Raw genomic sequence first — 104592 nt, forward strand, 5'->3', positions numbered from 1 at the left:
TTCTTCCATTTGGTATCTGTTTTTACCTTTAATTTCATACTTAGAAAAAAAAACTACTTTGATTTAAGTATAGGATTTAAATTTATTTATAACGCAAAATAACGAAACAATATAAAAAGCCAACTTGAAAAACAGTTTTAAATAAATATATTTATAAGTACTTGTTGTTGTGTTATCTTTATTTGCTAGTCGTATGCAAATTCTTTCCGGTTCGGTCTCTAAAAACGTCATTAATGCTTTGACAAAACCCCGAAACAAATCAACAAAACACACAAAAATCAAAAAAGAAAAAAAGAATATGAATAAAATATGCAAAAAACAGAGATACTTTTGTACTATAAAAATAAACAATAATAATAAACTATTATAAGTATTCAATAATACTGTGTGAATCATTCAATATATTTTTTTTATTTTGCCATATAAAATAACAAGGGCATTATTAATACATTGATTTTATTTCTTATTTTATTTTGAACTGGTTTTTTCAAAAAAAAAAAAAAAATAATTTACATGATTAAATAGAATTATTTCTATGGAATAAGAGTACAAAAATTAATGTTAAAAATGAAAATAAAGAAATAATTATCTTCTCCCACAACTAGTGAAAGTCACTTAAAAACTTCACCTCATAAAAGGTTACTTACATGACGCCTTCAGCAAACACTCCAGATCTTTTAACATCCGCAATTTGGCTCTTTGTCGTGTCGTGTCTTTCTCAGCTGTTCTTTGTTATTTTTCTTTTTATTTTTTTTTGGATTTAATTATGGTTGGTTGAGAACTAAAATTTCCTTTGTACATTTCTTCTTGCACGTGATTCACACAACATGCCTTCGCTGTCTATGTACACTATGTTGAAAATTATAAATAAATAAATTGTTTTGTTTTTGTATCATTCTGTTTTTAGAAGAAAATAAAAAATTAAGAGTCATCTTTGTTATTAATGATTATAAAAATAGTTTTGCAATTTAAAGTAAAAGTATAGGGAAATTATAAAGTTTATGTTTAAATTATAAGTAAAGGTAGAATAAGTAGAATAAAGTGGAATAATGAGGAACTTTGTGAAAAATTCTCATTACCCATTTATTCAAAATTTATGAGTGAAATAGATAATGTTTATAAGAGTGGATTTTTCAGATAAAGATAATCTACATTCTTTGTTTAAAACTAGTTTCATATATGTTTTGTGTTTCAGTAAACAGTAAAGTTACTTAGGGCGGGTTTTACTGTTAGAGATGATCTTCATTCTTTGGTTAAACCGAGTTTAATATATGTTTCGTGTTTTTCAGTTATCAGTAAAGTTACTTAGGGCGAGTTTTTCTGATAAAGATAATCTTCATTCTTTGGTTAAACCTGGTTTAATATATGTTTCGTGTTTTTCAGTTATCAGTAAAGTTACACATTATCTTAGTTTAACTGAGTGTAATTGGCCAATTAAACTCAAGTTATAAATGAGAAAACACAATTAACAAAAACAATGATTTCGGAAGAACAAAAACTTAATATTTTAAGTAAAATGCAATTTTCTGATATGTTTTGTTTTATTTATTATTGTTTTAAATGTTTATTTAACATTTTTTCCAAAAATGTTTTCATTTTATAAAAGTATTATTTGCAAAAAACAGCTGTTCATTGTTTATGTTTTTGAGTGAAAACTTGGCAATACTAACAAAGTTAACTGAGCTTAAATATAAAACTGAAAAACACAATCATCGGTTAAAGTCCGTCTCAATTTGTGACGAGTTTAATCTAACAGCAAGTTAAGCACAGTTTAACTGAGTAGTAAGAAACCCGCCCTAAATCGGCTAGTTAAACTCTAGTTGTAGTGACTGGTATCCTAAAAGACACCTTCCAACATCGTAAGCCGCTCAAAAATATGAGGCTCCTATTTATACCTAAAACCTTTAATTACAATTTTAAACATTTTTCTGTCAGCGTAGCACTTGAACTTGAGACTGATTAGGAATTTATTGGTCAATTATAATAGATAACGTCGAAACGTAGAATCTATGAAATTTTAGGCGGCTGAAGAGTTTTTAGAATTCTTCCTTAATTTTGAGCCGGATAAAGATTTAATAGGAAATTTTGAGCTGGATAAAGATTTTGATTTGATACTTTGAATGTAAAATTTTAAGCCGGATTTGTAGAAAAATATGTGTCGAATAAATATTTTATAAGAAATTGAAAGATTTTCAATCAAAATTTTTTAGCGGATAAAGATTTCTTTATAAAAATTTAAACTGGATAAAAGTTTCCAGGAAATTTTAGAACGGGATAAAGATTTTTATTCGAAATTTTGGACTTGGATTAAGGACCCTATAGAAAAGATTTTATTTAAAATTTTTGTGCCACATAAGGGTTTCTAAGCTAAATTGTTACACGGATAAATTTGTATAGGAGAAGGATAATTATTTGTTTTTGGAATTTGCTAACGGAATTTGCTAACTTAAAGTATATAATAGAAATTCAACATTATTGAAAAGGAAAAAAATACATTTGAAGACAATTAATATCAATTGAATTTAAATAAATAAAACTATTTAATAAAACTTTTTTTCTTTTTAATTTGTATTTTCTCTTTTCTACATAATAAATACATACAAATGCTAATTTAAAATAATTGAATCGTATTACAAACTAAATTGAAAAACAAAATAATAAAAAATTAACTAAATTAAAAAATTAAATATTTGAGCACAATAATGATGATTTGTTATTAGTTTTTTATAAAATAAAATAAAAAATGCAATTACAATTTGTGCCTTTTTTAACAATAATGTTATCTTGTAGTTGTTACTTACTAAAACTATTTAAAATTTTTAAAACAAAATTTGAAATATGATCTCTATTTTTTTTTTTTTTTTTTTTTTTTTTCAATTATTATTAAAATTTAAATATTTAATTAATTTGATATAAAAAAAAAAAAAAAAATTAAATACGAAATTTAAGTTATTTTATTGTAATATTAAATACTATTATTATTATTTATCACTAAATTATAATTATTACATTCGTAAACTTTTAATTTTTTATACTTTGAATTTTAATGAATTTTGAATGTTTTAATATTTTTAAATTTATTTTTGCTTTTTTGCGACCTTTATATTATGTTGCCTTTATATATATTAAATAAGTTAAATTTGTTTTTAATAGGGATGATTGATTTTCGTGCACACTTTAGGGTTTATGATGAATTTAGGTGAGAATTTAGGTGAAATTGCCTCTGATGGCAGTAAAATTAATGCTGTAATAAACTCTGCAAACTTTAATATTCTACACTTCAATGCACAAAGTTTGGTTCCTAGAGAAAATAGCACTAAATTTGATGAAATTCGTAACTTGATAATGGATTGCGATATTGATGCCGTTGGTATAACGGAAACATGGTATAAGGAGTTTATTTATGATTCGGCTGTGTCAATTCCTGGTTTTAAACTTTTTAGAAAGGATAGAAGTGGTTGTAGAGGCGGGGGGGTTTGCTTATACATACGGAATAATTTAAAGACTGGTAATATTTTTGATGAACAATATGATGTTAATGTTGAATCACTTTTCGTGGAGATAATTTTAGAGGACAATTCAGTAGCTTTGTTAGGTGTTATATATCTTCCTAATGGTCAATTCCTTTGTTGTGAAAGGGTCCTTGAAAATTTCACTTCTAGGTATAATAATATAATTTTGATGGGCGATTTTAATATAAACCTTTTTATTAATGGTGCTATTGTTCGCGAAATTTGCGAGCGACTGTCGTTATATATAGTTCACAATTCTTTACCCACACATTATTCTCCTCAACAATTATCTACATCACTTATAGATTTTTATCTAGTCTCTGACATAGAATTAGTTAGTAGTAAACATCAATTTCAAATACCTGCTCTAAATTCCTATCATGCGGCAATATTTATAACATATAATATTTCTCAGTTTAAAAATCCGGATATATACCTTTGTAGGGATTATTCAAATCTTAGCTACGACCAATGTTTACTTCAATTAGAATCTATGAATTTTTCTGGCGTCTATGATAGTTTGAATGTTGACGAGAGTGTAGAATGTTTTAATTCCAATTTAAATCGTTTGTTTGAGGATAATGTACCAAATCGTAGAGTAGTTAAAAGCGTTGTACATAATTGGATGAATGAAGAGTGTATTTGTAGTGCTAAGCGTATTAGAGATCTGACATATCGTGCCTACAGGGAAAATAGGTCTGATAGGAATTTTGAAGCTTATCGCAGAGCTAGAAACAGATTAAAAACCATCATAAGAGGTGTTCGCAGGAAGTACTGTTTAAGATTTTTTTCTACATGTGATCAGAAACAGTTATGGTGCAAGATTAAATCTATAGGAATTGTGAAATCACCAGGAAATGAACGGTTTCCTATTTCACTGAACGAGTTTAATGATTTTCCCGTATGGCTGGAACTGCTGATGGTGGTCTTGACCATTTACCTTCCTCTGAAGGATTTACTTTTGCAAATGTTACGGAAACTGATGTTTTAAATGCAGTTTTAAGTATCAAATCTCAAGCGGTAGGTGCTGATCAAATTCATATTAAATTTCTTAAATTCATAATACTGCCTATTTTAAAACATTTAACATTTATTATTAACAGGGTGTTGACAACATCGGTAGTTCCTAAAATTTGGAAGGTTGGTAGGATTGTACCGATTCCTAAAGTTAAGATTCCTAGGAATTGTTCGGACTATCGTCCTATCAGTATTTTGTCAGTCTGTTCAAAAGTTTTGGAACTAATTATTAGGGAACAAATGTTACATCATCTAAATAGTTGTAGTTTGATTCATCCACATCAATCAGGTTTTAGGAAAGGATTTAGTACTACTGGCACACTTCTGGAAATCACGGAAACTATTAGGGAAAACTTCGACAAGGATTTGGTTAGTATTTTAATTTTTTTGGATTATTGTAAGGCATTCGACTCGATTAATCATTCATTGTTGATCCATAAGCTCTCACATACATTTGGTTATAGTTCAAGTGCCTGTAAACTCATTTACTCTTTCTTACATGGTCGCAGTCAATTTGTTCAAATAGAACGTGAAGTTTCTAGTAGGATTCCAATTTACCGAGGTGTGCCACAAGGGTCAATGTTAGGGCCATTATTATTTTTGTTATATATAAATGACATTTATCATGAATTAAATTTCTTGAAATGTTATACCTATGCTGATGACATACAGCTTTTATCAACGTTTGACTTATTATCTCTACAAAATTCTGAGGCGCATATTAATTCTGAACTTGATCTTTTAGTTGATTGGTCAAAACGTAACTTCTTACAACTAAATGCCATGAAATGCAAGGTAATGGTATTTTCTAAACAATCTATTTCTTTAAACATTATTCTGAATAACGAAGTATTAGAAATTGTTCCTCATTATAAAACACTTGGTATTATTTTGGATGATAAGCTAACATTTAGTTTTCATATAAATTCAGTAATTTCACGAATATCTTGGACATTGAGAAAGTTATATAATATTGGTTTTTACTTGCCCTCTTCAATAAAACGTCGTGTTGCTTTATCATTGTGTTTACCGTTATTAATTTATGGTATTGAAGTTTACTCATGTACCTCAAACTCCAACATTGACAGATTAAAAAGATCCTTTAATAGTGTAGTACGTTATATTTATGGACTTCGGATTAGTGATCATGTTTCTCAATATTACGTTGATTTACTTGGTTGTAGTTTCTTTCGATATGTTCAGTTGAGAAAAATGATTTTCTTTTTTAAAACTATAAAATATGGTAAACCTGACTATTTGCAGAATAAATTTAACTTTGCTATTTCAAATAGAACACATTCTTTAATATGTCCAGCACATGTTTCATTATTTATGACGAGATCATTTCGAGTTAACATAGCGCGCTTATGGAATACTGTTATTCCTTACCAGGAACGTAAATTCTCACATTCATTATATGCATTTAAAAATATTTTTTTGTCGAATTCATAACTAACCCTGAGCCTATTTTTAATGATATTCCACTATGTAAATGTATATTGTACAGCCATTTCCCCTAAGTTTTTATAAAATATTTAATTGGTATAACTCATTTGTTGCAAAAAATCTTTTATATAACCTTATTGCATTTCGCTCCTATTATGTTTTACTGTCATTTTTAGGCTAATAATATTATCTTTATTTTCACCAATTTATAGAATCCTAATCAGTGTGTGCAAAACTTCAAGTCTAACTATTAAAAATAAGAAAATTATAATTAAAAAAATTATAAATATATGTTATATTTTCTTACTAAATAATGTACCAATAATATTTTTGTATTATAAGTATATTTAATTGTAGACTAGCCAATTAGGCCCTATCGGCTTACGGCCATTGTTTTTGAATAAATAAATAAATAAAATAAAAATAAAATAAACGTTTCTAAGATAAATTTCAAGTCGGATAATATTTTTTGCGAAATTTTGTAGCGGATAAAGATTTCTATAGAAAATTTTTAAACGGATAAAAGTTTTTTGGAAATTTTGGAACCTGATAAAACTTTTGATGGGAAATTTTTTAACCGGATAAAGGAACATTCATTTGTATTCAAAATTTTGTATCGGATAAAGATTTTTATGGAAAATTTTAACCCGAATAAAGATTTTTATTCGCAATTTTGTACCGGATAAAGTTTTCTATGCAAACTTCTAACCGTATAAAAGCTTCATAAAAATATTGGAACCGGATAAAAGTTTTTATGGAAAATTTTATCCTGGATAGAGGAAATTTCATGCTGGATTAAAATTGTATTCGAAATTTTGTATCGGATAAAGATTTTTATGGATATTTTGAACCCGGATAAAGGAAATTTCATTTGTATTCAAAAAGGATTTTTATGAGAAATTTTAACCCGGATAAAGATTTGTATTCGCAATTTTGTACCGAATAAAGTTTTATATGGAAAATTTTTAACCGGATAAAAGTTTCCTGAAGATTTTGGAACCGGATAAAAGTTTTTATGGGAAATTTTAACCCGGATAAAGTTTTCTATGGCAATTTTTAATAGGATAAACATTTTTGGAAATTTTAAAACCGGATAAAAGTTTTTATAGGAAAATTTAAAACAGATAAAGATTTTTATTCGTAATTTTGTACCAAATAAAGTTCCTGAAAAGGATAAAAGTTTTTATGAGAAATTTTAACCCGGATAAAGTTTTCTATGGCCAATTTTTAATCGGGTTACATTTTTTCTGGAAATTTTGGAACCGGATAAAAGTTTTTATGGAAAAATTTAAAACATAAAGATTTTTATTCGTAATTTTGTACCGAATAAAGTTTTCTATGGCAAATTTTTAATCGGATAAAAGTTTTTTGGAAATTTTGGAACCGGATAAAAGTTTTAAGAGAGATTTTAACCCGGATAAAGGTTATTATAGGAAATTTTGAACCGGATAAAATATTTACAGTAAATTTCAAACTTGAGAATGATTTGTATTTGAAATTTCCTACCGGATAAAGGTTTCTATGGACATTTTTTCGGATAAAGTTTTAACCGGATAATTTTTAACCGAATAAAAGTTTCCTGGAAATTTTGGAAACGGATAAAAGTTTTTATGGACATTTTTGAGCCGGATAAAGTATTCACAGATAATCTTAAAACGGTTAAAGATTTTTATCTGTAATTTTGTAACGAATAAAAGTTTCATAGATAATTTTAAGCTGGATAATGATTTTTATTGGAAAATGAGTGCAAATAAAGTTTTCTACGGGATTTGTAAGTGAAATTTTGAGCCGGATAAAGGTTTCATACGAAATTTCGGTCTAGCTTAAGATTTGTATTAACAATTTGCTAGCGGATAAAGTTATCTATGGAAAATTTTATGCCGCATAAAGTATTTACGGAAAACTTCGAATCAGATAAAGATTTGTACTTCAAACTTAAAGGATTCATACGGAATTTCGGTCTAAGATTTTGTATCAACAATTTGCTAGCGGTTAAAGGCTTCTATGGAAAATTTTGAGCTGCATAAAGTATTTATTAAAAATTTCAAGAAGTATAAAGATTTGTTCCAAAATTTTGTACCGTATAAAAGTTTCGTAGGAATTATTAAACCAATATGTTAGATTTTATGCGAATAATGGTTTCTATTGGAATTTTAAATCCAGATAAAGTTTTCCATCCAAATAAAGTTTTGTATACGAAATTTTTCTATTAAAATTTTTAGTGGGCCAAAGAAAACTTTTAGCTGTATAGTATTAATTGTATCAATTGAAAAAGTTAATAACCTTAAGTGAAAAAAAGAAAAAACAATAAATTAATTACAAAATCTAAACACATAAAATCAAGAGTGAGAAAAACTGCACCACAATATATTTGCGGTTTAAATAAATGGAAATTGCCACACATACATATGTACATAAGTAATAGATAGTTAATCTGTGTTTGTAGAAACTTATTTTAATATATAAATATTAATAAAAACTGAAAGTAATTTTGTCATTTAAACATGATACCATTTAGTAGTTTGTAAATAGATAAATATCTTGATTTGGATTTGTTTGCATGTCTTATAATGTATAAAGTTGTTTTCTTTTATAAAAATGTTAATAAATAGTTTAACATTTAAGTTGTATAAATCTTAAAGTTTTTTATTAATATTATTGATTTATTAATATTATTAATTTTTGTTTTTCTTTTTCCTGGCATAAGTTTTTATTTTCTTTTGCTTGCTTTTTGCTCTTTTTTTCTTTTACTTTGCTAAAAACTTTTCTTAATTTTGTTGTTTTGTTACAAATAAAAGTTCTCTTAAAAAAAGAAAAAAACCCTACAAAAGTCTTTAATCGCTTGTTAATTTTTTTTATTTGTGTTTTATTCTCCTTTTGAACTTTTTTTGTTTTTTTGAAAATAAAAACAAAAACCTACCAACAGAATTTGTTAACCTGGCCAATAAATTCACTTTAAATCAACGTGTTGTAAATCCCCTACACAAAAGAAAAGAAAGAAACAATTTTGTTTTAAGTAGAAATTGTGCAACCAAGTATTAAAACATATAAGAAATGGATCGAAGTATGGACTCTATTGGCAGCTGTTCTTTAGATGTTGATGCCGAATCTTCAGATATATCAGGTATAAACTATATAATACAACAAATCCCCCAGAAAAAAAACACAACCTCTTGACCTTAAAATAAGCAAAATAAACTAACTGCATTAATTAAAAGTTCAAACTTTTAATTTGTTTAAAACCTTTTGTTTAAAACCTGTCCAAGAACCTATTTCCCCTTTATTGTTTCTTAATTCTTGTTAATTGTAAATGAAGTTTGTATTCTTGTTTATTTGATGACACCTTGTTTACCCAACAACTCCCTTAGTTCCCATTTGCTAAACACTTTAAGAAAACACTTGATTTTTTTTTAATTTCTTAATAATTATTGTCTTCTTTGTACTACAAACTTTACATTTTTATATTTGTTGGCCACAATTCTTTATTGTACTTTTCTCTACTCTACTCTATTTCACTATTTTATACTTTTTTTTCTACAGATTTCTATAATAAATTTTTTGTTTAATTTTCTGGGTTTATTTCTTGTTTTACTAACATGTTTCTTTTTTTATTATATTTATTATGACTCTGTTTGTATTTTATTTATATTTTTTTATTGTTGGTTTTAGGTCATGCTAACTTGTAGTACAAACAATACAGAAAAAAACACCAGATTTCTATTTCCCACACACATTATTTTGTTGGTCACTATTATTACACAATATTTACCTTATTTTGTTCTATATGTTCTTATATTTTTGGGTTTTTATTGGTTTTTTTATTTGTAGGGTTTAAAATTTTCAAGGATATTTTTGTTTTATAAACTTCTTTAAATATCCTTAAATATTTTTGACCCTCAACACTTGTCAAGTAAATTAAATTTATGGTTTATGTATGTTTATTCAGTCTATTCTAGTTTTTAAAACGTAATACATATATAGACGGTGACTGTTCTTTTTTTTTTCTTGTGGTAAAAAGTGATAATAAATATAATATTAAAAATAATATAATTAAATAGCTTTAGATTTATAATTAAATATTTTAAATTTCCATAGATTTTTATAAATATATAAGATTTAACAAATTTTGACAACATTACAATCGCATACAGACTATTATAAGAGATTTAGGACGGGTTTCTTACTACTCAGTTAAACTAGGCTTAACTTGCTGTTAGAATAAACTCGGAACAAATTTAGGCTGACTTTAACAGATGATTGTGTTTTTCAGTTTTAGATTTAAGCTTAGTTTGCTTTGTTAGTATTGCCAACTTTTCACTCAAAAACATAAACAATGAACAGCTGTTTTTGCAAACAATTTTGTAAAATGGAAAATTTTGGAAAAATGTTAAATAAACATTTAAAACAATAATAAGTAAAACAAAACAAATTAGAAAATTGCAATTTACTTGAAATATTAAGTTTTTGTTCTTCCGAAATCATTGTTTTATTGTTTTTGTTAATTGTGTTTTCTCATTTCTAACTTGAGTTTAATTGGCCAATTACACTCAGTTAAACTAAGATAAGTAAGTAACTTTACTGATAATTGAAAAACACGAAACATATATTAAACCAGGTTTAACCAAAGAATGAAGATTATCTTTATCAGAAAAACTCGCCCTTCAAGTTGTATAAGAAACTATGATCAGTTTAAAGATTTTTATAAAGAAAAACCTTTAAGTTGTTTTTCAGATAAAGATAATTTACATTCATTATTTAAACCTAGTTTAATATATGTTTTGTGTTTTTCAGTAAACAATAACGTTATTTATTATCATAGTTTAACTGAGTGTTATTGCCCCATTAAACTTTAGTTATAAGTGAGAAAACACACTTAACAAAAACAATAAAACAATGATTTCGGAAGAACAAAAACTTAACATTTTAAATAAATTGCAATTTTCTGATTTATTTTTGTTTTATTTGTTAGTGTTTTAAATGTTTATTTAACATTTTGTCAAAAATTTTTTCAATTTACAAAAGTTTTATTTGCAAAAAACAGCTGTTTATTGTTTATGTTTTTAAGTGAAAATTTGGCAATACTAACAAAGTTAACTGAACTTAAATCCAAAACTGAAAAACACAATCATCAGTTAAAGTCCGCCTAAATTTGTACCGAGTTTAATCTAACAGCAAGTTAAGCCTAGTTTAACTTATGAGTAAGAAACCAGCCCTAACTGATCTTAAAGTTTTTGTTGAAATAATTAATTGGTCGTCAGATTTTTTTTTATAGAAAACTAATTGATCATCGAGTTTTTAGTAGAATACTAACTGACCTCAAATTTTTAAATAGAAAACTAATTGATCGCCAAATTTCCTGTAGAAAACTTATTGATCGTCAAGTTTTCTGTAAAAATTTAACTGAATTTTTACTTTTCTGTTGATCGCCAAGTTTTCAGTAGACTGCGAACTGATTGTCAAGTTTTTAGTAGAATACTAACTGATCTTAAAGATTCTATTGAAATAACTAATTGATAGTCAAGTTCTTTGTAGAAAAGTAAATGATCAACAAGTATTCAATAGAAAACTAACCGATCATCAAGTTTTGAACAGAAAACTAATTGATCGTCAAGTTTTCTATAGAAAACTAACTGATCGTCAAGTTTTAAACATAAAACTTACTTAATTATCATAGAAAACTTACTGATCTTCAAGTTTCTTATAAAAATTTTACTGATCTTTAAAATTTCTGTTGAAAAATAATTCAGCCTGATTTCATATACAAAAAACTAACCGATCGTGGAATACAAACATATCGTTTTATATAGAAAACTAACTGAATTTAACCTTTCTAATGAAGAACTAACTGATCATAAAGTTTCAAACAGAAAACTTACTGATCGTCAAATTTTCTGTAAAAATTTAACCGATCTCTATGTTTACTGTTGCAAAATAATTCATCCTGAAGTTTTCTAAAGAAAATTATTTTTAAATGAAAAACTAAACACATTTACTTTCCTATAATCGATCTTAGAATACAAACAGATCTGTTTGTATTCTAAGAAAACTAACTGAATTTAACGTTTCTAATGAGGAACTAACTGATCATAAAGTTTCAAACAGAACACTTAATGATCGTCAAATTTTCTGTAAAAATTTAACTGATCTTTATGTTTTCTGTTGAAAAATAATTCATCCTGAAGTTTTCTAAAGAAAATTTATTTTTAAATGAAAAACTAAACACATTTACTTTCCTATAATCGATCTTAGAGTACAAACAGATCTGTTATATAGAACGAACTGTTTGTATTCTAAGAAAACTAACTGATTTTAACGTTTCTAATGAAGAACTAACCGATCATAAAGTTTCATACAGAAAACTTAATAATCATCAATTTTTGAGTTGAATACTAACAGATCGTCAAGTTTTCTGTAGAATACAAACTGATCTTAAAGATCCTATTGGAAAATTTACTTATCGTCAAGTTTCCAGTAAAATACTAACTAATTATTAAGTTTTTTTTATAGAATACTTAATAATCATCATGTTTTCTAAAGAATACTAACAGATCCATCAAGTTTTAGAAGAATACTAACTAATCTTCAGGTTTTTCGCAGAAATCTAATTGATTTTAATGTTTCTAACTTACAACACTAACTGATCGTTAGGTTTTTTGTAGAATAATAAGTGATCGTCAAGTTCAAAAGTTACAGATCGCCAAGTTTTCGGTAAAATAACAACTGATCGTAAAGTTTTTTGTAGAATACTAACAGATGTTAAAGTTTTTTTGAAAACTATCCTACACAAATCAAAGCCGAATAAGGATTTCTATAAGAAACATTTATTGGGTTATAAATTTAGAAACTTTGAGTGAAAAGCAAATTATATTAATATAAGAGACGTTAAGACGACTAAAGATTAACAAACACTTTCAGTCAAGAAGTAATTTCAAAGATTTTGATTCTTTTACTCTTTAATGCACAACATTTTTAAAAACTTATAGACAAAATCTTAAGCTAGCTATATAGTAGTTATTAGATCATAGATCTATATTTATTATCACTTAATTAACTAAAAACACAGCAAAACTTAGCTTAAATATAAAATCACAAGATTTTTATATAAAGAAAACTTAAATTTAAAATATTCTTATTTTTAACAATCTCTTCATTTCTTTTCCTACACAGACACAAGTGGAAGTTTAAATTTTCCCACACCCATATCCATCAAGGACATCACACGAGAATTTACCAATAATATACGAGAACGCTGTTCCGTACAAACAGTTAAGAATACAACGGCTTATGTCGATCCTGTAACAGGTCAAGTTTGTATAGCATTGACCACACCACCCACAGCAACAACAACAGTTAATAATAATATTAGTGGTAGTACAACAAAAACAACTCCTACAGCAGCAACAACAACAGCATTACTATCACCACAGACACCCGAAGATAGTTACGATAAAAAACCGAGTTATTTAAATTTAGCATGTTGTGTTAACGGTTATTCAAATATTACCACATACGACTCAAAAATACGACAAGATATAAACAAATCCCGAGAAGTATCACCGATTCGACCATCGTCGAGTAGTTTGCAATATTGCAAGAAAAGCAATTCACTAGCTCCGCCCGTTTTATTGGCAATGCCAAACGTAAATTTAACATCGCCCCAGCAACAGCAACCTTCACATCACCACATGATGGCGGGTACTACGAATGGTGTGTATGTGACAAGCGCTTCCCTTGGCAGTAAATATTCGATTATCGAAAACAACAATCACAGCCAAAATGGTCTAGATGCACACAATACCAGTGATGATAGTGGTGGCGGCGGCGCCAAAAGAAGTTTTATACAGCAACGTGTGGAGAGATTATATGGGCCTGGTGCTCTAGCTCAGGGCTTTTATAGCCCCAAAAAGATAAAAGACTCTTCGTCACGTTTAAATAAATCGGACATAACGGAAAATGGTGGAGGTGCCACCTCCGAATTGGCTCGTAAATTTCAAGAATTATCACCCAGTAAAGACTACAATCAATTTCGCAAGAAATTGTCCAATGGCAGACCTCCCATACCACCAGCCAACATGGCCGCCAAAGATGAGCCTGTTAAATTGGACAATAACAATATAGATTTACCTTGTCTTAGACATTTATCACAAGAATTTCGTGCACAATTGCCGGTGGTGTCGCCCAAAAGAAATTTCACTCGTACATCCCCTGGTAGGGATACAATACAGCCACAAACACACACCACAGCAATAACAACAAATGGCATCAATAACACCACCACTAACAACACTACGTCCAACACACCTCCTCACCCCACTGTTACACCAACTTCTGGCAAACTATTTGAAGAAAAACTACAGCAACAACAACAAAATAGCCTCCAACAAATAAAATCATCAGCAATAAGTACATCTTCTCCCATTACAGGCCAAGATGAATTGGATCACAAGGTCGCTGTTGCAATGAAAGATATTGATATTTCAGCTTTAGAGAAACTAGTGCCCGCAATAGATGAACCAAAAGTTGTGCTTCCCCTAATCGATCCACATAAATCTCAAAATCTTTCCACTACTGATGCTGACCCAATCCAGTCGCCATCAACAACAAATGGTTCGGGAAATGTGGCCGTTAAAGATGCCCATTTCTTTTTGAAACAATTAAAAGACGAACAGAATCGTTTGTTGATTATGGCCGCTGAAGTCGAGAAGTATTTGGATGCTTTAGCGGTGAGTGTGATTGAAATTGAGACGATGATAGGGTTTTTAGGAAAGTAGACAATTTTACGCCATCGTAAGATATCTATTGAAAACTTTGAGACGGACTTAATAATTATAATGTTTTTTTTAATAGGAAATGGAATGATCGTTAAGTTTTATATAGAAAACTAATTGATCGTTAAGTTTTCTATTAAACAATAACTGATCTTAAAAGTTTTCTAAAAAACACCAATTGATCGTAAAGATTTCTATAGAAAACTAAAAAATCTTAAGATTTTTTTGAAAAGTAACTGATCGTTAAGTTTTGAAATAAGTATTAACAGATCATTAAGTTTTTAGAAAGCTTAAAGATCGTAAAGTTAAAATTTTAATTTTTCACTAGAAAAATAACTGATCGTAAAGTTTTTTGTATATAACTTATTAACCCTAAAGGAATAAACTATATTATCTAATTTGTTTACTACAGAAAACTCAATGTTTGTATAAAACCAACTGACCCAACCGATCTTCAAGTTTTCTGTAAAAAAAACTAACTGATCTTTGATTATTTTGTGAAACTAACAAATTGATCGTAAATTTTTTCTTAACAAAACTAACCGATCAAAATGTTTAATATGGAAAACTAAGAAATCGTCAAGTTTTCTGATCGCTATGCTTTCTATACAAAACAAAATGATCTGTATAGGAAATATATGCGATCATGAATTTTCCTAATGAAAACTAACAGATCGTTAAGGTTTCAGTAGAAATATAACCGATCGTCAAGTTATCAGTAGAAAATTAAACGATCATAAAGTTTTCAGTACAAAACTAATTGATCTTAATGTCTGTGTTGGAAATCTACGCGATCATAAATGTTCCTACTGAAAACTAACAAATCGTCAAGTTTTCAGTAGAAAAAAAAACTGACCATAAAGGAATAAACTACGGAAACTAACAGATTGTCAAGTTGTTTTGTATAAAACAAACTGATCGTGAAGTTTTAAGTAGAATGCTAAACGATCATCCAGTTTTTTTACAGAAAACTAACTGATTGTGAAATTTTCTTTAAAAAGCCAACTGATTCTCAATTATTTTGTGGAAATTAATAAATTGATCGTAAAGTTTCCTTTAGACAACTAACCGATCGTAATGTTTCCTACAGAAAACTAACAGAACGTCATGATTTCAGTAATATACTAGCTGATCTTAAAGCTATTTATACAAAACCAATTGATCTTAAAGTCTGTATTGGACATCTACGATCATAAATTTTCATATGGAAAACTAACAAGTTTTCAGTAAAATACTAATGATCGTCATGATTTCAGTAGAATATTAGCTGATCGTAAATCTATTTATGTAAAATTAACTGATTTTAAAGATCTACGATCATAAATTTGCATATGGAAAACTAAAAGATCGTAAGTTTTCAGCAAAATACTAAATGATCGTCAAGTTTCTGTTGAAAATTTACTAATTGTGAAGTTTTTTTTTTTTTGTTGGATAACTAACTGATTTCCTAGTTCTGGGTAGAATACTGATTGTCAAGTATTCTGTAGAAAACTAACCGATCGGCAAGTTTTTCTTTTTTTGAAATTAAATAATTTAAAAGTTTCTTTTAACAGAATTTTATGTTTTATACAAAAAAGTAACTGCTTCAACTTCAAGTTTTCACTGGACTGATCTGGCAAAAAGATTTTATAAGAAATAAGCGAAAGCCAACGTTGAAGGAGATTTTTAATTTATATTTCCAAAATATTATATTTTCAGAGTAATCCCGATATTACAGAAGATACTTTGGGACTGTTACGTTCAGCTTCTGGTAAAGCGCGTTTATTAGTATCACAAAAAATGAAACAATTTGAAGGTAAGAAAAGAAAATTTTGAAAAATTTTTCAAATTAAAATTTTTTTTTTCTTATAAAAATAGGTTTGTGTCACAATAACTTAAACAGCTCACCAGAAGATCAATTTCCCACTACAGTAGATGATTTGCAAGGTTTCTGGGATATGGTGTATTTACAGGTCGATCATGTTGATTCAATATTTGCAGATATTGAAAATCTTAAGAAAAATGATTGGAAGGTAAGAGACAAAGAGTTTTGTTTATTTTCTAAACACATAATGATTCTAATGTTTATGTTAAACAGAAACCCTTGGAGGTGAAGCCGCCAGTAAGTGTTTTAAAAACACCCAGAGCTAGCAAAACCCCTATGAGTAGTAAAACAAAACCCAGTACACCCATGACAAATGGTGGTGGCGCAACAGCTACACCATCGGCTGCGGCTTTAAAACGTGAGGCTCAACGTAAAAAACTACAGGAAATGAAACGACGCAATCGTGAAGCTATGGCTGCGGCCAGTACCAACTCCAGTTCAACACAGGAAGCCACACCCATCGAAATTGTGGGCATGGTTAAGAACAATAATGAAACAACTGCATCTAATGCCAACGATATACTACAAAACAGCTAATTTTCTTTTGCAAATTTTCTTCGTTAAAAAACTTTAGCTAAAAAAAACACGAACGAATTGTTATAAAATTTATAAAACGAAAATTGGAAAATGTACTAAATTAATACTCTTTAAAATTATAAAAATTTCTAAAACTAACTAAAAAAAGAAACTACTTAAACGACTACTACGACTAATACTATTACTATTATTAATACTAAAATCAACTATTTAAAAAATAATCCATAAAATTTCTTTGTCACTTTGTCACTCTCTCACTGTGTAATTGTGTATTTCAAAAACTTATTATAAAACTACTTGCTAGTCTAACTTTTAAGTAAGTGTATTACAAATGTTTTAAACTTTCAAGGGAGTTACAAGAAGAAGCAAAGAAGAAATTATTAACAAATATGAAAAGCTTATTTTTTTTTTTGGAAAAAAGCTAAATAAATTTAAGCAAAATTATTACAAAACAAAAAAATATATATAAAAGAAAATTAAAATTTCTAGTAGAGCAGGTTCAAAACTAGAGTCGTGCTTTAAAAAAGCCCAGTTAAAGAACTAAAACGAACAAATTTATTCTAATTAAAAAAAAAACCGAAATTATAACGAATATTTATTTTTTATGAAATTTAAAAAAAAACAAACACACACTCACACACAAAAGCAATTGCTGCAATTGTCTTTTTGTTGTAATTTTGTTTTTTCTCAAAGAAAATTAACATTTCATTTAATTCAATAATCTAGCAAATAATTGAGTAAAATTAAAAAAAAATTATAGAAATTAAAAGATAAAAAATAAACGAACTTATATGAATATGCCTTTTTATTAAAAATTTATTTAAATTAATGTTTTTTTTATATAAAGTAAAACAAACGTATTTATAAAAACAAACTAAAATAAACACAAAATATTAAATTATACAAGTTAAAACTTCAAGTACAAGTATTAATAATAGTATTGAGTTTTATTCAAATTATAAAATTTTCTTTAAAATAATTTACAATTTTTTTTTAAATTATTTTTTTTTTCACATAAAACCACAGCTCGATTCAGTTTTGTTCTGAAAAGCTCTTAACACAAAAATAGCATTATGTTTATTACAATTACATGTTTTTTTGGCAAGAATTTTTTTTGTATTATTACCATTTTTTTATACAATTTATAATACCTATTAATATAGTTTTTTTATTAACCCTTGGGCTTCTTTAGAGAAAAAAAGACATTTTTTTTAAATAATAAACTAATTTTTTAATAATATTTTATTTCTCCCCCTTCTCCCCTTTTTAAATGTTGTTTGTTTTCCTTAAACATTTTTTTTTAAATTTTACAAAAAAAAACTCTTTTTTTTGCCAATCAATACAATTTTCATTTTAATATTTTTGTATTGAAAAAACAAAATTTCTTTAAAAAAAAATCTTGTTGCATTTATTTGTTTATTGCGTGTTTTGTTTTTAAGACAAAAGAGTTTTTATTTTGTTTTTTTATACAATTTATTTTGCAATTAAAAAGAAATGAAAACAACAACAATAGCTTTAAGTTTGAGTTTTAAAACAAAAACAAATATACTGGAGAAAAAATAAAATAAATAAAAATTAATGGAAAAAAATAACCGTGAAAACACAACAATTACAAAAAAAAAAAAAACAATTAAACTAATATTTAATAAAGTTATTTTTTATTCATTATCCAAAATAAAAACATATAAAAACAATTAAAAACAAGAAGTTTTATTTTAGAAATTTAAACAAAACGCCATTTTAAGAAACTATAACAAAATCGATTGCAACAATTTAAATTTTATTTATAAATCTAAAAAGTTTTTAGTAAAAATCTATGGGATCTTCAAAAAGTTGTTCAGGTTTTGAAAACTTCTAGAATTGGCAAGATTTCATCCAGGTAATCCTTTTCACAATCGCTCATACTTGTTGTTGTTGCAACAGGTTGGCTGCAACTGGATGTTCTTATCTGGGTGAAAAACTTCCGGTTGATACAGCTGTTGCTTAGTTGACAATCTTTGGCCGATTGAGAATCCAATTGATGTCGTGTCTATAGATTAGTCTATTAACCACTCTATGAATAAGTCGAATGTCCAGTATATGGACTTAATTAATGTAGAAGAGCTTTACGTGAACATCTGCAGTGTTGGCCTATTTCACGGTGATATTTTTCAACCACTAAGTGAGCTTCTCACCACCGCCCCATTGTGCTTCCTACACGCCTTTGGCAACTTACGTATATGGAATTTACGGTCGTGCTATCAAATCTCTGGTTAGAGCCAGTAGGAGTGGATCCCACATTTGGTGAAAACACCCTATTGATGCTATGAGGAATGTCATGTCCTCCAAACATTCTCATCATCTAAAGACTCATCCCAGTGTGTTTTTAAACAGCCTTACCCTGTGGTTTTTACTGCTCCTAGTTTCTAGATCAGAAACATATCCCGTAAATTTATATTTACCTTAATCAACTGACAAGCCTGGACAAAGTAGTGCAGGCAATTGGCCACTCGTAGCACTAGATTATGTGTGCCCGGTTGTACTCCATGTTAAATCATTCAAAGGCTAGCCAAGGAGTGAAATGTCATCACCAGTTTATAGTCCCGGCAGACTAGAGGTGCTAGTAACATCTTTTTAACCCGGTATTGCAATACACCAAGATGTGGGTTACATTAAGGAAACATGCTTTGGGTGGTGTTATGGACTAGTCTTTTAACAAATATATTCACGAGAATATGTTGTAGTTTATTGAATAGTCTTTTGATCAGTTTCGGGACAAGCTAAGAGCTTGGTCCAGTGATTAGGCTATCGACTGGACTGTTGACTAGCCTATGTATCTGTCGACTGACTAGTCCATTGACCAGTCTAGACACTGGTTTATTGGCCATTCTATAGACTGGATATTAGATTATTTTATATATTACACATTAGACTAGTCTATTGACCAGTCAATGGATTAGTCTATTATGGATAAAAATATTGATTAGTCAAAAACTACAGATCATGTAGTCTATGTACTTTCCGTCTGTGTACTTTTCCGTTGGACAATCTATGGACTAGTATATTGACCAGTATTTTGACTAGTCTATGATTTAGTGTAATGTCTTTTCGATGGAGTAGGCAATAGAATACACCATGTATTAGAGTAATGACTAGCCTATGATTTAGTGTAATGTCTATTCGATGGAGTAGGCAATAGAATACACCATGTATTCCATATATTATTAGAGTAATGGCTAGTCTATGGATTAGTCTGAGTACTTCTCTATTGGAGAATCAATGGACTAGTGTATTGATTACTCCATTAAGCATGTATTCTCTGGACTGGACAATAGATTAGTATTTTGACTATAATACATGTTTTGGACTATAAATTAGTCTAATAATTAGTTTTTCCCAACCGTGGTCAATAAAAACATTTTTCCACTTAAACATAAATTTATTAAATTCCAATAAAAACATTCGCTAATACACTCACGCATACTCCTGCAAATTGCAAAAAAAAACTTTTTTTAATCTCTTCTCCTTTAACAAATATTTCGCTTGTAAAATTTCTTCTTTAGTTTCTTTTTGTCAATCATCAAACACGCGTGTCCGTCTTAATTGTGAGTGCAAATTTTTAAATAAATTAAAATATCGCGTTTCAATTCATTACAAAGTGTGATCTATATAAAATTAATAACATTTATTATATATATTTATTAAATTCTTAAAGAATTTTGCAGTAATTTAAGTTTAAATGCAGTTTTTGTGCAAAACTATTTTCAGTTATAAACACAAAATTTACATTTCCTTTTAGTGGCATTTCCTTAACATATTTCATTAATAACTTAAGAATCAGTTAGTTGTTACGTTGCGTTTCGTTACGTTGAATGTTACTTAAAGTTTTCATAAGTTGATTTGTAACTTAACGGAAAGTAGAAGTGATTACGTTGAAAAAGAATAATTTGTTGCTAACTCTTTATATTGCTGTGTTTGTCAATCTCTTCATTTTTTGATTGTTTGTTTTGTTTTACTTTGTTGACATTTCTTTTTTAGTTAATTTTTGCAATTGGCTGCATGCGTGAGTGATTTAAAGTAGAAATTTGCATATTTAATGGATTTTGCATAAATTTAATAAATATTTGTTAATAAATGTTATTAATAATAAATAAAATGTTATTGCAATGTTTAATAAAGTGTTTTCGTGTTAATTTGAAAAATTGTATTAAATTTTGTCCGGTTTGTTGTGGTTTTTGTGGGCAAATGTCTACCTCGTTGTTCGGTCGTTAAATTGTGTGTGCGTGTGATTGTTTGTTTGTTTTTTGTCGGCGTAAATGAAGAAAGCAATGAAGTGCAATGATAAGTGTTGTTTTTGTAATTGTCTTGTTAATAAGTAAATAAATAAAAAGGCAATAAAAGCAATGTTGGTAATAAAATGAAAAATGTAAATAAAAAAGCAAAATCAAAAGCAGAGCAATAAAATTTAATGTTTTTTTTTAATTTTCACCTAAAAAGGGTTAATTTAAAGCCAATAAAAAGTGAGTGTGTTTAAATAATTAAATATAAAAAAGGAAAAATGAAAAGCTTTTCAATTAATTCTTGAATTAAAGAAGAAAATTGATAATAATATGTATGAAAAAGTGCAAAAGCAGAGCAAAAGTATAAAAGTAAAAAACACCTGTTTTAAACCATATTAGAAAATAAGCTAAGCAGTGCATTTAAGGTAAGTTTTATGATTTTTTTATAATTATAAGCTACACCACTATAGTGGAGAGTCTATGATGCGTTTGTGCTGACGTGTTTAACAATATATTGGTCCTAGACCCACTTTAAAGTATATCAATAGGCTCAAAATTAGAGTCGATTTAGCTATGTCCTTTCGTCTGTCAGTGTGTCCATGTAAACCTTGTTTGCATGCAATTTTCAAGATAATTTGTGAAATTTACCACATCCTAGCCCCCATACAACCGTACCCCCGAATCAGTCATTTAGGGCCATAATTACGTTAAATGTTTTATAATGTCAATGAAAATTAGCAAATAAGTGGCAATACAAATGTTTATAGTTATCGGGTCTCATTTGACTCTAGCCCCATACAAACTTCCCTTCAGAAAATGACTTGATGGTCAAAATTAACTTATAATTACTAATAAAACGATCAAAATCTATATAAATGACTTTGAAGTAGACGTAAATTTATCTACCAATATGTATAAGGATAGGTCCATATTTACACCTACTCCCCTCTGTGTCCTCTTGTAGAAAATCTCTTTTTTTGTCAACAATATTCCGCAATAAAACAAATTAAATGCTTTATTTTTTTTAATAATGTTAACAACTGACTGATGTAGGGTATCATATGGTAGGCAATGTCCGACTATAAATTCATAATTGTTTTTTTTATTTTAAAATTTCTTTAAACATTTCCTTTTCATGAAACTTCCGTTTCCATTATTATTACTTTAACAAACCTCATTTCTCTCTTTAAAAACTAAAACAACATTTTCAATGTGTTTACTCTTAATTTTGTATAAATTGTACTCTCTTAAAATTTATTGTTTTGATTTATATTTCCTCTACAAGAGTCATCACAGGCACACACATACTTAGCTTTCAGTAGTTTATTATTGTTTTGTATTTCTATTCGGTGGTTTACATGTTGTTATCGTACTATTCGGTTGTGCTTATTTTGTAGGCAAAGAAAAGGCAAAATAACAACAAGTGTCATAAAAAAGCAATTCAAAAGCAATAAAATCATAATAAAAGCAAAAAAGTGTTTATTCCAATGATTGAACAAATCAAAGAGTTTATTTCTTAATAAATAGTTTGTTTTTATTTAATAATAATGAAAGCAAAAACAATATCATGTATTTTGTGTGTAGGCAGAAAGTCATTAAATTTAGCAATAAATCAAAGAAAATTGTAAAAAATCAAAAGAAATAAAGAATTTTTTAAATATTTTTAATTTTTTAGCCATACTAATGTTCCATAGAGGAAATTAACTAATATTAAACAATATATTGAGATATTTAAATACATTTGTATCAGACATGGTAAATTAAGTACTACTGAACTTTTGTGTGTATATGTACAGTGAATCAACTAAGTTTTTTGCCTACCTTTTTTCATTTTGTTTTTTGTTCATAAATAAACAGGTCAAAAGTATGTTTAGTATGTTTGTCACTCCTTCGAGTCAATCTACCAACGTATATCCACCTGGTTAACAATAATTCGTCATGAATGTGCTTTTTGTAAACAAGGTTGAAGATAATCGTCACTTTACTGTCCACTTTTTAAAATAATTATAATTATAATTAAAATTCAAACCTAACCTTTTTTCTGTCTCTTCGTATTCCATAGGGTGATGATTGACTTTCTCGTAGGACAAGCACATGTTAAAATAGCTAGTTACCTAGACAGGGTAACCCTAAGTGGTAGGTTAAATATGAAGTTTGTAAAAAAAGACTGTACGACCGAACTGTTAAGAATTTCCACATTTAAAATCAGTAGAATCGGTCCATGAGTAATTAATGTATAAACATTTTATAAAAATCTCATTCTTTCCTTCTTAGACAAAAAGTTATAACAACATACATTTATTTAGTTTTCTTTTTTATAAAAACCAGAAAAAACTTAAAAATAACACTTTTTGGTACTTTTATGTTCTTTAAAAGGTACTCTTGCATTTTCTATAATATTGAACCTAAAACCATGAAGTTAAGGCATGTAGAGCCAAGAGTAAATTAGCACTTGTAAAGGGGGGCTTTTTGTATCTTTTTCGTTCATCAAAAAGTACTTTTTTAATCTTTAATAATATTAAAACTAGAAACGTAGAGCCCGGAATAAGTGGGAACACATAACAGGGGACACTTTTTGATAGTTCTTTGTGCTTCAAAAGGTACTTTTTAAAGGAAACAAACAATAAAGTATGTAAAGCCCGGAGTAAATTAAAAACTATTTGCATGTAGATCCTGGAGTAAATTAAAACAGTTCTATAGTTGAAACGAAAAGTCGACTTTTCGACCTTTTTGCATTTTATGCAAAGTAGATTTTTCGACTTTTTTCATTTAGTTAAAAGTCGACTTTTAGACTTTTTCCGACTTTTCAACTTTTCGACTTTTTGACTATTTTCGACTTCTTTCGAGTTTTTTCGACAATTTTTTTACTTTTTTTGAGTTTTTCCGACTATTATAGAGTTTTTTACTTTTTTCCCAATTTTTTAAAATTATTGACTATTTTTGACTTTTTTCCACTTTTTTAAAATTATTGACTATTTTTGACTTTTTTATACTATTTTCGAGTTTTTTACTTTTTCCGACTTTTATTCACAAAGTCGACTTTTTTCATAGCCAATAGTCGAGTTATCAACTTTTTTGGAACAGAATATTTGACTTTGGCTTTTTGACTTTTTTCGACAAAATGTCGATTAATTAAAACCTGTAAAATGGGACTATTTGGTACTTTTTCATTTTTCAAAAGGTACTTTTTGAATTTTTTATGATATTGAACATAAAATCATGAAATGAAGGCATTTAAATCCCGGTGTAAAAGAGAATATATAAAAGGGGACTTTTTTACGTACTTTTTCGTTCTACAAAAGGTTTTTATAAATTTTCTATAATATTGAAACTAGAAATATAAAATTAAACATTGAAAGTATGTGTGTTTACTAATGTAAAGTGTAGTCAATAAACTACTAGAACTCCTTCTCAATTGTCTTGATCTAGATTAATCTATATATATAAAAGAGTAGCGTTACTGACTGACTGATTCATCATCGCACAGCCCAAACGGCTAAACCTAGAATCATGAAATTTTGACAATAGATGTGTTTTTGGTTATGTAGATCCACTAAAAAGGGATTTTTGAAAATTTGCACATTTACGGGTAAAAAGGGGAAAAAAACGGGTAAAACAGGTTTAAATATCTTACATAATATTAGTGATACAAGAAAAATTTCAAATGCACCTGTATCTACTCTTAAAATAAGCAGATGGGTGTCTGGTACTTTTTTTAATTCATACTTTTAAGGGGTAAAAATGTGTAAGGTGATTTTGGTACCTTTTTGGGCCCTTTATAACTTTTAAACTAATTAACATAATAAAATTTTTCTAAATATTTTGGATACATCTCTCAAAATTATAAGACACCTGTTTCGTACTTTTTTAAAATTCAGTCCTTTTTGAGTGTAAAAGAGACAAAACTGTATTTATGGTATTTTTTTTAGCACATTAAGAAAACTTTTTCGGTTTATTGAATTATTCATATTAAATTACGTACTAACTATGTAATATTTATTGTAATAAAATTTTTGCTATTTCACTTGGTAAAAAAGTACCAAAAAGGGGAAAAACGGGAAATTTATTTTTATTCAAACTCATTGAGCCAACTTTTATAAAATTTAAAAAAAAGTAGTTTATTTACTCACACAAAATAAGCTTTTGGTATATTATTTTGGAATTCGAGTACTAAGGCCTATATAGGACCAAATTCGAGTAAATTGTTTGGTACCTTTTTTAAAGCACAATTTTTCTGGAATAAATGAATGCAGATTTGAATTGTTTGAGTTTTATCTGTGATATATATGTAGATTTAAATACGGAACATTTTGTAAACTTAATTCTCGAAAAAGTATATTTCTAAGCGAAAAGGGGAAACATTGTACTCTTTTTATCAGTACTTTTCACTTAGGTAAACTTTATTCCACTTTTGGTACTTTTTCTACCTTCAAATGATACTCTATGTATGTTCTTTAATATGAACTGAAAACACATGATTATTAAACATACACGGTCCTCATTGAATAAGATTCTTTAAGAGACAACTTTTTAGTACTTTTTATCTCATAAATTGTACTTTTTTAATTTTCTAAAATATTCAACCTAGGAACATTCATGGTCTTGACTGAATAATATTCTGGAAGTGGGAACTATTTAGTACTTTTCTATTATTCAAATGGATTCTTTATAATTGTTAACCGGAACACACTGTCCTTATTAAATGAGAATTTATTGAAAGAGATCTTTGTACTTTTTCGTTTTTCCGATAGTACTTTTTAATATTTTTACGATATTGAACATAGTTAGGGTAGCGAAGCACCCAGGGTATGCTAGTCCATAGACTAATTCAAATGTTAGTTCATAGATTTGTCAGTAGACTAGTCCATTCACTGAGAGAAAAAGAAATATGTATACACGCCCTATACCAAATGGTCATCAAAAAGTTTATAATTTTTCAATAACATTTGTTGTCAAAGTATAAACATAAGTACAACTCTAAATTTTATATAATCAACATTTTATAAAATATGTAGTGATCTTACTACATTTGTTAACATTTAGACAACGGATGTGTATAAAATTTGATTTCAACAACACGTACGTATGTATAAACTTTAACAACGGATGTTATTGAAAACTTTTAAAGACTTTGAAATCATTTTGGTAGTAGGCGTGTATATTTCATTTTTCCCTCTGTGTAGAGTAGAAAATAACAAGACCATAGACTTACTTTATAGCCAATGAATAAAGGCCTTCAGATATTCTGGCATTATAAGAGTTGGGCAGAAAATGGAAGCAAAAAGAGCATGATATCTAATAAAGATAGGATGCCTTCTTTAGTTTCTTTTAGTGTATACTTAAATGATCACAATAATCATCCCTATCGCTAATAGAAGTGAAATTTTTGTTTCCTCCCCTCAAAAGGAAAATTTCTATCGTGAACTTGTCGTGAACAATTTATTCACAATTTTGTTTGAAAAAGCTGTTCATTGTATACAAAATTCTAACAAAATATGTCAAAAAAGTTTGTGAATGAAAAAAATGAACACGGAACTTATTTGACGTAAAATATTGATTGGCAAAAGAGTAAAAACAAAAAGTGGGCGTAGAAAAAGGCGTAAAGATCTGCTATCCTCTATATTTAGATATGGGTTTGAAGGCAAATAAAACTCAATGAAATTTTTATATATATTTTTGTAATTAGGCTTTATTTTTTTATTTTAATTTTTATATATAATTTTTTTTCAATTTGCATTTTTCTTGGTTGTTTTTTTAAAGGTTTAAACCTGTTTTGTTCATCTTTTTTTTGTTTTTAATAATTTCTATAAATAATTTAATAATATTAAGTACAAATATTTCAATTTGTTTTATTTAAGATTTTTTTATTTTTTATTATATAAACTGGGTGCTTAAATTCTTTTTTTATTTCATAATTTATTTTCGTTTTTTTTAACAAAATTATCTTCAGCTAACTATTATTAATAATTTTGTGTTTTATTTTTTTATATGATTAATATACATTAATTATTAAATTATAACTTAAAGTTGCCTTTTTACAATTGTTTTTTGTTTTTGAAGAAATATAAACAAATAATAAATTATTAACATTTTTTATTTATTTTTAAATATTAAACTTAAAAAATGTCAAGTAGTTTTAGTCCTGTTGCCTTATTTTTAAATAAAATTAAGTCCCTTTTAAACTTAAATTAAAAAACTATTAATTTAAAGCTTATAAAATAAATTATTATTATTAATTAATATTAAGCATTAGAATTAATATAATTAAATTTTAATAATAATAAAAATTAATTCAATTTGTGTTTTGTTTATGAGAGTCAGTAAATAACAATATTTTACTTAATTAGTTATATTTTATATTAATTTATTAAATTAATTAATAATAAATAACTCTAAGTATTTTTAAGTTTTGCTTATTATTAATATTTATATAAGTTTTTTTTTTTTATTTTTTTCAATTAATATTTACAAAACATATTTAATTTTTTTTTAGTGAAACAAGCCAAATGAAGCCTTTTTGTGCTTTAAGGATTTGTTAGTCCTTGTTGTTCTTCTTTTTTTTTATTTTATCCGTTAAAGAGTGTGTGTGTATATGTGTTTTAATATATATTTTAAGTTTTGAAACTAAATTTAATCACTGGGTTTTTTTTTTGTTTTTACTTTTTTTCTTTCTATAAGTTTCTTTCTGTTAAGTTTAATTTTAGTATGGAACTTTGGAGTGTACTTTCTTTTAAGCCTTAATTTTAAGGTTTTTAGTACATTTTTTCATATATTAATAATTATTACAAAACAAAAAACAAACAATATTATATAAATTAGATTCAATTTTGACTAGAACAAGAAAAATACACACTATTTTTAAAAGATCAATTGCTGTTTTTAAATATTTTTCCTATTTAAACTTTCTCATATTTATTTGGTTTGGAAATTTAGAAAAAAAAGCAAACAAAATGGTTTCGAAATTTAATAAATACTAAAGGAATATGCTTTAAAAGTTAAAACAACACTTAAGCAGTTGAGCAGTTAAACGTTTTAAGCAAAAACTTGCTTCGGTGTATTTTTTGTAGTAACAGTGAGTATCTTAAAATTTGTAAGTAAGAAATACATAAAGAAAGATTATTTTGTTAAATATCGGTTCAGTATAGTTTCAATGTGTTGTTTACGACACAAATTTTACAAACAATTGTCAGCCAATAAGAAACCAAACTCACGTAGGTCTATCAATGGTCCTGTTGTCATACCCAGTGCAGATACAATCTTTACCCAGCCATTGATACAATGTATTGAGCCATTTATAGCGGTTGAAATGACGATCAACCTTTCAGACAGATAAATGAATTTATTTTGCGAATATTGATTTGAGAGTGATCCATTAAATTGAACGGATAGATGAACTAGAGAGTAGGACAGAGAGAAAAGAAATTGAGCAGAAGTCTGCCTGTCTAATATGACCTATGGACTCCTATTCGAAAATGATTAGTTAAATCGTGTAATTAAGGAACGCCAATAGTGTCGAATCTAATATCGGAGCGAGTAGAATACAGGTAGAGAAAATGTGCCACCGTCATCTCTAATCTCTATTTAATGAATAATATCGAATCTGATATCGGAGAGAGCATAACACAGGTCATTTCTTGATGTAAATGTACAACCTTTGTCCCTTCCAATCGATCTTACGAATCTTGATACGAATTGTCATATCGTACAGGACAGGAACGTCTATACTGACAAATTGGATATCGTACAGAGTAGAACACAGACAGAGAAAATAGACGATCGTCTCCTTTTTAGGAGAGATCCATTAAAATATTTAGAGAAGTTCTTATTTGACAGCGGACAAAGCAGGATACAAAGATAAAATTTGTTGCACAGTTTCCTCTTTGGATAAGATAATGAATGCTTATAGCATTAATTCTGATATTGGACAGAGAAGAACACAGACAAAGAAAACTTATTACCATTCAACTCTTAGAATCAATCTTACGAATCCCTATTCAATGGAGATCCGTTAAATAAACCAAATAGCGGCAAATCTGTTGACGAAGAGGAAATATACGTCCGCCTTTCCTTCTAATCAGTCTTAGAAATCTAGATTCGGTCGCCGAACGCACAGAAGAACGTCCATAATTGCAAATATGATATCGTACAGATTAAATCTGTACGATGATTATGAATCTTTTTTTCCGCAGACATCATGGACGAAAGTATCGCCTATAGTGCCAAATCTTTTATCGGTCAAAGCATTGCATGATCTCATGAATAATAAACTCATAGTAGTAAATCTGAAATGTGACAGAGCAATTCATAAACAGAGAAAATGTACGAAGTCTTATTAAAGATCTTCTGCAGAGGTCATCTCTTTACATTGCCTTGCAGGGCTGTGAGACGACATGATTTTGTCGTAGAATATACAGGTCAACCTCCCCTCTGAGGTATCTGAGGATAAACATTTTGATTTGGTCAGACCTGTATAGTTCTTGATGTAAAAGTATTTTATAGAGTAAAAACGACTAATAAGTCAATATCCTTTTCGATCTGTAAAAACATTGCCGAATGTATTAGAGTGTTCGGACCTATAGATCTGCAAGAGAATATATTTCAAATTTGAACTTGTTAAGAAAAGTTCTTGATTAAAACTTACAGAGTGCCAAAATTGTAAAGAATATGCCTTTTCAAAGTCTGATTTCCCTTCCTTTGAGTTCCAGTGATCTTTGTTCGTGAGCTGTACCCTAAGGGTATTCTGTTTAAATAGACTCAAAGCTGCTTTTCTTTAGCTACTTTCCTTTAGTATTTTTTCTAATTCGAAATAAATTTAAATTTTGCAATAACTCTTTCGAATTAAACAATACAGCTCCTATAACCTTTTAACGCCTTAACTCTCCAAGCTTGAGGATATTTCTTAAAAGTTGTGATAGTGTGAATTATGATAGTACGAGTATCTATATATGTATGTGATGATCAGTACAATTCTAATGCTAAATACATACAATTAAATGTTGGTGTGTCTGGTTAGAATATTTATTGTAATCCGCTATTGTTTTTTTTTAATTTTTACATAAGTGTAAGTATGTGTCCCTGCCGTCGTTTAAAGTTTTTTTTTTTTGAGAGAGAGTTTTAAGAAAGTAAGAGAGTGAACTGGTTTTATGAGAGAGTTGCTGATGGTTTTAGTTCTGGAAACTAGTGTAATTGTGGTTGTTACTATAATTCGCAATTATTTTCGTGTGGCAAGTTAATGTCACCGAAGAATAACTACTAATCCATATTATGGCTTGGAGGACTGTTAGGGCCGCCCATCATAAAAGAGGTGGGACTGTGTACGGATATACTGTCTAAATCTAAGGTACCATCACCCTTTTCTAACATGCCCGATCCATCCTGTTTCATCATCATGCGACGCCATTTAGCACGAGCATTTTGGAACCAGACCTGGAGCATTAATTAATAAAAAATATTATATATATAGTTTTATGATTTCTTTGAGTTTATATATAACTAACCTGCAATACTCTCTTTGGTAAACCTGTCTTTTGTGATAACTGTTTAAGATCTTTTGCATCGGGATTGTGATTTATGGCAAAATACGATTTCATGGTACGCAACTGATGATGTTTAAATGAGGTACGCATGCGTTTTGTACGCGACGATGCGCTCATATGAGAACCTCGACCAAAATCAAGATATTCAGTATTTAAATCTGTAGATAGGAATAAAAAGAATTGTTTAATAGACGTTTTTTATTTAGGGTAGAGAACAGTACTTGCATTTCATACCTATGTTGGCAGTGAGGGCTTCAATATCTTTGGGTTTCCGTTTGCGTGGTCGCCCTTTTTGCCGTGGTGGTTGTGGAAGACCGGTCATAACATGAGAGGCAGATGCAAATATACTATTAGGAACAATACGTGTTGGATCCGAATGTGGACTCGATGAATCATTCGGAGGTGAACCAAATTGACTTGAGTACGGATATGAACTAGCGCCACCAACACCAGGCACCACTGCCGAGCCCAAACTGGTCGATGCTGTATCGCCTTCACGAGCCATAGTATAATGTGTTCTTTTTTTATGGAAATGAAAACAAAAAATAAGTTTTAAATTGTTGGATTGTTTGGTTATAAAGTTATAAACTCACCTGCAGTAAATAAGAGCATCTATTATGCCATATTGATCACCTTTTGTTAATGGTGTCTGACAAACGACACAGCAAAAACAGGTCACATGAAATACTAAACTTCGCGCTCTCATCACCAGTTCGGTGGCTCCTATTGAGGCTAAACAACGGGAACATCGACGAGTACCAAAAACACTAAAATGAAAGAAAATAATACATTTTTTAAAATTTCTTATATTCAAATTTTTTTGCTTAATTCCTTTAAAGCTACCGTCCAGTTTAACAGTTTTGTTTTTTTAGTTCTTTTTACTTTTACTGTTCTTTATAAAGATCTTCAGGTGTATAATTTCTTTAAACTGCAAAATTTTCATTCATTCAACTAAATCTCTGCTTATCAATTAAATGTAATGATTTGAAATAAATCAATCCAATCCACCATACAACTTTATACAACTAAACTCCCGGCATTAACTCGATAACAATAACAGTAAACCTTCAGGTATTTATAACTGAATAACTGCCTACACATAATAACAACACTAATGATCATCAAACCCGATCATAATTATGACCAAAAATTACCATTCAATGTATATTTAAAGGTAATTATTGTTATTTTTGTCTTTTCATACAATAGTGTTGAGAATGATAATGATGTTCGTGTTTTTCTGGGATTGTGTAATATTAGTCTTTCATTTTTTTTATTTTCCAACGTCATCTTTTTTTTTGAAATTATGTGCTTGTAGGAAGAAGGAAATTATAAGTTTGGCATGCAATTTCTGATTTGAAATACATAATCAGGGCGGTAATTTGTCCCTTTTCTTAAGTTGCTACTGGATGTTAGGTTTTGGTGTTATTATGTTATGATTTGTATTATTTTCGTGTTTTATTTTTTTCTTTCTTTCTTTTTAAAGGCAGTCGATAACAATATAATATATAATTTAAAGAGAAAGAAAGGGAAATGATCAAGTAATTTTGCGGATTTTAAATGTTTGTGAAAAGTTTGATTTGAAGCGGTTAGTGAAATCAAGGTCAATAGAATTTATTGACGGATTCTTTAAAATTCCCACAATGATTATGATAGAAGTTTAGTAACTTGTCTTTCAAACTAAGTTTTTTCCAAGGGATTAATAGTTTATAGCAAGTTGAACATAACCTTAATCTCTTATAACATATCAATTTATCAAAACTGCTGCATAATTGAAAAATAAAGAAGAGAATATTAGTAATTGAGTTAGAAAGATCCTAATTACTTTAAACAGAAACGATCTTCTTTAAAGGATCGGTATCTACAGGTACAAACCCACGACAATAGGATGTTCGCTAGGGAATGGCGTGAATCTCAAACGTTTAAAGATTTTGAGTTACCACGGCAATAGCATCTCCGTTCTGAATTAGCTAGAATCTTAAACGGTTTAAGATTTACATGAAACAACTCGAGGTTCTTTCAGAAGGCTAAAAGCTTTCCACCCATCATCTTTGGATTCAATTCTGATGTTTCAAGTTGTGAAAGAGTTGCAAAGCCAACTTCATACTCTGGACCCTTGCTTTAGAAGATTAGAAACTTGGAAATAAAGTGATTTATTTTACAAGACAAAACAATGATGCATCTGTACCACCAAATACATAATCCCGACAATAGAATCTTCGCTCTGGAACAGCCGGAATCATAATCGATTAAAATGAGCAATTCCAAGTTTTTTTTCCGCAGCGAAAAACTTTCAACCCGTCAATCATGGATTCAATTTCGAGGTTTCAAGTTGTGAACAAACTCTCTCAGGCCGAGAGAATATTCTCTCTGGAATAGCTCTATTCTCCATCGGTTGAAGATTATCAACTCAGCAATTCATGGATCAACTCGAAGCTTTTTCTCCAACTTTCAACAATTACGAGAGAGTCACAAGAAGATCAATAGCATAAAAAATCGAAAATGTATTGCTTTCGGAGTTTAAAGCTAGAGAAATACTCTTATAAATAATGAATAACTCTTATAGATGATTCCAAATTCGATTCATTTAAAAGTTTTCCCGGTTTTATTTTTCGAGGGTTAACTCTTAAACTTGGCCACCTTCACTGAAAACACTTGATGTGTTGTGTGTGCTTGTTTGTTTCTCTTGTACTTCACTACGAATACAACACGAAAGATTTTTAGTTAAGATAACAGAATGATAAATATCCAATATTATGGTCAGGTTTTTTTTAAATATAAAAAATATATTACATATAAAAACAAACTTACTGCCATATAATTTTCGCAGTTTTATAGAGGCAACTAAAGTAGTGCATAAATACGTGCACCAAAGACTTAAGTAGTTGTATAGAACCAAAATATCATAATGTTGCCTGAGAATGCGAATACGAGTATGAATTCATAAGCTCTAGAGATCGGAGGAAAAATACAAAACAAAAAAAAAAACAAGAACACTTTAAGATGTGAATGCCTACACTTTGACGATGACGATGTCGACAATTTATGTCACCTCCCAATGTGTGCATGTAGTATAGTATACATGGACACAATGTTGCAAACGAAAAGTTAAACGTGTACTTATGTACGTATGTAGGAAGAAATGTGTGTTAACCAGATGTGGTTGAGTCGGTAGAAGACGACAGAGTGAATGTAAACAGCAGCATCAGCAATCGTTCCGGCAGGCAGCCTGCTAACATCAGCAAGTGCACAAAATTCAAAACGAGTCACATCTAAACATCTATCATATGCAACGATTATGATGACGATGAGGACGACGTTGAAGATGATGCTGTAGTTGATGATAATTCGTTACACTTTAGTTTTTCATATTGTTGCTGCTGATAATGATGCTTCTGCTGTTGATAAAACCAAAATAATAAAACCAACAACAGATTGTGAGTGGTAGCAGCAATAGTACATGTGTTTTTGTGGGCAATATACATGCATATGTTGCTGTGTAACTATATCGTACTTGTATGCAATTGCGAGGACAATTGCCATATTTGTATTTGTCATGGTTAAGGCAGTTCTTTAAAGGTATTTGTTTTTAAGGGATTTAGGAAAATGTAGTGCTAAAGAGGTTGCTCGTTCAGTGACCAGTTCTTAATGATAACTCTTCAGAAGAATGTCTAATCGCTTATCAAATATTGAAAGATATTTAATATTGAAAGTCAGATTTTAGATGATTTAAGGTGGAACAAGTGTTACTTTTAATTGTCATTTGCAATGTTTTCGAATATAGTAGATGTTTCTCTAGAGCTCAGTTTCAGCTTAAAGTAACTTTCTTCTTTATGTAATTGTGTTTCTTTTTATATTCACTATTCTTGCATAAAAATGCCAATTTAACCACTAGTATAATCGGTAGCAAAGCTTTTCCAAAAGCAAAGTTTAAAGTCCAAATAAGAAGTACAAGCAATAAGAAAATTTCTTCTTTGAGAAGTAAAATAGCGTGAGATCCTGTAAAATACATAATTCTGTTCAACGATGGAAGGAGTAAATGTACTTGTTGTTGTTACAGCTCGACTGTGGTCGATAGTTCTTTCCTGGGGAAAAAACTTTCGATTGATACAGCTGTCGCTGGGTTGACAATCTTTGGCCTAGTATGACTCGGGTCGTTCCGGAGCGAAGATCCTCTTGAGTGGTGTAAAAGAGTCAGAAATCATTTTAAAGTCACTTTTAGCGAATCATAGGGGAAAAGACGTTTTACAGTTATACACGCTTGGTACCAAATTGACAACAAAGTGTTTATAATTTTCAATGTCAATATGATGTTAAACAGAACGTTGCGTTGTCAATATTACAACGTTTCGTTGTCGAGATCACAACGATGTTTTTGCCGAAATTATATAAGCTTAATCGAAATGACGACAATGCGTTGTTGTATTGACAACGATGTTAAAATTAAACCGTGGTTGTAAAAATGATAACATTTAGACACATCCGTTTACTTAATGTTAACAAACATGGTAAGCTCACTTTTGACAACGGATTGCATCAATTTCGGTATTTTTCTTTCGGGGTTTCCCTCTGCGAAAGAGCTGTTCATCGGTTGAACGGATGTAATTCTGAAAAGTTTAAAAAAAAGAGATCCCGTGCAGAGTAAAAGACATGAACCGAGTCAGATATCCTTTAAAAGTCACTGCTCTCAAAACAAAACTGTCTTCCGAAGAGTTTGAAAAGAAAGGACTTTCTCATCTGCAGAGTAAAGGATCGAAACAGATTAGTAAACGACTTAGTGATCCTTAAAAGCGACCGGTCTAAGATCAAAATAACTGCTTAACGATAGTAACGAAGAGTCAACGAAAATAAACGTAGCTTTTCGAGGAAGGAAAGAGTCAGTGATCGTCGTTTTTTTAGTTCAAAGTAGCAGTAATCGTAAGGAAGAGAGGGGGCTTTCTCTCGTGCAGAGTGGCAGTTCAGGAGCGAGGAGTAAGAGTAAATATTTTCAGATTCATTTAACTCCAATCGTTTCAATATGTTTCAAATAGAAAATGTACTTTTTCCTTTGAGGAGTTAATATGTTAAACAAATCTTAAAGAATTAATTCTTTTAAATAACAAATTAGTGGTTTACAGTAAGTTGTAATCTGCTATGACTGTTGTTGCTGTTGTTGATAGTTAGAGAGTCTCCTTTTATGTTGTTGAAAATTATAGTTCTTCTTACTCGTGTCATGTGTACTCTTATTACACAACAACAGCATCCATACATACTCAATGTACGCATGCATCATGCATGGTTGCATATTTGGAAACAGAAATATTGTTAAACATATAAAATTCCAAAAAAAAGAAACAAAAACCTCTTGGGCTCCACCTCTTTTGGTAATGGTGATATATGTACAAAAAGTAAAGTACGTTTAAATGTACATACATGATAATATGCACATGGATTTATTATGGTTTCTGTGTGTGTGTTTGTGTTTTTTTCTTCTTCTTCTTTTTTGGAATATATGAAACGACCGAAAATGCTATGGTTTTGATGACTTGAAATGTAACTACCAACATGTTGTATAATGGTTGAACTGAGGTAAACCATTCACTTTTAAACTTCAGAAGCTTAAACCAGAAAGAAAAACATGAAAAACAGCATATGACAAACATTTCATATTGTTGGTTTGTTTGTTTGTGAGGTGCTTTATATGAATAGACTGCCTGAAGTGAACATATCAGCATGAGACATCAGCATAAGGAACTCAATTCCAGCAACCATTATCGGCATCAACAGTATCAGTGTAATCAAAAGCAGCATCATCGGCTAAAACATTATCATCATTGTTCTCATCATTTGGATGCAGAAGCCTTAAAAGTAAACATTATATGTTACCAGACTAAAGAAAACTTCAGTGCTTTTAATATACATTCGTACATATGTTTGTAAGTATGTTCGTCTGTCATATTGTAAACATAACTACTACCAGTGGCCTTGTGTGGGAATTCTGTGGTTTTTGTAACTGTTATGAACTGGCTACCCTAAATCCGCCGCATCACCACATCACGACCAAAATACACACATACACACTCACACACACCTTCCTTCATGTACTCACTCTCACATATCAGATTTCGAGTGCTTGAAAACATAGTCATATATTAAGAGATGTCACTTTGACATTTCGCCTGCTCTTTTGCATGGCAATAACCATAATTCATTTTTTCCCACTTTTTTCTCGGTTTTATATTTATTTTTCGTTTGTTTCTTTAGTGTTGGTTTTTATGGGGATGTTTGAAAATAAACATGATCAGTAAACAAATACAACAACCGTACCATACCGATGCAATAACAAAAAAAAAACTAACATGAAAAAGGTGAGAAACAGCAACAAAAATAATATTTATATGAAAGTATCGGTTTTTGTTGTGTGTAAGAGAAAGGGGCAAAATTCTTCCCGTAGTTAGGAAAATCATTACACTTTTAGAAAAATTAAGTTTTCTTTAAGAGCATTATTAATATAAGATCACAGGTAAAGTATTTACTTGGAGAGTGATCCTCATGATTTAAGGAGATTTTAAACATAAGATCAGGTTGTCCTAAGTTTTATGATATTGGTGATGTGTTCTAGATATCGTTGTTTAATGCATTATTTTCGCAATTAATCTCATAATGTTCTCATATCTTTTTGTGCATAACTTAAGATTCAATGAATGAAGGTGATCACGATCGCGATCGATATCTGTCAAAAAGTCGAGATTACTAAGTCTATTCTCTCGACTTTTTGACAGATATCGATCGCGATCGTGATCACCTTCATTCATTGAATCTTAAGATATGCAGGAAAAGATATGAGAACATTATGAGATTAATCGCGATAATAATGCATTAAACAACGATCAACATAGACCAGTTTATAAAACAAGTCTAAACTTCTCAGTTCTATAACATTTACATCTTATGTAAGAGATATTAAGATCAATGAAATTTTTAACGATCGACACCTTTTGTAGTGATCCTAGTAGAATAAATATAATGAAATGGATCATTTGTACATCTTATGCTGTGAGTACGATTGTTAACTGTAATTGAAAACAAAACTTATCCCTTTGAAGACCGATATCCTTTAAATTTCATTAAAAACCTAGAAATACTTCCGAATTTAAACCTTATCCGATACTTCCCCTTTGAGGAGTAAAAGAGTCAGAGATCAATCTATAAGAGGATTTAACGATCTACTCTATAGACAGCGATCATAAGATAATACAAGAATCGATCATTCATGACATGATCAAAGAAGATCATAAGGAGAGTAGATCGCCAAATGTGATTAATTCATTATTCGAGATACCATCAAAAGATCATAATGAAATGGATTGTTAAGATCAAATGTGAATGATCAGCTTTCAAATTAAGTGAAATACTTGATCAAAAAGACATTTTTATATCGAAATTCAGTAATAAAACCGATAAAATAAATCGAGAAATATAAAGTTTAATTTTAAAAGATACAGTTGTTAGCTGTCATTTCCGAAGAAAAGAAAGCTTACTCTCGATCATGATTTACCACCTAGAAGAAAATTTAACGATCGGTGAATTGGTTAATGATTGACAATGTAGTTAACAATCAAAATATTACACAAGAATTTTCAAATAAATCGTATCCAAATCGACCATTCGTAACAATTTCAAAAGATCATACGGATATAGATCGTTAATAGCTTATTAGATCAGTAGCTGAATTACAGCATAAGTGATCGAATAATTTTTAGTATCAAACAAGCAATTCGGAATTCCATCACCTCATAAATCAAAATTACGATCAATTTTACACGATCATAAGTACGGTTACTTATTTAATTTTGATCTTTTAGACCAAAATTATTATCAATTTTACACGATCACATTTCCACTTACTCAACATCTAAACTTTTAGTGGAACAAATACGATTGATAACGGAATCTTTCAGTGAAGCGAATACGATTGATAACGTTATACGATGGATTTGCAAAATCATACAAAACTTTTTCCTTTGAAGAGGTCTACAGTTGAATACTAACTAAGATTCATCTTCAAAAAAAAACCCACTTTTTCGCAGTGTAAAACTGTAGTAAATATTTTAGCAGATTTCTATATGATTTTACTACAAGACATAAAACTAAGGGGAGTTTAAACCAAAAAGAAAGATCATTTCATAAAAAATTATAGTATATTGCGTGTCATGTTTATATTTTTGTTTACTGTGTCCGTCCGTCCGTCTGTATTTTTTAATATCAGTACATACGTATGCATGACTGTCTATCTGTCTGTCTGTCCGTCCGTCCTTCTGTATACAGTATTTCAAGAATATTTCGTGTTATTTATGACGGTTTTTTTCATTATGAAAGATACAAGTGTTACTTATTTATATCTTTTTTTATGTTCAAGTAGACGACAACACATCACTGTATATTTCAAATTTATTTTATCATAAAACTGGCAGAGATTGTAATAAAACAAAACAGCAACGAGCAAAGAATGAATAAAAAAAAAACTTATAATAAAAATGAATAACGTCACAGCAGCATTAACAAAAGTTTAGCTTAGAATTCAGAGGATTGCATATGCAAAAATTTGAAAAAAAAAGAAATCAACACACTTGTGGTTACTTATGAATGTATGAATTTAAAATTTCACATACATATAGTCAGCCAAAGTTTGCCATGACTGAGTGCATCATTGGCAGCCACTAACATCATTATTCTCCACATAAAATATAACAACTTATTTTTGTGAGATTTAGCTACTAAAGCTTAGAAGAGCAGATATATTTACGTACGTTTCTACGTACCCAGTACTGTGCTGACTGATATTACAAGTTTTCTTTTTCTTTTTTTTTTTTGGTTTTTGCTTTCAGTTTTTGTTGAGATTTATTTATTTTGAATTTGTTGCTGTTGCTGTTGTTGCTGCCAGTGAATATTTCATCTCTACGCTACGTTGCATCTTTTGAATGGAAGATGCAAGCGAACAAGTACGAGTATCTGAAACATTGTGATGCTTTGATGGCTGCTGGCTTCTGCTGTTGAATGACTGACTGTCAACCATCCAGCCAGCCAGCCAGCCTTGCTAGCTTGCCAATGTGCATGACGTTACATCCCAAATCATTTTTCAACAGTGTGAAATTCCCCTTAGTTTTTTGTTTTTAAAATTTTTCTTTTATTAAAATCAAAAAAAAAAAAAAAAACTGAAAAACTCAACAAACAAACATCTCAAAATACATATTTTTGTGTGTTTAAGATCAGCAGCATATAAAATTAAAAAAATGTCATACATCGGTTGATATGATAAATTCAAATGGAATTGCTTCTTTAGTTTCTTCATCTATTATGTATGTTGTCAGTATTTTTTTTCCAATTTTTCTGGTTTCAATTCACTAACATTGAAAGATGTTTCAGGAACAAAAAAAATTTAAAAAAAAAAAATTTTAAAATGTAGTCGTCATTCACAGAAAATAAAATATTTATATTTGTTTTATTTTTCTGTTTTATTTATGGGTGGGGAAATCAAATAGTAGCAAACGCCAACACAATTGTTTAAATATATTGAATTTCAATAAATAAATAAATAAAAACATTGGGAATTTTTATTGCATTTTAAATGATTTATTTAAGAAAACTTGAAAAAATACATTTTATGGCTCAATATGGGTGTTCTTGTTATAAAGTTATAGAAAAAAAGCAAATTAAACAGTTCGAGAGTTTCTTTTTTCTAAAAACACAGTTTATCTCTTGCCAACCAGACAAGATATAAACTGTACGATTCGAGGGACTAATAGTTTTTTTACTTCCACACTCTGGCACCAATTACTTAGTGTTAAATTAAAAGTTTTTTTTCCAATCCGGCTCGAAGGACCAACTTAAAATTTGGAATGTTTCAATTTTTACAATCTTTCAATTCTTACATTTTTTGCAAATGATTAAACTTATACGAATTGGTATATAAAGGAATTTGGTGTGAAATCGAACTAGAAACACAGGATAGTTCTTGGCAACTACAACCCAAAGTTTTTCTTTATAATCCGGCTCGAAGGACCAATTTTTTACTTCACTTTCTAGCATGAAGTAAATAATTATCGAACCCAAAGTTTTTAAAAATTCGGCTCTAAGGATTAACACAAAATTTTGAATATTTCTAATCGATTACGATAAGACTTATTCGAACTTGTATCCAATACAAAACACGTGTTTTAAACTTGCTAGAAATTAACTTGGTACGAAGAACCATAAGCAAATTTCAAGAAATAATTTGAAATCTTGAAATTGGAATAACATTTTTTTTTCACTACAAGCCAATACACTTTATAGAAACATTTTTTAAAATTCTGCTCGAAGGACTTCTTGGTATTGAATACAAGTTTGAAGGTATTCAAAATTTTTTTCGTAATCTTCATATTGGCTTACATTTTCTTATGACTACAAGCAAATGAACTCTATTATCAAAAGTATATTCTTATTTATATTCTTTAGGAAAGACAGACAGTTAACATTGTTTGAACTTGTGTTTTATATGTTGTTAAGCAAAATCGTACTATTTAACTAGTTTTTAACAAGTTTTGAATCTTAAAATTCGATTAAAACATTTTGCGACTTCAAGAAGATGAAGTTTAATATCTGTCACCAAAACATACTACATATTTTTCATATGTGGCAGTTGGTCTTGTAAATTTTCAGTTGACACACTTTCAAAACTAATTTGAATGTATAATATGTTCTATTAAGCCCAGATATGTGATCACTTAGCCCTCATTCCGTGCTTTTATCATTCCTTAGCCGGGCTCGTTGAAGGCCCTTAAAGTTGTTCGTTCCAATTCGGATGTTCTGGGCTTGTTGTCTACTCTCATTCGTTGACATTTTCTTGTACTTGGTCTTGTGTTTATCCATATTGAAGAGCACCTTCTTCGCTCTCTATTTTAATGAATTGCTCTTTCATGTAACGAGAGTTTCGTGCAACAATTTCGTGCCGTCGCCCTTAAAAGTCAAGATCAATTAAGCAGTCTACCTATTCTTTCCTCCCACTGTTGACAGGGAGGGACTCTCCTTATTTCATTCCACTATTTATATGAAAGGGATCTGTTCCCTTCAGTTCAAAGGACTATTAATATCAGAAAACATTTTTGAATCTTAAAACTCGATTAAATCATTTTGCGACTTATAAAAAAATGAAGAAGATGTAGCCAATTAGGTAATTTTCACACTAAACGTTGTTTCTTTTAAATCGGGCTCGAGGGACCAACTCAAAAAAATATTTTGGTATCATCAAATTCCAGTACAAAGCGAATGACCATTCCTTTGGAATTAGTTGAATGGTCTTAAAGTTATTTATTTCTTTTAAACTTGAGACTTAATAAATTATTTCATTGAAATATTTTTGCACACAAGCATGTAAAATCAACGGTAATAAATATTTAAAAGTTTTAAATAATTAAAAAAAAAAAAATTACATTAGTGTAAATATGTTTGTGCATATTTAAAAATAAAACTTTTTTTACAAATGAGTAGTTAAATTTGATACCTTGGCCTAGAAGTAATTCATTCAAGCATAAAACCAGCAAAACATTTAATAATAAAAATACAACACACTTAATCCTCTACAGAAATAAAAAAAAAACTGTTTACCTTAATGTGAGTGTTAAAATGTTGTAAGTCCTTAAAATAAATGAAAGGAAAAAAATTAAGGTAACTGCATGAATGGGAAGAGGGTTAATGTGAAATCTACTTAAACATGTTAAGCTCAGCATGTGGTAATCACAACTAAACTATCGTTAAATATTGGAAATTATATTAAAAAAAATCAAAAATTTCCTTTTTTTTTGTTTACATTATTGATGTTTAGCAATTGTAGCTTTATTTTATGAACAATTTTTTTTTCATTATTTGCTCTGTACTCATATGTAAACTAAACCCACCATTGAGTCCTTTTTTTTTAGTTTGGTTTGGTTAGTTTTGTGTGTATTTATCACCACAGGATGCAAATCCTTTAAAACTCCCGAGTTGCAATGCCAATGTAAAATGTATAACAAACATTTAACTACAACTATAATATTTGTTTAACATAAACAATATGCTGTTTTATTATATGCGCTTGTTGTAGTTGTAGTTGCTGTTGTTTTCTGTTTTGTTCGTTTCGTATTGTTGTGATATTCATCTAAAACAAATTTTACACGCATTTTTTTTGTTGATGCGAATTATTTAAACTCACGACTCACCATTTGTCGTCGTCGTTCTCTTTGTTGCGTTTTGTTGTTTTAACAACTATTGTTATGTTGGTCTAAACATGTGAGTATTTATTTGTTATAGTCAAACCCATGAACACCCCAAAAAAAACTACAACTTGAACATCAAACTCAACAACGATTTCGACATCATCCCATCAAACAAATGAAAACAAATAAAATAAATGTTTATTATTCTAGCACTCAAAATACAATACGAATGTGTTGGTTGCTTATTAGACGAGGATCGATCGAAAAGTTTTTTATTATAAACATTTAATTGAACAAAATAAAAAGAACATCCTCTCAACTTGTTGCGAAGGACCATAAATACATTCCAACTAATAATTGGAAATTTTCAAATACCGGCTCGAAGGACCAATTTCTAGAACTTGTGTATAATACCGAACATGTGGTTTCTATCAACTTAGTACGAAGGACCATCAAGAAATTTACAATTGCAGAACCTTCAAATACAATAACTGTTTTTTTAATTATATGACGTCAATTAGGTAATTTTGAAACTGAAAGTTTTTCTTTCTTAAACAGCTCGAAGGACCAACTTAAAAGTTTGAATCTCTCAAATCATTTCCTTCTTTTACACCTACATATTTCTGACAATAAAACTTATTCGTACTTGTATAAAATATACGATGTAAAGGTTGATTAAATGTGAAAACAAACGATTTCCCTTAATTTAGTACGAAGGACCATAACGGAATCTTATAGTTTGGTTACAACTTTTTACAACCACAAGCAAAAAAAAGTTCACTATTTAACGCCAATTATATAATTTTCAAATAATTTTTTTCTCTTTATAATCCGGCTCGAAGGACCAACTCAAAATCTTTACAACTTTTTCTGCTATGACAGACAATTAAATGAATTTATATCGTATATAATACATGTGGTACATCTGGTTAGGAACATAAATATACGAAGGACCATAAAGAAATTCTAACAAATATTTTGAAGACTTTGAATTCGATTCCGGTAGAGTTCTAGTCTGGTAGACCGCAAGTTTAATTACAAGAAAATAACTTTACAATTTGACACCAATTTCATGATTTTCCAAACAATTCAATTGCGTTTAAATCCGGCTCGTAGGACCAACTTAAAAGTTTGAATCTTTTAAATAGTTTACAATGTTCTCTGTTATTGTAGATCAAACTTATTTGAACTGTTAACCAATATAATACATGGGGTTTACAATGCTTTTAACCGGTTCGAAGGACTATAAACAACATTAACTTTCTATTATTGGACTTTTCAGTCGAACCTCTTACAATATCCGCTGGATAAATGTATGTATTACTTATACATACATACAGCTTTTATATACATATTTACAACATTTATACAAATACATACAACACTGTCCTGAGAGGAAAGTAAGAAGAAAATACACATTAGTACAACAAGAGAAAAACTTTTTTGTTCCAAAAAAAAAGACTTCTCATCATCTACAAAACATACAGTGAGTTTGAATGATTTTATATTTGAATTTTAATGTTTTTTTTTTTTTTTGTTTTATAACTTGTAAGAGCAGACGACCAGCGGGAGTCAAAACCGTTGCTTGCTACTGCATCCTTTAAGCGCCTGTCGTTTGACTCACCTTACTACCTTTACAAAAATTATAAAAAAAAAAACAAAACAAAAACATTCACACACGTTTATAACCAAAAACTCAACATTCCTGTGAAAAAAAAAATATTTCAACGGCCACACATGCCCTCTTTACACACATTTGAGATGTCTAGAAGTTATGATATGCACACGCTCTCATATTACTTACACACCCCTTGAGAAATGTTAATATACATATTCCTTGCGAAAGGACAATTGCAGTTGGAATTGACTGTAGGCTGAACGAACATAAAGGAAGAGAGAAAAAAATATCACATTTATGTGGCACTTAAGCACGTTTTTAATATGTGTTTTATCCGAAATTGTGCATTATTTCTTAAGAATTTCATTAGAAGCGGTTACTGCCCATTTCTTTTTTTTTTTTGAGGGCAGAAAAAAAGAATTGTTAAAATATAGATAAATATGATTTTTGAGGTTAAATACCATGTGAAGATTTCATAGCTTTTAAAATTTAGTTGGAAGAGGTTTTAAAAAGGGAACTATATTAAGGCATCTTAAACAAAATAATACTTCTAAGAAGCAAAGATCTTTTGTATATATGTATAAGGACCAAGGAAGCTCTGAACACTGTCTTATACTCAAGACCCCATATAAAAGTAAGAAGCAATAAGATTGTAGACAATTTAAAGGGTTTAGCCACGAAATGGGTCTTTAGTCCTACTATTACACAAGGGTTCTTTAAAATTGTGATTAGACCATTTCCAATTATATAATGCTTCAATAATCTGTTAAACTTCATTGGACATATTGCTTGGGTTAAAATAGGTCTATTATGGACAAAAGAACTTCACTATCTGACGCTAAATTTAGTTTCTAATCAAATTTATTTTCTTTATAATACGGCTCGAAGGACCAACTTAAAATTTGGTTGATATAACATGTTAGATCATGTTTTCAAAAACATAGTTTCTTTCAGTATGAAGGAGACAAATAAAGTTCCAATAAATAAAGTTCAAAAAACTTTTGCAACTACAATTAGATAATTTTCAAACGGCTTCAACCAGAGCTCTAGACAAATTTGCTGGAAGTACCTCCAATCGAAACGCATAGAAGATATAAGGCGGTACAACGGAGATGCTCTTATTTTTAAGTCATCAAAGTATGTTGGAAACTTTGGACGATATCAGGCTAGTTCGATTGCAGATGTAGAAACTGTCTGCAAATACTAGCCACTGATCCCTTGTAAACAATCATGGTCAATAGGAATGATAAAGCTCTACGAATCTGTTGCTACATAAAAGGCTCTAAACTGGAAGACATAACGATCCTAAAGATCGACATAAAAAATCCACGAAATATTGAACAGTTTATCCACGTTCCCACGAAAAAACGGTTTTATGTAGCACAACGACCCAAAGGTGCAACACAAAGGTACAAAGACCAAGCATTGTCATATTAGCAACACCAAAAGCACCAACCATAGCTCTAGACAAATTTCTAGATATTCCCCTAACCGAAAAGATACAAAGTGTATAAGAAGGTTCAGCTGAGATGCTTTAATTTTTGGGTGAATTGAATTGGTCACGACAGCAAAGTATGCTGGAACCTTAGAAACATCAGTCTAGTCCAATGGCATAACAGAGGTAAAAATTTTCCGACTAAACCCGAGACACTGATCCCTTATAGACGATCAAGGCCAAAAGAAAGGCAAACGCCTGTAGTAATCTTTCAATTGAAAGCCACCGTTGTGGCTTTCAATTGGAAGAAAAAACGGGCCTAAAGGAGGAATGTTAAAACAATGGAACATAGACAGTACATGGACCCCTCTAAACTGGAAGACATAACGAGCCTTAAGACTACATAGAGAATCCACGAAACGAAGTATTGAAAAGTTTATGTAGGTTCTCACGTAAATCGGTTCTATGCACCACAACAACTTGGAGTTCAAGGTACAATGACCAAGCATTGTCAACTCAGTAACATTCCTCTGGAATACCGATAGCGAAAAAAGCAAAGAAGCGACAAGGAAACTGAGTTTCTGAATACCGGATGGTAATTACTGTCATAAGGTTGTCCACCCAAAATTTTCCATGTAAAGAAACTCACAACATGCCTGGTAGTAAAAAAAAAAACATTTCTTTTTATTCCATCTGTAAGCGTAACCCCTATTACACATCAACTTACCGGTAAGCAGTGTTTTATCACTCTATAACTTTCAAAAAATATGCAGGTTTCATGTAAACAAAGTGAAAATATTAAATACATTTATTAGAAGTGTTTTAAAGAAATATGTTTTCACAGCAGTATTAGCTTTCATTGTGTTTCTTAAATCCCATTAAAACTCAGATGGTGGTGGTGTTGGTAAATTTACAATGGATTACAAGTAGAAAACTAAAATTTTCTCATTGAAAATTTTGTTTTATTTTAAATTTAATGTATTTGGTAATACAGTACGAAAAAAATTTATGATACACTTTGGCTTTTGTATGTATTTTTTAAATAAATATTTGTTTTTTATAGACTAAATTACCGCCAACAAACATGTAACGTATAAATAATAAGAGTAATATACAATAAAAAAAAATGGAAAAATAACAACAACAAAAACTTTTTTGTTTAGTAGTAGCAGTAAAAGTTATGAACCATTTTATTTTATATTTCCCAAAAATATAAAAAATATAAAAAAATTCACGTACCAATAATCAGGTGATAGTAAAAATAATTTTAACAAAAACCCCAACATTAAAAAACTTGGTACTAGGTACATCTTTTGAAAAAAACAAAATCTCAAGAATAATACTACCTACAAACCTCTTGCTAATAAACTCATAAAAAATATATTAAAATATTCATAAAAAAAACTTAAGTTTAGTTTAATATTTCTTATACAAGAGTTTATTTCTTGTTTAAAAGAAAACTGAACAAAAAAAAAACTTAAGAAAAACCCGCCAAAAACATTATTGCCTCTAACATCAGCAGCCATATCATCACTCCTTGTTTAGCAGTGCTTGCGACCAGTTTTTATTAGCCATTGTTAAGTTTCCCGAAAATTGGAAAGTTGTGGAAGAAAAAAAAAAAAAAAAACAAAATTACATTCCTATTGTGAGTTTAGTTTACTCGCATAATAATAGTAATAAACTACTTGTACAAGCTAAAGATTGTAATAAAAATATGATTGAGTTTTACGGTAATTTAATGGTTTTCAACTTAACTTAAGAGCCTTTAGTTTTTAACAAAGAAAACAGAACAAAATTTTAAGAAATATAATGTCTTAAGTTAAACTTTTATTAAAATCACCACTGGTGATTTTAATAATTAAGGAATGAGAGCAGAGAACAGCAAAAATCAGGATCATTGCATAAAACTGCTAAAGGACATTACTTTTGAACTGATTTGTAAGCGCTTGTCTTTGTAATTTGTATTAAGGTAGAAATAATTCTCATTTAGTAAGAAATGTCAACCAAGAGGGTTAAATAACATCGGTTCTGGACTATAGCCTCAAAGTGAAGACTTTATTCCACTATCCAATTCTAATTTAACCTTCAATAATCTGAAGATTCCTTTGGACATGTTGCTTGGGTATAAGTGGGGTCTTTAGCGCAATGTCTAACGCCAAAGCTTTCGAAACATTCATAAGATAAGAGGCGGAACCCACAGTCAAAACTTTAGGTGGATTGATTGGTCTTTCATGTATATTCAACACATTTGGATGGTATAACATCAGACATTTCCGATATTCATATCTTGCTGTTTCATATTATCAAAAACAGCAAGATATTAATCCCAGAGTCGAGAAATTTTAGATCAAACGCATGAAGGGATCTGTTGTTACATTGAAAGCTCTAAGTTGGAAGACAGAAGATCTTAGAGATCTACATTGAAAACCTACAAACCGAAATATAGTTCGTTTATTCTATAATCGATTCTGCGCACTGCAATGACTCGGTATTAAACGAACAACAATTGTCAACTCAGCTCCACCGACATTACACTTATCGCTGTCTAACTAATCCACACACTGATATCCCAAAGAGAAGAGTATGTTCTGTAGGGATAGGTTTTGACTGGTCAAACACCTGTAAGAATTTGTTGCTACTTATGTTGCTTTAAATAAGGAAATGGACTTAGAAATGCATATGAAAACTACAACCCGAAATACAGTATCGTCTATTACGTTACCAGTACAATCGGTTTTACGCACCTGAACGACTAGGAGATCAACGACTAAGGATTGTCAACTCAGCAACATCGGCTTTACACTTCTTGCTCCTACAACAAAAAGTATGTTCACAAACGATCATGGTATATCGGAGCAAACTACAGTAGGAATCTGTTAATTAATGAATTCCTACATGTATTTGTTGCTGCTACAACAATTGCAGAAATCTTTTACATAATCTCGATATAGTTATCTCAGATAGATAATCATGGTCTAGCGGAACAACAGAGCAATTAAGGATCTGTTGCTATACGAATTACGATACCACGTCTCAGAGTTTAACGAACAACGACCAATGATTATAAACTCAGCTATGCCGATAATACACGTCTTGCTGTAACAACAATAACAACAACCTAATCCCAGCGTTCCCACGACAATTGGATCTTCGCTCCGGAACGACCCGAGCCATACTCGGCCAAAGATTGTCAACCCAGCGACAGCTGTATCAACCGAAAGTTTTTTCCCCAGAAAAGAACTATCGGCCACAGTCGAGCTGTTACAACAATAACCTAATCCCAGCACTGTCATACTAGATGCACAAACCTCGAGAATACTGATTCGAAAATTGTAACTACTTTTAGGAAACGGAGTATTTGCATACCAGTCATGGTTTCCTTATTAATCAAAATATCCTAAATTTCGGACATTTTTAAGTTGTACGTTCTTACCCAACTTCGTATAATAAAATCTTATAATCTCATTTCATTCATCAAATTCCCTACACATGTTTTTGCCTAACCCTTTTAATACATTCAACTGCCAAGTTTCGTAGCGCACCCTAAAATTTGAAGAATTAGTTATTGCTTCGTTTTAATTTCTTTTATTCTTCTTTAATTTTATGGTCAAATTTTCTGTTCAGTTTAGTTGGCATGGTTTGTTGAATGCCTCTTATGGTGGCAATTATTAGTTTTAATAGCATCTTAAAACATGTATACACACACAAACACAATTTATTTTAACTCTACTATAAAATGAAAAATAACTTTATTTTCATGTAATAAGTAGTTAGTTTAACGATCTATATTAAAATTTTAAGAATAAGTAAGCGGTGAAAGATTGACGCTCTTATCATGAGGCGTTTACAACGTTAAATTTTTCAATAGTTAGAGGTCAATATTCCTGGAAATTTTTTAAGTTCGAAGGACCAATCGTACTTTTTGTTATTTAGCAGTAAGCTGATCATGTTTTTTTTATTATGACAATCACTCAATTGTTCAGCTTATGCTAAATGTTTAATATCGGTTTCGAAGATCGAGAGTTGGTTTGTGGTCTTCAGAAGTGATTGTTTTAACACGGAAGACAAATATCGCACAAGTCTGTCAAAAAGATTTGAAGTCTAAATATTGAAAGAAACTTTTAAACTTTTGCATGCTATAGTTATCCTTAAAAAATGGGGAAACTTGATAGCATACGAACTAAAACAAGAAATATTGAAAGACGTTTAGGTTTGAACGATTTAAAAGTAGTTAATTTTTGCGTTGACTAATAAACCGGATAATAACAAATATTTAGGATGTTAAAGTAATGCTCTGTATTTGGTGAGTTTAAAGGTTCCTTTCTATAATTAGCTGTTGAAATCTGAGCAGATTATAACAGAGGCCTTGTAACGAACGTAACTGATTCGTTTGAAATGAGCATTGATCGATAAATGGCCAGAATATGAGGTCCAACATGTTGGCCTCATTTTCGATGCTAGTTTTGCAACTACAGGTGAGCTTATTAGACGTCTCACCACCAAACCTTTGTACTTCTTTCACGCAGATGGTTCTGTCTGTCAATGAAAATTGTACTAGAACTTTAGTTAAAAATTACTTCTTCTGGGATGACCTCAGTCCAATTAGTCAACAGAACCTAATGACGTAAATCGGTAGATCGAAATACGATTTCATCGAATAAGCCAAAGACATTAATTTTTTAAACAACATTCTCATCTCGCGAGTTTTAGTTTAAACAGCCACCACATGCCTACTGAAGAGATATCTCCAATTACCGAAAGAAGGCCCAAACCTCTGCGATATGTTAATAGATTACAAGGCTTCTTGGTTTCATCCCTAGTTAAATATTTTCAGTATAGTCCTGGCAGGCATAAAAGCGTAATATTCCAATAGAATAACGATCGACCAAAAAGAAGTGATTAAAAAGATTTTCCTCATACGTCTTATAACCTAGACCGATCACCTTTCCATTAATACAAAACGATCTCTCTGTAATGCAGTTCATTACAGAACAGGATAACGGAACTTGTGTTGATCTATGATGGGTCTCAAAAGTTTAATCGTTCTTTTGACATGTTATCCATTGGTTGTTTATTTTATTCAAATTAATTTTTTTAAACACTCACACACACATACACTCTACTAATCCCATCAATTTGTCATACTGTCGGTCTAATCTTAATAACTGTTTTAAAATTTGGAGAAAAAAAACAGTTTTCATCTTAAATTAACTTTTTAACTTAACTCAAGTGTCGCTAAGATTTGACAGTTGAGGAGGCCACAATTTAGAAAAAAAACGATTTATCTATGAATGCAGCCGTCAAATTCATCAGATATTTTTGCAACAAATTGAAGAAATGAAAAAAAAATAAATATCAATACAGACATCATCTGGCGATGAAAAAGAAAAAAATTGCTGGCAAAAAAAAAATAATTAGGATTTTTTTCTTAGATTTAGTTTTTTGCTCATTTCAAACATTTTTATTATAGCAGCGGCGCGTCTTGTTCAAAAGTTTATTTGTTTGTTTGTTGTTGAGTAGTTTTATGGTTAAAATGGTTTAAAGCTTATCATTGAGGATTTTTTTATGATCGGTTGGTTCTTCGTTGCTTTATTTTTATGGCTAGTGTGTATAGCCTTGGCTTAAGCTGCATTTAAATGTGAAACTGAAACTGATGCAATTTAGCTGCTGTTGCAAAGTTTAGCTAATAAAAAGTTGGTAGTAAAGGATTTAAAAAAAATTATCTTTTAGAGATTTTTCTTCCCCTTTTTTGCGTTTTTGGTTTTATTACTTAGTGATCCAATGTTAAGAATCAGAAGTTATAAAAATATTACAGGGTAAACGAAAAAATGTGCTGAGCTTTTTATTATATTCAGATAGCATATTTGTCTATATGCTACAAAAGTGTAAAATATGCAAAAATATGCTGTAATAAAATGACTAGTTAAAGAAAGATGAATTAATTTTCTTAATATTTTCGGTCACCTTGTGTGCAGATTTTTATGACAAACATGTTGTATTTTGCTGGGCATGGATTGTTGATATGGAAACTTAAGTAAGGAAATTCTCTGCTGTTCAGAAACAGGTACAATCCCAAATGTAAAAAAAAGAGTAAATTCTTGAAGAAATTGTTGATGGCCTCTGAGATGATGATGTCGTTGTTGTTTCTGTTTCATACTCGTACATCAACAACAGTAACAGACAACATTTTATGTTGTTGTATTGTATAATGTAGTTAAGACAGCAAGAACAGTAACAACAATGACAACAGTAACGATGTCATTGACTGACTGACAAGCTTTGTTCAACATAAAACAAGCTACTTTATACAACCGATGACTACAACAAGTACATATAGCTGTTTTTGCTTTTCTTTATCAAACAACAAAAACAGCAACATCAACTTTATTATCAATGTTGTCATCATCGTCAACATCATCATGCCATCATCGCCAACTAACTATCAACGTCATCATCATCATCTTTATACACATAATAATAAGAATTACAAAAAAGAATAAATAATAATCATAAGAAAGAAGATTGCATGCATGCAACATATTAGCCAAACCGACAAACCAACTATACGCCACCTTACTTGCAACATTTTGCTAACAAAAATAAATAAATTTAACCTTAAACTCATACCACTAACTGTGACATCTAGATGTTATCGCTTGATAACAAAACTAGCAGCAGCAGCCGCAACAGCAACAATATTCAACATCAACATCAACTGTTTTTTTTTCATGACACAACATAATACTACGACAACAACGCCAAGTTTCTCACACACAAGTGCAACTGATATGACAAGGTAAAATTTGTGATAAAACATGCAAAGTTTGTAAACAATAACAACAACAACATCAACAAAAATATTGTAATTTTTTGTTTACAAATGCAAAAAATAATTCTCAAAATAAATAAACAGGGGACAATTTTGTTTTTATCGCTGTTGTTTTTCAACATCAACAGCAGCAACAACAACAACAAATACTTGTCTTATATTGATCAAGAAGAATAGAGGCGCAAGATTTTAAACATGAGATTAGGCGAATAATTCAAAATTGCATGCATCAGCAGAAATATTTATGACATTTGAACTGAATCTTCAGGTTTTGAAGTGTTTATGTTGTGTTTAACATAAAATATATTTTATAAAATTATATATTTAAAAAAAGGGGAAGCTGTATTATATTTTAATAAAAGAATACATTAGACTGGCGCCCATGAAATTGTTATTGAGATTTCAAGAGTTTATGAATAAACCTAAAAGCAAAGCTAGCAGACATGACTAATTTGTCTATTAGCTTATTGTCTAATCGATAAAGTATTTGTTAGCCCATGTTTAAAAACTGTTTTATAATATGTATACAAAATATCATTAAAAAAGCTTTTTTACCTAATAAATCTATAGAAAGTTAAAAAAACATGTTTTTAAGAATAAAAGCTTTTTTTACAGAAGTACCAAAGAAAAAGTATTCCGCTCATACAAAAAGTTTTACATCTAAAAGCTTTATTATTAAAAAACTTTTTCACGAACATTAAAATTTTAAACTAAAGGTATATTTTCTAATAAGCTTTTCAATAAAATAAAAAAACAATTATCAAAAGTTTTTTTATGAAAAGTTTTAAAAATTGAGCTTTTTTACACAATAAAACTAAAGAAAGTTCCAAATATTAGTTTCTTAAAATAAAACTTATTTTCACTGAACAACTTTTTCGAATAGTACTAATTTTTATATTGTTAAGAGTAAAAATATTACGAAAGCTTTTTTATATTTATTTTTTTAAATTTAATCAAAGAAAGAGCTTTTCTACAAAAAAAAAAAAAAAAAACTTTCTATTAAAAAGCATTTGCACTATAAAGCTTTAGCAGTAAATTGCCTTTTAACTAAAAGTTTTTAACTAAAAAGCTTTTCACAAAGAAGCTTGACCCATTAAGCTTTTTTACTAGAAGCTTATTTTACAATTTTTTTTCATAAAAGCTTTTTCACTTAAATCATTTTAAAATTTGTTTATAAGAAGTGTTTTCATAAAAAAAATTTCTTAAAAGAATTAATAGCTTTTTTATTTCAAAAGAGCTTTTTTCACTATTAGAGTTTTTTACTGAAAATTTTTTTACAAAACTTTTTTACTTAAAGCATTTTTACTTAAATCATTTTCAATCAATTTTTATTTATAAGAAGCCTTTTTACAAAAAAGCTTTTGTACTAAAAAGTATTTTTACTCGTTTTATAAAAACCTTTTTGAATAAAAATATGTATGAAAACGCCTTTTACACCAAAAGTTTGTTCTATTGACTTTTTCCAAAAAATGGCTTTACCAAAAAATTTGATCCTTAGGAGAACGTTTTTTTAAGCTTTTTTTGGAAAAGATAAGTTTTCTTTCAAATAAAAATATTTTATCCTTAAAAGCTTTTTTATTAAAAAAATTATTTAAAAGTTTTTTTATTTAAAAGCTTTTTTCAAAATAGATTCCTCTTTAAAACGAAAAAGCTTTATCAAAAAATTTGTGTCTGGTAGAGCTTTTTTTTAACTTTTTGGAAATAAAAAGCTTTTTTCACTGAAAAGCTTTTCCACTAAAAAGCTTTTAATATCATTCAGTCATTTCCTGCTTGTTCTCTATAAAAGCAAAAGAAAACTTTCAACAAGCTAGTAACTCTCCTCTAAAAAAACACAAATTATAAAAAGTCATAAAATCTTTACAGTCAAGGCTATAAATATAGTTTCAAATCCTTCACTTCTTTCTTGCTTATGTTATTATACCCTTAATAAATTTTTAAACACGATTTGTAATGGGCTTTAAAATTTTACATTATAAGCTTGCTCAAGTAATTAAAAAAAAAGTAAAGAAAAACTTTATTCTTTTACTTCTTTTTTACTTGTCTGTTCTTTTCTATATATTTATGACTTTGCTGTTGTCTGCAGCAAAAATCGTAAAAATATAACTTTAAGCAAAAGATGAAAAACTTGTGCATAAATTTCTATACGGAAGCATTACCTCATATAAGACGCTTGATGGTTGTTTAAAGCGTACAAAAGTGAAGTGAATTTTACCATTAAGTATGTATTGGCCTCCGGTATTAAGCGGTAAATTATTAATGTCTCAATTGTGGTGACGCGACGTTGAGAGATGTAAGGAAGTTTAATTTATTTTTTTGCAGAAATTTTAATTGCAAATTATTTTCAACAGATGCATGGTATTGGACAGATAGTTAATAAGTTTTTTTAGGATTCTATTCTGTAATTATAATGTCGACTTTATAGTTTGCAAAGTTTTTAATTTAGGCGACTATTTGTTGTTGAGGCAACAACAATTTAAGCTAATTTTATTTATTACAATCAAAACTATATTTGCTACAATTAAACTAAGAGATTTTAAAACAAAATTTCTTTGAAATATTTTATAAAATTCAAGTTATTTATATATTTATATTGTTTATTTATAAATTTACTAATTTAACAAACTTCTAATAAATAAATAAATTTATTTTTTTAGAGAAATAATAAAATATTAACAAAATTTGTAGTTCAATTTTTTACACATGTTTGAAACAATAAACCAAATGTTAATAAAATAAAATACATAATCTGTGCATGTAAACTACTACATACATACACACATTTCTACATAGCCCTGAAATTTTAGAAGTCATAATTTTTAGCGCTACCAAAAACCAACAAAAAAAAGAGTCATAAATTCGACAGGTCATGCACGTCACTTGTAACTTCCTCTCAAATGAATCTTGTGACATTTATTGCCGCTCAATCCAAGCATGAATGACTTTATGAAGGCAGAACAACAACAACAGCAACAACATATAGATAGTAGGAAACCAACATTTTAATTCACATGTTCAAATTACTATGACTACGTTAAACAAAGAAATACGACTACAATATCAGTCATTCCATATACACAAGAAAGAACACACACACATACAACTTCACCATTTGTATAGGACATAGTGCATATGAGACTCTGTATTTCGATGACATTTGGTTAGTTAGTGCCTCTGAGTTTTGTCCGAAAATAAAACAGCCAAGAACAGTTTTCCTCTGTACAAGAACCATGTGTTCGTTTTCACCCAAAAAGAGACAATATAATTTATAGATCGTTTTTTTTTTTTTATTTTGTAATTTAAAATGAATCTCAAAATAAATACATGTCATTTTTTTTGGAAGTTGTAGTTTTAGGGATGACTCGATGACTTTTGTAATTGATGTTAAATTTTGTGGCAATCAGATTTACTGGGCTGATGATAAACGTGGAAGCTGCATTTATACGAAGATTTTAAATCATTTACAACTTAGATTTTACCCTAAACTTAATAAATACACATGCAGAAATTTGTATAAATAAAGAACCATATAGGAACTTATCTCCTCAAGTTCTAAATGTTCTTTTAAAGGTCAAAAATTAAATAGTTTGATGTAAAAATCTGGTAGATATTGATTAAGATATATGTATACTATACATTGTATAGGTCATTTACAAAGCTTTTTACAACGCCATAAACAACAATATTATCTTAAAAAAAGAAACTTTAAAAATTTTTCACTAAAAAATGTTTTTTACAAAAAATTAATAAAAAGTTTTTATGAAAAAAGCTTAATTAATAAAAAGCTTTTTATAAAAAAGCTTAATTAATAAAAAGCTTTTTTACGAAAAAGACGCAATTCAAAAAAAGCTTTTTAAATATTTTTTGTAAACAGCTTAATTTGTAAAAAGTCTTTTTATGAAAAAAGCTTAATTCGTAAAAAGCTTTTTAACAAAAGACATTTTATCTAAAGTTTTATAGATGTTTTTTACAAAAAGATTTAAAAAAGTTTTTATGGAAACAGTTTTTTTCATAAAAAGTTTTTTTTTTTAACAAAACAATTTAAAACATTTTTTATGAGAAAACATTATTCATAAAAAGCCTTATAACAAAAGGTTTTAAAGAATACTTTTTTTACAGAAGACTTTTTTTCAAAAAAAAATCTAAAAAAGCATTAAAAATCATTTAAAGATTGTTTCATAAAAAGCTTTTTTCTAAAGTCTTTAAGACTTTTTTCACGAAAATAGTAATAATCAAATAATGTTTAATGCTTTTAAAAGCTGTATCAAAAAAAAATCTTAAAAAAGCTGAAAAAAAAAGAAAAAGCTTTTTTAATAGAATTCTTTAGGATTCAATTTTTTAAAACTCTTTTTCTCATAAGATGTTTTAATATTAATAAAAAAACTCATTTTTATTAAAGATATTTTCATAAAAAGATTTTTTAATGATTTTTTTAAAAAGCTTTAAAGAAACATTTTTCTTACAAAGCTTTTTATAAAAAAATTTAAAAGATATTTTTTACTAAAAAGTTTATAAACATTCTTCATAAAATGCTTAAAAGAGTTTTTTCATAAAATTGTTTAAATAATTTTTTTTTATAAAAAGTTAGAAAAAGCTTTTCTCATAAAAAGCTTTTTCAAAAAAGTTTAAAAAAACTTAATAAGCTTAATTAAGCTTTTTCATAAACAAAAAGCTTAAAAAAGATTTTTCACAAAAAGATTAAAATGGCTGTTTTCATAAAAAACTTTAATATGCTTTATTAATTAAAAGCTTTATTCATAAAAGACTTGTATAATTTTATTTAAAAAACTTAACAAAGTGGCCTCCGGTAGGTTAGTGGTTAGTATTCTAGTCTGGTAGACCGGAGGTGGTGGATTCGATTCCCACCCGTGGCACTGGTTAAGGAGCGCACAACAGACCCGATAGAGACCTAGGTGTATTTCTTCGGATTTGATGTGTATACATCCTCCTTTCTAACTAACAAAACGTTTTTCCATAAAAAGCTCAAAGGAGCTTTTTTCATTAAAAGTTAAAAAAAAAAATGTTTCATTAAAAGCTTTAAATAACATTTTCATAAATGTTTAAATAAATTTATTTATAATGTTTTAAGGAAACACAAATAAAAAAATATATCAAAAGTTTCAAAAGCTCTGTGCTAATCAAATTTGAATTATGAATATATTTATTTAACAAAAATATTAACGCTTTATTTATCATAATAAATTGTCAAAAGTAGCAGATCATTTCATAAAGCAAACATATTAAATATTTCATTCTTATTGATTATATCAAACATAAATACATCTGTTTAAAACTACAACAACAGCAACAACAACTAAAACACTACAAACACAAAATAAAACATAAATAATGAAAAAAATTTATAAATGTTCCAAAACGATGTTGGAACATGAAATCCAGCTAGTAAGTGGGAGGGTATAATAAAATGCAATCTAATAAATTATAAAAACCGCCAGTCACATCACTGACGAACAACATTTTCAGAAATTTGTTAAGGCTCCATAAATAATAAAACAACAAATAAACATATTTTTTTTGTTGATTTTAATGTTTTAGGCAACAAAAGCAAAATATGAACGAACAACTAAATTTGATACTAAAGAAATTACAGAAAAAAAAAAAAAAAAAAACAACAGTAAAAACACATGTACCAGTCGTCATAAATATTTTAATAAAAATATAAGAATCACAAATAAAAAACAACCACAACAACAACAGAAAATGTCAAATGAATAATGTTTTATTAGTTTTGTGATCACATAGATCATCAACTCATTGTTGTGTCTACAATTTTGATTTCTCCAACAAATCTAACAAATAATTTGTGTCTATAAAATCCGCAACAGCAACAACAACAACAATTACTTTGTATTTAGAAGTCTGGCATTTATTTAGTTCAACTATTTTAAATCACTAAAAGCTAATATTTCTTCTCAACATGATCATGATCGCCATCTACATTATGATCTTTATATTTATTGGCGTCTAATGAAAATAAAAGTTTACCGTTATCACTAAATTTCTAGTTGTACATAAATACATACATTTATACATACATATGTCCATACATTTATACATACATACGTTACGCTAGACTTACAGCCAGAATAGAATATCTGTCTGTCTGTCTGTCTGCCTACTGCATGAGCGAAAGGGAGTGAGTGTTTGCTTATTGTTTGGTGGTTGTTTCTTGCGATCTTAGTTCTAAATAAGTGATGATGACGATAGTAATCATAATTATGAAGTTCTGGTACCCTCTTGTGTTTTATACAAAAAAAATATATTGTTGATATGAAAAATAATATTTATGTAGTCATACTACATAAAAATAAGAGATTGTCATATCTGACGTTTTAGCTATAAATCACCAACGAACGGGAACATTTAACATTTAATAAACTATACAATGACAACAACGTCTTCTACAGCAACAGCTTTAGACATAAGAACTGATCTGAAGCAGTAATAGCAATAAAATTTTAGTTGGAAGCTCTCAGCTCGAATGAAGATGCCAAATCAGATGTGTTGTTAGATTTATAGGATATCTTTTGGGGGATTTGCTCCAAAGAATTTTGAATAAAGAGGATCTATTATAGATCATTTGCGAATAAATTACTGCAGCGAATAAAAAGTTTAAAAATAGCTTTTTGTGATTTTCATTTACAAGGTTTTTTAGTGAAAAGAAAAAAGTTTTCTTATGATTTTATGCAAAAAGCAGATAAAATCTGCTAAAATCTGAATGATTATATAAAAGTTTTTATCGATAATTATTTTTAAGAAGAAAGTTTAATTATTTACGAAAAAAGCTTTTTAAATTTTATAAAAAACTGTTTTAAAAAAGTCTTTTTAAGATCTAACGCAAGAATCTATTTAGACTATTATCAAAAAGATCTAACGCAAGAATCTATTTAGACTATTATCAAAAAAAAAACGTGTTTAATTTTATTGAAAAAAGTTTTTTATACAAACAACTTTTTTAAGCTTTCTATGGGCAAAAAGCTTTTTTATAGAAAAAGTTATTTTTATATTTTTATAGAATGAGCATTTTTGAAAATACTTTAATTAGTTAAGGTAAAAGCTTTTTAGATTTTATGAAAGAAGTAGATTTTTCAAGCTTTTATAAAAAACGTCTTTAAAGCAAAAATGGTTTTATAGAAAAAGCTTTTTGAAATATTTTATATACATATTTTTTATAAAAAATGCTTTATTTAATTATTTATGGAAAAAGCTTTCTGTGGCAAGGTCTTTAAACATTATAGCAGATGTTTCTTATTTAAGCTTTTGGAATGAGACTTATAAGGGTTGAAAAAAAACTTTTTTTGATGTTTAAAATAAGTTTTTTTATGTTTTTTTAGCTTTTATGCTTTTTAAAAAAACTTTTTTATAGAAAAAGCTTTTAGTCATCCTTTTATAGATAAAACTTGAATGAAGCCCTTTGTGATGAAGCTTTTTATGGATAACGTTTTTTTATTGAAAGACTATTGCGATTTAGCATTTCAAGGAATACTTTTTTGAAGTTTTTATGTAAAAAGCTTTATTAAGCTATTTATTGAAAAAGCTTCATTAAACAATTTATTGAAACAGATTCATTAGGCTTTAAATGACAAAATCTTTAACTATTATAGAAGAAGTTTGTTTTTTTTTTAAATAGTTTATGGAAATTTAAAAAATATATATATTTTCCAGTTTTTTACGTACTTTACAAACTAATTGAAAAAGCTCTTACGAATTAGCGTATTGAAAAAAACATTTTACCCTTTTCTTCTTAAATACACGTGTAGAAAGCTTGACTCCTTTTTAAACGACAGTGATTTCAGATTTCAGAAGAATAATTTTAAGATTACTTCTTCACATAAATCAAAGCATTGCCAGCATTTTAAATTATTGTAAAATTGTCCCTTTTTTAAGTGTAAAATTCTAATATTCTTTTTAATAATTTTAAATTTTATGTTAATTATTATTTGTTATTATTATCTAAATACTAAATAGTATCTAAATCAAATTAAAAATACAACAACAACCCAACACACACACACATATATATATTGTAAACATGAACATTGTCGTTTTGTTTCGTTTATTTTCTCCATATCACCGATGAAAAACTATAAACAAATTATCGCATACATTAAATGTTTAACCCTTTACAAAGCGGTGCCTTATTTGTCATACATAACATGAAAAAAAACACTGAAAAAACAACAATAATAAACTACATATGAAAATGTAAAATGTACGTAAAACGTGTGGTTTCCCTCCCTACAAATTTTCCAGTCAAAGTCGCTGAAATAGAATTTAAAGTGAAATAAATGTAAAAACACAACAACAACAACATACAAGGAAATTCAATTGAAAAATTTGTTTTAATTACTGTTTGGAAAAAGCGCACCAAGAATATTATTTAGAAGTGTTTTGATTTATTTGTTGTAAATGGAAGAAAAAAAAAACTACATACAGCCTTTGCATGTCATGTTGCAGAGTTGCAACATTGCAACGGATACGTACATATATACATATGTATGTATGTGAACTGGCAATTGCCACCAGAGCGTTATAGCGTACCGTATACAATACGTCTTTTGGCATAAATGTTGCTGCCACAATAGCGGCAGTGTTAGCAGTACAAGAATCCAGCCACAAATATAAACGAAAATACTGCAATTCAACTGCAAGTGCTGTTAATGTCAACTAATGTTTCAGTCTAGTAGTTCTTCTGTAGCTGCAGAAGTTCCCTTCTTTTTTGTGTGTTGTTTTTGTTATAGTTGAGAGTTTAGTTGGTGCTGGAGATAATGTTAAACAGTAGGGCACTTTTTATCAGCAGCTGGCAAGGAAGTTTGAAATGTAACTAGAACTAGAAAAGAATTAGAACTGAACTAGTACTAAACTAGTAGTGAACTAATACTGAACTAGAACTTAACTAGAACTGAACTAGAACTGAACTAGAAATGAACTAGAACTGAACTAGAACTGAACTAGAACTGAACTAGAACTGAACTAGAACTGAACTAGAACTGAACTAGAACTGAACTAGAACTGAACTAGAACTGAACTAGAACTGAACTAGAACTGAACTAGAACTGAACTAGAACTGAACTAGAACTGAACTAGAACTGAACTAGAACTGAACTAAAATTGAACTAGAACTGAACTAAAACAAAAGCTTCAAAATTTAAAAGAGAGTGTATTGATTTGTGATTGCTGTTCTAGTGGGGGTGTCTGTGTAAAAATCTTTTTAATGTTTATGCCCTGAATGCCCTTAATATTTAAATAACAATTTCTTAGAATTCTTACCTAAATATTACAAAAATAACGGTTTAATGTTGTACTATTATTTGTTTTAATTTTGTTGTTATTTTTTTTTGTAGGATCGTTTCTACCTCTCTGCTGTGGATAAACGGTGGCACGCTAGCTGTCTTCAATGTTATGCATGTCGACAACCCCTCGACCGGGAATCATCATGTTATTCGCGCGACGGTAATATTTACTGCAAAAGCGATTATTATAGGTGAGCTTAACTTGTAATTCTTTTTTATAAATAATAACAAAAACAAAACCAACAATATACATAAAATAGTACATATAATAATCTAAGTAAGAATTTTGTGCACATTTAAAACATGTAAGGCAATAAGAGTGTTTCTAAGAAACACCTTCTAACAACCTCCCTGAATTAAAGAAGAAAACTACAACAACAACAACAAAATAATAATAAAATCTGCCATGCAAAAAAGACGTCTTTGAAAATCGTCCCAAACAATCAGGCAATGCAGTGAAATGACGATGACGTTTAAGTTTTATTTCGGGCCCACTTGTCTTGTTTTTCTTGAACGTGTTGTTTATTTTGTAAGTTTCTTCTTTATGTCTGTTTCAGAATTATACAAACTCTGGTATGATTGTATGAAACGGATCTGGTTTAATGTTGAAGAAAAAAACAACAAACATAAAACCTCTTGAAAATGCAAAAACTTTAAGCTTTTATTATGCAGTTTTAGTGTTGTTTTACTGGTAGGTGCTTCCATTACATTACACAGCCATGTGTGTACTCACTCGTCATTGTAGCTTGGAATACTTTCGGTTCTGGCAAAAGAGGAAAAAAACTTTAAATAAAAACAAAAGAACAACAACTGATGAATCGCTGATAAACCTTAAGGCTACATGCTAAGACAGTGACTATAAAATGATTTCTAAACACGCAAATGAAATATTAATGCAGTTACTAGAAGTTTTACGAGTAGTCATAGTAGTTGAAGTTGTATGTACTAGTTGCTGTAGCAGTAGTAAAAATAGTTAAGCAGTAGTTTAAGCTTACACTCCGCTTCTGTCCGTCTGTCTGTCAGTCAGTCTGCTGCTCTATCTGACTGCCTGCCTGTTTGACTGTCTTTGTAGTCGGCGGTTTTGTTTTTTATATTCTTTTTCAATAACTTTGGAGTTTTTTTTGGCGGCAAATTAAGCAGACCGTAACATACGTCTGAAAACAAACCGCTGAAGAAGCACTAGCTTAGCTAAGCAGAAGGAAGAGTCATGTGCTAAAGTTAAGAATATCAAAAAAAAAAAAAAAGAATTAATGCTGAGAATTTCGTAGCTATAAAACCTGGTCAAAATATACAACAACTTAAGCCATAAAACTCTACAGGAGAGTAAGGCTATAATAATATGAAAATAAAATAAATGTTTTTTTAAACACTCTGGGTGATGCAAGTGTCTGCCGCTGTTAAAAACTAAACAGTAAGGGGGATTTGTATAGAGGCGAGATACAGTTAATCAAGACATTTGACAGATGGTCATGTGAACCATAAAATTAATCTTCTTAAGTTCTAGTTTAGTTCTAGTTCAATTCTACTTCAGTTCTAGTTCAGTTCTAGTTCAGTTCTAGTTCAGTTCTAGTTCAGTTCTAGTTCAGTTCTAGTTCAGTTCTAGTTCAGTTCTAGTCTGCATTGCCTGATTGTTTGGGACGATTTTCAAAGACGTCTTTTTTGCATGGCAGATTTTATTATTATTTGTTGTTGTTGTTGTAGTTTTCTTCTTTAATTCAGGGAGGTTGTTAGAAGGTGTTTCTTAGAAACACTCTTATTGCCTTACATGTTTTAAATGTGCACAAAATTCTTACTTAGATTATTATATGTACTATTTTATGTATATTGTTGGTTTTGTTTTTGTTATTATTTATAAAAAAGAATTACAAGTTAAGCTCACCTATAATAATCGCTTTTGCAGTAAATATTACCGTCGCGCGAATAACATGATGATTCCCGTCGAGGGTTGTCGACATGCATAACATTGAAGACAGCTAGCGTGCCACCGTTTATCCACAGCAGAGAGGTAGAAACGATCCTACAAAAAAAAATAACAACAAAATTAAAACAAATAATAGTACAACATTAAACCGTTATTTTTGTAATATTTAGGTAAGAATTCTAAGAAATTGTTATTTAAATATTAAGGGCATTCAGGGCATAAACATTAAAAAGATTTTTACACAGACACCCCCACTAGAACAGCAATCACAAATCAATACACTCTCTTTTAAATTTTGAAGCTTTTGTTTTAGTTCAGTTCTAGTTCAATTTTAGTTCAGTTCTAGTTCAGTTCTAGTTCAGTTCTAGTTCAGTTCTAGTTCAGTTCTAGTTCAGTTCTAGTTCAGTTCTAGTTCAGTTCTAGTTCAGTTCTAGTTCAGTTCTAGTTCAGTTCTAGTTCAGTTCTAGTTCAGTTCTAGTTCAGTTCTAGTTCAGTTCTAGTTCAGTTCTAGTTCAGTTCTAGTTCAGTTCTAGTTCAGTTCTAGTTCAGTTCTAGTTCAGTTCTAGTTCAGTTCTAGTTCAGTTCTAGTTCAGTTCTAGTTCAGTTCTAGTTCAGTTCTAGTTCAGTTCTAGTTCAGTTCTAGTTCAGTTCTAGTTCAGTTCTAGTTCAGTTCTAGTTCAGTTCTAGTTCAGTTCTAGTCAGTTCTAGTTCAGTTCTAGTTCAGTTCTAGTTCAGTTCTAGTTCAGTTCTAGTTCAGTTCTAGTTCAGTTCTAGTTCAGTTCTAGTTCAGTTCTAGTTCAGTTCTAGTTCAGTTCTAGTTCAGTTCTAGTTCAGTTTTAGTTCAGTTCTAGTTCATTTCTAGTTCAGTTCTAGTTCAGTTCTAGTTCAGTTCTAGTTCAGTTCTAGTTCAGTTATAGTTCAGTTCTAGTTCAGTTCTAGTTCTAGTTCAGTTCTAGTTCAGTTCTAGTTCAGTCCTAGTTCAGTTCTAGTTCAGTTCTAGTTCAGTTCTAGTTCAGTTCTAGTTCAGTTCTAGTTCAGTTCTAGTTCAGTTCTAGTTCAGTTCTAGTTCAGTTCTAGTTCAGTTCTAGTTCAGTTCTAGTTCAGTTCTAGTTCAGTTCTAGTTCAGTTCTAGTTCAGTTCTAGTTCAGTTCTAGTTCAGTTCTAGTTCAGTTCTAGTTCAGTTCTAGTTCAGTTCTAGTTCAGTTCTAGTTCAGTTCTAGTTCAGTTCTAGTTCAGTTCTAGTTCAGTTCTAGTTCAGTTCTAGTTCAGTTCTAGTTCAGTTCTAGTTCAGTTAGTTCAGTTCTAGTTCAGTTCTAGTTCAGTTCTAGTTCAGTTCTAGTTCAGTTCTAGTTTAGTTCTAGTTCAGTTCTAGTTCAGTTCTAGTTCAGTTCTAGTTCAGTTCTAGTTCAGTTCTAGTTCAGTTCTAGTTCACTTCTAGTTCACTTCTAGTTCACTTCTAGTTCACTTCTAGTTCACTTCTAGTTCACTTCTAGTTCACTTCTAGTTCACTTCTAGTTCACTTCTAGTTCAGTTCTAGTTCAGTTCTAGTTTAGATCTAGTTCAGTTCTAGTTCTATTCTAGTTCAGTTCTAGTTCAGTCGTAAATTAATTTCACAAACTTTAGAACTATTTTATGAATATCCTTAGTTGTTCCCCACAACTCACCTGTATTAAACGCCCACAACCCGCACAGGGTGGACTACAATTTGGTTTTGTTTCAGTCGCAGATTCTGGACTACTGGGCGGTCCATATGGTTCCGTTTTAAATGATATACCCGAATTTGTTTCATCATTATCACCATCCGGACATTCCGTTTGATTACGATTAATGGCATATTTTATGGAAGATTCATCAAATGTTGCCTGTTCCGCCGTTTCATAGCTAAAATTACAAGAACTTTAATGGGATGTTGCATCAAAATCACAATTACATTTATAGTTCAGTAAATAATAAGTATTATAGAGAAACAAATGATAAAAGCTTTTTTTATTCAAATGAGTTTTTTTTTACCTTCTAAATGCCACACTATATGCTGCCGCCGCTGCACTAAATGGTTTTGTACTGTGTTCACAGATATCGGGACACGTTGAGCAGGATCGAAATAAAAATTGATTACTATGATTACTATTACTACTGCTATTTGCACCTGCAGCACTGCCACAATGTGCGCTCCCTTGATGTGCTACAGGTGGTGTTGGACTTTTTTCCCTTGCACCTGGCCCAAGAAATCTTGCGCTCTGCTGCTGTTTTTTTTTTGTTTTGTAAAAAGAGAAAAAGAAATATATATTTATAAGATGAAATATAAAGTGTGATGTTTAAATAATAATAAATTTAAATTTAATTTTAAATTTTGAAACAAACTTTTTTCACAGAAATTCAATTTCTGAAAAATAAGCATTTCCTTTTCATTTTCAAAGGTTAATTAGTGGAAAAAAGTAAATTTGACATGTGTTTGTAGTTGACACTTTTCAACAGTCTGACTTTTGATTTTTTTTTAATTTCAAAATCAAAGGATATGAATATAAAATGTGTTTGAGTTTGATTATTATTTCTATTCTTAAGATTACACAGACAGACGTTTGTGTAAAAACTTATATCTTTTTACTTTATAATTTGGGTATTTCTGTCTGCTGTTTGTTTTTTGTTCATTTTAAAAAAAAAGCTAAAAATAATTCTTTATTTTTTTATTAAAATCCCTACAATTTTCATTCGTGTAGATGTCAACGTACAAATACAACTGTCTAATTAAAATTTGTATTTTTACAACAAAAAACAAAAACTTTTCTTCTTGTTTATTAAAATTGAATAAAAATACATGTTTGATTAAAGATTTAACAAAAAAAAACTTGTTAGTTTCTATTTAAAGGAAAAACACATGAAGAAATATTTTTCAGATTATTTTTTGTTTTTTTTTTTTTAGAAATTTGTTTAGAATTCTCTTGTGTAATGTTGCAGTGATGCATTCATCATCAACATTTTCGTCATTCTATAAGCATTTCAATATTGATAAAAATATTATGTCCGTTAGACTGTCAGTTTGTCATTTTTTTCTTGTTTAGTTGTTCTAGGGTTACAAATGTTATCAACTGTTCGTCAGTCATGTATGTCTCTTTATTCTTTGACTTTCTGATTCAGGCATTCGGAAATCTTTTAAAATAAAAAAAAACTGATAATATTTTTTATTTTGAATTGTCAATTTAATTTGTTGTTTATTTTGTTGTCATTTTTTTTTGTAAAACTCATTATATTTTTTAACAAAACCTAGGAGAATTAAAAAAATATTGCTGCAGTATCATTTATTTTAGTACTAAACAAATAATCATAAACGAGTGCAAAGACCTGTTAGAAATGACCTTATTTTCAAAAAAAATATATATATATACTATAGTAAAGAATTGTATAAAATTTTGTCTTTAAATATTTAAGATGCCATTAGAAGAATCTACGATAAAAGTGCTTCTTAGATGCTTTGCTGTATTTCTCCTAAAATGTCAGTTTAATTCTAGTTCAATTCGAATTGAGTTTAAGCTTAATCCTAGTTCAGTTCTAGTTCAGTACTAGTTAAGTTCTAATTCAAGTTCAGTTTTGGTTCAGTTCTAGTTTAGTTCTAGTTCAGTTCTAGTTCAGTTCCATTTCAGTTCTAGTTCCGTTCTAGTTCAGTTCTAGTTCAGTTCTAATTTAGTTCTAGTTCAGTTCTAGTTCAGTTCTAGTTCAGTTCTAGTTCAGTTCTAGTTCAGTTCTAGTTCAGTTCTAGTTCAGTTCTAGTTCAGTTCAGTTCTAGTTCTGTGCTAGTTCAGTTCTAGTTTAGTTCAGTTCTAGTTCTGAACTAGAGTTCAGTTCTTGTTCAGTTTTTGTTCAGTTTTTGTTCAGTTCTTGTTCAGTTCTTGTTTAGTTCTTGTTTAGTTCTTGTTCAATTCTTGTTCAGTTCTAGTTCAGTTTAAGTGCAGTTCTAGTTCAGTTCAGTTTTAGTTCGGTTCTAGATCAGTTCTAGTTCAGTTCTAGTTCAGTTTAGTTTTAGTTCGGTTCTAGTTCAGTTATATTTAAGTTCTTGTTCAGTTCTAGTTTAGTTTTAGTTTAGTTCTAGTTCTAGTTCAGTTCTAGTTCAGTTCTAGTTCAGTTCTAGTTCAGTTCTAGTTTAGTTCTAGTTCAGTTCTAGTTCAGTTCTAGTTCAGTTCTAGTTCAGTTCTAGTTCAGTTCTAGTTCAGTTCTAGTTCAGTTCTAGTTCAGTTCTAGTTCAGTTCTAGTTCAGTTTTAGTTCAGTTTTAGTTCAGATTTATTTCAGTTCTAGTTCAGTTCTTGTTCAGTTATAATTCAGTTATAGTTCAGTTCTGTTACAATTTTGTTCTAGTTGTAATTCAGTTGTATTTCATTATTTTTTTTAATTTAAAAATAGAATTAACTAAAGAATAGTTTTAATATATTTATAAATTTTCAAAATCAATCGATCAATGTCGAATAATGCATAAGAATAATTTGAACAATATATTAATTACAATTACAAAAAATTCTATTAAACTTACCCAATGCATCACAGGGCGCTCTTCGGTGCAGACGCCCATGTGCGTCTTTTGAGATATCACGAGGTTTGGTTCCAACGATGCTTATTTGGCAGTGCGGCGGCAGGATGTTGTATTTTATTCTGACGTATTGTGGAAATTTTTCTTTTCGTAAATTTAAATTTCAAATTTGCACACAACCAACAACGGCTTAACTTTTTTATGGGTAAATTAAAGCTCAATGGTTAGAGAAAAACCAATTTTAAAAACACTTTTTCTTAAAGTTTTGCACTAAATAGAGAAATAAAAAAAAAAACATTTTTGGAATAGAATTAGATTTTGTTCAATTTGAAAAAACAACTTATTTATTTAGTCCTTTTTTAAAAATATTTGTTTTTATGTTGGACACCGGAAGCTTGAAAATCTTGTGGATAATTCACACATTAAATTTTTTTTGTCACAAAATATGTGGGACCCACACATAAATATTTGTTTTTTTTTTGTTTATTAATTTTTTTCTTTTCTTTAAGATTTATATTATTTTCAGCGCCAGCAGGTATTCAATAAATTCACACAAAAATATTTTTTTTAACCAAAAAAAATAATAACAAACTGATACCACAACGACCTTCCCAATATTATGCACAAGAAAAAACCTTAAACCAAAAACCAATTCACAGTCATCTGATCTAAAAGTATGATCTGTAAACAAAAGTTGAAGAAAAAAAGTAATTTAAACTAAGAAGAGCTCAAGCAAACAGCCATCCAGCTAGCTAGCCACCAACCAACCACCTTTAGCTTTAAAACAAAGCTACAGTTTAGAGTTTTAATTTTCTTTAGCTGGGTTTGGCTTTGACTTTATTTGTTAGACGACAACGACGGTCTTGACTTGAGCTCTTCGTCCCCACATTTATTTAAGGAAACGAGACTTAATGTAGTTGTTGTTTGTTGTACATGTAAAGTGTCCAAAATGTTGACAATTTTTAACTTAATTTATGACATTAATTTAGAGACGCTATACAAAGTATTAGAATACGAAAAAATTAACCCTAAATAAAGAAGCAGCCAAAAAATAACTTATGAAAAGTAGCTGCAAATGAACAAATTTAAAAGAAATGAAAAAAAAAATGAAAACATTGTTTTTGACCCTCTCCTCGTTAGAACATGCAATAAAAAGATGCAAAATAGTGATAAGAAATCTTTTGAACTTAGAAAAGACACATTTTTTTTACGATCACAAAATGTACAACTGTTTATGGAATACAACACTTCAGATGATTTAATTAGTGGCAATTATAGATTTATACAATTGGTAAAGAGTAGCGATGAGCAGAGAGTGATGAATGATCTCTCGGACTATTATGTGTTTAAGCAAAAGAGAAAGAGCTTTTCTGCTTCACATGTATCACACATGTAAAAAAAAACTAAGGAACACAATCAGAGAGTTAATTTTTACGCTGATGTATCGAAATAGAGAAAACTCTTTGAGTAGTTTTGCCAAGAGAAAGCAAAAGAGCTTTTTGCCGATACTCGCTATTTTAAAGCACCGTCACCTTCGTAAGGAGAATGAATTTTGTCTTTCCACTTGTAAGGCTTATAATACAGTCTTGTGACGTTATTTATCCTATTGTAGGGAGGTGGAATTGGTGATTCCACCTAAATGGCAACCAGTCTTGAGGTCCTAACGGAGAAAATTAGCGGTTTAATCTAAAAAATTAATGGTCAGTTTCAAGTGGCGACTACCTTTGCAATGTGTTACAAAAATAACGTCCAGATGTTTTTTAAGGAAAAATCATTCCTTTTAGAACAGCAGTTTTGTATTGGAAAAAGTAAATGAGAGTAAAACTAATCGTCAATATATTAGTTATTGTTTATTACTGAAACTTTGCATCGATTGCTGTTAATGGCTCCGATTTTATAAGTTTAAGCAAAAGTTAAAGAGCTCTTTGCCGATACCTTTCACCTTGGTAAAGTGGAAACAGTTTGTCTTTCTATAATGTTAATGTATTAAGCCTATTTGCTACATACAGGAGAGGATCCAGCTCAAACGTTTTGGATTTTTGGTTTTGGTGGGGGGCTAAATTTTCCTTTTTCCTACCCCTTGGATCCACGCCTGACTTCTTATGTATATTAGTAAAAATATATGAGACTAAATTTAGAGTTATATGAAGTTCAGCTCTGACCGGAATAACTGTACAGTTTAAATGGCGTTCTCACAAGCGACCACAAGCTACCAACCATAAATATAAACGATTACTGAAACGCACCTTTGTTTTACTTTAGAACAACAGGAATAAGTAGATTTAGGGATGTCCGTCGGTATGTTTGTCAAAATCAAAAGTCATCTTGGTGATCCAAAACATAGATCATTCTATCACATATTCTTTCTACAACTATTTAAAATGGATATATCTCGGATGATTTGTTCTCTATATGGACGACAACGACAAAATGGAAATCTTTTAAGAAACCTTTCATTTGATATGCATAAGAAAAGAACAATGTTTTCGATGTACTTCCAGGACTTAAGAATTCGCCTCAAAATTTTTTTGCCGATTAACAAACTACAAACTCTTGAACGAGTAAAATTGAGCAATCGTAATGTACCAAAAGATCTATGAGATCTCAATACCAAAACCTACCGCTAGAGGCTTTTGAACATACACCGGCGAATAGAGAGGTAGATGAAAATTTTGAAAGATTTTCCAATATATTATTGTTTAAAAATCAACTACATTAAATTTGCCCTTAAACAAACTTCCCAGAGTGTTATTGCTAATAAAACAATTGTGTCTGTGTATATGTACGAATGAGTAACAGTTTAAAACGGGCAGTTTTTTTTTTTTGTCAAATGTAAAGCGATAATAAAAATAAATAAAATTTTACAGATATAATGTTAGAGATAATAGTTAATACCACTAAACTACTATGACAACAACTACTACTACTTTAAAAGTCAACAGCAATTTCTGCTAATACTACTTAAATACTATACTATTAACTATTCTTCTTTCTTGTTAATAAAGATGATGATCTAAAACGTTTAATTTTCTTAGTTAAAAAAAAAATGAAAAAAAAAACAATTTAGTTGTTTTGATGTGATGTCAGGTAGTCACAGGAAAAACGTCTTCATTCATGTTACATTTTAAAATATAGAAAAAAAAAAATAAAAATTATTTATGAATTTTTACAGACAATGTCATAAATTTACAATAAGAAATGTAGGCGGGCATGGAGTATATATTTATTATGCAATCCTGCTAAAGATAATGTTGTTTTGAAAAAAAGATTGAATTGAAATTAATATCAAGTTCTTTACATAATCTCATTTAATCGAAATAAACTTCTTGAAAGAATAACATTTCGTTACTAAGAAAGACAATTTTCAAAATTTTTCAAAAAAATTTCATCATATAAGCAAACTAGACTTATGTTCTCGAATCAAACTAAAGCCAGCACTTTGAATATCCCGTTCTGAAAAGTACGACAATTATTAAGGTGAAATTTACAAGATAGTCGTAGACCTTTAGATCAAAAGATCAATAAAAGTGTCAAATACAAAAAAATTCAAGGCAATTGCTCTTGTGCAAGAGATGTTTTGAAAAAAGTGTAGTTCTATCATTACTTTAGCGAAGGACATTTATTCCTTTTTTCCTAGATCGCAATCACTAGTAAAACAGCTGTCTAATGATAACATTGCTCCGCAAAAATTAAAATCTCAGTCACTTAAAGTTTCATAGATGTCAATAGGGATTTACAACTATTCATTTAAAGAATATAGTGCTTAAAACATGAATCAGTCCACTATATCTCACAAACTTTAAAGCCACATAAAACACATTTAAATTATTACACTTCCAGTTTAACATTATCTCAAGAAGGGCCATGCAAGAATCGATGACCAGCAAATTTTACTATATCTCGAAAACTTTCTAAAAAAACTTTCTCCTTAAACTCCTCGGAAATAATCGAGTTCTTCATGATCCCTCTAAAAGTCTTTAGCAAAGTGCACGTATACTAGACCAGAACATCTATGTGCGGTGTGTACGATACACAATAAGGTGCTTATGAGCGTTGCAATGCTCATCCAGAGGTTGAAAAATACCAACGTAAAATGAGGCTGTCGAGTTCCTTCAACATTCGGTCCCTCTAAAAGATTTGAACGCTCACTTTTTTGAGTTAGTTATTGATGTTAAAGGTCTGTACGTAAGTTAGTTGATATCGTTCTATTTTTTCATAGGTTTGATTCACACCACTCTGGACTCAATAGGTCCAATCTGATGTAACATATACAGGTTCTTGGTAAGTTAGTTTCAAAACTAACCAAGAACCTGCTGACATTGGAGACGGGAAATTTGATTCATACTGATTGATACAACCAGATTAAGCAGTAAGTCAATAGAAAACTACTACCTCTAGACATAATATCACTTGGATCCTTAAAAAAGTTTTGATGAGTTTAGTGAATTCAATTTAAGCAAATTCAAAATATCAATTGGATCCTAAAAACAGAAGAATCGATGACAGTTTTACAGTTACACATTTAGCGAATCCAACTTGAACAAATACAAAATATCGATTGGATCCTAATAGCAAGAGGTTTTATGGTAGTTTAACATTCATATAATTTGCAAATCCAATTGGATCAAACTCAAAAAGTATGGAAAGCAAAAATCGGAAATGTTAAAGATTTCGTAACGCCAAATTCCGATTTAAAATGCCAACGTCACAAAGTTTTTGTTCGGTTGTCGAAAGCTACGGTTTGAAGGTATATTTTGAAAAGCTTATAATTAAATGTCAAAGGTTTAGACAAATCTATTGGATCCTAATAGCAAAAGATTTGCTGACAGCTGAATATTTAGACATTTGGCAAATTGATAATAATTTAAAAGCAAAGTTTTTTAAAAGATTTGAAATTTAAAGAAAGGTAATGTAAACTTTTCTCGAACTTTTCTAAAAAAAAGGTAATGTAAACTTTTCTCGAACTAATAACCATCAAAAACCCTCAATCCATAGACCTATGGGATCAAAATGTAGTTTTTCAAACTTTGAGACTCGATGTTTTCTAATAATGGTTAAATCATCAGAGAGATTTAGTTTATATTCTAAGACATTTCTAACTGAAAGTTTTTTTAGGGGAAATCTGCAATATCAAAGGCGACGGGTTATAGGCTATGAAGTTATCTTTTTATAATAGTGTATGTCAAGGTCATGACTTTTGACGGTCTAAATCCAGAGCTAAATTTCAATCGAGATCTCTTTGAAAAGGAAATTTCGTATCATGTTCAAAACATTTGATTTTAAGACATTTCCGTGACATAAGGACAATATCTGAAAGTTTTTGTTCGGAAAATCTACTCTATCAAAGGCGACGAGTTTTAGGCAATAATGTTATCTTTCTAAATGAATGAATGGCAAAAACATTTGACTGTCTAAATCCGGAGCTAATCGAGATCTCTTTAAGAAGGGAATTTCATATCAAGCCCAAATTATCAGAGAGATTCAAACATACTCAAATCATCGGAATGATTCAGTTTCTATCCTAAGATCCTTTTGTGACATAAAATCAATATCTAAAAGTTTTTATTAGAGAAATCCGCCTTTTCAAAGGCGACGGGCTATAGGCAATCACGTTATCTTTCTATAATAGTGAAATGAGTCCATCAAAATATTGAAGTCTAAATTTAGAGTTATACTGCAATCGAAATCTCTTTGAAATGGAGATTTCACTGTGAAGAACGCAGGCCAACTTCTGCCTCCTTTAACTAACAAAGATGTCGGGTTTGTGCTGTGGATTTACTCAACTTTGCAAATAACTTCTATCTTCATACTACTTCTCGACATAACTGATAAGCTATGGTAAACCACTAATATAGGTCTAGTGATTTTTTAAAATATGTATGTATGTATTTCCTTTAAAAATCTTTTAAATAACCTAATAATTTTGCTATTGCGCTGAACACTTAGTATTTAGATTTCAAAAAAAATTCTAATAGAAGCGTAAATTTCACTGATAACCTCTTATCAAAAGGTCTATACTTTTCCAAAGTTAATTTAAATACAATGGAGGACCTTGGTTTAAGGTTAATGTTGTTTTAAACAAATTGTAGAAAAAATGTTTTCGGAATTGTTGTTAATTTTTTGGAAATTATTAAAAGGACTTTATTTTAGGAATTTATTGGCTTTTTTACCTTTTAAGCAAAACTTTGGGGAGAAAATTAATAATATCCGTATCCGTTTTTAATGGGCGTAGGTTTTATTAAGGTAATCCTGGAATATAAAATTAATCCTGTGATTTTCGTTTAGTGGAGTTTAATGTTGTTTTTTTAATTTTTTATTTAAACACTTTATAGGTTAATTTTTTTTTTTAAGAGATTTTGTGGTTTTTATTTGTGATAACACTTTTTTAAACACTTTTAAATTAAACGGCTTTTTAAACCGTTAGATGATAATTTTTTTTAAACAAATTTTGTTTTTTTTTATAAATTTAAACGTTTTCCCGTTTTTTTTATATTTTTTTTCAATAACACAATTTCTTTTTATATTTTAAATAATTTTTTAAAACAAAACAGTTGTTTTTTTATTTATTAATAATGAAGACGTTATAACGACATCAACGTGATGTTTTAAAGACGGGCGTAAACGTAGTGATGAAAAAAAAAGAACGACAACAATAAAACGTTGCCAAAGAGCAGAGTCTGACTGACAGACAGACAAACAAACAATCAACAAACGTTTGATTGAATAGCGAGTAAGTGGTGACTCGGTGAATAAACTGCCCGCGGTTAAGTCTGTGTGATATCTAATCCAATGTTCCGCTAAGCGATTTTAACACGTCTGACACGTTACAGTAACGTACAATATGCAGACTACCAACCAACACGCTGCTGTCGGTTGTCGGTCAATATACAATGCGTGTAATAAAGTTTCTGACGATTTTTTTTTTGTTATTTCATATTTTTCTTCTTGAATTTTGTTTGATGATACTTTTTTTTGTTGTTGTTGGTTTTTTTGTTTGGAACACAACACCTCTAAACGCGTTTACTGTGAGAGATGTTCACGATGATGATGATGACGAGGGGTGAGAAAAAAAAATTGTTTTAAATAACAACAATGTAACGTGACGACGCCAACAACAAAAACAGCAAATAACACGACATTAATAACGAAATATCGAATTGGCAGAGAATGAAACAAATTTTTAACGTATCGAACGTAAAATAAACAAAAATTGTTTGTTGTTGAGACATGCGCGCGCTAAAAACAATGAAATGAAAACAACAATAAACCGACACGACTCGACTCACCTTTAGGCAAGTTTGATGGTGAATGAAATTGCTTGACAGTTAAGTTGCTGCGCTCATGTTGGAAGTGTTGGGAGCTAATGGTTGTTTTCAACAACTTACATTTCTTTCTCTTCAACATCAACAGCCAAAACACTAGACATCTCTTTTACTCTTTTGGTTTTTTATAGTTTATTTATAAATAAATTACTCTCTGTAGTTTAGTACAAGAGTGCAACAGTGTTAGTGTTTGCTGTACTCGTACTATTGTTGTTTCTTTCTCTCTTTGCTAATATAACGGTTTAAGATTTTGATTATTTTTCTTTCTTTTAAATAAAAACAACCACAATGTTAAATAGCTGGGCGTGGTTTTAGCTACCATTTAATTTATGGCTTTTATTCACAGAGATTGTAACTAGAAGAGTGTTTGTATATAGATGTGTATGTGTGTGTGTTTGTTGTTCTATTGTTAGCCATGTCTGTAATTGTTTGTGTACTTGGCTTAAAGCACTCTAGCGCTAGCGTTGCGTTGACGCTTGTTTAAGCTTTAAAACAGGTTTGTTACACTTGCTTTTTTTGCCTCCTTTTTCATTCAGTTTTCTTTTAGCTTTTTATCAAAAAAAAAATCAAAAAGTCTAAAGCAGTATAAAGCAGAAATCATTTACAGAGTCATCACTGAAGTTTCTGGGCTTTATCCTAGTTCTTTTAGACTCCTATCCATTCTTAAGCTACTGGATTTTCCTCTAAATCTAAACAAAATGGCAATTTCTTAACAAAAAACTATTATGAGTGCAATATGTGTATTCTCATCCCCCCCAAAAGCTGCGTTATTTTACTGCTGCAACGTAATTGTGCTCGTGCCCGTTGAACGCAACAGCAGTAGCTAAAGCAGTCAGCAGTTACTGCCACTATTTGTATGTTTTTTTTTGTTTTTGTTTCAGCTTAAAGCTTCCTGACATTACTTTACGATAGTAAAAGTGCTTGCATAGTTTTTGTTGCTGCTGTTGTTGTTCTTGTTTTTGCTGTTGTTATTTTTTGCCTTTGTGGTGGCTTCTTTGACTAAAATAAATGCTCCAAAATACTATGAGTTTGTAGTAGCAGTGTGTTCCATAAAATCCATTTGAAACGTAAGATGACGGCAAATGTTGTTGATATCAAAAGGAATGCCGTACGTTCTTGTTGGTTGTGCATTGTGCGAATTTTTAGAGAAACAAACAACAACTACAAAAAGAAAAATAAAAGGAAAATAGAAAAACTAGAAGCTATACAGCATACAAACGTTGAGAAGCTGCTTAAACATGCAAAATAAATAAATAAAACATCAACAAAATTGTATATTAAAGATTTATAAATTTATTTATGCTTTTTGTAGCAGTTGCAACGACTTTAAAAGCTGCTAAAATTGATTAGAAAGTTTTAAAAAAGCTTTTTTCAAAAATTTCTCTTTCATTAAAAAAAAAGTTTGAAAAAGTAGTTTTCTTTAAAAAAAAAGTTAAAAAGTTTTTTTATTACAAAAAATTTAAAAAGCTTTTTTAGAAAATATTTGAAGAAGCTTTTTTCTCATAAATAAATTTATATAACGTTTATCCTTTTAAAAACTTTCAAACGTTAATTTTTCCTGATAAAAATTTTAGAAAATTTTTTATTTAAGAAAATTTTTTAAATGAAAAAGCTTTTTTCTTATTAAAATTCAGGAAAGCTATTTTTAAAAACAGTTTAGAAAAGCTTTTTTTTAAATATTTTTTTTTAAATTTAAAAAGTTTTTATTGTTAGAAAACATTTAAAAACGTTTAAAAGTTAATTTTTCTTGAAAAATTTCACAAAAGACCTTTTTTAAAGAAAATTAAAAAAAAGCTTTTTTCTTATTTCAAAAAAGCTTTTTTTATAAAAAATTATGAAAGCTTTTTTTCAAAAAAACCTTTTTTATATTAAAAACAAGTTTAGAAAAGCTTTCTTCTTTATCTACAAAAAAATCAAAAAAGAAAAAAAGCTTTTAATTTTTTTTAAATCTTTTCATTGAAAAATTTAGAGAAGCTTTTTTTTAGATATAAGGTCCAAAAAGCTTTCATCTTAGAAAAAATTCAAAAAAGCTTTTTCTTAGAAAAAATCTCTAAAATTCTTGTCTCTCAAAAGAAGTTAAAAAAGCTTTTTCTAACAAAAAATCCTAAAAGCTTCTATCTAAGAGAAAAGTTTTTTTCTTACAAAAAAGTAAGAAATAATTTTACAAGATTTGTTCATAAGAAAAAGTTTAGGGAACTTTGACGAAAATTTTCCTTTTTTTTTCATCGTACAGCTTATTTTCATAAAATTCCAAATTTAAATTTCTACTGTAGCGAATCTTATTTCCTTTTCGATTGATGTTAGAATGTAAAGCTTCAATTTGTTTTGCAAGCAGCAAAGGACGCATAAAGTACAAATAAAGCCCAGCTAAAAAATAACTAAAAAATAACAACAACAACCTTAAAAGCAGCAATAACAACAAAATTACTTTAAAAACTCGACAACCAAAGACTTTAACAACAAAATGTCAGACAGAAGGACATACTGAGCGACAGACAGATGGACATACACACATATTAAAACAGAAGCAAAAACATTTGATGATAATAGTTTTTATTTTTTTTTTTTTTGTAAAAATTCTGAAAAAAAAACAAATCGGTAGAAAGAGTATCGAATTCGCATTGTCAGCATTAGGAATGAAAAATGAATGCGAACAGCAATAACAACCAACAACAGCAACGTTGACGGCGACAACGACAACAAGAAGAACGTGCAACAGCGTTTTGTATTGAAATACATAAATTGAAAAACGTTTTTCAATACGTATTGACGACTGACGGCTGCAATATACATATAAACGCCGCTGTATACCATACTTACTCACATTTTCATTTGACATACCGACAGACAGAGTCATACATATCAAATCTCTTCTTTTTTTTACTCGATTTTCTTCTACAAACCATCCACTTTAAAAAAAAAAGTGGAAAAAAATTATAAAAAAAAAATCTATATGAAAACATCAGCACAGAAAGAAAAATTTATATCGAAGTCAAAAGCCTTGATAGTTACAGACGTAGATTTGTTATGTAAAAAATTAAAAAAAAAAACTGAATTGAAAAAATGGAAATGAAAAATAACTAAATAAAAAAAATTCACGTATAAAATTGCATAAATGTTTTTGTTATTCAATAATACAAACATACATACATGCATCCATACATTTATCAGGGATACATTTTTTAAGGAGAGAAAATGAAAGATCACTGGTAAATTGTTAGGAAAATATGAAAGTACTTTTCGAAATTTGGGGAAATAAATAGTACCAAACAACATTTAATTTTAACACTTTTTAAAGAAAATCTGCTTTTAACTTAAAAGCTTTGTATACTTTGTATACTTTTTATTGAAACTTTTTCTGATATTTTCTTTATAAAAAGCTTTTATATATTATAAAATTCTTAGAAAAAGTGCTAAAAACATTTTTCTAAAAGAAAAACTTTTGTTAACTTTCTTCTAATTATAAGATTATGTGAACTCTTTTCTATACAAAAGCGTTTGTAAAGTTTTAAAAATAAAGAAGACTTTTCTCTAAGTTCAAAATTTCGATAAATTTGTTCTTATAAAAAAAATTTTAAAAACTATTTTCTATGAAATAAGCTTTTATGAGCAATTATCTATCAAAAAAACTATTCTGAATTTTTTTCTATTAAAAAACACTTTAAGCTTTAGATTTTGCTGGGAAAAAAGGCTTTGTAAACTTTCCCAAAAGTAGATTTCATTTTTAATTTTTTGTAAACTTTTCCCTAAAAATTAACTTTTATATAGTTATTCTAAGAAAAAGCTTTTGTAAACTTTTTCTACAAAAAGCCTCTGTTAATCTTTTTTAAAAAAGCTTTTGTTAACTTTTTCTTAAGAAAAAAGCTTTTGTTACTTGTTCTTAAAAAAAAAAAAACATTTTTAAAGTTTTTTTTTCGAAGAAAAGAGCTTTTTTGAACTTTTTTATATAATAAGCTTCCGATAACTTTTTTCTACAAAAAGAAGCTTTTGTAAAGTTTTTTCTGTGAAAAAGTTCATGTGAACTTCTGAGGAAAAATGAATTTATTAACTTATTTCTTTATAAAAAGAAAAAGGTTTTCATGAACTTTTTTCTAATACAAAAGCTTTACGTTTTCTAAGGAAAAACGATTTTGTGAACGTTATTTAATAAAAAATCTTTTTAAAACTTTTTCCTAACAAAAAAGTTTTTTCGATCTTTTTTTAAGAAAAAGGTTTTTTTGATGTTTTTTTTCTAAAAAGCTTTTATGAACTTTTTTCTAATACAAAAGCTTTACGTTTTCCTGAGAAAAAAGATTTTGTGAAGGTTTTTTAATAAAAAAAAGCTTTTTGAAACTTTTTTCTAATACAAAAGCTTTTGATTACTTTTTCCTAAGAAAAAAGCTTTTGATTACTTTTTCCTAAGAAAAAAGGTTTTGTGAACTTTTTCCTAAGAATAAGCTTTTTTATGTTTTTTTCTAAAAAGTAGCTTTTGTTAACTTTTTCTAATAAAAAAGCTTTAGTGATTTTCTTTTTAAAAAATGCTTTTATCTTTTCTGCAAAATTTACAACAGGTACTATTAACCAAAAAGTACCAAACAGAATCCTTACGTTAAACGCAACATATCTTATTGCACCCGTTAGTAGATGATGATTATTGTTAACTATTCGAATGGATACTTGTGCTGCTGCTTCTGCTACTGATGTTTATATTTTTGTTGTTGCTGTTGTTAGGTTACTTGCATCACCAACAAACGAACGAATTAAATTGTGTTGTCTTCCTTGGTGCTGTATGTTGAGTATTTTTATATAAACAGTTCTTTTGTTGCATTATGTATGAATTTCATCTTCTTGCAACTTCTGTATTGGATTTTTTCTTTTCAACATTCATCTCAAGCAGCCAACTCCTGACTGCTTGCTATTGATGTTGCTGCTGAAATTTGTGGATCGTGATCGTGTTTATGTGCTGCAGAAAAATTTTATGTTCAATTCATGACAACAAAATTGGCAGTTTAGTTTGAGGTAGTGGCTTTAGCTGCCTCAACATGATGATGCCACCACAACAACAACAACAGCAACACAATATTTCAGTGTATGTTTTATATGAAAAACGTAAAAATGAAAATAAAAACTCACTTTGGAATTGAACATACAACAAAAATTTCTAAGAAAAAAAATTCATTTTTGCAAATAGATTATCGTGATTTGTTGGAAATTCAATACAAAACTAAAAAAAAAAAAATAAAAATAACAATGGACCAAAAATATAAAAAATTGGTATACATAAATGAAAGCCTAACTTGTAGTTACCATTTTGTAATATTGTTTTCTTGTTTTTTTTCTACTTCTTTTTGGCCAGCATAAATTCGTTAAAATCATCATCTGTAACTTCTAATGATGCATTTTTTTTTGACTAACTGATTTGTAAATTCAAAATTTGTGTTTATTGGCCTGACTGACTACTGATCATTGTAGAGATCATTGTATAATTTTGGCGTTTCTTTGGTCTGTTTTGTTTTAGTGTTAAATGGAAATTGTAATTTGCATTACAATTTTATCATAATTTAAAGGCAATTGATTTAATTTGTTATTTAACTTTGTAGCTTTATATATTTAGATTTTAAGCTTTATTTTTAAGTAGATCTTTTTTATTTAGGGACTTAGGAAAAATCTGGCCTGTTTTTCATTAAACATTTAAGTATAATTTTTACGTTTGCGGAACTTTTTTGAACTCTTTTTTTTTAAGAAAAAATGCGTTCTAAAAAGCTTTTTTATTTTTTCTAATAAATACGTTTTTTAACTTTTTCTTGAAAAAAGCTTTTTCAAACTTTTTAACCTTTTCTAAGAAAAATATTTTTTTTGCTTTTATTTATCTTGTTTTTAAGAACAAAACTTTTTTGAACGAAAAAGAAAAAGCTTTTTGAACTTTTTTCTCAGAAAAAAGCATTGAAAAACTTTTATAAAGCTTTTTTAAACTCAAATGCGTTTTTGTTTCTTTTTGAACTGTTTTCTAATAAAAAGTCGTCTAAAAACTATTTTCTATTAAGCTTTTTTAAAAAATTTTCCTTAAAAAGAGGTTTTGACTAATTTCATGAAGAAGTATTTTATAAGAAAATTATTTTTTTTAATTTTTTGTAAAAAATCAGTTTTAAACTTTTGGTACTAAAATGCTTTTTGAACATTTTGCAAAGTAACAACCTTTGATAAACTTTTTTCCAACTATAAAGCTTTTGTTCTATGCAAAAAAGATTTTCTATAAAAGATCTAAATTAAAAAAAAAAACAAAATTTTGAACTTTTGCCTGAAAAAAAAGCATTTGACGACTTTTCTAACAAAAGAGCTTTATGGAAGTGTTAAAAACTTTTATGTTAAAAAATTTAAAAAAAACGCTTGTTTGTACTTTTTTATATGAAAAAAGCTTTTCTGAAATTTTTTTCTAACAAAAATAGTTTTCTAAAGAAAAAAAGATTTTTTAATGTGTAATTTTCACAGAAAAATTTGTTTTAGACATTTTTTTCTAAAAAAAATTTGTGAACTTTTTTCTAAGAAAAGCTTTTGTAAAAGTTGTTTAATATAAATGAAAGATTATGGTCTTCTATAAAAATTGTTTGTTAATAAAATTAAGTTTTTTCTTAGAAAAAACTTTTTGTACTATTTTCTTAAAAATCCCCTTAATTAGACATTTTTCTAAGAAAAAAGCTTTTTGTGCTATTTTATAAGAAACGCTGTTATTTAGACTTTTTTCTAAATAAAACACTTTTTTTGTACTTTTTCTAAGAAGTTTTCTTAACTATTTCCTCAGAAAAAGTTTTTGTGAACTTTTTTCTAAAAAAAAATCATTTGCAAATTTTTAAGAAAAAAAGCTTTAATGAACTTTTTTGTAAATAAAAAAGATTTATAAATTTTATTATTTTTTTAATAGCTTTCATGAACTTTTTCTAAATGAAATTATTTTCTAAAAATAACGAATGTCAACTTTCTTCTAATAATTAGTTTATGAAAACTCTTCTACAAAAAAAGCTTTTGTGAAGTTTTCTTTACGAAAAAGAAATTTTAATGAACTTTTCAAAAACTTGTTCTAAGTTAAAAACTTTTATGTACAGTTTTCTATAAAAAAAGCTTTTAATTTCAATTTTCTAAGAAAAACCTCTTAAGAACTATTTTCTTTATTAAACTTTTTGCTAGAAAGAAAACTGTTTTTAAATTTAAATCTGTGATATTCAATTCAATATAATGACATGAAGGTTACGATAAATTATCATGAAGCAATTTTAACAATAATTTAAAAATTCACCAAATTTTTCACTTTAATAAAGGTTTCAATAATCCTAACAGAAAACGAGTTAAAATTACTAAACATTACTTAATTCCTCTAGGATTTAAATACATAATTTGAGTAATAGTAGTAGTAGCTGTCTACATAACAAGTAACTTATATCACAAAAAAATCACATTCCAGTTGACAGGTTCACATATGACTTGGTTAAATTGTCACCTTAAATCAGTATTTTTTTCATTTTGTTGGTATTTCCGTTTACAAATGATTGATTTTTAGTTTTTATTTTCTTCTCTTATTTTTGTGTCATCATTGTACAAATCAAAACCCATTGAAATTTCCTTGTCACTTTGTTGGGAAAATTGTTACAAAATTATGTATTTTTCAATAATTATTACAATTACATTTTTTTCCTACTACTACTACTCAACCAACTGCTTGTTGTATGACGGACGACTCTGTTTGTAATTTAAGAGTGAGTTTTATATAGAAATTATTTTTTGTTCTTCTTTTGCTTTCAATTGAAGTGTATACGGTTTTTATCTGTAGAAATGTTAAGGATTGTTTTTTCCTTAATTTTTTTTTTTATAAAGAATAATATTTTTTTATGTTTAGTTTTTTTCTGTTTGTGTTGAATTTGTAGAAATTGTAAACAATTTTCTGTCTATTTAACTTTTCACATTAATACCATAGAATACAATTTTTATAGATGGTTGTTTGCATACAAAGGAGAACATATTTACAAAGATATAAATGAAGTTTATACTTACATACACATACATACATATGTACATAAATGTGTAAAGTTAGTACTGTAAAGAGTTTGTTCTAACTTTTAAAACCTACAAAAAGTATTTTTAAAGAACTGGTAATAAGATTTAATTTTTCTTGAAAATTATTCTAAGCAAAAAGCTTTTTTGAAAATTTTCTTTAAGAAAAATAATTGTTTGAGTTTTATTTAAGAAAAAACCATTAACCATTTTCTAAGAAAAAAAGTCTTTTTTATGTTTTTTTTTCTAATACAAAAGCCTTTTTAAGCATTTTCTAAGAAAAAAGCTTTTTAAGCCTTTTCTAAGAAAAAAGCTTTTTAAGCATTTTCTAAGAAAAAAGCTTTTTAGGCATTTTCTAAAAAAAAGCTTTTTAAGCATTTTCTAAAAAAAAGCTTTTTAAGCATTTTCTAAGAAAAAAGCTTTTTAAGCATTTTCTAATAAAAAAACTTTTTAAGCATTTTCTAAGAAAAAAGCTTTTTAAGCATTTTATAAAAAAAAGGTTTTTAAGCATTTTCTGAGAAAAAAGCTTTTTAAGCATTTTCTAAGAAAAAGAAGAAACAGAACTTCTTTCTAGGAATAAAACCTTTTTGTACCTTGTATGAAAAACGCTTTTTTTAACTTTTTTCTATGAAAAACATTTTTAAACTTCTTTTTGAAAGAAAAAAAGCTCTTTAAATCTTTTTGTAATAAAAAAGCTCTTTTGAACTGTTTCTATAAAAATAGCTCTTTTCAACATTTTGAACTATGTTTTGTAAGAAAAATGCTTATTATTGAACCTTTTTCTATTTCTTTTTGAATGAACCTTTTTTGTAAGAAAAAAAAACGATTTTCAACTTATATTATATAAAGAAAAAAGCTTTTTTGATTTTTTCTAAAAAAAATATTTTCTTTGAACTTTATTTTTTGCAAAAAGCTATTTTGAATTTTTTTTCTATGAAAAATAATTTTTTTAACTTTTTTCTATTATAATTATTCTTTTCAAATTTTTTCTAAAAAAAAGCTCTTTTAAACTTTTTTCCATAAAAAAGCTTTATCCATTAAAAAAACACTTTTTTTCTACAAAAAAAAGCTCTTTTAAACTGGTTTTTTTAAAAAAGATTTTTAGAACAACTTTTTGTAAAAACAGTTATAAAAAAAATACTTTTTTTAGTTAATTTATTCTATGAAAAATGATCTTTTAAACTGTTTTCTATAAAAGAAATCTATTTTCAACTGTTTTCTAGGAACAAGTTCTTTTGAACTTTTTTCTATAACAAAAGTACTTTGGAATAACTTTTTGTAAAAAAAAAATAAGTTTAGAACTCTTTTCTATTAAAATAAGCTCTAATTTTTTATGAAATCAGCTCTTTTAAACTTTTTTCTATGAACAAAGCTCTTTTAAACATTTCTAATAGAAAAAACTGTTGCAAACTAGTTTTCCATGAAAAAAGCTTATTGAACTATTTTCTATAAATATGCTTCTTTGAACTGCCTTTATAAAAATATTTCTTTTAAACTGTTTTTGTACGAAAAATATTCTTTTAAAAAAGCTCTTTTGAACTTTTTTCTATAAAAAGGAGCGTTTTTAAACTTGTTTCTATGCAAAAAGCTTTTTTAAACTTTTTTCCAATGAAAAAAGCTTTTTAGAACTATTTTCTAAAAAATTTAAATTTTGAACTTATTTCTTAGAAAAAATGGATTTTCTTTCTGTATTAATGGACCCAAACTAGCGGAAATTCGTCAAAAACTTTCTTTCGTGTTTAAGCTTTATGTACACGGTAAAGTATGTACATATGTATGTACATAAATAAGTATGTGTTTGTCTATCCATCTTACGCTTGTGAACACAGAGCAAAAAAAATATATGAAGAAGCAACAAAAAAAGCTTCAACAAAGAATACACTCAAGCACACATAGACTCTCATCCACATCCACACTTACAAAATCTTTTATAAATGAAAAAAGCAAGAAAAAAGTTTAACAAAAAAATTTTTAAATGTACATATGTATGTAAGTACATTTTATGTACATATATATGTACAATGCACAAACATTTTGTTAAGTCCTTTTGAAAAATGTTAAAGGAAAAAAAATTAGAGAAAAAAAGTGAGAATTTTATACTCGGCTATAACGAATCTTATGTATCTTAGAAGTTATTACAAATTCACAATTTGAATCTGATGTATAAATAAAATAAAAGTCTTCTGGATATACTGATTATAGCTTAATGTATACATCTATAGGACGATTTTTAATAAACAATTCCGAAGTTATCGGTGGTTTTCAGATAACTGATACCTCTAGACTTACATACAAGCAGATTTGATGTGTAAAAGGGATTGATGACATTGCAACATTACAAACTTTGTGTTAAACTTAAATTTTAAGTGTAGGGTGTTTATATATATATATATATAAAAAAAAACGTTTTACTAGTGACTACTTAACAAGTTAAACACAAGGTTTTCGTACATTTTATATAAGTATGTTTTTCAGTCCTCATCTTTTTCTTTGGCTGTAGCAGATACATATGTATGTATATGTTTGTATAGATGTACATATGTATGTAGTTCTGTTGTTGCACTTACAATTCAAAAGATATATAAAAGACTGTTTGTTGTTTTTGGTGAGTGGAAAAAGGGAAAAATTATGAACAAAAAAGAAAACTTTAGAGGTGAATTGGAGTTTCAGACATTTTATGGCAAAAAATATAAAATAAAGTTCTAAGGTTTATACACATATACATACATACATATGTATGTATATAAATATGCGTAAATAGCACATATTCATATGTACATATGAGAATAACAACTAGAATAATAGATAAATAACTAGGATGATGAATGGGATGGATATGGCTGGTTGCCTGCTTGTGGTGTTTGGCTGGATGTGACGACGATATTATTTGATGTATGAAATAGTTTAACAACCGTATGAATTGAAAAATAAACTTATGAAAAGTTACACAGAGACACAAACACTTAGAACACAGCCTTACATTTACAAATATTTAACTCATGTATGTATGTGTTTATAAATACATGAATACCTTGCAGTTTGACAAAGAGTCAATACATCCGAAAAATATATAGTGATATCTATTGAAGTCTAACCACCTGGCTGGCTCTTATTCGTTTTTCATTACGGATGCGCTCTTTGAAAACGAGGGCGAAGATAAAGTGATTTTTTTAAAGAAAAAGAGACAGAGAGAGTCGACACTTAATAAATCAACATAAGCCTTTTGTCTGTCTCTTCGTAGTCTATGGGGTGACGATTGACTTTCTTGTAGGACAAGCACATGTTAAATAGCTAGTCACCTGGGTTAACCCTAAGTTAAAAGTTAAATTAGTAGTTTAGGACTGTACAGCCGAACTGCTGGGTTCATATATAGTTCTATGTAAAAGAAAACATATAGAGAAGTATATCTGTATAGTTGTATATGTAAACGGGAATTTTTTTTAGATGTGTTCCCCTGAGTCCCTGAACTTTAAAGAGTTTAAAATGGTGATAAATTTTAAAGAATGGACCAATGAAATGTCCCCTAAAGTGAAGTTGATATAAGTACCTGTATTCCAATATCAACGAATTCACGTCATATCAATATAGAATACATTTGGACAGTTTTATCTAGTTCCTAACATTAGAGCCCCATTGTGCTATTAAAAGAAAGATGTACGTGGTTTTATCGTATAGGTATGGTTAAGAGGAGCATGTAAAATATATTATATCAAATGAGAAGAAATATATCTTGAACGTTCTAGGAACGGTTGCGCTCTCCTATACATGGAAAATATTGAGACAAACCTTCAATAGAGCTTTATGGATATGGAAGTTCCCTAAAATTTTCCAACCAGTGTTCGTAAATAATGATATATCTGGAATAACATCACTTTAAAGATATTTAGATATAATTTCGAAAAAATTCCAGAATTTGACTGTCATTTTCTGCTCTTAATCCGTAAAATCTTGAATAGTTGTATCCGTAATGTACCATCATACCATAACCATTTTAATGAGGAGTTTCATCATTCTTTTCTTCTTAGGTTTCTTTATTCGAAGTGAGAATTACTTTCTCATGTTGCCAAAAATCTGGCAATGACAAAGAACGGGATTCATAATTTTACTGTCTTATCCTGTTCTAAATGAATAGTTGTGCCCGTAACTTATCATCTGTTTATTAAACAGTTTTCTGAGTAAGCTTCTCATTTATTTCTTTTTAGGTTTACCCATAAGATCTTTGTGGTTCCAACCACTGCTTCTTAATTCCAAGTGGGAATCACTCTCTCATGGTTTTACATTCGTTAAATTCCTCCAGATTCCTTTCCTTAATAGGAAGTACATTTACTAATATGTTACTGATTACTGTTGCGTAGTCTGGTACACCAATACAACTGAAAGTGCATACGGTTTGAATTCTGATTACTACCGAATGGTCTGATACCTATTTCTATGGAAGTGTATTCGTTTAGAATTCTCTTACAGTCCCATACAGTCTTAAATATAATCTTTACTCCTGATAAATCGACTTTTGTGTGAAAGGTAATGTAGCAATTAAATAGAGGGTAGTAAGAATCAAATAAGGACTCAACATATGTACATACATATACAGTTGTCCAATTCACAATCGGCATTGTATGGTTGTATCGTAGTATGTCGTAATATGTTATTATTTATTAGTTTTTGTTTCAAAAAAAACTTTATTTGAAAAAAATTTATGACTTACAACGCTACAACGATACGACATTGATTGTGAATTGAACAAGTATTCCTTTATGGGTTTATCACCAATATATTAATGATGCTGATGTATCAATCATCTGAATTTCGTTTGCTAAGCTTTTGTTTTTAAAACAATTAAAGCTTTTCGAATAAAAACAGCAATTTGCCCTTTATTGGTTAACCTGATTATATGTATGTATTGAAATATATAAAACCAAACATTTGTGGTCAATAATTTGGTTTTACCGCAACTTCCACAACATCCTTGATGGATAAATAGTAAAAATCAATTTTTTTGCATTATAAATATTAAGAACAACAACTATGTGGATAATTGATGAGTTCCTTGGGCAAAGTACGGTTAGTGATAAAGGTGTTGGCAGGTATTTATTATCGGTCGTGCTGGTGAAAATGACAATTGCAATGTCTCAATGTAACACAGTAGTTTATATATGGTAAAAGCTATTCTCTGTAGCAACAAAGTAAAATCTTAAAGTAGTTCCGTTAAGAAGTTGGGGAAATTTAGAAATTTTATAGAAAACTAAACAACAACATACTCTCAAAACAAATTGCAGGCCTCAGCAGAATTTGTATATGAATCAAAAAGCTTTGGCCTTCTGATAAATCTCAATCAACAAAATTTAGCTTAAAGTTATAAAACAACCAACCAAGTCAATTCAAGTTAAAGCTGCCTGTTTTTGTTGATGGTTTGTTCGTTTGTTTGTTGGCAAGTTGTGTACAAAATGTTTCCAATGTTGTTTTGTGTTTTTTTTCTGTTTTCAACCTTCTCCAAACTTGGTTCTTTTTCAAATAAATGTTTGTTTGAAAAGCTGTTTTTTGAATATCGGGAACTTTGTTTTCTTTTGTTTTTGGCTGGCTGGAACTTGTATACAAGGGTATAGAGTTATTTTTCTGATTTGTTTTCTTTTATTTTCCGGGTTGTGGATTACCTTTAGGTAGCACATTTTGGTATTTGTTTTGTCTACATGTATGTAGGATGTTGTAGCTGCTGTTGTTTTGGGGGATTTTTGTGTTGTATGACTTTGGTTTATTCTTGGTAAGACGTTAAAAAAGAAAGCATATAGCAATAGTAACAAAACGCGTATAACCACACCCTGAAAATTTTGTTTAATACTCACTCACATCAACCATAAAATGTTTATTTTTGCCACTAGATTTTTGAAGAATAAGAAAAATAAATAAATAAAATTACTAAATAAATACGAAATTTTTAACGTGTTGCACAGTGTTTAATACACAAAAAAATATATATAATTTTATATGAAAATAAAGCTTTTTGGTAAAAAAAGTTTTATGTTTTATATTTTTGAAACTAGATTTTTAAAAAATAAAAATAAATATAAATAAATACGAAAATTTTAAGATGCTGACCAGTGGTTTTAATTCCAAAAAAATAGCTTTTGACTAAAAAATATTATGTTATATGAAAATAATTAAAGCTTTTTGGTAAAAAACATTGTTTTTATAAACGTTTTTGCTAATAAAGCTGAAGCGTTTTGTTAAAAAAAGCTTCTACTAACAAGCTTTCTGTTTAAAAGCTCTGATTAACAAAGCTTCTTGATGCTAAAAAACTATTTTTTTGTAAAATACTTTTTATCTAAAATAACGTATTATAAAGATTTATTCTTGATGTTTTTTTATGTTTTTTTTTTCTAAAAGTTTCTTATAAAGCTTTTTTATAACGATTGTTCCTAATTTTTTTTGCTTAAAGAGGTTTTTAACGAAATTTATTCTTAGTAAAGCTTTTTTTAAGACAGCTTTCCGTAAAGATTTTTCCTTCTGTAAAATAACATTTTATAAAGCTTTTTTCTAAAAGCTTTAATAAAGTTTTTTGTTTAAATAGACTTTTTTTAAAAAGTGGTGATTTCTAAATTTATGTTAAATGAAATTGTTTTTGTTTAGCTTTTTTCTTGTTAAGTTTTTTTGCTTAAAGAGTTTTTATATAAAAAAACTTTTAAAGCTTTTTATAAAGTTTTTTTTTTTTTAATCTAGTCTGTAAATAAATGTAATTAAGTTATAAATTACATAATATTACTAAATTATAGTTTCTCCAACTAACATTTTTTGCTTAAAGGATAAACAATCAACAAAAAAGCTTTGCTTAATAAGATTTTTGTTAAACGCTTTATTTAACAAAAATCTTGTTAAATAATGCTTTGTCTTGTTTAATATAAAAAGCTTTCTGCTTAAACAGATTTTGTGTTAAAAATATTTTATAATATGAAGCAGCTTTTTATTAAGCTTTTTTCTTAAGTTTTTTTACTTTCTAAAAAGCTTACTCAAGAAAATTACTTTTTATTATAAAACATAAAAAGACATTTTATAATAAAGCTATTGTCAATTTTTTAGCTTTTTCATTAAGAGTTTATTGGTCTTTTCTATCAAATTTGTTTATTAAACTTTTAAAGAATTTTATAAAGCTTTTTCTAAAAGAAATTGAGTATAAAACCTTTTGCTAAAACAAGATTTTCATAATGAAGCGTATTTAAAAAAAAATATCGAAAAGTTTTTTTTCTGAAAAGCTTTTTATAAAAAATTAAATTTTTCATAAAAAGCTTTTTATAAAATGTTTTTTTTTTTTAAGGTTTATTTCTAAAAAATACTAAGTTAATGTTTTTCTTTTAAATCCTCCTAAAAAGCTTCTATTAAATTTTTGTAAAAAGAGCTTTTTAGGAAAATTTATTGGATAATGAATTAAAATGAATATTGTAATGAGTCAACAAACTCTTTTCTTTGCAATAACTTTATAACACTTGATCCATGATTAAGATCCCTTTGAGTCACTGTTGCTATAGGAACCTTTAAATATAAGTTTCAATAGTGTATTTAAGCAAAAAAAAGTGAAAAATGGAACGCAGCTACCAGCTTTGTAACATTTTTTCAAAATCTCTTTTTTTTCTAAAAACAGCAACAAGAACACAAAACCTAAGAGCTTTGTACGTTTAGACACTACACATTGGAAACGACGACAACAACGATGATGATGGAGATGGCTGAAAATTGAAAAGGATGTGAGGCTGAGGCTGATGATGAGGATGATGATGTTGATGTTCTTTCTTGTTGGCTTGTTGGTTGGCTATAATGTGGTGGTTGTGATGTTGCTAAAGCCGGTGGTGTGTTACTTACGTGTGTGTGTATGTATGTATATAAGTACGTATGTTCACGATACAACTTAAGCCTTCACATTTTATATTCTTGTACAGCGTTGCTCTTGGTTCCTTTTGACACTTGTATGGAAAAGGAGAAAAAAAACTAAAATAAATACACAAACGATTTTGTTTTAGCCATCTTTTTTTTTCTACTTGGTTGGGTTCTTTTATATTGCTGTTGCTGCTGATATTATTGCTATTGTTGTTGGTTTTTTGCGATTTAGATAAATGTGTATGAAACAAAGTGTTTTGGTTTTGCTGTTTTTTTTTTTTTTAATTTTTTTGTTGCCAATACTCCTTGTAGTTTTGTATTCTATGTCTGACTGGATGGCTGTCAGTAAATGGTAGTAACAGTAAATGGTATCAAGGAGCATTATAGCAAAAACCAACTTCCATATTGCCACCAAAGATACAAAATGAATCGCATATTGTGTTCAAACGAACGCAAATATCTAGAGGAATAAATGTGTTTTGTGTATGTCTGTCCATCCGTCCGTCTGTCTGTCTGTTACATATTTAGTAGAATGTTTGTGCTTAGAGTAGTTATTGTATTCCGAAAATTTCCAAGCCTGTATCTACTAACAGTGGCAACAACATATTTCGTTTGTTAAGAAGCAGCAACATCAAGCAAAAAAAACTAAAATACAAGAGAAGAGACCCTAAAAATGGTTTCCATTCAGTATTGTTTGTTGATAATATTGAATTGAATTGGTTGGTAAAAAAGTCAAAAAAATATGGTTGCAACCTACACCTACATGCCCGTATTCAGGTTGTATAGTGGGTACAAATGTACGTTTGTCTTTTTCTATGTATGACGACTGACTGCAACATGCAAATATGGTTTAAAAGTAAGATTTTCATTTTTTGATAAACCCATTGTTTTGGTTTTGTTTTTTTTTGTTCATTCTTATTGTAGTTTTAAAATATGTTTGAAATTTTTGGCAATATGCAAAAAATATAAAAAAAAATTAAAATAATAAAAAAATTTTATACAAAATTGTGATTTTTATGCGAATAAAACTAGATTTCAAAGAAATCGTTTATATATTGTGTTAAAATAAATATATGGCTTAAGAGTTTTAATATTCTCGTTTCGTTGGAGTTTTACAGGGTTTAAAGGTAAAATATGTATTTTTGTTTAAGTTTTCATAGTTCAGTTTTTAAATTGATAAAGATCATACTGTTTAAGATAATTTTGATTCAAAAAACAAAGTAAACATGAAAATTAATAATGTGCTCAAAACAGTTTAAAAATAGCTTATTGAATCAACTTGTGACACTATTTTTTAAAACTATTAAACTTAAGATATACAAGCTTTTTATAAAGCTTTAAGAAACATTTATAACTGTTTAAGTTGGAAGAGGTTTTGATGAAGCATTTAGCAAGATATGTCTTTGAAAAAGCTTTTATTCGTAAAAGCTTTTTGTTAAATTTTCAATAACTTAACACGGTAAGCAGACAGGTAATATTAAAGCAATGTGGAAGTACTTACTTTTGGGGTGAATAACTAATTATTTTTACCCGAAGAGGTTCAAATATAACTGGTTACAAATGTGGCTCTACATTTTTTTATATTTAATAGTTAGTTAGTTGTAAGAGTCAGATTGTGCTCAGAAAAGTGTATTCATAAATCTTTACTTCAGAATATCCTTTATTTAGAAAAGCTTCATAAAGCTTTCAATCAGGCATGTGTTGATTTAGATAATTTTTGTATATAGTTGAAAACTTTTTATAATTCTTTAACTTAATGCTTTACTTGAAAAGTATTTCTATTATTTTATTACTCGAAAAAATTTGTGGTTTGCAAAGTTTTTCTTTAAAATCACACTTTTAAGTAAGAAACCTTTTTTGTAAAGCATTCAAATAAAAAAGCTTTTGGTAAGAAAATATTTTTCTATAACTCTAAGTTAGAAAAGCTTTTTATAAAGCTTTTAGTAAGTAAAAGTTTTTATAAAGCTTTTAGTAAGTAGAAGTTTTTATAATGCTTTTAGTAAGTAAAAGTTTTTATAAAGCTTTTAGTAAGTAGAAGTTTTTATAATGCTTTTGGTAAGTAAAAGGTTTAATAAAGCTTTTAGTAAAAAAGCTTTAGTAAGTAAAAATTTTTATAAAGCTTTTAGTGAAAAAGCTTTTATAAAGCTTTCAGTATAAAAGCTTTTAGTAAAAAAGCTTTTAGTAAAAAGTTTTATAAAGCTTTTAGTAAAAAAGCTTTTAGTAAAAAGTTTTATAAAGCTTTTAGTAAAAAAGCTTTTAAAAAGCTTTTAGTAAAAAGCTTTTATAAAGCTTTTAGTAAAAAGCTTTTATAAAGCTTTTAGTAAAAAGCTTTTATAAAGCTTTTAGTAAAAAGCTTTTATAAAGCTTTTAGTAAAAAGCTTTTATAAAGCTTTTAGTAAAAAAGCTTTTATAAAGCTTTTAGTAAAAAAGCTTTTGCCCAGAAAGGGTTTGTTTTTAAAGACCTTACAAGACCTCGTTTAATGAATCAATTTTAAAAAAGCTTTTTTGTTTAAAAATCGTAATATTTATTGTAATGCTGTTAACTTATTCTTCTTTCAAAGAACATTCAGTAAAATTTTCACAAAGGTCAAAAGTTTTCAGGGATGGAACGTGATACTTATTTGAGTGCCTTTGCATTGTCTTCCGGCTATACAGAGGAACTCATCCTTTATCTAGCAACGAACACTAGGGGTATATTAGATTCGTCTTAACCAACCACAATACTCCAACCTTTTTTCTTTTTTATACTCTTAACTATTCATGATAAGATGGATTTCTTTAACTTTTTTTATACATTTATTTATACTTTTCTGCACATTTTGTTGAATTTTATTTTCCAAGTTGACCATTTCTAGATATTTTTAACCATTGTTTTTGAATTTTATTTCTTTCCCAGGTTTTCTTATGTGAATCATAATAAATGTTTATGCGTTTTATTTTTGTTATTCTACGTAACTAAATGTCATTTATGTATTTTGACAAAAAAATATAAAATTTGTGGAGGATTTTTTCCAAAGTTTGTTTGCCTGGAGTGTGTAGGTTTCATTGTTTACCAAATTATTCATGATTTTTTTTCGTTTTCCATATGTTTGCCTGGTATTATATGGAAATTTTTAACCATAATTTATGAATTCATATCGATAAATGGTTACTGCTGTTGTTTTGCTTGCTGTTTCTTGACTACTTATTATTGGTGAAGATAAATTCGTGGTATATTTTGTATTCAAGGATTTTGTAGTAAGAACTCATTCATATTTATTTAATGTTTATGTATGCGAATGACAAAAAGAAAATATCACCACAAATTTAGCATAATAATAAACAAAATGGAGTTTGCATAATTTTTTTGTTTGGCCAAATCTATAAATAATTTATGTCAGAGTTTATATTTTTCCTACATAAAACGGATGTTTTTAGTTTTTGCATTACAAATTCTGTAGGGCTTGGGAAAAAATTGACCTAAGCACCCGTTTTCGACCACTGTTCTTATAATCAAAATTGACCAAGTTTGGAGGGAAAAGTTTATCATAAAATCAACACTTCCGTAGGACTGATAAGGAACTTATTTTTTTTGGCGATTTAAACAAAATTTGACACCGGAGGTAAACACCTTTGAGGTACTACCCCCTAGTCCCCATTGCACCTACCATCCCCTACAACTAACAACTCAAAACCACGAATCTTGTAAAATATCGCTACGACATCTCCAATAGTTCCAGTGATTTCGAAACGTTTTTAAACCACTGTGAAGTGGTATAAGTAGAATAATGGTCATTTATAGCATTTCGAGATCATACCCATCGTAAGTCCAAAAACAAACTACTAATCGCTTCAAAAAGTCAATTTTAGAACCAACTTCTTAACTGGTTCTCTTGAAAAGTGTTGAAATCGTGTTACCATTACGTATTATAGAAGAAGTTCTGTAACAAATTCTTTAATCAATGATTTTTGTTTGATATACTAGCATTTGGAACTAGTTCCGGGAAAAGCTTTAGCATACAAAGTTTTCTGGAAAAAAGTTTTTTAAATAATTTTTTTCGCAATTAGTTCCAGGAAAAACTTTTGCATTAAAAGTTTTCTGAAAAAAGTATTTTTTTAACAATTTTGTGTTTTGAAAATCATATTAACATAGAAATTAGTTCTTCTTAAAACTAATCAGTTGTAGGAGCAGTCTAGAACATGTTGTAGCATCCGTAGACTCCGTTAAAATCCGAGTCGTTGTAGCTGAGTTTCGGAGTTGCTGAGTAACGTTTCAGTATGATGAACCGATTGTCGTAGTAACGAGTCCTTTTTAGTTAATTATCGTTAGATATTGATGTGATTGGAACTAGATCTGTTGTATATATACAACTGGGAATTAAACGGGAATCTTTTCAAAAGTTTTGTTAAATTCCCAGTTGAATTAACAATTTACTTTTCTAACAAAAGTAAAAAAAATCGATCCTTTTTGTCTATTTTTTCTTCTTTAATAAAACGCATGTTACAAAGTAACATTATTTATTTTATTGTTTCATATTACAAAATAATAATAATTTGTTTTACTCTGTAAATCTTATAGCCATTGTATAGTTATAGTTTTTTCTCTCCTCTTTTTATATATTTTTTATATTTTGTATATTTAATAAATTCATAAAATTCATTGGGGACACATTACTTTGATTTCATTCTAACATCCATAAAAAATACATTTATTTATATTGCTGCAATAGAGAATGAAAAAAAAAACCAAAACAACTACAACTTAAATCAACCATCATCATGTACGACATCACGTTTTCGAAATTGCGGTTTTGTTCATCTCATACATCTTTACATACATACATACGTGCAACAAAATGTACAAAAATCACATTTTTAACAAATATATATGTACCTATGTGCGTGTGCTTTTTTTATATTTTGTATATATTTGTAATTTTTTTTCTGTATAAAAAATGGTTAAAAATCACAAATTAGATCCCTTGGGATCAAATTATTGAATAAATAAATGAAATAAAAAAACAATACAATCGTACATATACAGGAGAACATAATTTTATACGTACTTTTTCTGTGTTTAAAGTACCAAAGCGGTTAACAATTGCTTTTACTGTAACCTAACGTATGTTCGCTATTAACACTAAATCTGTAAATCTGCTGGGGCTATAGAATAACTGAATGCTTAATAGTAGTGGTATAGTGTGTCTGTCATCAACCCTGTATTTATGAGCAATATGTATAAAAAAAAATTTCGCCATAAAGTTAAGTATGTACTTTGAAAAGCATATGTACTTTAGTAGTGTGTTTGCTAGTATTTTATTATTAGCTTTTGGTTGAATTGTTCCTTTTTGTGTAAAATAAACATCTTTAGGAGATTATAAAACCTAATGAACCGGTATGGTCATAGGTTTATTTGGTGTTTAATTTCATGGTGTTATTTTAACCCTAAAATCTGCTTTAAATCAAGTCTGTAATGCAACAAAATCATTTAACCAGTGATGGGAGTGTAAAAAGAACAAATTGAGTTGTTTAATGTACATTTAAGGATTGTACAGGACTCGTGTTTCCCGATTTGAGAAAATTGCTATTAGTCTATCGTAGTCTATAGTATAGTCTAGTCAATAGTCTAGTCAATAGTCTAGTCAATAGTCTAGTCAATAGTCTAGTCAATAATCTAGTCTATAGTCAAGTCTATGGTCTAGACTATAGTCTAGTCTATAGTCTAGTCTATAGTCTAGACTGTAGTCTAGTCTACAGTGCAACAAAATCATCTAACCAGTGATGAGAGTGTAAAAAGAACAAATTGAGTTGTTTAATGTACATTTAAGGATTGTACATGGTTCGTGATTCCCGATTTGAGAAAATTGCTATTAGTCTATAGTAGTCTATAGTATAGTCTAGTCAATAGTCTAGTCAATAGTCTAGTCTATAGTCCAGTCTATGGTCTAGTCTATAGTCTAGTCTATAGTCGAGTCTATAGTCTAGTCTATAGTCGAGTCTATAGTCTAGTCTGTAGTCTAGTCTATAGTCGAGTCTATAGTCTAGTCTATAGTTGAGTCTATAGTCTAGTTTATAGTCTAGTCTATAGTCTAGTCTATAGTCTAGTCTATAGTCTAGTCTATAGTCTAGTCTATAGTCTATAGTCTAGTCTATAGTCTAGTCTATAGTCTAGTCTATAGTCTAGTCTATAGTCTAGTCTATAGTCTAGTCTATAGTCTAGTCTATAGTCTAGTCTATAGTCTAGTTTATAGTCTAAATCTTGTAATGTATGGTCATTTCTAGGCACGTCGTTTAGTCTATGGATAAGTGTGATCTAGTTGTTCTGGTAAATTAGTACTGATCCTTGATCCGTGCTTATACCATCGATCAGGATTTTCAAATGTAATGGCAACATCGCTGCTTTCAAGGCTGATATTTAAGAATCTAGAGTAATTCTTTTGTACTCATTCACGAATTAAAAAGTTTTCTGAACAAATAGTTTGTAAATGCATTAAAATAACTTTCTCATAATTGCTTCAGTTAAGAATTAAAATAAACAAAATACAATTGTTTTTGTTGTTATTTATATGATAATGAGGTTAAATATGATGATTTGCTGGTTTCAACTAAACTGTTATAATTCTGGGAATAAACACAAATACGAGTTACATTTTGTGAATAAAACAAAAGTACACAATTGAATAAATATCAACTCATCCTCTTGTCCTTTTCTTTGGCTGCTGCTGCTGGCACAGCTATTATTTTGGTTGAAAATCATACCACTTATATAGAATTGCCACAAATATAATGTTGTTTGTTGCAAGAATATGGTCTTATGCGTGTGTTTTTTGTTTGTTGTGTTTTTTTTTGCTTTTAATTGTAAAGGTAAAGTTATTCTTTTTAATAATAAAGTCTATTTAACACAAGTATAGAATTATAGAGTATAGTGAGAGTAAGGGAAATTAACACGTGTACGCCTTTCAATTTGTTTACAAATCACTTAAGATACGTTGAGTACATTTTATACGCTCGGGTAAATTCAGTTGATTTGTCCGTTCGTTTACTTTTTTGTACGTATACGTATGTATATGGGATTTCTTTTTTTTATTTTTTCTACCTTAAATAATCTTTTCTTTACGTTACATTAAAGTTTGCATTACTCATAATGAATGAATTTTTAGATTCAAATGTTTATTTGATGATGATGATGCGATACGTTCTTGTACTTTTGGATTTAGATTTTTGGGTTGTTTATTTATTTGGGTTATTTTACGTAAACGGGTGCGATAATATGGTAGTTTGTATTTGAGAACATGAGATTTTCAAAATTGAATTTTGTGAAAATTGTGCAATAGGCTCTGGCTGGGTATTATTTAGATTTCTTTGTGCAAAGTATTCGCATAAACGCACAGCATGAGACAGACCTTTCCGTCTTTCCTTCCTGCCTTTTTTGTGTTACATTACGTAGACGATGTGTACTGACAAAATTGGTGGTAGTGTTTTCCTAACTTGGCTGGGATTAAACGAGTACTTATGAAGTACTTTGCGTATTTAGAAAGTATTTTCTTTTTTTCATTTATGTGTATGTTTTATGCCTTAGAGTTGCAGCAAATGAAGTGTTTCTAGAGTTGTATGGGAAAACCACAATTTTGTGTGTTTAATGACCAGATATTATTCATTTTTAAGATTGTCATCAATAGAATTATGATGTGACGGTTAAGATAGAATCGTTAATGAAAAATTTGAATTTTTTATGAGAATTTTAAAGAGAAATGAAAATATAAACAGAATTGTATAAAAGGCGTAGTTTTAAATAAAAATTACTTCCAAAGCGAAAATGTAATAGAATTTTTCTTTTCATTTGTTGCAATTAGTTTTTACGAATTCCTAAACTAATAATATAATAAACACACAGAATTTCCTGTTATGTATGTATGTATGTATGTATGTATGTATGTTTTTACTGAAGCATCTTTGTAATATACACAACATGCTGCAAAGTTTTCTTTTACACAAATTTCCCATACTCACTCACCATGAAGTCTAACAAGTTTTTTTCTTGTCAAAAACATAATATTTTACATTTTATGTATGATTTTTTACTCTAAATGACAGCTGATTTGAAATTTGCCTTAATGCGGTAATTTCGCGACATGTCGATCGACAATTTTGGGTTCTACAACAGCATGGTGTCTAAAACAAGATTAAATTCTCATACTTTCTTTAAAATCTACCTAAATGCATAAAATCTAATATTATGAGAATAAGTCGTAAGGGTTTAAAATCTATTAACTTACTTATGCAGCTAAATTGTCAAAATATAATATTTATGATTAGTTCAGCTCTAGTACCATTTCAGTACTATTTGAGTTCTAGTTCTAGTTCAGTTCTTGTTCAGTTCTAGTTCAGTTCTAGTTCAATTCTAGTTCAGTTCTAGTTCAGTTCTAGTTCAGTTCTAGTTCAGTTCTAGTTCAGTTCTAGTTCAGTTCTAGTTCAGTTCTAGTTCAGTTCTAGTTCAGTTCTAGTTCAGTTCTAGTTCAGTTCTAGTTCAGTTCTAGTTCAGTTCTAGTTCAGTTGTAGTTCAGTTGTAGTTCAGTTGTAGTTCAGTTGTAGTTCAGTTGTAGTTCAGTTAAAGTTCAGTTCTAGTTCAGTTCTAGTTCAGTTCTAGTTCATTTCCAGTTCAGTTCTAGTTCAGTTCTAGTTCAGTTCTAGTTCATTTCCAGTTCAGTTCTAGTTCGGTTCTAGTTCAGTTCTTGTTTAGTTCTAGTTTAGTTCTAGTTTAGTTCTAGTTTAGTTCTAGTTTAGTTCTAGTTTAGTTCTAGTTTAGTTCTAGTTTAGTTCTAGTTTAGTTCTAGTTTAGTTCTAGTTTAGTTCTAGTTTAGTTCTAGTTCAGTTCTAGTTCAGTTCTAGTTCAGTTCTAGTTCAGTTCTAGTTCAGTTCTTAAATCATTTTTATTTTTATCTCAAATAAAGTATGTATTTTAAGATAAAATCAAACCAAAAATGTAGGTTCACATTCGGTATTTGAATCAAGTAAATCATGTTTGATTTGAGTACTGTTGTATACTCAACTTATTTTTTTTTTGAGTGTAAATAATTTTTTACTGTGTAGACCACAATTAAAACAGTAATGATGATGATCAGTGATCTTTGTTGAATACAGAAATCTTTAATACTTTTTAAGATTTTTTCTACTATTTCGTCTAACAATTTTGCTGATGAGCTCCAATCAACGTTTTTATTGTTTTTTTTCATAGATACAATGAAAAAATGCCTTAAGAAGGAAAACCGGAACGTTGTCGGAACCACAATACTAGACAGTTGCCTTTTTTGGTACATACAATTAACAACAACGGAAGGTGTTTTAAACAATTATGAAATGGAATAAAAAATTGTTTGTCATCATTTTTACAATTGCCAGACATTAAGACATCATTTCCAAACATAAATGTTGGGTATTCTTTATAAAAGTAGTTTTTTTATGAGAAATGTGAAAGTCTTTAAATGTTTAAAGAAAAAAAATTGGTTAATAAAATATTATTTTTGAACATTAAATACAAAACACAATAATTCAGGGAATGACTGGGATTAAGTTCCTATAACTAACTTATTGAACTTTAAGTACCTGCTTACAACCCCTTTTCGAACTCATTAAACTTCATTAAGTCAAATCAATAATTCATAGTAAAATGTCAAAATAAAACATAAAAACTTTCAATAACAACACTCCAAAACTTATAATTTATTTATGCGATAAACTATCAAGCCACTGTGTAACTCTTTACAGCAATTGCAACGTAATGTAATGTAAAGTTTTCGCTGAATTAATACAATAAACACCAGCGTGAAATAAAAGTTATGACAGTTGAATAAATAACATTAAATAAAAATATGTTTGTGTGTAATAAATAAGTGATTGTATGCAATCAGTAAAATCACCCTAATTGAAAAATCAAACAAAATCACGCATAGAAAATTACAACATACAATCTACAACTACATACCATACATAAATAAATACTTACTACGTAACGCCAGTCATTAAGTGTGGTAGCAAACACACCCTGTTAACATGTTTTCGGGTTTAAATATCAAGGGAGTACTAAAGGATTCATATTGCCATTATGTTTAAGGATAACATAAAATAGCAACATACAATATACACAAAAAAAGGACACAAACATTACCATGACTATATACTGGTATCTACTGAAGTGGTGTGAGTATAAAATTAAAAGAGGAAAATAAATGTTAAAGGGGGAACTAACTGTTTAAATCAGTTTTGCGGCGGAACTGATTAGCCGACAATATGTCAACGTTTACAATAGAAATAATATCTTCGAATAAAAAAATTTACCTTAACAAATTTTGAACACAGTCAGTACTTATGTGAGAATCAAAATTTTGAACATGATCAACAACCATATAATAATGATGTGTTGATGATGAAGACATTAAGGGAATATGATGACGATGATGATGAGGATGGTTTAGGCAATATGATTGTTTATGCCTTAATAGATTAGATATTTGAAAAAGTTGAAACGAATTTATAAATATCCTACATTCAATACTTTTAATAACGGAACTAGAACTGAACTAGAACTAAACTAGAACTGAACTAGAACTGAACTAGAACTGAACTAGAACTGAACTAGAACTGAACTAGAACTGAACTAGAACTGAACTAGAACTGAACTAGAACTGAACTAGAACTGAACTAGAACTGAACTAGAACTGAACTAGAACTGAACTAGAACTGAACTAGAACTGAACTAGAACTGAACTAGAACTGAACTAGAACTGAACTAGAACTGAACTGGAAATAAACTAGAAATGAACTAGAAATGAAATAGAACTGAACTAGAACTGAAGTAGAAATAAACTGGAACTAAATTAGAACTGAACTAGAATACATAATTATGAATGTTTTTTCGTTGACTGGGAAAACTTTAGACGTTGAGCTCATTGGCTGTTCAACTTCCAAAGGATCTTATGTTCTTCTCAAATCGTTCGAATGTTGTCAGAAAGAGAAAATTTCGATTTCAATTTAAGCACAAACTGGGAGTAGAATTTAATATACAAATGATGTATATAATTCTCAATTAGTTAATAATGTGAAATTCTCTAAGTGTATTAAAATTAAAACAAGTTTTATTTAATATTTCTTGTTGTTAGTAAATTTTACACCTTTTGATGGTGACGATGAATGCAACAACAAAATTAAAAAAGAAAAAAAAAATATGAAGAAGATGATGATGATCATGACAATGTGATTGATGGCTGAATTCGATAATAAACAATGACGGAAACAAACATGTGTTTGTTTTTATTATTTGAAGTTTTGGTGTTTGATAAAATTTTAGCTTTTTAAAGATGTGTGTTTATTTATTTATATTTTGTTAAGGTAGTTTTACGATTGGTTACTTATTTATTTGTTTTATCTGAACAATACCTAGAGTCTTTGTATACAATCATATACACCGATCATTGTTTACTATATTTATTTTATATTATTTTCTTTATATATTTTTTTCTATGTCATATCAGAACAATTACAAAACTACAATTTCCAATAGAAAGACAAAAATATCTAACAATCTAAACAAACAAAAATAACAACATCAAGCAACAACAATGGCTTCAATGGAAACGAACGAAGAAAAAAAACAATGTCACTAAATATTGAAAGAATTAAGAGCGGGGGGATGGGCAATAAAGGCAAACAGTAGCAGCCAGCTCCAATTGTTAACGAAATAATAACAGAAGCAGCACCAGAAGCGAAGCAATGACAATAATTTAGTGAGTGACAACGTCATTGACACGTTGGGTTACAATTGTTGTTTTGTGGCCATTGTAACAAGTTTTCAACAAAAGAAACGAATAAAATAAAAATAAAAACCAAATATTTACTTACATGCTTGAAAAAAAATAAGAAAAAAATAAAGAACTAGCAAGAATTATAGAAACCGTAAAGATAAAATTGATTAAATACAGGTTAATGCGAAATTTATAGATAGTACACCTGCTTTAGAACTTGGGTATACAACTACATACGGAGTAACTATAAGTTTCTTTAGACTAGATTAGAAATTCTGAAAGGTTTCATTTTCAAATCCGGATTCATTAATATTTCTTTCAAAATTTTCTACCAACTGTAGGGTACTTACACGTAAACCTTAAACATAAAATGAAGACATTATTGGAATTATTTGAAATTGTTTAAACTGAAGATATCCACCTAGTGTGACTTGCTGCTGCAAACTGGCTTAACGTGTAACAAGTAACAAAATTGCCTTTCCGTCTTTTTTCAGCATTTCTTTAAAAAAAGAACATAATCTAAAGAAATTTACACCCAGTCATTTTTGGAATTAGAAATTCTGTTTTTGGTCATTGTACAAATATTCTAGCCAAATTTGATTTGTCATTATTAAGACTTCGCTGAGTGAAAACATTGAAATCCCATTAAGATCCATTTCAATGGAAAGTAACGAATATAGTTAAACAGGCTGTGGGAAAGAATCAATTTAAAAGAGGTCTACGTTAAGGCAAAGTTGATGGAAAACGGTAATAATTGTCGAACAAAAATTTTGTGAAATTTTTATGGCAAATTAGGACCAAATTCATTTTGCTTTTAGTGAAAACT

The 104592-nt window shown here is 28.8% G+C and overlaps 2 protein-coding genes across 4 annotated transcripts in view; one reads left to right on the plus strand and one right to left on the minus strand.

The window, feature by feature from the left end:
- LOC111681184 (disks large-associated protein 4) overlaps positions 1-17532 on the plus strand; it is a 22579-nt gene extending 5047 nt beyond the window's left edge. For all 3 annotated transcript variants that reach the window (XM_046955691.1, XM_046955689.1, XM_046955690.1), the window contains 5 exons: positions 8902-9099; positions 13143-14698; positions 16442-16538; positions 16601-16755; positions 16821-17532. In XM_046955691.1, the coding sequence (XP_046811647.1) occupies positions 9030-9099; positions 13143-14698; positions 16442-16538; positions 16601-16755; positions 16821-17144 (2202 nt within the window). In that variant the 5' untranslated portion in view covers positions 8902-9029 and the 3' untranslated portion in view covers positions 17145-17532. The remainder of the gene's footprint in view (positions 1-8901; positions 9100-13142; positions 14699-16441; positions 16539-16600; positions 16756-16820) is intronic.
- Positions 17533-27828: 10296 nt separating this feature from the next.
- LOC111681183 (protein apterous) lies at positions 27829-76094 on the minus strand. Its single transcript, XM_046953824.1, is given in 10 exon segments — positions 27829-30829; positions 30901-31097; positions 31174-31457; positions 31533-31706; positions 64224-64286; positions 64288-64361; positions 65930-66146; positions 66276-66508; positions 68786-69052; positions 74953-76094. Coding segments are annotated over 9 exon segments (1455 nt in total). The 5' UTR covers positions 68825-69052; positions 74953-76094; the 3' UTR covers positions 27829-30655.
- Positions 76095-104592: the final 28498 nt, after the last annotated feature.

This window comes from Lucilia cuprina, chromosome 6 (assembly GCF_022045245.1).
Source record: "Lucilia cuprina isolate Lc7/37 chromosome 6, ASM2204524v1, whole genome shotgun sequence".
NCBI classification, from domain to species: domain Eukaryota; kingdom Metazoa; phylum Arthropoda; class Insecta; order Diptera; family Calliphoridae; genus Lucilia; species Lucilia cuprina.